This window comes from Squalius cephalus (genome assembly GCF_949319135.1).
Source record: "Squalius cephalus genome assembly, chromosome: 11".
NCBI classification, from domain to species: Eukaryota; Metazoa; Chordata; class Actinopteri; order Cypriniformes; family Leuciscidae; genus Squalius; species Squalius cephalus.
Genome location: NC_137132.1, coordinates 28,351,422 through 28,495,600, shown reverse-complemented (window position 1 = coordinate 28,495,600; position 144,179 = coordinate 28,351,422). Strand labels below are relative to the sequence as shown.

The 144,179-nt window shown below is 38.5% G+C and overlaps 4 protein-coding genes across 5 annotated transcripts in view; 2 read left to right on the top strand and 2 right to left on the bottom strand.

The window, feature by feature from the left end:
- Nucleotides 1-56,309: 56,309 nt before the first annotated feature.
- On the bottom strand, nucleotides 56,310-72,458 carry gal3st2 (galactose-3-O-sulfotransferase 2). Its single transcript, XM_079886979.1, has 5 exons — nucleotides 72,249-72,458; nucleotides 71,890-72,137; nucleotides 66,475-66,585; nucleotides 61,613-62,264; nucleotides 56,310-60,100 (listed from the first exon to the last, which is right to left on the bottom strand). The coding sequence occupies exons 2-5, from the start codon at nucleotides 71,961-71,963 to the stop codon at nucleotides 58,967-58,969; spliced, it is 1,971 nt and encodes a 656-aa protein (XP_079743105.1). The 5' UTR covers nucleotides 71,964-72,137; nucleotides 72,249-72,458; the 3' UTR covers nucleotides 56,310-58,966.
- Nucleotides 72,459-102,719: 30,261 nt separating this feature from the next.
- On the top strand, nucleotides 102,720-116,277 carry kcnj13 (potassium inwardly rectifying channel subfamily J member 13). Of its 2 annotated transcripts, XM_079885591.1 has the most exons (4): nucleotides 102,720-102,789; nucleotides 104,060-104,197; nucleotides 109,445-109,958; nucleotides 114,618-115,719. In XM_079885591.1, the coding sequence occupies exons 3-4, from the start codon at nucleotides 109,475-109,477 to the stop codon at nucleotides 115,217-115,219; spliced, it is 1,086 nt and encodes a 361-aa protein (XP_079741717.1). In that variant the 5' UTR covers nucleotides 102,720-102,789; nucleotides 104,060-104,197; nucleotides 109,445-109,474; the 3' UTR covers nucleotides 115,220-115,719. The 2 variants fall into 2 exon arrangements, with proteins under 2 accessions (XP_079741717.1, XP_079741716.1); XM_079885590.1 differs by lacking the exon at nucleotides 102,720-102,789 and having other exon boundaries at nucleotides 103,883-104,197; nucleotides 114,618-116,277.
- A 43-nt stretch (nucleotides 116,278-116,320) lies between these two features.
- Nucleotides 116,321-128,354, bottom strand: efhd1 (EF-hand domain family, member D1). Its single transcript, XM_079885592.1, has 4 exons — nucleotides 127,506-128,354; nucleotides 122,447-122,594; nucleotides 118,347-118,481; nucleotides 116,321-117,258 (listed from the first exon to the last, which is right to left on the bottom strand). Exons 1-4 carry the CDS (start codon nucleotides 127,784-127,786, stop codon nucleotides 117,124-117,126), a joined length of 699 nt encoding a protein of 232 aa, XP_079741718.1. The 5' UTR covers nucleotides 127,787-128,354; the 3' UTR covers nucleotides 116,321-117,123.
- An 8,542-nt stretch (nucleotides 128,355-136,896) lies between these two features.
- LOC307166773 (uncharacterized protein) overlaps nucleotides 136,897-144,179 on the top strand; it is a 419,028-nt gene continuing 411,745 nt past the window's right edge. Inside the window, exons 1-5 of the mRNA XM_079885410.1 lie at nucleotides 136,897-137,194; nucleotides 137,904-138,014; nucleotides 141,018-141,134; nucleotides 141,346-141,456; nucleotides 141,614-141,730. Coding sequence (XP_079741536.1) covers nucleotides 137,914-138,014; nucleotides 141,018-141,134; nucleotides 141,346-141,456; nucleotides 141,614-141,730 — 446 coding nt within the window. The 5' untranslated portion in view covers nucleotides 136,897-137,194; nucleotides 137,904-137,913. The remainder of the gene's footprint in view (nucleotides 137,195-137,903; nucleotides 138,015-141,017; nucleotides 141,135-141,345; nucleotides 141,457-141,613; nucleotides 141,731-144,179) is intronic.

Below are 144,179 nucleotides of genomic sequence, written 5' to 3'. Positions count from 1 at the left end.
ATTATTGTTAGCATGCTACTCCAAGCCATTAGCTTCACATCTAATTGATCGCAATGCATTGGAGTGGTTTCACAGGTGCGTATTTAATGGCGTGCATAGTCGTAGAGAGATACGTTCTGATTGCTCATCCCGTTTGGCACAGGTCTCATCGCTCAGTCAAATGTCTTGTTTATATTTCTCTGATTGGTTTGCTTGTGTCTATTATTGTTTATCTGACGATCGATGTAAAATCAGACCTATTACATTTTATGGCCTTCATCCCCTATCCAGTGATCATTTTATGTTTTGCAGGCTCTTTGCTCTTTGTGGTGATCACTTACACCTTTCTGTTCCTACCAGTTAATATTCTAGGTATTCTGGTTACAAAATTGAGTCATTCACAAAAATTTGCTCGTCTAGCTGTCAACCTTTATCTGTTCAATCCGCTTGTGGACTGTTTGCTGTATAAGGAGTGATGATGAGAACATCATCAGGACATCTCCCTGCTGCACCAGACTGAAGAGAGTTCTTGTTGATGTCAATTCATTTATGAATTTGCAGTGATTCATAATGTTATAGTTCTACCAGAAAGACAAGGGAGGCAAAATATTGTAGCCCAGCAAGCAAGTATTGTGTTATAAAGTTCTTTGGTGTAGGCCCTGTCCACAATCCGAGGGTAACGGAATCTGCATTTCCTGCCTGTAGACGAAGGCAGGGGTGCAGCCGACCCCCTGGGAGGTATTGGAAGGGACCATCCTGGTGGTGGTGGGGAGCATGGAGGTGTATTTTGGCGTCAGCATCTGCAAACTCAGACACGTGTAAGTACCAATCTTTTATACTACGAGTATTAGAACACGATTGGTTAGAAGAGAAGGTAATAAGTGACGTAACTATTGAGTCTTCCTGGCAGAACTTACGCTAAAGCTTTCATTTGTCAAATAGCTCATTATGGCACGTTCAACCGCATGAAATGTGCATGCCTACAGTCACATATATTTGTGAGCATCTTGTAGTGTGATTCAATTAAAGAAATGATGCACTCCATGTAATTTTGTTTGTGTTACTGTGCATTATAATTTGGAAATCTTGTCAATGATCTTAAAGGTGCCCTATGTAACTTTTTTTTTTTTTTTTTTCAAAATTAACAAAATGTGTTTTTGTCTTATCCTGATTCACTATGGTAAGCCTGTCAAAAGTGTTAACTTAGACAGACATGGATGCTTTTCACGCGAAACTGTATAAATATGTCACTCGCCTGTGTGTGTCTCATCATATACGTAATTAGAGAAAAGTTGCTCAGGCTACATTGATGTGTGTGGAAGTGGCAGATGAAAGTCACAATGAGCGAGAAAGTTTTACATGGAGCAGCTAAACCTCTAAACTCCAGGGAATCACCCGTTTTAAACAAACGGCGAACAGAGGAGAGTCTGCTGGCAAAGAGAGAAATAGACAGAGCTCCTAATAAAACATCAACATTGGCTTGGCAGTTCGGAGATTGCGAGAACTATTTAAGGGATTTGAAATATAAAAGCGAAACATAGAAGGCGTTTTTATTACTCAGCAGGTGAGTAAGATATTTTATTTAACAGATAAATTGCCAGATGTAGCTCTCTAACAGACTTGATTGTAAAGCATTATCTATTGTGTAGGGTCATTTCATTATGGTTGTTGTAGCGCTGTGCTGGAGTTTATTTTCAAGGAAGTACCTTGTCCATTAATGGGTAAAGCTACAGTAACGTCTTCAGCTAGTCAACGTAAGATCCTTTCCATCTAAACTGGTTATATCTCTTAAGCCTAGTAGTGAATGTTTTATGAGCAGTAGGATTACCATATTCATCTGCACGGTCAAGCAAAGCCGAAGCCAACCAAAACAATGTTATTCTGCAAAATGCATGCAATTTTGTTTTTTAATAACAGTAGTTACATAGTATACCTTTAAAGTGGTTCTGAATTGCTAATGCCACATTTTACTAACAGAGAAATAAAAAAGGAAGCAACAAGTCAATTTCTTCTGTCAGACTCCTTCAGTAACTGTAAAATATTAGTGATGCATGATTTAACAACCATATCAGTTATCAGCAGATACTGCACTAAAGAAAAATATTGAAAAATACTATATATGTAATGTAAAACAACATACTTAACAGTGCTCTAAGCGATGTTAGGTGACGTCACTTCTTGTTGACGTTCAAAATATTGTCCAACAAAACGGAGGCTAGCTCGACCCTTCCTCCTCCTCATCTCGTCCCCTCCCCCCTCCCTTGCGTGCTTTTCCGATGTAAATTCGGGACTTCGCGCGTTCCTTCTCCTTTTCCCTATTCTTTGCTATTTGTTCATCAGAACGTCGTCGTCAAAATTCAAGAGAATATAATTCTAACGTTAGTCGTTGTCTAGGACATCTCTCCTCTAGCTAACTTCGCTCTTCATGCTTCTCTCTTTTCCACTCCCCACACCCCCCTTCATGTGCATGCGCACTAACCCCCCACCCCCAAATCATTCTTGTCGGTTATTGGCTGGAACACTGTTTGTTATGTTTCGTGGTCCAGGCTGGGCCATTTTGTTTTTCTTGCCGTTTGTGGAGCCTGGGCTGTCTACAGAGACCGCTTTTTTTATAGTGTGTTCAGGGGATAGGCAGCTAGCGGATAGTGAGGAGATTGGTTTGAAAAAATCAATTATTACTTAAACTGTTGCAGAATCACAATAAATTCAACAGACTGTGCTGTACAGCCCTTATTCATGAAACCCTTCACAAACACAAAAGAGTTTGCTATTATTCCTTCACTAGATTACCTAGTTGTATAAAACAAAGTCCCAGCACTTAGCATAAGTGCTTCATACACTTAAATACATACTCTCCTTGACCTCTAAATTAACCGGTGTGGTCTTTGGGGGTGTTACTATCATTAGGCTTAAATGTTAAATAATGGATCAGTGTACACTGACAATCTGACAGGCAAAACACTGCAAGGCATTTAATGAACCATTTCGATAATACACCTGACATGCTGCTTTGAGACACACTTTAATATTCCATGTGCATGTCTATGAAAGAGACAGGTTGCGCCTCAATTATAAATGCGAACATGATTAATTAAGCAACTTTTATAGAGGAGAGGAAGCTGAGAGAAGACAGGTATCTTCGGTCTCTTTTTCTCTGTTTTTTTTTAAAGTGATGAGGCTGATATATTGTTATGGTTTTCTGACACCAGCAGGTCTCTCAGGCTTTCAGTAAGAATAATATGATCTGAGCATGTGCGGCAAATACGCACAAACGCACTAAAGGTATGGACGTCTACACACCAGTTTATCAGATAACAGTGTGAATCCATTTATTTCAAAGGGAACAGTGCAATGCAAAGACGTAAAGGAAAAACAAAAGCATTTGAGAAAGAGATGACCTGTTATGCAACCGGCAAGTAGCAAAGTCTGACCAAATACAATGTCGCTGCTCCTGAGCTAAACCTGCATGCCTTAGCAAATTTGCAGCAAGTAAATCTTAAAGGGGTCCTATAATGCTTTTTTCATTTTTTTAGTGTACACACGTAATGTTGCTGTTTGAGCATGAATAAGGTCTACAAAGTTACAAATCACAAAGTCACTCCAAAGTGAGTTGTTCTCTATATCAGTAAACACTGTTTCCCTTTAAGGGAACTCGCACTGCATCGATTAATGCTGTGGGAACGCTCTGCGGGATTGCGTCGTGAAACACAAATGAAATCAGTCCAATGGTGTGACGAGATGTCAGAGGCGGGTGACATCACGAACCAGGAAACTATAAAGCCTGCCCAAGGCAGAGGGGTTTGAGATGGGCCCAACCTTATCTCAGCCCTCACCTGATCGATCTAGTGTCTTTTCCCGGTTTCAGGAAGCACGCATTTTGGGGGGCCTCCCATTTTTTCCCGATCTCCACACCGATGTGTCGAGCTCGTGGGAGAAACCAGTCTCCTATATAATTCGCAGTGCACAAACATCTCACTATTCTTCTATAGTTAGTCAAAAAGATCACGGTTATGGGGCGATGCCTAAGGTGTCTCCCCTCAGTCTGCATCGTCCCTAAAGGCCCTGGTGCTGCCCACCAAGCCGGCTAGTACAAAGTCCGCATTTGTGGGCAAAGCTTATGCTGCCTCTGGTCAGGTTGCAGCATGCCTCCACACAGTGGGCGTGCTGCAAGCCTACCAAGTAGAAATGTTAGGAGACCTGAACGAGGATGGGGGAAATTGGCCCAGATGCTGTAACAGGGCTGCGTCGGTACACAGATCTTTCTCTCCGGGCAACTAAGGAGACAGCCAGCGCTGTTGGTCGTGCTATGGCAGCCCTGGTGGCTACAGAGAGACACTTATGGTTAAACCTTAGCACCATTAAGGAAAAAGATAAGAGCTTTCTGACGGACGCCCCACTTTCACCAGTCATCGAGAGGTTTCGGGAGGTCAATAACAAGCGGCGGCGTTCCAGAAGCTCTTCCCCCGTCACTCACAGGTCTCCGGGGCTGCTGAGCAGGAGCAGCCCCAAATAGCAAAAGCCAGTTCCTTGTACCATACGGTACAAAAACAGGGTGTCGCTACCCATACTCCCCTCCAGGAAGAAGAGGGACCGGGACGGCGCTCTCAACCAAAGCCTTTGAGGGCTAAAACAGATACGAGGACTGTTATTTTCACCAAGATGGCTACGGGAAAGAGGTCAACACCGCAGCACACGGTGCCCATTCCTCTTCTGTGCCCTCAGGGGACCATTCTGCCAACCCTGCCACCTCGTGTGCTTCAGGGCACAGCGGTCTCCCAAGAGCACATATCTCAGAAACCGCCCGGAAACGTAGCGGTTCTGGGAAACTTGCCAAAAAACACCAGAGGCCAGCCTTGAGAGGCTGGTTCCCTTAGTAGAATTTCTGGCAGCGTGGAAGCTACTGCCAAATATATCTCAATGGCTCCTGCGCACAATTGAAATGGGTTACACTATTCCCACCCTCCCAGGTTCATGGGGGTCCTACCCACAGTGGTGGTACCTGATCAAGCTCTGGTCATGGAACAGGAAGTAAAAACTCTGCTGGCGAAAGAGGTCATAGTATGTGTACCTCTTCCCGACAGATAAACCGTTTTCTACAGCCTATACTTTATCGTTCCAAAGAAGGATTGGGGGGGTTGCGTCCCATTTTGGATCTGCGCCTTCTGAACCAGTCGAATGCAGCTCAATGCAGCTCAAATTCAAAATGCTAACCTTGAGGCAGATCGTACCACAGATCAGATCAGAGGACTGGTTTATTACGATAGATCTCAAGGACGCATACTTCCACGTATCCATACTTCCACAACACAGGAAGTTCCTCAGGTTCGCCTTTGGGGGCAAAGCTTACCAGTATCAGGTTCTTCCATTTGGTCTAGCTTTATCACCCCACACTTTCACCAAATGCATGGATGCAGCACTAGCACCATTGCGTCTACTAGGCATACGTATCCTGAACTGCATCGACGATTGGTTGATTTTAGCTCAGTCGCACCAGTTAGCGGTTCGGCATTGAGATGTCATTCTCACGCACATGGAAATGTTGGGGTTGAGGTTGAAAGCCAAAAAGAATGAACTTTCTCCAATTCAGAGAACCACTTTTCTAGGCGTGGTATGGGATTCGACAACAATACAAGTGCGTCTCTCTCCTGCACGCATCGAGTCGATCCTATCAGCAGTAAACTGATTAAAGCTAGGCCAGTCACTCACTGTCAAGCAGTTTCAAAGACTGTTAGGTCTGATGGCAGCAGCGTCCAACGTAATACCTTTTGTCCTGTTGCACATGTGACCCCAGCAGTGTTGGCTCAGGACAAGGGGGTTTTCTCAGAGGGGCTTACGTGCCTTACGAGTTATGTGGAAGAAACCCTGGTTCCTATCCCAAGGTCCAGTGCTGGGAGATCTTTGTCGTCACAAAATGCTAACGACGGATGCTTCCCTCACGGGATGTCGACAATGAGGGCCAATCCTAGAGGGTCGCTCGACTCAATGTCTGTGGAGGGGACACCATCTTTCCTGGCACATCAACTGTCTGGAAATGATGGCTGTCTTTCTTGCTCTCAAGAATTTCCTCCCAGACCTCGGGCCACCATGTGCTTTTCTGCTCAGACAACACATCGGTGGTTGCCTACTTAAATCACCAGGGGGGTTTGCGCTCGTGTCCACTCTGCAAACTGGCGCACCAAATCCTCCTGTCAGCATCTGCGAACTCAGACATGTGAAAGTACCGATCTTTTATACTAAAAGTATTAAAACACGATTGGATAGATGAGAAGGTAATAAGTGACGTAACAATTGAGTCTTCCCGGCAGAACTTACACTAAAGCTTTCATTTCAACTCAAATTTATATTTCAAGTCAATTTGTTTGTATTTATTCGGTAAGTATCCATCTATAAGCAAGATAATGTATTGCCAGTCAGTCATTCTCACCAAATAAACCCATTCTGGACTGTCCTAAACATCTTGTCTGGGTTCATTTCGCGATAAGGATCAGCTCACATATCAGACAGAATAAATACAGATGGTTTCGCACCACAACATGCATCTGTTCTTCATATTTTGTGCTTCCTGTTGCTCTGCGTGCCCACTTCCGGTTTCTCCCACTATCGATTCCTCCACCTCATTACTTCCCTTCTATCTCATTCCCTCCCGCTCCTTCTTTTGTATAATCTCTGTGATAGTGGATTCCATGCCGGGTTGTAAATCTGTTCTCGTTTCCAGAGTTCAGCCAGCGACTGTGTGATCAGAGAGTTAAACAGCAGAACAGAGAGAGAGAGAGTGGCATGAATCAGTGATTGATTTATTGGAGAGGAGGTCCTTCAATGGCTCCGTAATGCAAAAGGGGCATTAATCACACTCTTACCTGTATGTGGGTGGGTGTACGTGTAACACTGGAGTGACGGCGGTCCCGCGAGACATGATGCACTGACTAAACCATTGATACAGAACAGAGCACTTATGCAAAACTTCACTGTGAGTCTTTTCATTACAGACACTCAATGTATAAAAGAGGCCATTCATCAAGCAATAGAACAGACAGGAGAATGCTTTAACCGTCTGTTTACTAAATAAGGATTGATCTCCTTGCATTCATCACAAGGCTCCTCTGAGCCAAAAGTGGCTTCACATCTTTGTTAAAAGATAAATGATAATCTGACACATAGGCACACCCAGGGAGTCTATAATACACAGAGTGAGTCATCCGTTATCATTCACATCCATCTCAACAGCGGGTGCCCGACTGCTAAAGGAAGTATGTGATTTGAAATCTACCACAGAATTTTTGAGCCAGTCAGCAGAGCCGTAAATGTCATGTGACTTCATGTGATTTCAAAACCTCATTATTATGTCATGCCAACACTGAAGTTAATTTCATGCTTTTAAGAGCCTTCAAACAAAATCAGACACTTATATTGCATTTGATATGCTATGATTAATTTAAATGTTTATGTTACTGGCAAAATTACTTAATCAGAATGCATAGATACTTTTGAATAGCTGCAAAAAAGGGATTGTTCACACACACACACACACACAAAAAAATCTCTCATCAATTACTCATCCTCATACTATCCCCGATGTATATAACATTCTTTCTTCAGATAAACACATACAAAGATTTTTAGGAAAATAATCCATATCTGTGAGTCCATATACATGTTTTGAAGTGAATCAGTAGGTATGAGTGTAAGAAAAATAGTAATATTTTTAACTTTTATAACTATAATGACAAGAGAATTTTAATTTTTGGGTGAAGTATCCCTTTAATGGAGAACGATACATTTTGGCTGCAGAATGATATAGTTACAACATTCTAGCAGCAGGTTAGAATGAATGAAGATGAATAGAAAGAGAGAGAGAGAGAGAGAGAGAGAGAGAGAGAGAGAGAGAGAGAGAGAGAGAGAGAGAGAGAGAGAGAAAGAGAGAGAGAGAGAGAGAATCTTGTGAACACCCCACACCGACTAGCAGTTAAAAAGGATGACCATTGTTAAAGAAATGCTCTTTTCTGTGGAACACAAAAGGATATTTAACTCATTAAGCGATACTTTTCCCTCTTAAATCTACTTTATAATCATATTCAGATTAAAACAATTATGTTGCAGGTTGCAATTTGAATCTATGGGGAAAAAATAGAAAAATACTGTTCATTTTCAAGGAATAATAATTTAAATTTCAGTCTGTTCATCACATAAAACTTGTTGAAAAGCATTCTTTAGAAGACAAATCACAAGTCATATGAAATATTTGTATCATGCTTTTTGTCTGGAGCTTGACAGACTGTTTGACTTGACATTTTGTGATCTATGGATGTGTTTAAAAAAAAAAAACAGCAAATGGGTTTGGAATGAAGTAACGAATCAAAATAAATCAAAAGTGAAGGATATTAATGGTCACTCAGTGTTCATGTTTGTGTCTGTGATGTCATGAGGCTTTACTGTGGTGCTGTCCGTGGTGCTGAATCAACTTAAAGGGTTACTCAACCCCTGGTCAGAGCCCGACTCCACCCACTGGCAATATTTTAAAAAATGCTGGAAAAGTGGGCAGAGCCCAGCAGAGATAGAAGGGACGAACCGAGGGTGGGGCTGAGCGGGGGGTGGGGGTTGGGGGGGGGGGGGGGCGTGCACCTGAGACCCGCGTTTCAATAGCGCGCGCACTCTCTGTAGGCATGTTTACATTAGCAGATAGTGAGTTGCCATGAGAATGACTGACATCTCTATCTTTTCATACAGATTACATAAACAGAGAATTTTTTTCTCATTTTGAATTAGATAATTTAATAGCAGAGACTTAAATGTTTATAATGTTTATAGACTTAAATGTTTATAAAGATATGTTACAATATTTATATGTCACAAAATTTACTCGAATCAATGAACAGCACTAAGAAAGCCCTAGTCGTACAGATCATTAACTAAAAAAAAAGTTGTTTTAGGGTTTAGTTACCCTTTAAGCTGTAGAAGCTGCTTCAACATGTCAAATCTTATTCCTTCACTCATGTGACGTACACCCAGCCTTAGATTAAACGGAGAAGTCAGTGGCCAAGTAGCTTAGTTAGCACTTCATTTACACAATCTAACATGAAGACTGTGTACACCCCTAAAAGAGTAATTAGGCCATTCTACTTAGTTTGTAGTGGCAAAACATAAAATCATGTCAAATAGGGATATGTAAGACTAAAGGATTTAAGATTTTTCTTTTTTCTTTTTAGATACTCTTGCTTTAATAAGCTGCATTTCTCAAACTGCTGTGATTTTTTGGATATGTTGGTAAAAATAATGAGTATAATTTATATTATTATTATATTTAATATATTATTAAATATTTAGCAATTACAAATATAATTAAAATAAATGTGTGTGTAATAAAGTAGAGCTGCACGATTCTTGATAAATTGAGAAACACAATGTTTTTATTTAAAACAGAGATCACGATTCTGAATAGACAACTAAATTAAACAGTCTATTTAAAATATTTAATTATTTTTTAATATTTTTTTTTAATCTGTTTGAATGAATGATTTAATTACTCACTCATAAAGACTTCACTTGTCACTGGATGAATTAGTGTTTTTAAACAAATCCATTGAATGAATGACGCAGATATGAACGCAGATATGAACACAGATATACATGTTCCGGTGTGATCGTACTCGTCAAAGGTGTAATAGACACAGCTGATTCATTAAAAATGTAAGAATATATATACACAAGTTGTTTTAAGAAATCATATAAATAGTTAAATCACTTGAATTGACAGGTTTTCTGTCGTTTGTAGTATAAATACACCTCTATCTGGAGGTTCAACTTCTGTCTTGCGCTATGAAGGAGAAAGGAAAATCCTGGCAACTCAAAAGTAAATGAAAAGCACATGGCAGGGGGGGATGGTTACAGGAATATATCCAAGTCATTGAATATCCCATGGAGGACAGTTAAATCAATAATTAAGTATGGCACAGCTATAAATCTATCTAGGAGAGAAAAGAGGGAGACCAATGACATCCTTAAAGGAGATGAGAGCAAAACTGAGCTTTATGAAACACTGCACAATTCCAGAAAGTTTGAGGCATCCTTGAGGTCTCTTCTGAAACTCTAGGAGACACATGTAAGAGTACTAGGGATTTTTTCTCAAAAGAAAATATAACAAGCAAGAGATTTAGGGGGCTTTGTATGCATTTTGGCAGTTCATTTAGGCGTTTGGGGGCCTGAAAACGCAAACTTTTGAAAACGGGTTTCAAAATACACATTTTTGAAAATGAGACTTATCATTACGTGTTCAGTCTATTGAGAGTGAGGAGTTGTCGTCACGGTATAGAGCCCCTCCCCTCGATCCGCCATGTTGGCAGGATTCCAGCGGCAAACGGCGGCAAAGCATCATTGTTTACGTGTGTTGTTAACTCGGTAGTAGAGGAGGTTTTTGCAATTCCGCACTGTTTTACCATGCCTGGAAGTAAAAACTGCTCCAGTGTTTGTCACAAGAAGCCAAGCGTCGACATTAGGCATTTCTCAATAGCAAGTACGCAAAGTTCGGACTTCAATGCCAAGTCCAGCTCAGGAGAATGACTCCCGAGGACGCGCGTCACTCAGCTCGCTCTGCTACTCCGGTTATCTCTGTATGTACATTTTAGGCAACAATAAAACGAAATATGTTATAAAACACTACACTGCCTCTTTTCGTTTTCATTTAAAGAAATCTTAAACGTTACACAAATGTGGTTCAGGCAACGCATATTTATTATATTCACTACATGTAACGTTAGCATATTTATAACAAAACATTTTTTTTTTAAATTGTTACATTTAAATTGTTCTTTTCGTTTAAATTTAAAAAAAATATGAAACTTATTAATATGGTTCAGGCAATATATTATGTGCATTTGTACTCTGATCATCACTGTAATAAAATAAAAAAAATACAAAACTAAACCCTGTCTCTTTTTGTTAAATTTCAGTTTTATCAATAATAGCCATTATAAAAGTAGCCTATAAGTAAAAAGTACAAGAAGCTATAATTCAGCAAATAAAGCAAATTTCAAGCAATAAAGCAAACAATTCAGTCAAACATACAAAGTCAGCGCTCTAGTCTAACGTTATAACAATGGTAAAGTTAAATAGCCTAAATATAAAGTTATGAAATTTCACTTAGCCCTCAGTTTGGCCAGGGAACAAGATTCACAAGACCAAATCGCCCGTTAGGTCAACACAAGACGAATTATATCTCATGTTATATCTTCTCCAAATAACGCTGTTTTGCGCTTGGTACGAGCTTGTTCCTGTAAGGTCCCTTTTCTTTCGCCTTATCTTTTTGCATTGCTTTACTTTCTTCCTTTTCTTTTTCGTATTCGTAGATCAGTCTCTGTCCCGCCGAAATAATAAATAGCCTAATAATAATAGCCTAATAAATGCGCAAAAATTAAAGAGCTCTGGAATGTTTAGTCGCGCTTCTGTGAAGTTCTGAAGGCGTTGCCCCTGGCAACCGATAGCGTCTCCTGCCATCATGGCCGACAGGCTCAGACCCCGCCCAAATCAACCCAAGTCGGCACGTGACTCCTCACTCTCAATAGGCACGTATTGCTTCTTTACAAAGTGACATCGCCAACTACTGGCCTGGCACAGCGTTTTTAATCGTTTTTGCGGATCCGTGTGAATGGGGATCGTTTTGATGACGCTGTCTTCTGTACGGGAAAAAACGCAAAGGAAAACCGTTTCCGCTTTAAATACATCTTTGTCGTTGTCACGTTTTTTCTGTGCTAAGTTTCATTTTCATGGACTTTTAGTTTGTTTCTCTTCAGTTCCCTGTTTCCTTTGTTCTAGTTTCCCGCCAGTCTTTAGTTACCATGGACACTCATGCAATCAATGAACCTGTTCGTCATTTAGTTTGTTATCATTGTATATTTAAGTTCCTCCTTACGTTCAGTTTAATTCTCGGGTATGGTTTGTGTGTGACACGCTGTATCACTTGTTTATAACCTTTGGATCTAATTGTGTTTTATTTAATAAAGACTGTTGTTATTTGAACCTTTTGAAATCTTCATCGTCTTCATCAGACTACAGTCGTGTAAACGTACCCTGAATATCAATTTTCTTACAGTTAACTTCATTGCTGCACTTCCTTAATAATTATATATTAACGATTCTTTCATTGTGCATACTTATAATAAATGTACTAAACAAAAACTGCTTTGTTAATGGGGTCCTTCGGGACCCGAAGCGTTTAAATAAAATTTTTTAAAAAATCATAGCTTCATCGGAATGGTCCGAAATTTGGTGACTTTGTTGGTACTTGGTATATGAACACCCAAAAAAATTGGGGACAGGATTTGAATAGTCTAAGTTGTTGTAAAAAAAATAGTCACACTCAGGACCTTCGGGTCAAAATGGACCCCCATAGGAAATGAATGGGAAATTGGCAAAAATGTGACAATACAGAGTTTTTTTGTGCGTACAATCTACAAATCAGCCACGATCCAGAAAAAAAGCACACAACAGTGAAGGGGTGAATCTATAAAACATCAAGAGTGCAAAACAGACACATCCACACACACACACACACACACACACAAACACACACACACACACACACACACACACACACACACACACACAAAAACACACTTTTATACACATACACACTAATAAATTCAGATTACAAAAATCTGTTTTGAATTTTTAAAAATCACAGCTTCATTGGAATGTTACGAAACTAGGTGACTTTTATGGTATTAGGTATGTGAACACACAAAAAATATTGAGGTCATGATCCAAGCATGCTAAGTGGTCGTCACACTTCTGCTCTTTGGTCAAAAATGACCCCCATAGGAAATGAATGGGAAATTGTCAAAAATATGAAAACACAGAGTTTTTTTGTATAAAACAAACAAAAAAAAAGACAAAAATAGTCTTTGAGAATCTGTTATTATATTTTAAAATCAACAACCTGAAAAAAAATTGGCAAATATGTGCAAAAATCACTAGAATTCGCAAGCCTTTCTACAGAGAGCTGTAAATCCACTAGTGGTAAAAATGTGCTATTGCGTGATAAAAATGCTCAGTGTGTCCACCAGTTGGCACCCATCTCATTTCAAAAATTGCTTTCATGAGGCCTAGGCTTGACTCTAAAATGAAATACAGCTTTAATAAAAATAAAATAAAAACTATATATATATATATATATATAAAAATTCTATTATATTCAATGGGAAAAAATGGGTCATAATTATTGCATAAATATTAATTATAAATCATAAAATTATCTCAAAACACCAAAAAATAAAAGAAAAAATATTATAAAAAACAAGTAAAAAAAAAAAAATTCTGATTTTTTTTATATATATTAATCCCACCCTAAGATCCTGACTGTGACTGTTAAACGAAGGACCCCAGAGGGTTAATGCTTTTTAACTGAATTTTTATTACTATTTAATCTGTTCAACTACATTATATGAACAACCAGTTGGAATCTGCACTAATTTAACTCTCGCAAGACTCAAATACAACATAACATTAACAGATAACACCAGTATGTCAAGAATCACTTCAATCGATTCAGTCATTACACTAATTCATTTTGACCATTAGAATTGATTCATAAGAATCATTTGTTTGCAATGCCGTTTTTAAAAATAGATAGATACTGTATCAATGAAACACAACCAAAACAGTTTGTTGTTGATTTGGTGCATGATAAACTGAATCTCTGCGTTTAAAGACAGAACTTTCCAATGGATGCTGTTATGAGATGGATCAAAAGAATAAACATACTGAATCAGGCCACAAAACTCTTTTCAAAGATTCAAATCTATAACATATGCACAGAGACTGAATATTAAGGTGAGAAAACATCACAAGACTTCTGAAAAATATGTGGTTAATATTGAATGCGGAGTAGTTTGTACTTCTACATTTTTTATCAAAGAAAATTTCCTTCCCGTCCTAAATCAACAGTCTGCTGTCATTTCTCTCAGGAAACATGTTTATCATGCTCATTTACATTAAATGAAATGGAGAGAGACAGTGAGAGAGAGGGATGTAGAAAGCAGAACGTGTAATCATGTGCAGGTCTTCGGAATTTCATTTTGCAGACTCGCTCAAGTCAGGGTGATTAGCGCATGGTTAAATTTGATTAGCCTCTTTCTGAGCGCGCTAATTGAAAATGCTCTCACCGTGTATAATCAATATCACACAGTTTTGTGCACTCAAAGACTGATTATGGACACGAGAACCTGCAGCCACACACATGCAACAACCTTCTCTCTCAAGTTGCATAGTCTTCTCACACACAAAAAAACTAAAATAGCTGAGGAACAAGCATATTTAGATGTTTTTTTTTTCCCTTTGCAACTTGAACTAAATTGATGAGGCTGATTAATGAGGCTATAGTGCACTTCAGTGTTTATGTGGGAATAACTTCACTTCGAGTACAGAATCTCTTCATCAGTCCCAGCAAGTGGCCTAATGCTGCCTTCAAATCCTCCTGGGACGCTCATACTTACAAGTGCGGAAGTCGTTATTATGATGTGATGGGCGTTCAAGTGATTTTGGTCATAATAAAATTGACGGATTAGGCAATTTCGTATTCCTCCCTCACTTGTATAATGTACTTGGTGGCAAACACAGTACGTTTTTTAGCACTAACAAAATAAAACTGGAAAGGAAGCGCACAAGGTGTGTAATTGATATTTATTGGTGTATTTTATCATTCTCGAGCTGCCTTAAACTGGCTGAGAAGTATTTGCTAGTAAGATTTATTGCTTTTCTGCATTAAAAGTATCCTACACAAGATGCATGCTAAATTGCACAGTCAACTTAATTATGATCAATACAGATTTGCTTCCAGCATGATTCTTCAAATCGACAAGGCCTCAACTGCAAGTCGGAGCTTTAAGAAAATCTTGGCAAATGCGACATTGCGGTGGCGTTCGTCTGCACTCATCTCGTAAATGTAATTGTTGCGACGTGACCTGAAGGTAGCATATGCATTAGGATTATTATATTAGCATATGAGGGATGACTCGAAGCTTATGTAGGAAAGCAATAAATCAATAGTACACTTGCACAGACATTGGGATAACAGTGATGATAATGAGGTAAAAATGAGAAACTGCTATTCACCCACAGGAAAGAAAAATCACCAATGAGATTGTTGTTTCTCCTAGTTAGCAATGAGTTAAAATGAAGAGAGAATGGTTTTGTTTTTGATTATCAGATTCATGTCTCTGGCAGATTTATGTCTATGCACTCCGAAATGTCTTCAATCAAAGACAACTTTTATTCTTTCTAAGGACTTTTACGAGAAACATTTGAGAAAGTTCACACTTCCAAGGCCATGAAGTGATATACTATAAAATACTACAAATCATGCACATTTTAACTTTGTTAAACTTTGAACTTTGAAAGAAAAAAAAAAAGAAAAAAACTTTGTAGTCTTTCAGGCTACATTGTGAAGACAATGTGACCTTCCACTGACATGAGATTCATCATTTGATTTCTCCACTGACACGTTCTGAAAGGTCTTTCGAAGGTGTTCGATTGCTTTTATATTGGTCAAATCTGTAGTAAAAATGAAATGTGCCTGTTTCGACCTCGCCTGTGGAACATTGACTGCAAATTGTCTCGTTCACCAGCTCCAGTTATGCTATAATGGCTGTATCCACAATTCAGCAGCAACACCATGTGTAGGCATAAATTGCATAAAAAAGATTTTCCAATAACATCTGAGCAATATGAAGTGGCTGAACACAAAGCATTGGTTTTAATGCTTGGTTAAAAAAGAAGAAGAAGTAGTTTGGGGTCGGTAAGATTTTTTTTTTACTTTTGTAAGCTCTCGCTTTTGTAAGACTGTTCACCGCCCCTTAGGAAAATTAGCCATAGTTTTATGATCGATTACAAAATTACCATAGTTTTCCAACAAAATATCATGATTAAATGGTCTATAACTTCGCATAAAAGAAACGTCCTGTGAAATCTGTGCTTGCAAAGCCTGTGCATGACATCCGTTCTGGATGATCCTCTTGTTTGTTAACATTCTTAAAGGAATAGTTCACTTCAAAATGAAAATTCTGTCATCATTTACAAGTTGTTCCAAACCTGTCTGAATTTCTTTCTTCTGCTGAACACAAAGGAATATTTTTTGTAGAAAAAAAATACTATGGAAGTCAATGGATGGCGTCAACTCTTTGGTTAACGGCATTCTTCAAAATATCTTTCTTTGTGTTCAGCAGAAAAAAGAAATTCAGACAGGTTTGGAACAACTTGAGCGTGAGTAAATGATGACAGAATTTAAATTTTGAAGAAAACTATTCCTTTAAGTCTGAATCAGGCTTGAATTGCTTTGAAATTGACGCCATCCTTAATATTTACATCCGAGTAGAGTTTGTGGTTATGAAGGGGCGGGACATTTCCCGAACGCACTAAGCTGCGCCTATCACAACTCACTGGGTCAGCTAACCAATCACAGCACATTTCGTATTTCAGAAGGAGGGGCTTCATCGAAACGGAACTGTTCGGCACATTCGAGCCAGACTGGGGAGAGAGGAGCTAAAATAATGTAAAATATGTGAACAATGATGTGTTTTATTAACAATCAAGCATGAAAGCATATTCTAGCATACACCCCAAAAACAAAATCAAGACTTTGTGAAAGGGCATAATAGTCCCCTTTAATATTTGTATGAAAACTATGATACATTTTTTTTTTTCAGGATTCGTTGATGAATATAGATTTTTTTAAATAGAATCTTTTGTAACATTATAAATGTCTTTACTGTCACTTCTGATCAATCCGTCCTTAAAAAAAAAAAAAAAAAATAAAAATGTTATGACCAAACACCCTAAACTGTAGTGTACATATTTTCACTATCTTAATTTTTGGGCTTCTCTTAGCAAATATTCATATATGCATATAGCAAACAATCAATTAAAGTTTTTAAATTAATTCAATAAAAATCTAAACACATTCATTGTTCACATGCCTTTCCTTACCACGTCTTTAGAAAAGTATGAATACACACCAATAATTTCAGATTTCCAGACGATTTGTCGAGCTGACCCCTCTCAAGTCTCGGGAAATGAACTTGTTAACTCACCGCGGGGTGTTGCATCCGTGCGTTTCTGCAGTCTGCAGGGGATGTGTATTGTACACAAGACAAAATATGTGTAGGATTGAGCATATCTCTCTCTCTCGCTCAACAACCAGATGATGCAATTTCCTATCTAATTAAAGACTTCAATCAAGCAATTAAACCCTACAGTCAAATTATCCGCCTACCCGTCCAAACATCCCGTATCTGCCAAAATGCCACTTGCGTTTTCCTTTCCGTGCTGGTAAATTATCAAAAGCAGTCAGGCTAAAACTCACCTCCAGCCCTATCTGAGACAGACGCTATAACTGCTATGACTCACGACAAGCTTTTATCTTTAGAAAAACCATGATTTGAGCAGCCGCTTTAACCACACAACTGGGCATCATTACACAGCTGTGCGGTCAGCAAGGGAGGCGAAACGGAGAAGGATACATCCATTTCTCACAGAGATGGTCTGGCGCACACATATATACGTATATATGTGTGCAAAGAGACTCTTTTCTGTACACACGCTTTCCCGTGGGAAGCTGTAATAGCCAGTTTAGCCAGTGGAGCTAAACCTGGTGCTGGCTTGAGGCACAGGGCCCATTACTCTTTCGTGCTCTGCTTTAATGGGACGATCCGTCACAGGGGCGACCGTTCGCGTTAGCTCTTCGCTAGTGTTAAACCGAGTATGCTAGTCCATTACTCATTTCGCAACTTTTTAATGGGTGATTTAGCCACTCAAGCTAAAGCTAATACTATTTACTGTCCGCACTTAAAGAAAGACTACATTTCCCAAAGCTAACACCGGTTAGTCACGGATCATACGAAGTCAAGCCGGATCATCCATCGCATTGGCTCCTTTGAGAAGACAATGCAATACTTGCTCAGAATGCCCATTAAGCAGTGTTATTTTAGTATAAATGAGATACTATTATAGTTTTTATACGATTTTTTTAATACATTTTTAATATTCAGTATTAGTATTCAGTATTTTTTATTATAGGTTTTCTGATATGTCTGTTATCTTTATTAAGTTTATTTGTTATTTTACTGCAGTATTTAGTATATTAGCACATTTTAGTAACATTTATTTAATTAAAAGTAACAAACATGGTTTTACTTTTTGTCAACTATAACCCTGTGGTTAAGTCGTCTATGTGCTTGAAAAATACCAGTTTGTGTCATTGAAAATGCTGTGATGACAACAAGATGATTTTTGTCATTATTTCAGTTTTAGTTATTTTAGTACATCAAGTTAAAGTGCCCATATCATGCTATTTTAAAGGTTGCTAATTTTGTTTTGGAGGTCTCCTACAATAGGTTTACATGCATCCAATGTCAGGTGTGGGGGTTGAGGAGATGAAGCGAGGACTCAATTGTAGGAAGATGGTTTTTTATTAAGTATAAAAAATAAAACAAAAGCAAACAAAAACTACCCAGAGGGGGAAGACTTGACAGAGCACACACAAGGGTAACACATTCCATGTAACACCATTCCATGGCTGCGTTCCAGTCCATTTTTAGACACGCACTTGCGAACTTCCCTAAGCACTTCCCCTCGGGGGAATCCCTGCCGCCATTTTGAAGTGTGTTTCACTTCGTGAAGTGGACGAGGGAAGTTTATATGGACAGACCCTCGACAATTTTGGACTGGAACGCAGCACATGTAACACCATTCCATGTAACACCATTCCATGTACAAATGACAATGAACCTGCACAGGACTGCAAACACAGGGAGAATAAATAGGGAGAGCAAACAAAGCAGGTAACGAGGGAGGACAGGTGGGGAAAATGAATCAATAATCAGGTAACAAGGTGGACGGGGTTAGACAATCAACAGGAGAGCACATGGCACAAGGAAACACATGACAAGCCATGTGCTCACACCAAACATGACAAAAGACACAAGCACATGACAAAACATGACATGAAAGCACGCGGCCGATGTAAACACGAACCGCGTGCTACACAGGACACAACAACACGCGCAGACGAAAGAGCGTACGGCTCAAGCGAAATCAAAACCGCACACTCATGTGACAAGACAGAGCGCACGAGAACGAGTGAAAACTCATGCGCTCACAACAGAAAACAAACACGCGGAGCATGGATGTTTGAATCCCGACACACAGACAATTTGACTTTGACCAGATTTGGTCTCTCTAAACCCCTGCCTTTCCGAGAGCCTACTCTGCTCTGATTGGTCAGATGGCCCAGTCTGTTGTGATTTGGTCAACTCTGTTTTGATAGATCAGACGACTCAGTGTGATTGGTCTACTCTGCTCTGATTGGTTAGATGTCCCAGTCTGTTGTTTTTGTCAACTCTAATAACCCTGTGATTAAGTGGTCTATGTGTTGGAAAAACACCTGTTTGTGTCTGTGAAATGCTGTGCTGAAGGAAGTGTCTAAAGGAAGAGCACAGGTGAAGTCTTCAGAGAGCAAACGCATGATGCTCCAGTGAGCTTGTGATGGACAGCTACTATAAAGTAACCAAGAACATCTTGTCCATAGTAACTTTGCCCATCAGTTTTTCAGTCCAGCTGCCTGTCACGTATTCAGTCATGTGTCCAGCCGTCCGTGGTCCTACACAAGAAAATGAGGTCATGAAGGTGGTGAAACCTGGCTGGTTGAAATTCTACAAGAATCATTTGATACATTACTATGACATATGCTTCGTTGTGCAAAATTTAATAGCAGACAGCAACAGACAGACAGCCCGATCCAAACCTCAAATGCCACTTACGTTGGTACTTCAAAGGGAAGTCTTGTTAGATTATTCAAAATGAAAAAGTGATCACAAATAATTGCTTCAAATGGCCCTTCTAACATCCATCAAACCTCAGCATCAGTGACAGGGACTCTTTTAGCTTGGAAAGACAATGGAAAAGTTTGAGCTGAGTATCAATACAGATTTATGATTCTAATTCTAATTTATTGGGTTAAAAATCCATTTGCTTAAATATATTAATAGTTAATCTTATAAAGTGAACTTTCTAACATTGTGAATTACAACAAATATTGTAAAAAAAAAAAAAAAAAAAAAAAAAAAAACCACCAGGGCACAAACTATGCAGCTAAATTGCTATTTATTTAATAGAAATGTATTTAACAGCTAATCAAAACTACCAAAAACTACTAGTAATGTTTCGCTGATCAATGAACCAGTGATTCGATTTGTGTAAATGCTACAATTCACTCATAAAAGACATTAATCTGTTATGTCCATAAATGAATAAGCATTTTTGAAGGAATACATTTGTGAGAATGATTCAGTGGTTCACTCATAAAGACACTTACTTGTTGTCATCTACTGGCATTATTATGTAACCTAAAGAAAGAGTCACTAAAAAATTCCCCATAGCATGTATTTGACTGGCATATTTTAATACAATTGTAAAATAATAATAATAAAAATAATCATCATTATTATTAAATTATTTAAACAAAATATGTATATTGTTATATAGCTAAATAAAAGTCAACATTAAATTAATTTTAGTGATCATATGACAAAGTCAGCGGAATTGTAAGAATTAATATTAAGATGACTGCGATTAACCAGAAAATGATTTTTACAAAGCAGTACTTAGTACGCAGTTCTTAAGCCATTTTACTATTTAATTTTTATTTATTTTTTAAAGTGGGAAATTAATTATTACATTTCACATTGCCAGAATGGAGATGGGCATTTGGAGGAGCAGAACCTGATTTCACCAAGTGCAACATGTTCTTGGATCAACATCTTTGTTGATCCTGGAACAACATCCAAATCAACCAATCAGTTTGAGGGACAAGTTAACAGTTAATGTCAATTTTAGGCTTACAACCAGGGTTAGGTGCTTCTACGTCAGAAGCACATCACCTATTATTTCCCTCTGATTTTAGGGAGAGATGATGTGTGGGGTTAGGTTTAGGGGTAGGGATACGAATGAACGAATTATGAATTTATATAGCGCTTTTACTGTGTATTGCTGTTCTCTCCTCAGTGTTCAATATACACTTGGATGATGCGATGGCAGCCACAGTACAACAGCGCCAGCGCGCTCACCACACACCAGCTATGAGAGGAGAGAGAGAGAGATAGAGCCAATTCAGTTGATGGGGATTATTAGGAGGCCATGATTGATAAGGGCCAATGGAGGGAATTTGGCCAGGACACTGGGATTACACCCCTACTCTTTTATGAGAAGGACCATGGGATTTTCAATGACCACAGAGAGTCAGGACCTCGGTTTAACGTCCGAGGATGGATATGGTTAGGATTACATTTTCAGACAGGAACATTGTTCCAGTATCAACAAAATATGTTGACCCAGGAACATGTCTTACTTGGCAAAATCAGGACATGAGGAGGAGAAGAGTTAGGCTCAATCCCAATTCACCCCTTGCCCCTACCCCTTGGCCCTACCCCTCCGTTTTGCGCGTTCCCGTAAAGGGGTAGGGTTGTCTCGATTCTCTTTTGGTTGGAGGGGTAGGGGTAGGGGGAAGGGCCAGATAGCCCTTGAAACGAAGATTTTTCTGGACCACACTTCAAACGAAGGGGTATGAGAAATGTACCTGCATACACCGGCTACAGAGGCAACACGACTGCCAATAATCATTTTCTTTATGTCACATTCAATCTTTTGTTGATATTTACGGTCATGTTCTTCAAAGAAACGGTTGCAAAAAAATCGCTAAAGTTCGTTAACAATATGACGCGTGTAAAAAGCAAAAGTTTGAAGCGAAGTGGACGCGCGAATGAGGCGAATTCACATCCACCGCGCCGCGCTAAACGCCTCATTCGCGCCGCAAGACCTCCAGACGCGCGTAAACGCGTCTTAACATTGAAATCACTCACGCCAGACGCTCTATTCGCGTTTGGTGTGAACGCAGCATTAGGCGTCGAAGATATCGTCATCTCCGTTGTTTTCTGCGAACTTCAGAAGAAAAATGCAAAAAAATAGCTGTAACTCACGCAAGACTACAGCTGACGATGGCATCTTGGAAGTTTGTGATTAAACTTTTGCGCCTTGATCTCGCAGGTGTCAGATCCACTACGAGAAGAAAGATCTGTCCGGCTTGCCTGCGCTTTTTTCACTCCTCCTCTCACTGCAGCCGCCTACTCTCGCATACATTTCAGGCGAGGCAAGGCGCATCTCAAACAAGCCTACTGGCGCATCTCGTGTGATGTAGGCGCTAACAACGACGTGTAATGACGTGTAACGGTGTAGTAGTGGTGTCCCATTTCTTAGGGGAATATTTTCACCCCTACGCCTTGCCACTCTGTTTCAAGGGGCAAGGTTAGGGGTAGGCGAAGGGTTAGGGGTAGGCGAAGGGGTATAAAATAGAATTGGGATTGGGCCTTAGTCTCGCATAACCAGACCTTCAGACTGATGGACTCCATCACAGCTTTCATTGACCAAGGACCGCCCAGAGGCCGTCTGATTGACATGTAAAGCAACCAATCACAGTTCGTTTTGTTCAGCGACATGTTTAGAGGTGTGGAAATGTAAAATCGATGTCCCTATAATAACAGACCAGCGTGTAAAACTCTTGGAAGTATTTTAAAGAGTTTACGCTGTGAACTACACATACTTCACATACTTTTGAAAATCCAGCATTTAGCAAATTCTGATAAGCGCTCATTGTCACAGCTGTAAACACGACGGCTTTCTTCTTCCATGAGAGGGTTTGGCACCTAGACAGCTTTGTTTCCAGGTGGTACGTTAAAGAACAAGACATACAAGTCTCCCAGAAATCCTGTAGGATTCATCCAATCAGATGACGACTTCGAAGTTCCTGAAGTGTTTCCAATTTTGTGTGCTGTATGCATCAGACGTTCAGCCAACGGTCCATGGGTGTGACGTCTGAAGCTGTGACTTAAGTAGAGAGGTTGAAAAGTAAAAAGTGGAACAACAATTTAAAGGTGGATCCAGTTAAAGGTGCAGTAAGCAATTTGTGAAAAATGCTGTTAAAAGTTGATCGGACTGAGCACCAAAACACTTGTAGCCAATCAGCAGTAGGGGGCATGTCCACTCATGATAGGGGAGGAGAGAGAGTGAGCCAATCAGCAGTAGGGGGCGTGTCCACTTATGATGGGGGAGGAGAGAAAGTGAGCGAGAGGGAGATTTGAAGACTGTAGAAAGAGAGATGGCTGAGAGACATTACAAAAGAAAAAAGGTCAGAGGAATATCACTGGAAAAAGAAAGGTTATGATCAGGCAAGAGCTTTAGGACCCGCTTTAATATTAGAGAAGCTTTCCAGTGCTGGAGAGATCTAAGCGGGAAAGCAGAAGTCGAGGAAAACGGAAGCCAAAGTTGCGTTGTTTCTGCTCTTTACATGAGTAACATTGGTTTTGAGTGTGTGCTGCTGGCGACTAATAACCAACTCTTGCTTGTATATACTCTTGTGTACTGTAGGCTATGTTCATTCTTTGTTATTCCTTGTCATTCGTTCGTCATGTTTGGTTTATTTTTTACAATGCTTTACTTTACTTTGCTTTGCTTCTGTTAGGATAAAGAGACATACACTCTTGCATTGCCTTTTCATTGCTTCAGAGGTACTGTACTTATAATATAATTCATTACGAATTTCACAGCCAGCCCTATTACTAAACAAAAGATTCAACATGGCAAGTCTATAGCAAGTCTCTCAAGATGTCACAATGCCAACGTCTGTCCTTTATCTGGGGAAACAAAGCATCTTGAAGTTAATCCTGCAAACACCATTTTGGATGCGTTTCACTCAGTTTGGTCTTTCTGCCAGCATCATTTTATTCTCCATAGACCAAAGTGATCTTGCTACATCAACTAAATCTCTTTCCATAAACGTTTATTTCATGTTGTGTAATTCACATCCTCTCTATATAACATTCATACATACATTAAAGCAGACTTTTAGATTTTCTGAGGAAAATGTGAGTGGTGCTTGTCCATGCAAAACTTACATTTTACAGTACATTTACATTTATGCCAGATGCTTTTGCCAAAACGACTTGCACTGCATTCAAAGTATACATTTTATCAGTTCATGCATTCATGCCAGAAGAAAATCACCCAATCTGCACAAATTGAGGCATCATTCATGTGTGCAGTGCAAACTGTGTGGGAAGGGTTACATTTAAAGTTAAGAGTTTAAAACAACGCTGAACCCAGAGTATGAGCAAACCACCACGGAAATTCAATAAGTAAAAAGGTAACTACACTTTTAGAATAAAATGTTCAGTGTTCTATGTAGAACACTATGGTTCGTGAATCATTTCTAAAGTGCCCCTATTATGCTATTTTAAAACATTTGTTTTGGACGTCTCCTACAATAGGTTTACATGTATCCAAGTCCCAAAAACACTTTTCTCAAAGAGTCTGAAAACGGTTTATTCAAAAAATTGGTCTCTCTGCTCTGAATGGTCAGATGGCCCAGTCTGTTGTCATTGGTCTTCTCTACTCTGATTGGTCAGATGGCCTGGTCTGTTTTGATTGGTCTGCTCTGCTCTGATTGGTCAGGTAGCCCAGTCTGTTGTGATTGGTCTACTCTGTACTGATTGGTCAGACGGCCCAGTCTGTTGTGATTGGTCTACTCTGCTGTGATTGGTCAGATGGCCCAGTGTCACGGTGTCTGGTTTGTGTTTCCCCGGGTGTCCACTAGAGGTCTCTTCCCCATACTGTCACCATTACTTCTGGAACTGCATTTCCCACAATCCCTGTCTGGACTCATCACTGTTCATTGCACTCAGCTGTTCCCTATCACATTGTTAGTTTCTGTGTATATATACCCTGTCTGGTTAGTGTTTGTCACAGAGTCGTTGTTTAATGTCACTGCACTTCTGTAGTCTGTTTCTCGCCTGTTATCGTTTTGTTTCTCGCCTGTTATCTCGCCTGTTATCGTTTTGTTTCTCGCCTGTTATCGTTTTGTTTCTCGCCTGTTATCGTTTTGTTTGTATGGATTTTCGTGGGTCTTCCCCAACCACGAAGACAGAGAGGAGGCAGCAGAGGGGGAATTCGATGGTTGAAGAGGTTCCCCCTCGTATGAACATTTTTCAGTGCCTGGCGTTATGGGCCTGCCAGACTGAGGAGGCCATGGCGGTCAATTCCCCTGAGCACCCTTCCACCAGTGACAGTGAATCTTTTAGGGGAACCCATCTGGCCATGTTTTCGGGAACTCGTGGAGGCCGCAGGGGAGGAGGTGCTAGAGGTGAGCCCCGGCACCACTCTCCACTTCGGTCGTTCTTTGACCATGGGCCAGTGATGCTCAGCCCAGAGCTCCCTTCGCCGCTGGTCCTGTCCAGCCCGGAGCCTGCACCTCGCCATAAAAGACGGCGGAGGAGGAGGAAGACTTCCTTCCTCCCCAGTGAACCAGAGGCCATCCCCGTGCAGCCCGCTGTCATCCCGGAGGCCGTCCCCGTGCAGTCCGCTGTTGTCTTGGAGACCATCCCCGTGCAGCCCGCTGTTGTCTTGGAGGCCGTGCCCGTGCAGCCTGCTGTCGTCCCGGAGTTCGTCCCCGTGCAGCCTGCTGTCATCCTGGAGGTCGTCCCCGTGCAGCCCGCTGTCGTCTTGGAGGCCGAGGCCGTGCCCGTGCAGCCCGCTGTCGTCCCGGAGGTCATCCCCGTGCAGCCCGCTGTCATCCCGGAGGTCGTCCCCGTGCAGCCCGCTGTCATCCCGAAGGTCGTCCCCGTGCAACCCGCTGTCATCACTGAGATCGTCTCGGAGCTGCCCACCATCAGTCCTGCCACGGCCAAGAGGGCTGTCTTCCTCTTTTATGCAGTGGCGGTACTGCATGCGTGGAGGAGACACAGGACGTCTGCCGATCCAGAGACTGTTCAGGTCACGTCTGTCGATCCAGAGACTGTTCAGGTCACGTCTGCCGACCCAGAGACTGTTCAGGTCACGTCTGCCGACCCAGAGACTGTTCAGGTCACATCTGCCGACCCAGAGACTGTTCAGGTCACGTCTGCCGATCCAGAGACTGTTCAGGTCAGGTCTGCCGATCCAGAGACTGTTCAGGTCACGTCTGCCGATTCCAGAGACTGTTCAGGTCACGTCTGCCGAGCCAGTGTCTCCGGACAAGATGGCCGCCGCTGAGCCTGTGTCTCCGGACAAGATGGCCACCGCCGAGCCGGTGTCTCCAGACAAGATGGCCGCCGTTGAGCCTGTGTCTCCAGACAAGATGGCCGCCGCCGAGCCAGTGTCTGTTCCTGTGCCTGAGCCGGTGTCTATTCCTGTGCCTGAGCCGATGTCTGTTCCTGTTCCTGTTCCTGAACCTGTGTCTGTTACTGTTCCTGAGCCGGTGTCTGTTCCTGTTCCTGGGCCGGTGTCTGTTCCTGAGCAGATGCCTGTTCCTGTTCCTGAGTCGGTGTCTGTGTCTGTTCCTGAGTCGGTGTCTGCTCCTGTTCCTGAGCGGGTGCCTGTTCCTTAGCGGGTGCCTGTTCCTGTTCTGTGGCCGCCCGAGGGGTTGTCTCCGCCGTGGTCGCCCAAGGGGTCGTCTCCACCATGGCCACCCGAGGGGTCTTCTCTGCCATGGCCGCCCGAGGGGTCGTCTCCGCCATGGCCGCCCGAAGGGTCGTCTTCGCCATGGCCGCCTGAAGTGTCGTTTCCGCCCTGGCCGCCCGATGGACTGTCTGCTCCGCCCTGGCCGCCCGATGGATCGTCTGCTTCGCCCTGGCCGCCCGATGGATCGTCTGCTTCGCCCTGGCCGCCCGATGGGTCGTCTGCTTCGCCCTGGCCGTCGGCTAAGCCATCACCCCCTGTTTCTGTTCCCCTCCATGGACCTGGCCCCCCATCCCTCCCCCTGATCCTCCACCGTTCCACCTCCCTCCTGGACTCGTTTTTTTTTGTTTTTTTGTGGGTCTTGGAGCGTCTGGTAGCCGCTCCGTAGAGGGGGGGTTATGTCACAGTGTCTGGTTTGTGTTTCCCCGGGTGTCCACTAGAGGTCCCTTCCCCATACTGTCACCATTACTTCTGGAACTGCATTTCCCACAATCCCTGTCTGGACTCATCACTGTTCATTGCACTCAGCTGTTCCCTATCACATTGTTAGTTTCTGTGTATATATACCCTGTCTGGTTAGTGTTTGTCACAGAGTCGTTGTTTAATGTCACTGCACTTCTGTAGTCTGTTTCTCGCCTGTTATCGTTTTGTTTCTTGCCTGTTATCGTTTTGTTTCTCGCCTGTTATCGTTTTGTTTCTCGTGTTTGGATTGATTATATGGATTTTGACCCCTGCCTGGATGACTACAATTTGGATTACACTTTATTAAATACTGCTTTTGGATCTACTTCTCCCGTGTGTGTTCCGTGACACCCAGTCTGTTGTGATTGGTCTACTTTCTCTGATTAATCAGATGGCCCAGTCTGTTGTGATTGGTCTACTCTTTTCTGATTGGTCAGGTGGCCCAGTCTGTTGTGATTGGTCTACTCTTTTCTGATTGGTCAGTTGGCCCAGTCTGTCGTGATTGGTCTACTCTGCTCTTGCTGCTCATTTTGGCAGTTCAGAGTGAATTTTTTTTTTTTGGAAACAATAACTTTATTTGGTGTGCACTTTGATATTTAAGTCTTTGCAGACATTTTACATTCACAAACAGCTGTAAACATGAAAGGTAATATTCAAAAAGGATTATGGGGCACTTTAAAGAAGGCTTTATGCCAAAAAATTTCAATATAAGGAGAAATGTCTTAAATGATTGCATGACACTTTCATGTTTAACAGGTTATTTGCATTTTTCTAGTGATAAAGAATGTTTATGAGATGCTTAATTCATAAAATTAATAATAATAAAAAAGGTGAATTTAAATTAATTAATTAACTAAATCCATAAAATTATCCTATAATGGGAAACCCTAAAAGGTTCTATATATGAACCCCTGACGGAACCCTTTAAGATTCTACATACTGTAGAACCTTTTCTTCTAAGAGTGTACATTTAGCAAACTCAGCAACCCAGTTTTGCAGTGACAGACAAACACTAGCATGGAAGCTTGATTGATTAGGAGAGTTTGTCTGAATGATCACATTATTTCACTGCCAGAGTGTGGCAGGAGAGATATTGTCACAATTCGACTGTCAAGCGGAGAAAAAGTCAGAACAGCATCTCTATAAAGCAGCTGTTATTGTCTGTCACACTGTGGATAATTATCGTTTGCTATTGTGAGAACGCAAATACATTCATTTTTTCCCTGTCTCTATCCCTCGCACACACATACACACACAGTGGATTTGAGACACTGTCGCAATGCTCTTTTGAGTGACTCTGAGATATGGTGTTGGGTCGATCCAGCGACACAACTGCCAATCAAACACGAAATCCGTATCAGCAATCCACAGACACGCTGTTCAAACACATCCTCTCTTTCTCTGTCTTCTAGTAGGCTATGTCATGCAAGCCAAGAGGAAAAATATCTGTCCTCTCTCCTCTGCTCCTGAAGAAATCAGTTCTTTTTTTTTTGATTACTCTCCAAACAGATCAGTGCTTTCTGTAAAGCATGTTGCTACTCCTATTTTTAAGTACTTTGGTCTAATTTTCCAGTTTAAAAAAAAAAATCTAAAAATCATTGAATACAAGATACATAAGATACCTTAAAAAGCAACACAGCATAAGATATTAAGAATTGTTTTCAGAGAGTATCTCTTTAATCAAATATATTTAACAAAAAGTGCAAAAGTTAAAAACAAGTGACAATAAATCTGCCAGTGAAGTAAGACCAAATACACTTTTTCATGATATAATCTATGAAAACAATGAATATATTATGTAGGGTTGCATATTTATCTTGTTTTAAGTAGTCAGTACACAGTTTTATTTCATGAAGCAATTAGACTAAATCAGTACCAATATTTCCCATTGTCTAAATGAGGAAACTGATCAATCAATGGTCAATCTGATCGATCAATCAACTGACCAATATCAAAGACCATTCAGAATACATTAGAAACCACATAGCAACACATTATGAACACTGCAAATACTTAGAAACTGAATAGCAAGAAACCACTCAAAACGCCTTAGCAATGACTCAGCAACACATCAAAACCACACATAATTAGTAACTGTATTGCAATTTTAAAACCATTTAGAAATCCTTATCCAGTAGATTACTTACAAATTGTAGTCCGTTACTGATTCCAAATGTCTGTGTGTGTGATTCCACAAACCTGGAAGACCTTGTGAACGTATATAAGCAGTAGACTTTTATAGAAAGGAAAATTTAAAACATAATAAAAAGAATTAGGGACAATCAATAAATTATGAAGAGTTTACTGCCATTGTGTGAATAACATAATATGTAATCAATAAAAAAGTAACTAGTGATTACGGGCATTTTACAGCACTGTCCTTTGCAGCCCCACATGTTAAAACCTCCAAGAACACCTTAACAACCACATAGCAACACCCTGACAACCACTCAGCATAGTGGTGCGAGTTCTGCACAAGCGGGAAGGAAGTCGACCAGAAGTTGAAGCCGGCCGCGTGCCACCATCTTGTAGCAGAACTTCACCTGCTGTTAGCATTCCATTGACTCCCATTCATTTTGGCGTCACTTTGACAGCGAATAACTTTACATCTGAGGCGTTTGAAGACTCCATTTGTCCATTATTTATTTCTAAAGAAACACGACAATGTATAAAATGCTCCATTACCTTGTAGCTTATGACAGACGGGGACCACTAGAAGACAGACGGGTTGCTCACGTCACATCTACGTCGTCAAGCTCTGTTTGAGTCGGTTTGAGTCTGCGCGTCAGGAACGGAAGTCCTAAAAAAATCGCTAAAAATGGGCTTCACTTGTCTCAATTGAGTTCCAATGAGATGGCTCTGTCCACTTCTTATACTGTCTATGGTTCTGCATAGACAAACACAATCGTAATTTTAAGAATCTAGCTTATGAGCTCATCTAATCACATTCACACACAAGTAGGTCTTACCAAGCCCATCTTTTCACACATCCAGACCACTTCTAATTCACTCCCTCTCCTCTCTCATTCTCTGTAGTTAGTGTTAATGGATATCTGTCAGGACGAAAGCCGAGAGAGACTAATGGAAGCGCTCACGGTTATGAAGATGAATGTATATCTGGTTGTATCACTGATGACCGTCTACCTCATCTCCGCCATTAGTACAGCGGCACTCTCCATTTAAGGACCCTTACCAAAGTTCTCGGTGCACTAATGACATCTGCTCACTGCAGGACGCCTTTTGAGGAACGTGCACAGAGATTTTTGAGAAACTTGTACCCGAACTGTATTTCTGTTGGTATATCTGTCCATTAATGGTATTCTGTTTTGTCCTCTTGTATCTTTGTAGATTTGCTCTTTCATAATTTAAGACACTTATTTTCTAAGTTACAGTATGTTAAAATCAGGACACAGATGTTATGTGTCATTCAAGTATCAACTTGTTCTCAGAGATGTGTCCTAAAATGAAAAGAAATGCTAACTGAAACAAATGCGATAATTATAGACATACAGTAAGATTATAATTTATGAAATTAATGTGGATATCATTGCTTAGATCATTTTATACTCATTACATTTGAATTACATTCATGACACTCAAATTACATTTGATGATAGAGCTGCAAGACACACACACACACACACACACATACAGTATATATATATATATATATATATCATTTTACAGCTGTAAATTAAAATATAATAAAATAAAACATTTCCCAGTACAAATGTATTTTTGCAATATATTTGTTATATATTTTAATATTTATATTTAATAATTATCACAATAAAAAAAATAAAAAAACATTTTATAGTCATATTGAATGGAGCAAACACAGTGGTTATGTGGTCTATGAAAATTCAATTGAAAAGATATTTTTTTGTTGTTGTTTAACTGTTCATTTTATGATTACAGAAAGAGGTTTGAGTTGGGTTTTGTAAAGCACATTCTGAAGTGTGAATACCCAAATGTTTAAAGTCGGCATGAAACAGAAGTTGCAATCATCTTTACTTCCCTATTTTGACATATCCGAGTGAAACGGCTTCTCAAACAAGAACAAATGCAGGGCGGGACTTGATTTTGTCCACGAGAATTGATTGAATGATTGTGGTTTGCTATTGGTGAATCTCATGTGAGTGACAGGTTGCCCCGCCCTCATGCCAGTAAACACATCATCAGAGAAGAGAAGGGATGAGAGATAAGAGAGGGGAATTTATTCTGATTAACGATTATGAAAGCACATGAACTTAAAAAAATAATGATGTGCACAGATAAATCATTTATCATAAATCTTTTTAAAGTTAATATTATTTTCTATGCAGACGCACTCCCCAACAAAACATCTAATTTGTTCTTCATATATCTTCATTGCTGTCTAGAAGGAAAAATTGACATCTCATTTGTGATTTTACATCCCTATGGGGTTTCTTATAAAACTTATCCACTAAAAAGCACTAACAATGCTAATTGAGCTCAATTCTGGCTCACTTACTGTAAAAGGCCCCAGTATGAAATCACACAGCTCAGATCCATCAATTAATACACTGAAGGGTAAAAACAGCAAGGCTAAAATTCTTTGACAGCTCTGTCTTGAAACATATGTCACTCAGCAACCCAAACACTTTTCCTCTCAGCATGATATACCTAGCTAACAGCACTGGCTAGCGTTTAAAAGCTACAGACACCAGGCTACACGAGGGCTAATGCTCTTTCGAGCAGCTGCTAGCAGTGTGAGCGACAATAAAGCTACTAGCATGACAGCCTTTGGCTATAGATGTGGGCGCAGTTGTGTTGTGTTTGCTGTAATAATGAATGTTTGGACTGTGGGAAGTTCAGATCAGAGTGTTTTAGCCTCAGCGTAGCCATCAAAGGGCTGGCTGAATATTAAAGGCAGCAAGTATTAGGAAACCCAGCAGTGAGGCCGCGTGGCCGCTGGCCAGACCGAGCATGTGTGCCTGTGAACGTGCTAGCGTGGACGCTAAACTGGCCAGTTTCCAACACAAGGCTGGAAATCCATGTTCAAACACCTGGGTGTGAAATGCAATAGTGCTAAAGGCAGACAGATTGAAAGAGAGTGGGGAAAAGGATCAGCTTGTTCTCCACTTTATGCCTAATGGAAACATTTTATTTCTCTCTCATGGCCTTCTTCTATCTATGCCATCAGCCGCCCCTCTCTTAGGCGGATTGTGACATGATATTTAGAATGATTTCATTTTCATCATCATTTTCATCATCATCAGAGAAGACAAAAATGAGGTTTGTTGTGCAAACTGTTTATGTTATTGCGCACACACCCCAATTCAGCTCAGAAAAATCACTTTTGCATGCACTGACACACTTTCATTTTTCATGTTCATGCCACTGCCAATGAATTAACAAAGCTAAATTCTTTATTAAACCTGCTGGACCGTTATCAATGCAAATGTGACAATGCGATCAGGCACTGCCTCTCCCGCTCTCTCAGTCTGTCTCTCTGCCAGAGGGAATATAAGGTCATTACTGCTCTAATTTAAATCTAAAATAGTGGCAGATTGCAGAATGTGCGTGTGAGGAGAATCATAAGAACAATATAAGATTTGCAGAGTCGGTCAACAACGGTCTCCATAATGCAAATCTTTAGCCTTTGGCTTGCTTTCTCACACAGATAACATCCTAGTGTCACACTTTTGCAAAGTCTTGGTCACTTCGCAGATTTTTATGGCAACGATTAGGCCTCTAACAGAAACAGAACATCTGACTGATGTGTAAAGTGTCCAAGCACTGTTCGTTTTGGTTTGATGTAGGAATGGGTGCATGTCAAAAAGATAAGAAATGCATGATATATATATTGGTTTTCAGTCATTATTACAGAATGGCATCAAATGGAAGTCCTTTTTATCCCTAGTGTGACATATATCTGAGTGAAATGGCTTCTCGAACAAGAGAACAAAAACAAATGTAGGGCGGGACTTGGTTTTGTCCATGGGGAATTGATTGGATGATTGTGGTTTGCTATTGGTGGATCTCACGCGAGTTCAGTAATTTCACTTAAATTACAATTAATAGGTCATTTTCATTGCCATTTAAATGAAATTACTGAACTTAAATATGCGAGCTTGATAAAAATGATCATTCTAGAAGAAAATTTCAGATGGCACTTAGAGGCACTTGCATCTGAACTCTTCATATATATATATATATATATATATATATATATATATATATATATATATATATATATATATATACATACATATATAAATGACAAAAGTGTATAAAAAATTACTAAAAGGAAAACTGAAAATATATACTAATATATTTACAGTATTCAGACAAAATAGCTAGAATTTTAATATCGGCCATAACATGTAAATAATTGTCAGCTTATATCTGTATCAGTAAGATTTTTTATATACTAATTGTTTCCCAAAAATAGACAATATCACAATAATAAACGCTGTAGAATTCAGTGCTACCTTCTGGAACAACCCTTGTGTGGAGAGCGAACCAGTGATGCCTTAAAATGCTGCCTCCGTAGACAGTTCACTGCAATTGGAACAGAGCAACACAGAGTTCCAGTTCGACTCTGTTTAGCAGTCTAGAAGTTTCTCTCTCACACACACACACACACTGCAAGTGAAGGATGCTGTAGCCTGACACGCTTTGATGGAAGTTCAACTCAGAGCTGCAGAGGAACAGTAGCAGTGTTTGGAAAAGAGAAACAGACCGCTGAGATCTCCACTCTCCCGACAGACTGAGACTAAAAAAAATAGACAGATAAAACACTGTTTCTGTATTACTGGATCTCTTCTACTCTGCCGCAGTCAACAGGAGCCTTTCAAAAGCTAACAGGGTACAAGCTAGGGTTGTCACGATACCAAACAGTCAGTAGTCTATTGTATATACAATGAGGAAAATAAGTATTTGAACACCCTGCTATTTTGCAAGTTCTCCCACTTGGAAATCATGGAGGGGTCTGAAATTGTCATCGTAGGTGCATGTCCACTGTGAGAGACATAATCTAAAAAAAAAATCCAGAAATCACAATGTATGATTTTTTAACTATTTATTTGTATGATACAGCTGCAAATAAGTATATGAACACCTGTCTATCAGCTAGAATTCTGACCCTCAAAGACCTGTTAGTCTGCCTTTAAAATGTCCACCTCCACTCCATTTATTATCCTAAATTAGATGCACCTGTTTGAGGTTGTTAGCTGCATAAAGACACCTGTCCAGCCCATACAATCAGTAAGAATCCAACTACTAACATGGCCAAGACCAAAGAACTGTACACCTCCACAAGGCTGGAAAGGGCTACGGGGAAATTGCCAAGCAGCTTGGTGAAAAAGGTCCACTGTTGGAGCAATCATTAGAAAATGGAAGAAGCTAAACATGACTGTCAATCTCCCTCGGACTGGGGCTCCATGCAAGATCTCACCTCGTGGGGTCTCAATGATCCTAAGAAAGGTGAGAAATCAGCCCAGAACTACACGGGAGGAGCTGGTCAATGACCTGAAAAGAGCTGGGACCACCGTTTCCAAGGTTACTGTTGGTAATACACTAAGACGTCATGGTTTGAAATCATGCATGGCACGGAAGGTTCCCCTGCTTAAACCAGCACATGTCAAGGCCCGACTTAAGTTTGCCAATGACCATTTGGATGATCCAGAGGAGTCATGGGAGAAAGTCATGTGGTCAGATGAGACCAAAATAGAACTTTTTGGTCATAATTCCACTAAATGTGTTTGGAGGAAGAAGAATGATGAGTACCATCCCAAGAACACCATCCCTACTGTGAAGCATGGGGGTGGTAGCATCATGCTTTGGGGTGTTTTTCTGCACATGGGACAGGGCGACTGCACTGTATTAAGGAGAGGATGACCGGGGCCATGTAATGCGAGATTTTGGGGAACAACCTCCTTCCCTCATTTAGAGCATTGAAGATGGGTCGAGGCTGGGTCTTCCAACATGACAATGACCCGAAGCACACAGCCAGGATAACCAAGGAGTGGCTCTGTAAGAAGCATATCAAGGTTCTGGCGTGGCCTAGCCAGTCTCCAGACCTAAACCCAATAGAGAATCTTTGGAGGGAGCTCAAACTCCGTGTTTCTCAGCGACAGCCCAGAAACCTGAATAAATAGTTAAAAAATCATACATTGTGATTTCTGGATTTTTTTTTTTTAGATTATGTCTCTCACAGTGGACATGCACCTACCATGACAATTTCAGACCCCTCCATGATTTCTAAGTGGGAGAACTTGCAAAATAGCAGGGTGTTCAAATACTTATTTTCCTCACTGTATAGTCAAAACCACAGTAAAATATTATGCTTATTGAACACACGGCTTTATTTAAAAAGTGATATTAGTCATAGAAGTTATATTAACAGTAACACTTTACAACTTTTAATGTAAATTCATTTTAAATGCTGTATTGCTCATTGATCATGATCATTAAAAAAAAAAAAAATTGTAAGTTTGTTACCATTTCATATTAGCTATTAGCCTGGCAAGCCAGACCTACATCAAGATGTTAGGTCTGGCAACTCACCATAGACACGGCTCAATCCGAGGGGCGGGATAAACGGCTGTCTTTCAAATTCCCTCTGCACACAATAGGACAGCGCTTCAACCAACCAGAGCGTTTTCCCAACTAGTTGATAGATTCAACTTTTGAATCTGGCCGGCAAAACTACGAACACATCTTCCTTTTTTAAGAATGACTTAAGTGCCGCTCTGTGCTCTTTTCTCAAAGAAAAACTTAACTCCAAGTCCTCCAGAGTCGCGGCCAAAGCCGATTCGAAAGACTGTTCGCCAGCAGCAGCAACTCTTCTTTGTTTTCAAGTAGTAGAGAACCGTCACAACTCTGTCGTCATTATGTTAAGCCCGCCCCGCCTACTCTATAAACGATGTGATTGGTCTGACCCAATTTAGGTTTTTACAGCTCCGAAAGTCAACGGAGAGTTGCTAGACTACCCTGGCTGCAAAATACGTTTTGCTGCTGCTAGGGTGCGTCTAGATTTCTAGGCTAATTAGCTATTGCATTTACTGATGCTAATGTATATAACCTTATTGTAATATGTTGCCAAAATTAACTCCAATGGCAATTCAATTAAACCAAGAGCTTGTAGCATTCAAGTATTTCTCAATGAAGTAAATATTGTGCATTTCTACAAATTATTCTTGTAAACAGTCTACAATAAAGAACAAAGAAATAAATTAAGAGCAATGAGTGGCTTTGTCTTTTAATTCCAAATATTGTTGATTAATATGGCCAACATAATAGACATTGGCAGGTCTATTAGACTTAATTTACATTGCAAATCCTACAGCACAGATCCCATATTTTGACACAAATCCAATTATTCTTTTTGTCTTGCCTGTTTACACTCACTTAAGACCAAGTGGCTGTGTACATTAATACCTCGCCAAGATGGGCATTTTGGCCAAGAAGCACATTCATATGCTCAGCCACATTAGCCTGGTTTATACTCAGAGGAAAAGTGGCATCACTGTTAGCCTCGCAGCAGTGTGCATCGCCTCTAAAAGGTCCCGCATTGTGCAGCAATGCACCACAAAATTGACTTCAATACCACTGGATGGATTTCAATCAAGGATAGAAAAGCAGATGCGTTGTTTTTTTCAAAGCAGATGATAAATATGCCAAACAATATTAAAAGCACCATGTTTTAACCTCCAAATGAATTGCATGAAGTTGCAGCTTTTCAGTCAATAAGTGCATTTGTATTTGTACAATCAATAAAAATTCCCAAACAATGATTGTACTGAATATAAATTCAGGTTCTTGTACAGCTATTTTGCAGTGTATAAGATTACACATTTCTTTAACAAGCAAATGGCGATTATTTTAAATGTAAAACTTAACATGTTGACCAATATAAAAACAATTAATGATTAACAGCAAACTTAAGTACTTGTGTGCAGAACCTGCATAAATTCTGGTTGTTACACTCTCAGGGCCGGAACAGAACGCATTTTTGCGGTTAAAGGATTCATTTTTTAAATGCCACATTTTTAGATCGCCGCACCATGCAAGCGTTCGAACGAGCGCAACAGTCAAACACGTCTGTCTAGCTTGTGTTTACATTGAAAAATAATGTAAAAGTAGCACAGTGGAATGGAAAAAGTTCTATATAGAACCCTAGGGTTTTTGATTCAATTTTAAAGTACGCTTTATGACAAAAAGATTCTATATAAAGAGAAATCAAGCATAGTGTTAGTTATGGCAGGTCACGTCAGTCAAGCTCACATTTGCTGACTCTCAGCTGATCCACATCTATCTATAGGAATACAATGCCTATCACAGCATCCATATATATAAGGTTTATTCAGTATTATAAGCGGCTTTATCGCATTGCTCAGGTGCTAATTACCCTCAAGCTCCTCTCCTCATTCACATTGACCTTGGCCTTCTGATATCCATAAAAAAAAAACAATAAAATGATCCTATAATGGGAACCCCTAAAAGGTTCTACACTCTTAAAAATAAAGGTTCATTAATTATAAAAACAAGTCTTGATTTCTTTTGCAATTTTGCAACTTGAGTAAATGTATTAGTTTTTCAGTAAAAACATCTGAAGATCCTTTAAAATAAGTCAAAACCGACTAATTAGTTTGGCAAACTACTACTTCCCACTGCTTTCTTGGTTGTTCACCCAATATTTTCTCTGCTTTACCTCCTGTAGTTTTGGAGCATATTGAGTTTTCAAATCCCTCCCAAATCAAGCCAAATCGCTTTCACACAAGCACAAACACACACATTTAAATTTTAAGCAGCAGAGGTTACGCATGCAGCCAGACACATGCGGTTTGACAGATTAGAAAAATGTAAGAAGAGAATAGAAACGAGGGTGGATGAACAGACTGAAAGACAAAGACAGAGGTGTTGACTGAGGTAATCTGCTGTGTGAGTTGAGAGGGGAGATGCTGAGCAATCCAGCAGTCCATCAGCAGCACAAGAGAACGATTTATCTGCAGGGCAAGTGTGTGTGTGTGTGTGTGTGTGTGTGTGTGTGTGTGTGTGTGTGTGTGTGTGTGTGTGTGTGTGTGTGTGTGTGTGTGTGTGTGTGTGTGTGCAATGTGTGCCGAAATTAGTCAGATGTTCAGTCACGGCCGTTCCAACACAGCACACTGCCTCGGCACTCTGTCCATCACTAACTGCAGATACACACGTGCACTTCATATGTGTGCAAGAGTGCGGAAGGCAATTTGTACGTATTTTACAAGGTGAATAATTCGTTCGAATTCACATGATTTTTGCCAAATCGTAAAAAAAAAATACGAGTTGTCCAATTTGTATGAATTTGTTCGAATGGCCTACCCCTGACCCCGCCCCTAAACCTACCCGTCACTGGGGTTTGGACAAATTGTACGAATTCGTACGAATTGGTCGTTAGATAGTGTTGGAAACACAATTGAGCTCACCTTCGATTGTCATTTGCAGTGTCAGACAGTGTTCAGTACCAACCCGATCTCATTGCAATCCGTACAAATTTTACAAGGTGGCTAATTCGTACGAATTCGTACGATTTTTGCTAAATCGTACATATTTTACAAGTTGCCCAATTCGTATGAATTCGTACAAATGACCTACCCCTGACCCCGGCCCTACACCTACCCATTACTGGGGAGACAAATAATTTGAATTTGAATAAGTACGAATTAACCACTTTTTACTCACTTGTATGAATTCGGATGAATTGGTTGTGAGATAGCGTTGTCAGTACTGACTCTGTTTTAACCACTTTAAGCTGAACATTAGTTGTTGCATTAGTAGTGCGTTTTTGGCCATATCCAAGAGATGCTGTTTTTTCCACCCTGAATCTAAACCCAATTTTTTGGCCTTCCTAGGGCGGACAAACTTTAGAAACAGTGGTTAACGTCCAGTTCAAGTCATGCATGCAAAGGTGGTTTTAGTTGATCTGCTTGTTCTTCAATATTTTGATACTCTGACTCGGGCTTGAACTGATAAGACCTCACTGTTAGTGTTTACACAAGAGAAACTGAAGCTCGCCGTTGGGGCATGACATTCTAAAACACGCTCAAAGCAACTGATCAATCACAACACACTAGTCCAGCTGACCAATCAGAGCACATTGTGCTTTTCAGAAGGAGGGGTTTCATAGAGACAGGAACTAAACAGAGCGTTACTGACAGACTGGGAAGAGAGGTGCTGCAACAATGTAAAATATGTGAATAATGTGTTTTTTGAAACAATTTGGGTGTAATGTGGCCTCTTTAAGTCTTGTTTTCTGAAAAACCTTTTAAAATTAAGTGAGCTTATGTTTAAAACAAGATAAAAAAAATATCTGCCAATGTGTTTTCCCTTTGAATTAAGTTTATTTTTCTGACCCCATTGGCAGATATTTGGTCTTGTTTTAAAGTGTTTAAAGTAAGATTTAAGATTTTTGATTTAAGAATGTAAAAAAAAAAAAAAAACAAGACAAGAATACTGAGTACAGAGGGGTTTTTTTTTGTTTTTTTTTCTGCAGTATCCAGAAAGCGTGTCTGGAAATCCTTGATGGCTTTAGGATGAAGCTGTATTTAAGAACTTTCAGAAACAAAAGAAATCTATTTAAGTAACACACGGTCCCATAACCGAGAGAAATGTGAGTGCAAATAATGAGCGATTAGTGAGACAGAACTTTTAATACAAATTGCAAATAAATTGATATTCTCTTTAAGCTCAGATCCCGTAGAGCACTAAATTCCTGCAGAGGACTTTCAGAGCAGTTGGCTAATACAAAATTAATCGTCTAATGTCTGATGCAATTTTTTAAAAGCAAAACAAACTGTTCTTAATAACTGTCTCATTTTAGCACAAACTTTTAACATAGGATCCAGATAAGGGCTGGATATTTTGCAAGCCAAGGTCAAACATTTACAGCGCACACACACACAACTGTCATTTTCATTCTAAATGAATGCAGCACATAGTGAGGGAGAGTGCATTCTGTCCAACACACTTTAGTCTCAGCCTCAGACGGCAGAGCATTCACAGACTGCCTGATGCATACAGTATTGCACACAAAATGGGCACTTTCTCAGCCTAGCAAACTCTAATCTGGTTGGCTGGCAAAACACAGGATTTGACCAGACATGTTCACAAGCTACTGGGCTGCTACTTTAAGCGCTTGAGTAAGAACTAAAATCACCAAATTCGCCAAAGTTAGCAAGTTTAAAGGCATTTTTGGAGTGATAATCAATCAAATTAAGTAAATATATTTAATCCCACAACATTAATGAACAAAGTGAGTGAGTAAATCTACAGTAACATAGAATATTTCAGTTTATAAGATAGTTTTACTTCCAAATCTGAAAAATTTAAATATCCTACAGAAGTAACATTTCAATGAACAATTATTTTCAGCTGTCATACAAGGTAGAAATAGTTTTAAGCTTTTCAAACAGTCCAAAATAAGGAGAGCTGAATGCATTTTGTTTTTATTTGAAACAACATAATATTAATATTATAATAATTCATTTTATTTATACTGCGCTTTCACAAACACAAAGCTCTACAACAGAGTAATAATAATAAAAACTGTAATGCAATTAAAAACAAGATTGCAAAGAATACAAACAAGCATAAGAATAAAAAAAAACACTGAAAGCCCCAGATGCAAACACAGACCACAGCACTATTTTTTTGCGCACAAACGATTAATTCTGAGTAATTCCAGTCTTTGCAAAGCGAGTTATCAAACTTGATAGCAAAAATCAACAAATGCAACAGTGCAAATAATACCAGCAAACTGTAAAAAATGCAATTAACCTTATTAATTGTTTATACCCCAATGCATGGAAACGCCTGCATTGCAACTTTAAGTAGATTTTAGGCCTACTTAATTTTACACTGTTGAAAAACACTCAAGTTTGTGGATAAGTTGTACAAGGTTTCTAGTTTAGAAACAATAACTGAGAATTCAGTATAAATTTAACAATCCTAAGTAATATATACTTAATAGTTTCAGACTTTCATTTCTACATGTTTGAACTGAGTACAACTGTACAATAAATTGACTAATATTTCCACGTTTATGCTTTAACTAACTTACTAAAAGTATATAAAAAATATTTTTATGCTGGATTTAGAATTGTAAATTTTACTGAGGTCAACATCTGAAAATTTGGTGCAATGACAAGTTCATTTATCCACCGAGTTATCCATTAGGACAATTGTATATTCCATTTGCCAGTGAAATAATCCATACATATTACTTTCAGATAAACAGAAAGACTGCACACATTTTCCAATAACATCGTCACAGAGTTTTCTGTAGGTCACGGAGACGGCTGTGCCATTACTTCAATGAGTTTCCAGGTCGGTCTACTATTATGCTCAGGGATTAGAAGCGACTGAAGAAATGAAAACCAAAAATGAATGATTTGTTGTGCAGAATGTATTAGAAAAGTGGGGGGAAATCCAATTCAGCTCTTATAGAGTGAAAATGTTATTTCCAAATGCTGGTAATCAGTTAATTGTGTTACTAATTTGTTCCAAAAAATGTCAAACAATTCTTCACAGTAAACTTTCAAAAGCTAATAACTTCGCAGCAGACTGTCGCAATCTTTTATATCAAGACAACTTGCTTAAAAAAAGTGAACAAAAATAAACGAGGGTTCACACGCACTCTAGTGTGTGTGTGTGTGTGTGTGTGTGTGTGTGTGTGTGTGTGTGTGTGTGTGTGTGACTCTTCTCTCTCATCTGTACTCAGGTATCTGACCTCATCAGTCAGCGCTGAGATGACAAAACCTGCCCCATAAACCTGTCTGCTGTATGTGTGATAGAAAGACAGGGAAAGGTTGATTGTGTCTTTCTGTACATGTCCTTCAACTCAAACTGATATCCACACACACACACACACACACAAATATCCAACTAAGTGTAGGCCTACTACCTCTCATGTTTCAGAATCTGAAATCAGAATCTGTTGCAGAATCACTTATGTGCAAAATTGGAATATCGCATAAAGCATTTGTGAATAAAGCACAGTTTCCATCCCATGTGTTCAAGAGAACAAAATTATCACTAATTTATGTGAAAAACACAATTTATGTAATTTTTTTGTACATCAAATAGACAAAACACAATAAACACCATCATATTATGAGATGCCTGATGTTTGGGAACACAATTGTGCGAGACAGGTTTGGTAGGTCGTTATACCCAACAATTTTAATGGCAGACTTTGGCTCAGGCATTTCAAAACTACAAAACCAACTTTTAAGATATCCCCAAATTCGCATTGAAATAGGTGAATGGAAACATATCTACAGATAAGCATTGTGTGCGTTTATGCATTTGTCTATAAACTATATAGTGGCATTGGTGATGGAAGAAACACACATTCAGCTTTCAGTCGAGTCAAGAGTTATTGATGGTGTCAATTTTCCAGTTTAACAACTCAAATAAATCCCTGTGTTGCAGTGCATTAGTAAAGCAGGTGTACATGGATGCGTAGAGCTCATGAAAACACTCACAAATACACGACTACAGAAGACATTATTTACTTATTAAATATTTACCAAAACAGAGGTTTTGTCAGATTTCACTTACTTCCCAGGACAATTTTGTATCTCAGGGTGTTTACATCGATTCTTGAAGAAACAAAGGGAAAAAAAACTGATTTTATGGCTTATATTTTGCGACGGAACATCCAAAACAATGCTGTGTGCTGGGCTAAATGCGCTTGCTGTACGTATACATAAATAAATATAAATATATATATATTTTTAGACTCCTACTAGACACTTCGGCGGGTTGAATTATATGTACATAATACAATTGAAAACAATTTTCAATTGTAGTTTTTTAAAAAGGCATCTGAAATAATAAATTAAGTGTAAATTTAGTGTTGTAAAAAATATGGATTTTTCAATACATAGATACTGAAATATCTGAAACTCTTCCACATGATACACAATACCAACTGCACGTTCTCGCTCCATCTCTCCGACAGCGAGTTGACTCACAAACCCGCGTCCCTTTACTCGCTCGTTACAGGGCTTGAATTTCGGCGAGGGATTGAGCATAATTTTACTCATTCCCGCAGATTTTGTGCTGCCACCCTAATGACAAGTACATATAAAACAGTATAATGGGTCCATGCATCAGGTCTTAAAGTGACAGCAGCCTAATATACCTGCTGCCAAATTATGAGATCATATTAAAAATACCTTCATGGCAGTTTTTCCCTATGGTATCGATGTCAAAATTGTGGCCAGTGAAAATGCTTAGTGGCTAGTGACTTTGGAAAATCACTAGCCACAGTGGCTTGTGAACAAAAAAGTTGATGTCAAGCTAATAGTCTATATCAGTATATAGTATATAGTATATATATATAGGCCTACATGATATTTTTACCAGCTGAAAACTCACAAAGAGCTTATAAAATATGTAAAGGTGTCAAAACAGTGGCAGGAATTCCTCTGTCACACACACAAACAAAGATCTGCTGCAAGGAAACGGTGGTTCTGACGTCTGTCCCGAATTACGACCGACAACATCGCAACTATGACGAGAAAAAACAGGTGTGCTTTTGAAATCACATCCTGTTTTTGGTTTGTTTAGATGTCTTTGGTCTGTGTGTTACGTTCACATTTCAGTCGGTCCGCACAAGATTTCATTTGGAAGCAGATCTAGACCTGGAAAGGTTGGTCTCGGTCTGCTTGGTGCGTGCCAAGGTTCGGATGGCAGCGTTCACACTTATTCAAATGAACCGCACTAACAGAGCAATCGCACCAGAGTTCATTTTAATCGAACTAAATCTGTAAAGTGTGAACACACCCTAAAGTATAACCACACACACACTGCTGCATCATTAGTACTGTACCAGCAGATGCTTTATCAAGAATCACACCTGTAATCAATAACCTCTCATTTCCAGCTTTCTCTCTTTGCTCCATTCACTCACTGTCTGCATGTGTATGCCTGCGCCTGCTGGCCGACCGCCACATTTGGGAACGTATTGGAAGACTGAACTGATGTTCTGTTTGTCCTCGGAATGATCCGGGCAGCGGTCCAACTTGTGCGCGTTCACATACATTAAAGGAAATGTGACACACTTTCACATAGGCAAGCCCTATATAGCGCCAACACTTTTTATATCAGTAACTGAGCTGTGCTGCTATACTAAACGTTTGTGTGCACATGCATGTTTGTTTTTGTATGCATGCATGAACACGTAGTTAGGCTATGTGCCGTGTGTCAGAGATGCAGTGTGTAGCCTATGTGTGCGTTTCTGGTGGCCAAATCCTCCAGATGGGTCCAGATGGCAGTTTGAATCTGTGAAGGTGTGGAACAGACTCTGTGAGCATTTTGTAATGCCTGAATGCAACACCACCCCCTTGTGTGTGTGTGTGCGTGCGTGCGTGTGTGCGTGCGTGTGTGTGTGTGCGTGCATGAGGGAAAACTCTGACAGTGTTCTTTCTTGCTGCACATTGTTTGTGTGCAAACATCTCAAGGTATGTGCTGTTCTACAACCCTGTTTGAGAGTTTGTAAAGCAGTTGCATTTGTTGGGCTGAACATACCAATAAATAAAAAATGAACCGTTTCCAGACCACCTGCCTCACATTGCACACATCCTGGTGCAGTACACCTCCTGGGCAGTATATATAGTGTTCAAAGACTTTTATATTTTTAAATGTACACATACTAACATTCAAAACAGCAGTAGGTCTATGCATGTTCCATGCATGTTGTCCAGTTATCATATCAAAAAAGCATCATATTTTGCATATCATAGTTAATTATAGACATACTGTTGTAGTATAGACAAGATTTCTTTTGAAAGAAATTAATACTTTTAGTCAATATGTTTTCAACATTGATAATAATCAGAAAGGTTTCTTGAGCATCAAATCAGCATATTACGATTTCTGAAGGAAATGAAGACCAAATAATGATGTTGAAAATTCAGCTTTGATCATAGGAATAAATTACATTTTAACATATATTCACATAAAAAAATAAAAAAAAACATTTCTTTTAAATTGTAAAAAAATATTTCACAACATTTCTGGTTTTACTATATTTTTGATCAAATAATTGCTGCCTTCGGGAGCAGAAAAGACTTCTTTCTAAAAAAGATCTTAATGACCCCAACACTTCTGAACAGATTTATCAAAAATAATAATGGTAATAACTCAAATAAAAAATAAAACAATAGAGTAAAACCATAGTATACTTAGAGTCTAGACATAATTGTGTTTGTGTCTCCTTTTCTTCTAAAATATCAGCAGGTTATCAGTGTGTGGACGCATGTCTAAGCATGTTTGCGTGGGCTGTGATATTGTATTTATGAGACGATGAGATATATGTTGCTTTGTGAGTGTGTGAAGTTGATTATTCTCGTTCACTTTGAGCCTGTGATGCACTACCATCTTGGCTTTGATAAATTAATAATCCTTTTGAAGTGCTAATCCCAAACACTCAGCATGATTCATGCGATCCACACAACAAGTGTCTCTCTCAAAGACTTACACACTCACTCAGCATGTAGCTCTATGAATATGGAGATGCACAGATGGAAACAGAAAGATTTATGTGCGTGCACATGCATGAAGAATAGGCATTAGCCTATCTGTGGTGAAAGATTCCTCAGCAACAAATGTATAATCAGTCAGCAAAAACACCTGCATAGGCATTTGTTCATTTTAATTGTTAAAATAAGGAGATATTTAAATAAAAGGTACAGATATAGGTTTAAGGCGTTATAAATGCATGGATAACATATATAAATTGAGTGTACAGGAATGAACTGTGGCTTCATCCACAGCTCCACCTAGTGTTGAGAACATGATCTAGTTCCAGATTTTCATATATTTATAAAAATGCTGCAAATTCAGCTTTGCGTCGCAGGAATAAATTACATAGTCAAATATACTGATATAGAAAACAGTTATTTTAAATTGCAATAATGTTTCACAATATTGCTGTTTTTAGTTTTTTTATTATTATTATTATTATTATTATTATTAAATAAATGCAGCCTTGGCGAGTAAAAAACATTTAAAAACCCCAAACTTTTGAACGATTTGACATATGCAAGCACACACAAACATTCCCCTTCAAGAGGAATGTGAGCATCAGTATTCAGAAGGAATAGCAAGAACAGATGCAGTGCTGGTTGCTTTTATTTTCCTGAAACTCTAGAGGAAGACAAACTGCCTGCCTGAGTAACACCTTCCTGCTCTATCAGCAGTCACACATGACAGTTCACCGAAGAGACTGCATGTGTGTGTGTGTGTGTGTGTGTGTGTGTGTGTGTGTGTGTGTGTGTGTGTGTGTGTGTGCACTGCCTGCAGAGATACTGGCCTCCAAAGCATTTCTTCCCTCCTAAGCAAGTCCCAGTCGTATGACACCATCATGATGTGTGAAAACTGTGCACACAGTCATCTTGTCATCAGAGCACATCGGCTCCGGACTTTAATTGAAAAGGACCATTCCGTTATTGATCAACCGTAATCAATTAAGCAATTATCCCGACCTCACAGTGCTTAAATTGTGGCATTCAAGCAATTATTGTGAAGATAACACAAGTCAGGATCAATTCCTACGGGGACATTTAGCACAGGCTTACAGAGTCACCAACACAAAACAGAAACAGAAATCACATACACCTGCAGACGAGACTGTCACTAAACTATGGAAGCTAAAAAAATAAATAAAAGTAATTGCGTCATTCTACCTCACAATTCTGAAGAAAAAAAAGTCAGATTTGTGAGACAAAAAGTCAATATACAGCTCTTGAAAACGATCCTGGCTCCAAAGTCAAATAAGTCTAGAATTCCTGGAGAAAGCTTTCCGTTAGCTTTACCGTTCATTCCAATGGAAGTTGTTCAGTTGGTGCAGCCCATACTGCAATATATATATATATAATTTTTTTTTTCAGATATATATATTTTTTTAAAAATGTATATATTAGGGCTGTCAAAAGATTAATCGCGATTAATCGCATCCAAAATAAAAGTATGTTTTTAATAATATATGTGTGTACTGTGTATAATTAAATTTGTATATATAAATACACACACATGCATGTATATATTTAAGAAAAATGTGTTATTTATATATATAAAAAGTTATATTTATATATAATATAAACTATATAAATATATATATATACAGTATATGTATGCAAATATTTCTTAAATATATACATGCATGTGTGTGTATTTATATATACAAAATAATTATACACCGTACACACACATATATTATGTAAACACAAACTTTTATTTTGGATGCGATTAATCGCGATTAATCTTTTGACAGCCCTAATATATATATATACAAGAAATGGCTAAAAACATATGGCTAATAAAATAATAAATAAAAATACATTTTTGATAAGTTTTTGAAGAGTCTATTTTTCTATATAGTTTTTTTTTTAGATAGTTTCAATTTACCGTACCATTCAAACTTTTGGGGTTAGTAAGATATATATATATATATATCTTACAAATTGATACCTCTATGCAGCAAGGATGCATACATTGCTTAAAAGTGACAGTAAATACATTTATGTTACAAAAGATTTTTACTTCAAATAAATGCTGTTCTTCTGAACTTTCTATTCATTAAAGAATCCTGAGGATGGGGGGAGGGGGGGGGGGGTATCTTAAATTATATTTAAAAATGGATTATTATTTTGATCAACTAAATGCAGTCCTGATGAGCATAAGAGATATTTTAAAAACATTTGAAAAAATCTTACTGACCTCAAACTTTTCAACAGTAGAGAATATTGTCAAAATTATATTTTAAACATATTTTAAGGCTGGAAATGTACCATCTTGCCATTTAAAGTACATTTTGGCATTTGAAGGATTAAAAAAAATCATATTTTTCAATCTGAAACAAATATTTCCCTTAAGCCATGCAGTTTACATTACATATTTAGCATATTTTTGAAAAATATCTTGGACAGAATGAAATATTTAAAACATCTACTGTAATACAATGTAACATTTGCAATTTATAGCAGTACCATACATTTTATTCCACTAGAATAAACAGCTACTTGTGAATGGCTGTCCATGGAGAAAGATGTTTTTGTATCCAGATGGTGCAGTTACGACATCTACTAGCAGGTGCAAACTGGGCCATGCTAACCAGTCAAACTCTGAACCCCCCCCCCCCCCCCGGTTCCCCCCTGTGAACAGCCCTGCCAGCAGATCCTCAAAAGCTGGTGAGGCTCTTAAAATAATCATATGGCAGAGCCAAAGTACTAACCAAGGGCCACAGTCTTGAGAACTCTCAAAAACTACATTAACCTACCTGGCCTTCACCTGCCTCGGGGTCTCATTACTTACAGTAGAGTCTTGGTCTAGGTCTCGGTTCTTTTGTCTAAGACAAGACCGCAGTCTTTTTATAGCACACATTAAAAGGGTCATGAGTGTTGTTCTTCTGCTGGTCTGAATATGACAGCAATTTGCAGAGACATCGCCAACTGAAATTATCTCTCTGAGATCAATAGATTCAACATATCATATTTATATTTGCAAATATAGAGGAAAGAGCAGATCAGATTTGTATCCATACTGTGGAAGAGTCATTTATGTGGTCAAATATAAATCAATAGAATGTGCAAGATGCTGCAAATGAAGTAGTTTACAGTGTATGAAAAAAAAAAAAAAAAAAAAAAAAAATCTCTTAATACCTGTATCAGTCAGCAGAGGGCCTCTCATCAGACTCTAAAGATGCATTGCTTTAGTCACAGCGCATCTTGTCTACATTTTCAAGTAATTAAAGACCAGTTAAATACTCCTTTTGTTCTGTGGTACATAATTCACTTTTAATGTACTCTTCTTTGTGTTATGACTCAGAATGTTGTTCTTGGATTATATGGCTTTTATTATTAGCTTGGTTTAAGGAAATCTGGACTGTTTTTGACAGTGGCTTATTACTCCGCCATTTTTAACAAATCCCAAATGGATTTGAGTCAAATAATGTTCTTTGATTTAACCCTGGGTTTTTTTAACCTTATAGACACCATAGACCACAAATATGAGCATCCCCATATAAGGGACCTTCATCCTGAAATTTAAAAGGCATCTATCCTTTATAAACACTCAATTTATACACTGAACATTTCATTTTATACTTTTTTATTTATATTAATGTTTTTTAAAATATATAATTTAATCTAATTTAACCTATGTAATAGATTAATAACAACTAATGTTTTGTTTTATTTTAATCACATTTTTTTATAATTTATTAAGTAGGTTTTTAAACGGCCATTTTTGAATATTGTGTTCACTTACGCCTTTGTCTTGTATTGTGTTGGTTTAGCAAAATCATCAGTCTATTGCAGATGTAGATATTCATATATGCATCTAACTACTAGCAATGCATACTACTCATTCTAGTTTCTTATAAGTCAGTCACGATTGTCGTTACGTCAGAACTGAACTGACGAATTGGGATCTCGTCTGAGAGCCCAATCACCTTTGAGTGGTAACAGAACAAGCCAATGCACATTGGCGAGTGAGATTTGCATCGCACATTGAATTGAATACTCACATTAAGCTTTCACTTCGCAGCCGAGCGGACGTTGAAGTGCATGGTCTAAAGCGCACGGCGCAAGTGCACTTAGGTCGTGTCCGAATCCACTTTTGCTAGTTTAATGACGGGAAAAATGGTCGGCGCGCCAGGTGTATGGTCTAAAAGGGTTGTCTCAATTCTCTTAATGAGTAATGGGTGTGTTTTGGGCTTTACATGCAATAAACCAATCCAAGTCTCATCTCCCATTCCCTTTAAAAGCCAGTTGCGCTTGCGCCATGGCGGATTACTTATTTACATGACGGAATCTGCAAGCGGAAACACGTCTCCAGAGAGGTAATGGATCTGCTCGTGCACGAGGTTAAAGCACGCAAGCAGACCATCTACGGGACAAGCCAGATTCCACCATTTCTTTATGTACACAATAATAATCTTTTACATTGTAATCCTTTTATTTTTCATATTTAAAAATGTTTGTGTGCTGCTGCGCGTCCCTGTGTGTGTAATAAGCAAAGTGTACGCGTGTTGTGGATGCACATATAACTAACGCGCTCTTTAAATAACAACAAAAATATTGCGGCATTGACTTTAGACCAGATTTCAGTTGGTCAATGGCGCAGTCTATTTCTGTTGCCTCAAAATAGCAACACGCCAACAATGCGCCCGAACACACCTCGTTTTCAGACCAGCACGCCTATGGGCGCACAGATGGGCGCAAATGCATTTGCTATTTAAACAATGTGGCGCTGGACGTGAAAATGATAACTGCGTCGGGCTGAAACTAGCAAAAAACACTTGCGCCGTGCTTGGCGCTGCATTGCGCCGGGTGTATGATAAGGCTCTAAGAGTCCCCTCTGCTGTTTCTTGATCTGATTCCTCTGCACAGCAGAGGGCCACTTTGGTTAAAACACAGGCTTATCTGAGTATTACAGTGGTTGCTGGGCCTTCTAACTGAGGTCACAGCATCTCATTCGGGGCTCCCCCGGAGGACCGGATGTCGATAGCTGCATCAGAGGGCAAGCTAGAGTCCTCTGGGGATGAAGATTCGGCAGAGCTGCCTCCTTCGGGGAGAGTAGCGTTGTTCGAGTCTGACCCAGAGCTGACTGCCATGCTTTCCCGGGCCGCCACAAGTGTCGCGCTCGAGCGGAACCCTCTACCGTGTCCCGAACCTTTACGGCTGGATGATTGGTATCTAGGGGCGGGGCGTGCTGAACAGAAACCAATGGAAGCGTGCAGTCTAGGTGCAGTTATGCCCGCAAAATACTGCCACCTGGCGGGGTTGTCCGCATCTCCCATCCAAGGCAAGTAAGTTCTCGGCTGCACTCGCGGCCAAGGCTTACAGCGCCTGCATGCCATGGCTCTCCTGCAAGTATACCAGTCCAAGGTACTAAAAGAGCTGCACGAGGGTGGTTCTGACCCCGGATTGATGCAGGAGCTGCATACAGCAACGGACCTCACTCTCCGGGTGCCGAAAGTCACTGCGCAGTCCCTGGGGCAGAATTAGTGGTCCAGGAGTGCTATCTCTGGCTGAACCTGGCCGAGATGAAGGAAGTCAACAAGGTTTGCTTTCTTGACTCCCCCATCTCCAAGGCCGGCCTCTTCGGCGACGCTATCGAGAACTTTGCCAAGCAGTTCTGGGCAGTCCAGAAGCAGACGGAGGCAATCAGACACATCCTGCCCTGACGGGATGCTGCTGCCAACACCTGTCCGTCTAGGGTTCCACATTGCTCCACAGTGCTGCCCCACCATGGGCACGTCTGTTGTCCCACTGGTCCCCCTTGCACGGTGTCTGGAAGCCTGGCTAGTGCTTACCTGCCCGTCTCGCTGGGTCGTTTGGATTATCAGACTCGGCTATGCGATTCAGTTCGCCCGGCGTCCCCCCAGGTTCAGCAGAGTCCAGTTTACCTCAGTGGTAGACAGGGATGCTCCTGTCCTACATGCAGGAGATCGCAGTCCTATTGGTGAAGGGTGCGATAGAGCCGGTCTCTATCAGGGTTTAACAGTGTTTTACAGCCCATACTTCATTGTGCCCAAGAAAGGAGGTGGGTTACGACCTATCTTGGACCTGCGTGTCCTGAACTGGGCCCTTCACAAGTTCCCTTTTAAGATGCTGATGCAGAAACGCATCCTCATGTGTCTTCGCAGCCAGATTGGTTTGCAGCGATCGAACTGAAGAACACGTTCTTCCATGTCCCGATCCTACCTCGACACAGACCGGGCATATGGCATCAGCAACCGCAGTTAAGCCGCTTAGATTGTTTCATATGTGACCGATTCATCACTGTCTTCACGACTGAGTCCCAAGATGAGCATGGCACCACGGCACACATCGAGTGGAAATCACTCCATTCTGTCGATGCACTTACAGCCCGGACCTTGTTTTACTCCAGGCAGGAGTTCCCTTAGTACAAGTGTCCAGGCATGTTGTTGTCTCAACAGATACCTCCAGCACGGGCTGGGGTGCTGTATGCGATGGGCAAGCAGCTTCGGCCTCCTAGACAGGACCTCACCTGCAGTTGCATATCAATTGCCTCGAGTTGCTAGCAGTACATCTTGCCCTGCGCCGTTTTCTGCCGTCACTGCGAGACAAACATGTGCTAGTCCGGACGGACAACACATCGACCGTTGCGTGCATCAACCACCAAGTTGGTCTATGTTCCAGTCGTATGTCACAACTCGCCCAACATCTCCACCTGTGGGGTCAGAAGCGACTCGGGTGTCTTCGTGCCATTTACATCCCGGGAAAGCTCAATCATGCAGCCCCAGACAGTCCAGCAGATTTTGGAGTGCTTCGGGGTCGCTCAGGTTGACCTGTTTGCAGGGAAGACCCCCATAGATGCCCTATCAATGTTGTGCTTTCTTTCCTGCAAGATGGGTTGGTGCGAAGGCTGTCTCCCTCCACTCTGAAAGTTTATGTTGCCGCTATTGCCGCACACCACGATGCAGTAGACGGTAAGTCTCTGGGAAAACCCAACTTGATCATCAGGTTCCTGAGAGGTGCCAGGAGGTTGAATCCTCCTCATCCAAGCCTCACCCCTTCTTGGGACCTCTTCTTGGTCTTGACAGCCCTACAGAGAGCACCCTTAGAGGCCTTGACATTCTATAGTATGTAATATACATACTGTGTGTACAGTATGCAAAATTTCTGCTAATTAAATTACTAAAATGCACACCATATATTAAAACACAATGTGCTGGATAATATACTGTGCAATGTGTTCAACCTTTCATATGCAATGTGTTGAACTCTGAAAGCAAAATAAAATCACGTTTTTCTTGATATTATTTGATCGAAGACATTTCTACACACAATTTGAAGAAAAATTACACACTGCATGTAAACATCAGTAAATATCAAATAAAGAATTAATGTGCCGTTCATGACTGCTTTGATGATGTGAACTGCATGAATCAATACAGCATCACCAATTGTGAGGAGGATTTCCTTTTTTAATATATTTTTTAAATATATATTATTTAAATAATTATGCTGTATAGAATTAGACAGAATTTGTGCAAGCTTAAATAAAACCTAAAGTAATAGTTCTCCTAAAAATTGTAATCCTGTCTGGCTCATATTTGATTTGACAGCTACAGCTTAGGTGAATAAAAAGCTGTAAATGATAATAAGCTTCAGAAATATAACACATGGACTTTATGGTGTTTTTTCTATTCACTATAATAATGTACTGTTTGATGTATTGTTTATGTATTTGTATATTAATTATTATATTTATTTAATAGACTAAAATAATTTAAAATATTAGTTATTAATAATAATAAGTAATAATTAATATTTATTGTATTGTATTTTTTTTTTTTTTTTTTTCAGTTTTTCTCTTGACTTTTCAACAGACCCCCGCCACCCCTTTTTAGTTTCCTTTTACCAGTTTGAAAACCCCTATAGTGATTTTATGTGATGGCAGAATTTTAAGTTTTGGGTGAACTATGGCACTGGGCTATAACTTTGCACAGATTCCATCACTAACGTCAACTAACTATTATGGTTATGCGACTGTGAATATAAACTTGTGGATTGTTTCGTGGCTGGATTGTCAGTTAGAATAATGTGAACGCAATATGCTTTTCTCGTCTCATGATTCACACTGAAACTCTGACACTAATGACTGTATTACTGCGGATTGTGTGGGTGTTTCATAACAGCTGCTGCTTTCAGTCCATGTCTGTTGCAGTTGGAGGGTGAAACTTTTAATTATGACAAATAAAAGAAAGAAAAAAATCTCGCTACCTTTTCAAATACGTCTCTTAAACCCCTTCCTACTTTATATTCTTTTCTTTTTCTTTTTTACTTGATCCTCAATATTTCATTTCTTTCTCCAGGCACACCAGATTCCATCACAAAAAATCTCCAGTGCAAATAAAGTCAAAAATTACATCAGGTAACATTCCTCCAAATGCAACACCTCAAAGGATCAAGATATTTTCAACACCTGTCTGTCAACTTAGAAAGCAATTTACGTTCCACAACATCCTGCGGCATTATGATCATTACATCAGCTTCACGCTCACGATCTTTTTTTATGCATAATCAGTTATTTCCTTCTGTAGCAATTGTAGAAAGATCAAAAACAGACACATGAAAGAATTTCACATTTTATGAAAGTGAGTAAAAGTTTAAACATGAGGCTTGTAAAAAATGCTGTCTGAAATAGACATATTACATTATAAATATAAAAACAAACTAAACAACTTTTTAAAATAATTTTTACCACATTTTCCTGCCACCTTTGCTTCTATCATTAACATTACAATAAAATAATTACGGTAATTTGGTGGTGTCCATCACTGTCATCATAAAAATTGAGGTGGCAAAATGACAACATTTTTTGAAAGCTTACATTTTTGGAGGACTGTCAATTGCCTCATTCATTTTAAATGATTTGGCAGAAAGTGTGATATATATGGCTTATATAATCCTTAAATAAGCCAATTAGAAACAAATTGAATAAATAGGTAAACAAATAAATTATAGATATATATTAATAGAATAAGGGTAAATTAAATGTATTAGCTTGAAACTAAATAGGTCATAAAAAAGAGAAACAATAATTATTATGAACTAAATAGGAAATATAAATTAGGGTTATATTAAGGTTACATTTATTTGTTCCACGGCAAATCCTTGCTGTTCTCCTGGTCATTATATATTAGATTTTTTTTTTTTCTTTCCCTCCTGTGTGATGTGATGTTTTAAATTTCACTGCTTTATTATTTAAAATTCCTTAAATACATCATACTAAATTTTTCTAACCAAAGAGTGTTTGTCACAAATTCTTTCTCCCCTTGCTGTTGACGCAGTCTCTTGAGCGAATCTGGTCACTGGTCCAAATTTTGAAGCGGTGCACTTCACGCTCATTTGCATATTTCGCTGTTTGTAAGTGAGGGTTGCACTGTCGCCGCGACGCAGGTTACAGAAAGTTGGCATTTACACATGGTCACACCACGTTTAAACACCATTTTCCTAATCAAACTTAAATATTAAAAAAACAGAATCAATAAATGGTTGTTAAAGCAGGTAAAAACAACACAGTAAATTCTCTTTAGACCCTAATTTGCCTGAATGTCTGGTTTTCATCATACTAAGTTTTGTGGTAACTAGCATAGGCTACTTTTTGCACAGCTAATTTCACTTTGTGCTGAGCAGCCATGTAACATCTGGTACTCACCAACACAAGTCCGATTGATTCATCTCCCCTGGACCTGCAGATGCAAACCTGAAAAGACAACCACAGCTGCTGTGTTGTTTAGAGAGAAGCAGTAGCCTATCTCCAGCTCCAGTTCATCGCGGTAAAGTAGCCTACCTTCAAATGTCTCCACAAGAGGGCGACAATCGCCACGAAAAACAAACACAAAATAAAAGTAGTTTCATCTTTTTGATGCATAGTTATTGAACAGATGGAATACAGATTTATTTTATCATGTATACAGTAAAATAATAATAACAATATGTTAGTGAAGGCCTATATATAATTTATTAGATATATTATAATTATTTATTAGCACCTATTATTATTGCTGTTGTTGTAAATTTGTATCTGTGTGTTTTTATTATATAAAGAGATTTGCAAGTTGTGTCTAAAGTGCATGGATTAATTGATGATTAATATTAAAATATTTCTTTACCTTTTTTATCATGTATATAATAATAATATTTTTAGATAACATTGTTATTTGTAAATTTGTATTTGTTTTTCATTTAATGAGATTTGTAAGCTGTGTGGACAGTCTAAAGAGCAAGGACTTATTCACAATCACATGGACTAATTAATGATTAATATTAACTATTGTTCATTATTAATATATTTAATATTAAAATATTTCATAGTAACTTCTACGCACGCACATAATAATACAGAAAAGACACTCGTAAGCAGGAAATGTGAAGCATGAGAAGTGAACTTAAATTTGGTGATTTTGTTACTTCTGAAAACAGCTGCCTCCACGATCACTGGTTTTCATGTAGCAGATATTTTTAGGTTGTTTTTACTTGTTTAATGTTCTGTTGAGACATTTGGCCACATGCTGACTTTTTTTTTTTTATAACGGGTGAAACTCAGGAAACTCAGATCTATTCTAAAATCCAAGCTCGTTATTAAAAAGTATTTCATGTCTATCCAAATACATCAATGAAAAACATCTTAGTGAAAGTTTATCTTCAAACACAACAAGGCTGCGGGTTTAATTCTTATTTGCGCCACAAAACTCATTCCTCTATAAAATATGTGACCTCAGGGCAAAAAGCAGAGTTTATACTTGTTTTGTATTTGATGAAAACATAAAAAATAGATAATATACAAAGACAACCATCATCAGAGAATCATCTTTTATTAATAAATAAGAAACAGTTGCAAATATAGCTTTCAGAGATTTGAAATAAGTTGCTGTACATTTAAAGTATATTGCTTCCAAACATTAAAGCAGGCTTTGAGATTAAAGCTGGTTCAAATGATCTTTCGTGAAGGCTGGTAAGTCATTCTGGTATAATGATCCAGGTCCGTGTCCTTCAGAGTCTCAGTAAGGCTGGTGAAACTTAGGCATTAGCCCTTAGCATCAGTCTACTTTCTTCATTCAAATTGGCCTCAATGATGTCTTATGTTTCCAGGCTGGTCTTGTAGATGGTTATTCTATTAAATCCATCATAATACAGAACATTTACATTAATTAGGGTTCCACTTGTGAGGAACAGATGCTCCGTTAAATACAGCATTTGGACACTTACAACACACTTAATTAGAGTCATTGTGTTAAATAATAAAAAGCCAAACCAAGCACAGTCTATTTTAAAGGAAGATAGACAATGTTCACTTTTCAAGCAAACCATGTATGAAACGACACTTGTTAAAGTGATAGCTCACCCAAAAATTAAAGTTTTGTCATCATTTTTTCCTACTATGCATTCAATGGCCATCATCAACCATCTGATTACCAACATTCTTCAAAATATCTTCTTTTGTGCTCAACAGAACAAAGAAATTCATACAGGTTTGGAACAACGTGAGGGCGATCATTTTTGGGTGAACTGTTCCTTTAAGGCCTCTTAAAACCAAGAACGATAACTATAAAGATAACTATATTAGTAGCACACAATATCGTCCTGTATATTCTAAACGCGTGCTGCAGTTTTGTCGTCTGCCGCTTTAAATGCTTGAGCTCTTAAAGCTGGATGGATTTTGATTAGCTGTCAATGTTTTATCGTTCATCTTCTGGGCGGGAAAAGTCATTCTGAAAGCGATTCCAACGACATTTGCCGTTATCGATGTGTTTTGGACTTTTTAGACCAATATCTTTGTCATCATCTTTATAGTTATTGTTCTAGATGTAAATGGGCCTTTGGGTTTTTAATGACATAATAGATTAAGACAAAATAAAAACAAGTATTTGGACTTTTAGACTTGGATCATGTTCATGGTTATCGTGATGAACTACATGTGGTCACATAATGCACTCTTACAAATGAAGGTTCTTTATTGGAATATGGTTCCACAAAGAACCTTTTACATCCATGGAACCTTTCCATTACCCAAAAGCATCTTTATAGTAACAGTAAAATGCAGACTGGAGAGTGAGAGACAGGGAAAATAGGATCAGGACATGACTCAGGTCAGACTCAAAGCCGACAGCATGTGCACAATATGCCACAGCACTGACAAACTCATGAATTTTTAAGTTAGTGTCCTTAGTGTCAAAATACTTTTAGAGGCCTCTGTATTTCTGAGACAGAAGGTCACTGGAAATAGCACAAAAAAAATTGAGATTCGTTCGATGTATTTTGCATTAGGCTCTGATTCATGCGTCTGAAACTGTCAGAGACATATTTCCATATTTAACAACAAATCAATTTGAAAAGCCACATGGTACAAAAAGAAATAGCTGGATTTAGAAATCTTATGTAATATATTCCACGTTATTTACAACACTGCTGTAACAGTTCAATTCCCAATTAGTGCTGTAACAAAAACCTAGTTCAACTGGATTTATGCTTTTGCAAAAGGCCAAACACATACTTTATCCATCTTATATAATCTTCTGACTCATATTGGAAACCTGAACCTTTGGTTTTAGAGAAATAGCAAAGTCATATTTAGCCAGTGTGGTACAGAAAGTTTTGCATTTTGCAAAACACATAAAACAGCTGAAAAAGCTCTATAAACCAGTCTAAAATGGAAAGTGATTTTCAGCACAAAAATTAGATTTTCATCAGAACAGAAAGTGCAATCAAGGGAAACAAGACTTACTTTGTCTTCTAAAACAGTGATTCACACTTTTATTATTGTCTCACAGCATATAATCATATCCTGTGATATTTTAAGAACCAAAATGATCAAGTATCAGGTATGGTTTTGCTGGAGGGAAAGCATAAATACATCGATGGATGTCATTCATATGCAGAAACAATATTTGAATCAATACATAGATATTTAACATTGCCATGTGGACAATCAGTCATTAACGATACTGACGCAGACCTTGCTTCATTTCAATACGGACACTGAAAGTAATGATAACTTGAAATGTAGCAAGTTGATTCAAGTCAATGAACAATTTTTCAAACTTGACTTTTTGATCAATTCATCAAAAGAACTGGAGCTTTCGTTCAAGCGCTAGACTAAACTGATCTGTTTGTAAAGTGTGACCACATTACTGTTACCATGACCGTCCTTAGGGTGAAGCAACCAGTGCGATTGCACCGGCACTGACCGTTACTCTGAGATATTTTGCGTCATTTAAATCTAGTAATTTCAACTGGTCAGGAGTGGACTCAGTGAGGCCGAAAACACAGAATTCTTCAACGTTGACGGACAGAAAGCTGCTCGGTTTAAAAGTGACTTCTGTGTGAGCTGTGCTTCAGACATCGCTACACTAATAACCATAGACAACAGACTTTTTTTGCCTGCGAAATCTCCGTTTAACATCTTCATTTCTGACTGCTCCTTTGAGTTAACCAATACTTTCTCATTAAGTAATTCATCTCAACGAAGCAGATTCTTGTGGTTCCTTATGTATGTTTGAGTTCTTAACGTGTTTCTGCGTGGTATTTTTATCCGAATTTCCTTTTATTTCTTTACTGTTATGATGTTTGGTTACACTGTGTACTTCCAAACTGTCTTGTCTCTCACTATGAACAACAGAATTAGCCAAAACGTGTAAGCTATGTTCATCTGAAATGGCTGTATTTGTATTGATATGTGAGGTATTGTTTGTCACCGCTATGTGCACATTTGTCTCAATATTGCGCTTCACAGCTCTGTGCGTTGCAACGTTTCTGGAGGCCGCAATCTTTTTTGCGGCAGCGACACGAGCGGCCGCCAGCTGAGGGAACTGTTTGGTGTACAAGGCTGATGTGTACTGCAGTTCAGGTGTAATCAACCTCTGACAAAGCCGAAAAGTGTCATTATTTAACCCCAGTCGGAGGTTATAACCTTGAATAACTGCTGCACCATATTGAAACGGCTTTAATGAGGAGTCCTTGACCTGCGCAGGATCAACTGCCCCTCCTTCCTGTAAACACATTTGCTCAAGCTTCTTTCTCTTTGCCCTCAGAAGCTCTACTTCCTGTTGGAGCTTCGTCCGTCCGAGTGTGGAGTCTATGCGTTTCCAGAAAGTGGCATTAAAGTGCTGGTACAATCGCCAGTCTAGTGAATTCCACTGTTTTATCCGCTCTGCGGTCTCTGCACTTAAGGGTCGGCGAGAGCGTTCACTGCGACTGTTGAGGCGGAAAGACGAAATATCATCCAGTGACCAGCAGAGGGCGTGTTTTAGAAGCACCAGTGATTCATCGAAATACTCCGAGATGAGGATCAGCGGAAAGTCGCGTTCCACGGCAGCGATGACCTCGGCGCTACGCCTGTCCAGATCGGTGTCCTCCTCGGGCGCTGTATTATCCAGACCGAAGTCAAAGGTCAAAATGTTACGTGCATAGTGGTTATTAGGCACAGAGGTGTTGTAGCTCCGCCCACCCTGGATCAGGAACTCCTCAAGGCTTTTGACAACACGGAATGCCGGGATCGCTTTGTAGTAAACAAACAGGGATTCCATCATCGCCACCGGATTCCGAAGAATGGAGAAGTAGAATGTGTCCTTAGGCATCAACTTCCTCACCTGAAAGTCAGAAAGATATAAAGACAATATGAGCTTGAATAAAAGAGATGAATAAAATCTTTTTTTAGATTTCCAACACTGTTTATGACTAACTTACAAATAATAAATGTACAATTTGAATTTTGACCTCTTGCGCTTTGTCAAAGACAGATAAACATATCCCGCTTAACTGAAGTTCCATCACAAAATGCAATCAGTGCAAATGTCCTCTAAAAGTCTAAATCATTCGGATCTGCACCTGCCTACATCGATCTAGCACTGGGTGATTTGTCTTCCTCTTGACAATTAAAATAGTCAGTTGGTTCAAATTGATTTATGTGCTTGCCAAGTTGTCTACCCAGATTCAGGATTGCATTCACAACACAGAGTCTTGACAAAACTGCGAACTTCTTCACCTCAAATGTGTTTAATGGTAAATGCTTAACCCTCTGGTGCTGTAAATATTTTTTAAAAATAATTTTTTACTTCATCTGAGTGGTATGAAACTTGGTAAAGGTAAGTTTAACACAAAAAATGAATCATGGACATGACTTGAAAAGGTTAAATGGTCCAGAAAGAGAGTCACTCTTGTATTGTTCACAGTCAAAAATGACCGCATTGGAAAAGAATGGGAGATTAATTTAATTTTTTGGAAACGTTTCGTACTGCGCCCAAACAAATTCTTACTGAACTATATTTTTGGAGACATCAACCTCAATTTTGGAACACAGCTTGTTTAGATTTATGGCTTTGATTTTCTCAGTTTTAGAGTAAGCGTGTTTTGTAAAATATGTATTTCATATAAACATTGAAAATTTTTTTTTTTTTTTTTTCATAATAAATGTAAAATGTAATAACTTTTTTTCAAGTTCACTTTTTTAAATGAATAATCTGCAATAATTATAAGCAATAATCTGACAAATGTCATCTTTAAAAAGAGACCAAACTTAAGTCTGTGCCCCAAAGCATTCAAGATTTATGACAGTTTAAGTTGGAAATTTCATTTTCAGGTCCATGCTTAAAAAGTGAATAAATGGATTATAACTACTGCATACATACATATAATTTTTGACCGACAAGTGAACAGTACCAGAGGGTTAACCAATTAAATATAAGGCCAAATCAATATAACATTATAAATACAGAATAATAAATAAAAAGTGACATAAAAAAAGGCATTACCATCTGCTCTCTTGCATCAGTCCGTTAAAATCTCACATAATGCTTTATTGAATCAAAAACAGTGCCCATATGCATTGCATATTTTTTGCCTTGTGTTGCACAAAGCAGACTCATAATAAAAAGTAATGATTACATTCTCCTTATTTATTATTCCATATTTATATTATATTATGATTTTTTTTTTTTTTTTTTTTTTTTTTTTTTTACAATCCACAGCATTTTAGGGCTTCTATTCAAACCCTTCACTTTTAACATCATGAATCATTCTTTTATTCATCTAATCCCACAACAACTTTAGGGTGCATGCTTTGGTACATCTCTCTCTTAGAAGTAATGTGCTCTCAGACTGACCTCGTGTGAGCTGAATCTCATATGATTGCACAGGATGTTGAACTCTTTCACGCTGCGAGTCCTGACACCCTCCACAAAGTGTGCTGCAAAGAATGTTGGGTAAAATAACTGGCTGTGCATGTTCATCGGCAAGGCAAACGTCAAGTTATGGCTGTCCCCGTAACGATAGAGAATGTTCAATATGGTGCTGCTGGCAGTCTTGTGCGTCTTGAGGAAGACAATGTGGTTTTTGGGTTGACACGTGACAGCTTCTGAATTTAATGTAGATTTATCAGTATCGTTATCAGAGCGTGGTGGTTTTTGAATTTCAGGGTCATTTTTGTCGATAAATGGCTGGTGCTGAAATTGTTTAGCAACTTCTTGGTCAAGCAAGAGTTTGTTCAGCTCTATTGGTGGAACTTCTTTGGTAATGCTGGTAAGCTTTTTTCTTGCAACCTCCAAGACTTGGTCCCTTTCCTCTTCTAAATGAGGGTTTACACTCTCGCCTCTTCTCTGTATGAAAGAATGCTGGTCGACTGGTTCCTCAACAATGGCTGCTGAGACGGACCAAAGGTTTCCTAGATTTTCCCAGTCTATGCGTTTCACGGGTCTATGGATCTCTGTAGGCATCCTGACCAGCTGTTCACTCACAAGTTTCAAAACCTTGGAACTCCTAAACGAGAGCGAAAGAGACAGTACATTTTAGATATTGACCTTAATGGAACCTACACAATTCAGCAATATTTCATGTCCTATATATTGCCTTTTTAATGGAAATATCATCCAATGCAAGCTGTTAAATCTGATCTAAAAAGTCTCCCTCTATGTTTATAATTTGCTATACATAAGGCTACATCAAACCAGATGCATTTAAAAATGCATCTTTTTCTGAATATTTTGGCCTTCCATCCACATTGAGACATTGTTTTTGTCCTATGTAATGGAGCTTTTTGAAGATGCTCTCTCAAGTTGTTAAATACAGTATGAAATACAGTTCTACAGTACAGTTTTGCATTAGTGTGGACAGTGAAAATTTGAAAATGAAAACATATTAGAAAACGTAGACGCATGTTTAATCATGTGACGCAGATTGTAGCCATATATATCTATAGTTATACCAGCATTTTGTGCCTGCTATCCATTTTCATTGTTTAGTACAATCTTCATATTACATTCCTGCAAAAATGACAGAAAATTGCTGTCCTGCAGCAAAACATGAGGGCAATTGCATATTACAATTATTACAACATAATTGCGATTATGTTGGCGTCTCAAGACAGCAGAGAGCTTGAGTGATCGATGCCTAATAAAGCCCTCACGGTGAATGCCAACTGTACAGGAGTTGTTGCTTCGGAATATAAAGAAATTGTGGTTGAGTTGAAGCAACTAAAAAATCAAATTCACGAGTTGTTAAAGAGGCAGTCCAATCTGCTGGAGAGAAAGAAACTGCCTGAGTAAATGTTTGAGTCTATCAATGCCGTTTTTAAATTCTTCCTCTTCTAATAATGACTCTACTAGGCCCAGACACATTTTGATTATTGGAGACTCAATGGTGAGGTGTTTTTATGGCTTCTTAATTATTTATGTTCTTCAATATTAGACTCATTTGCTAGAGAGAAAGAGAAACTGCCTGAGGCTTGTCGGAGAAATGCCGGTGGATTCAGTAGATCCTAAAGATGGTGTGTTCAATCAACGGATACATTTGAATGCAGCGTCACCACAGTTTGAACAAGGAAAAATAGAAGGAAGCCTCCATCACCACCACAACCGGTTTCTTCCACCAGTAATCGTCCTAGAGTAGATGTTTAAGTTTATCAACACCGCTTTTAAATTCTTCCTCTTCAAATAGTGACTCTACTAGGCCAAGAGATATTGTGATTATTGCAGACTCAATAGTGAATGTGAATGTTTCTATGGCTTCTTATTTATGTTCTTCAATATTAGACTCCAGTCAAATTAAAGAAAAGGTCAGTAGGAAATCAAATACCTTGGATGAATGATGATATTCGTAATTTAAGGAGAGAGTGCAGTAAGTCAGAACGTGCATGGAAATCAACAAAACTTCTTGCTCATTTTGAGCATTTAAAGAGTATTTTAGTACATTTTAACTACTAACTACCATAAAAGCAATAATTTGCTTAACCCGCTGCCAAATGCTGCTTATTGTCCAATAGATTAACTCGTTTTTGTCATTTTTTTGTGGATAAGGTCACTAACATAGGGGTGTCAAGTACTCCTTTGGGTCAATGTGTTGAACAATCGATTGCCGAGTTCACGCGCGTGATCATAGGTAACTAAACCTATGCGCGTGAACTCGGCAATCGACTACTTTGGACTTCAACCGAAAACAGGATGTAAACACAGGTATTTGCGCTGGCTTAAATAACATCATTTTTATACATATCTTTCACATCTACTGCAGTCAGATTCACTTGTGTTCACTCTGAAGGAATCACTCACATTTTCTGTGCACTTGTAATGACACATCAAGGATGTTAAGAGGCTAAAAGCAGGTTTAAAACTTGCCCCATTGAAGTCAACAGGGTGCAAATTTTAAAAATAGAATAACTCGGTGTAGGCAACACCGATTTTTGTCGTTGTTCTCTGTATTGACAGCACTCCAAATGTACAAAAAAATGAGCTCAATGTTAAAATTGACCGGAGTTCTCCTTTAATGCATTATAGTCCTTCACGTCTATTGCGATCTCAAAATTCCGGCCAGTTGATAATACCTAGAATATCAAAATCAACTGCTGGTGGTAGATCCTTTTCCTATTTAGCACCAAAACTTTGGAACAGTCTTCCTAACATTGTCCGGGAAGCAGACACGCTCTGTCAGTTAAAAGCTAGACTAAAACACATCACTTTGACCTAGCATACACATAACACATTATAGACTTTTATAATTCAATGTTAGGCTGCATAGATTAGGTCAGCCGGAACTGGGAACACTTCCCATAAATCCTGATGTACTTGTTACATCATAAGAAGAATGCTAACCTAACATTAGTCTGTTTATGCCAAGGTTTACCGCAGTCTGCTGGATCCAGGCTGTATCCAGATCTGATGAAGGAACTTAAGAGTTTTCTGTTAAAACGGTGTTGTGTTAGCGGCCCCTAAGTTAATAACTAATGATCGTTGCGACGGAAGTGAATCAATCAAACTAACTTTAGCTGGACAATAACTTTATTCTAGAGCTGCAATAAAGCCAAAACACTTTACTTTAATTTCCTATTATCAAATGTAAAGCTGCTTTGGAACAATCTACATTGTTAAAAGCGCTATATAAATGAAGATGACTTGACTTGACTAAGGCCTGTGAGTTCTCGTCCGATCTTACGGGCAGAGCTTACAAAGCCTGTGGGCAAGCCACTTCCTCTTTGCATGCCATGGCGTTGCTACAGGTCTACCAGGCCAAAAACGAAATGCTGACGGTAGCCCAGACCATGCACTCATAGGTGAGCTCCACTCCACAACCGACCACACCGCAACCGACCTGGCCCTCCAGGATACGGCCGTTGCGGCTTGTGCGATCGGTCTGGCGATCTCCACCTTAGTGGTCCAGGAGCGTCATCTCTGGCCGATATGGGGGATGCGGACAAGGTTCAGTTACTGGACTCCCCTATTTCGCAGGTAAGTGTTGTATTACACACCCCGCTTTGGGCCGCCTTTGGGCCTTCCAAGCCGGGTCCCTGTCCTCTACCTCACTGCCTCACACCGGGTACGTCTGTAGGTACTGTTGGTCCCCCTGGGCCAGTTCGTAATAGCCTAGAAAGTGCTCCCAAACGATCCAGCTGGCTCCTCCGTACCAGCAGACTCGGCTATATGATTCAGCACTAGTGACATTTTAGTAGGGATCCCAATCAGTCGTAACGTCGACTACGTCGAACGTGAGCAACTGAAAGGGAACGTCTCAGTTACGTATGTAACCCTCGTTCCCTGAAGGAGGGAATGGAGACGTAGTCCCGTCGCAACTATTGCTGGACCACTGCTGACTCCGGTCTCCGCTCGGCTCCTCAGTGAAAAACAAGTGGTGCGTGCATCCACTTCCGTATTTATACCCATGCTGCGGGGCGGAGCATGGATGCAAAGCTTGCACGCCAATGTGTGCATTGGCTCATGTTATCAATACTCGAAGATGTCAGACAGGCTCCCTAAGCATGATCCCGATCAGTCGACAGGTCGACTACGTCTGCGTTCCCTCGTTACATACGTAACTGAGATGATATCTCAGATCTTCTAGTCATTGTTTGTTGACTGTTCCAAGATCCAGATACAGAACAAAATGTGTCAGAGCCTTTGCAGTGAAGGCTGCAATATTATGGAATAGCCTGCCAGTGGATATTAGACTTGCGGAATCTGTGTCTGTTAAAAAAATTAAATAATAAAAAATAACAATAATAATTCTTTAAATAATTTCATTAAAAAATGTATTTGTATAGACTTTTATTACTTTGTGAAGTATTTTTGTGTGTTTTATTATGTAGGCCTGTTTTTATAATTTGTAAAACTCTTCATGTCCATTTACTTGACTGTATTTTTTGTAAAGCTCCATGTCTATTTTACCTTTTGTAAAGCACTTTGTGCCATGTAGCTTTACAATTGCTATTTAAATGAAGTTTATTATTATTTATTAGTATTATTAGACCATACATGGAATAGCGATTTTGAGTGTGACATTGATAAACCATTAAGTGGTGGGATATTTTTGTAATAAAATGATATCTCAGTGAGCTTTTAATATATTTTACACATGTGCAGTAAGGTGATTAAAGCGTTTTTCGATGTTTCAGTGTGGACGAGGAGAGTGTTTTGAAACAAAAAAGCAGTTTTCAAATGTCTCTGGATTCATGTAGACGCATGAATTTTAAAACTTGCTTAACCTGGCCTGTCGGACCACTCCCAGCATCTGCAGCGCCACGCAGAGGACAGTCAGGACCATCAGAGTGAACCACATAAACCGCAGGCGACTGCAGCACGCTACTCTCACACACCTGTAAACACAGTTCAGAAAGAACCACAGGTTAATAAACAACAACAAAATACAACAAAGAAACAGTGAATGTAAGTTCGATACATACATATACAGATTAGCTGAACAGACGATAAGTTCTGTAAATGTGAGAATTTAAGCAGAATGAGAGAACATTTGAAAAGAGTTGGGTAGTAGAATATCTAACCACTGTGGTCAGTGAAGCAAACATTGTAAAGGCATCGCAATAATATAACAACTGCGCCTTTGAATATGCCCTTTATCTCAAGAGATAGTGACAAAGGAGTTTCAAAGTGTACCATACTACTATGGGTAATGGTCTCTCTCTCTCTCTCTCTCTCATATATTGGCTAGCATTACATTAGCTATATGATCACGCTCTTGTTCATGCAAATGCTTTTAAACCATTCAAGCGTGATGAGAAAAAAAAAAACTGCGCTGTCTGTGAATGTCCTGACACACACACACACACACACACACACACACACACGTGCGGCAGTATCGTGCGCTTGAACGAACAATAAAACACACTTATGCCAAAATGTACGTTTTGTCGAGTATCCTTATAACATAAGAGCTGTATTAAAAGAGTTAAAGTCGTAAAGAGTTAATGAACGTAAAGAGTTTTGAGAAAAAGAGATGAGATCCACGTCTGTCAGCAGTGTCAGATCTTAAAGTGACAGCAGCCACTTTCTGTCTGGGCCCTATCTTGCACCCAGCGCAATTGACTTTGTACACCGACGCATGTATCATTCCTATTTTGACTTTTCCCTCGACAGACACACGTCGGTAAATTAGGGAATGAACTTGCGCTCCCGTGGGCGGTTCAGTGAAAAGATGAGGCGTGTTCCGGTGCAAACGTTCCCTGGTGCCATTTTGCAGTTCCAGAAAACAATTCCACCACAGACCAGGAAAAACCTAGTCTAAAGTCAGTGGTGCGTTCAGATGCTATTTTAAGGGCGAATGATTGGCCATAGTGTAGCATGTGCACAACGCGCACACACTTTGCTTCTCTCATCTACATAGACGCAGCAGTTGCCATTTTTGCAAATCATACATAATTGCAAGGAAAAATATTCCACATGAGGGAAATCATTGTGGTGTCCATGAAGATGTGAAAAAAAAATAGGCATAAATCTAGCTTACACATTTACCCAAATTATTATACGCCTGTTTAACTGAAGTTAATTTGGGTGTGTTTCTCCATCCACAATGTCACTTCTCTGTGTTTTACGGCCCTGACGAGAACGTCGGTCTCCTCGGCTGTGAACCGCTCCTGACGTGCGCCTGGCAAATCCGCCGTTATAATAGCAATCCGACATGGAACAAGCACGCCTGCTCTTAAAGGGAATGTGAGATGATGCTCTGATTGGTTTATTTCACGTTACGCCCAAACCACACCTATGAATAATGAAGCTACTTCAGACCAGCCCATTTTAGATTTGCATCGGGATCCGCTCGAGATCCGCCGACAAATTTACTTGCGTTTCGCATTTGATACTTGCGTTTCAGATCGTTAAAATAGGGCCCTCTGTCAGTAAAGTTAATCAAAGAACAAAGGCAACATAGAAAATTACTCACTGCTATTGACTATAGAACTTTTGTAGCTCTAATAAGAATTAATGTATATTTAATTTATAATTTATGCAATGCAGATTGTTTGATAATTTTTTTCAATTTCTGTATATTTCCTACCTTTTAGACAGGGAGGGCACAGGTAAATAAGACATTTATTATGGGTTTATGTGAGGATTGTTTGAAGTTCACTTAAATTAAAAGTTTTTTTTTTTAAGCCTAATGAATGTAAAAAAAAATCTAATAAAATAAATGGAAAAAATATAGCTTTCAATACACTGTAATGTCGCTTGTTATTCCACTACATCGAGTACGCGCTGTGGGTCTCTGGCTAACAGTGACCATAACACTGGAGGAGGTCCAGGAAGATGCCCACTCCTCACCATCCATGCCGATCAAGCCCTATCTGCCACTAATCCTCCAGTGGACCTCACAAAACCATAGCTAGAACACACACTCGCCACGGATCTTGAGCCCACCGCAGACACGGAGCAAGAGCCTATTCCCGCAGCAGACCCCCTGCCAGAGGCCACGTCCATTCTGGAGCTCAATCCTGGCACCAAGTCTGACCAGGTGCGAGAGTTGTCCCCATTTCCGTTCCAGTGAGAATTTTAGTGGAGCTGGAAGGTGCGGAATCGTGTCCAACCCATTCTTCAACTTGAAGGTCTGTTCTTCCCCGCTTGGATTTTTTTTTAATTCCCTTTATTTTCCAAATGGCTCTGCTCTGGGTTGCTCCCTGCCTCGTCTCCTCCATGGCTCTCCTTCTTCTGCCGAATCCACCATAGACTCTTCCTCTAATTCCTCCTTGGACTCTCCTCCCATTTCCTCATGGACTCTTTGTCTGGTCTTGTCTCTGTTTACTGAAGCTGTAAAGTGTTTAGCCTGAATTTACTCCATGTGTTTCCTTTGCTTTGTTTATAAATAAAAGTATAGCTGCAAGTAGATCCTCCTTTCCTTATCCTCTTTGCTGTCTGCACTGTGGCACTTCTTCCCCAACAGATATCACTGCAATATTAAAAATGTATTGTTCTTTTGAACTGTCTATTCTTCGATGAAACCTGAAAAAAAAGTAGGCTATCAGTTTCCACAAAAATATTAAGCACAACTGTTTTCAACATTGATAATAATAAATGGTTTTGAGAATCAAATCAGCATATTAGAACAATTTATGAAGGATCATGTGACACTGAAGACTTGAGTAATGATGCATCTCAGGAATAAATTACATTTTAACATAGCCTATTTAAATACAAGTCAGCTATTTTGATCTGTAAAATTTACATTAACCATAAAATGTTTGTCATGCTATATAAGGGACTTCTCTTTTTCTCTCCCTTCTTGCCCCCTTCTGTGTGTTTTTTTGGCCACAGCATAAATCGCTTGGTTTGAGTCATGTTACAGATCAGCATAAATGAATTACAGACAGTCATTTGCCAGGTTAAAATTAGACTGCTGCTGTCACTGACTGCATTTTCATCAACACACACACACACACACACACACACACACACACACACACACACACACACACACACACACACACACACACACACACACACACACACAAAGAGAGGGAGAAAGAATATTTTGCTTCGAACCAAGGAAACGAAACCACATGCTGAAACAGCAGTCCTGAAGTTCTAAACTCCAGCTAAACTTTTCAAGATCCGAGTCAATTCACAAAAGGCAGCACAAGTTACATTCAGGCAACAGACTGCTTTTCTAACATACCAACTTTGACAGCTTAATTTATATATTCTAAAATATGACAAACTACCTCTTTGCCCTTAAAAAATGTTGTCTTCAATACAAAGCACAAGAGATCCAGATTAAGGTTCATGCATTAGCTTACAGTAAATACAATTTTGTTGTCCAAATTGAGATACTGTTTGAAAGTGGATTTAATATATAAATCAATAAAGGTTGCAAAGCTAAACATAATATTTTCTTACAAAAATATGTGAAGAAAGATTTATAAGAACCATCTTGACTTGCATTAAATGGAGCTTGCAATTAAAGTCTGCAAGGAACATGCACATTTCATTTATCAAAAGATGAATGAATAAGTAAGGTAAACATCTTTAAACAATTTGTATGGCATGCTTGAACTCCTCTAATGAGAACAGCCTGTTTATCTCTCTAAAAGATTATATGAACTCATGAACAAGTGCATAGTTAAAACTTTTTATAAGCAATGGCTGGAATATAAAGACTATATAGTATGTTTAAGTTTTAAACATTTATATTTACACAAGCTGATAGTACTGAATATAATCAACATGTTTTGACCTAAAGAACACGTCATTGTTTTTTAGTTTTTTCTTCCTCCATAACAATGATTTGGTGACGGCTGTGGTCACACAGACAGAAACAGAAAAACATGCAAACATGAGGAAAAAATTAAAACTCTTTAACAAAACCGCTCGTGTTACCTCAGGCTATACAGAAACATCTGGAATAGAGAGTTTAACCTCTTCTCGTGTCACATATGCACAAAACACACATGCACACTAGTTTTCCATAATAATTATTCAAGTTAGAGGTGAATATAAAAAAATACAAAAATCATCCCTAGAGAAGTTATCAAATTATGCATCCACTGACCACAAACAGTTTTAATAAATTCTTAACATGGTTGAAGCCTGTTGCTTCAACAGACTTTACATGCATTATTTTAAAGCATTGCTTTAGCCTAAAATGAAGTATTAAATATCATAAATAAATAAACAGGTAACACTTTAGATCACAGTTTCCATGTTACTTTTTTATTGTTTACCAAGTAATTTGGCAATTCACTTACAGTAGCCTAATATGAGATTGAACCTCCAGGCAGCTTTTGTATTGTGTACACTGGGAACGTCAATACCGGTTTCAAGTGCCTCAAAATCTTTATTTTATGATGAGCATATTGGGTTTCATTTAAAACATATAGGCTCAGAGAACTATAGGCCTCCACTTTGAAAGGTTTCTTATAAATGTTCTCCAGAGGGAATCTGAGAAACTCCAAACGCATGTCAAGTATCTATTTTTTTTTCAATTTTTAAGTGTAGGCTATAATTCACTTGCTATTGTAAACCTAACCAACAGTAACATGATCCCTTTAAATGTAAAGTCGGACCTAATGAAGTTGAACTGTTTTCACTCAAGCAGACATAGGCTTAATTAATAGACTGTAAATCTATAACAGAACTGAAGTCTGGTTTTGATATGAAGGAACTGCAATACCACACGTTTTTTTGAAACTGTAGGCTATTCACAAACATACATACATTTATTGCTGATTAAATAGCCTACATTAGATCAACTTGAAAACGTAGGCTAGCGTATTATTCAACATGTTAAACGAGTTTTTAGTACCCATGGCATGAAATAATTTGAAAATTCTCTGACATTGCTATTTGAATGAGACCGAATGAAACTCGACTCGGTTCGTTGAAACCCAATAAACTAAGCGGTGAGGAATTTCAGGAGGAACGCGCGCATCACACTTCTCGCGCCGGAATAATTCATCAAACTCGTGCATGAGAGATGGAGAGAAGCGACCGTTATTAATCCAGCGCAGCTCGCGCATCCGGCGGGAACATACCGTCGCGCTTTCACACACGACACCGTCGTTTAAATGTCACTCAAACTCACTATTTACAACGACGAAGATGGTGACCACGAGTCTTTCTAAGGAAAAACTTACAATGAAGCATCTATATTGTGAAATCTTAAAGAGTTCACTTACGTGGTCCATGGTGAGGCGGTCCTCCAGTGAAATGCTCTCCGCTCTCGGCCCGCGATACTCTGAGGAGGGAGCATGTCGCTCGCCTGTACCGGAGTCGACGAACCCGATAACCACCCCCAGCGGACCTCGGACCCCCGACCCCCGGAGTCGTCAAACGCTCCGCCGAACTCGTGAGCTATCCGTAAACACTGCTATCCGTCCCTCAGGTCCACCGGTGGGAGTCTCCTCCCGCTAACGACGGGTTGGGTCTGAGGGTGAGAGAGAGAGAGAGTAAAAGGGAGCGAGTGACAGAGAAAGAGAGCTTCAAGTGGCGAAATGTACAGCTATGACAGAAAAGGTAGGTTTTAACATGTCCTTACAATGAAGAATGCACAAACCACGTCCTGAAGTTTGAGGAACAGTCCCAAAAGCTTTCACAGTCTTGTTCTTATATTTGAGACACAAGCAATGATGTCAATACTAATGAAAACGGACATAATCCATGCCTGTCTTACTGTGATCCTATAATACTGAGTTCATTACAGACTGAGCACACCTGTCTCTCCTCTCTCTCTCTCTCTCTCTCCTTCTTTCTGATTGCCCCGATGTCATTGGAGGAGAGTAAGAAGTATAATCCGTTCTATGTGCCCTTGTTGTTCTTCCCTGATGAGGGAACTTGATGCCGAGACTCTGAGCACTTTGTGACTGCTTGGAGCACAAAGATATCTTTGTGTCAAGATACTGTAATACCAGGGGAGCAGCAGGTAAAAAAAAGCATACAAGAAAGAGGAGGATGATTGCAAAGTGAGCAAAGCGTGGAGGTTCACAGTGTATACTGAATATCTTTGTCCTTTATTTAGAGTAACTTGCAATGATTTTAAAGTCAGATTTCTTTCATTGCCTCCACCAGATGCTTAGCAGAAAATTATATATACATATACACACACACACACACACATATACATATATATACACACACACATATATATATACACACATATACATATATATATATATATATATATATATAATGAAACAGGATCTAAGCACAGCAACTTCATTATTATTATATAAAATAAATAAATACAGAAAGAATCTCAGGAACATGACCAGAGCAACTACCTTAACAAAATGTAGACCTGACAAAGAACTGCATGGCCACAAGGCTTTAATACACAGCTACTGAGGAGCTAATTAACAAGACACACCTGAACAGAACTAACAATCAATTAGAAACCATAGTGACAAAAACGGAGAGACAAACCAATTAACAGACTGAAAACCAACCTAAAAACAGACACGAGCAGAACAGGGGCCTGTTTCAATAAGGAGGTTCAGCCAACTCTGAGTTGATTTACTCTGAGATGGGAAATTCTGAGTCTTTGGTTTCAGAACAGCTGAATTGAGTTAGTTCAATCAACTCTGAGTAGGTTGACTCTGAGGGTGCTTTCACACTGGGCTCGTTTGCTGTGGTCCGAACCCGGGCGTGATTGTTCCTGGCGGGTTGGTCTGGTTTCACACTCAACTTGGGCTGCGTTCCAGTCCACTTTTAGACACACACTTGCAAACTTCCCTAGCACTTCCCCTCGGAGGAATCCCTGCCGCCATTTTGAAGTGCGTTCCACTTCGTGAAGTAGACGAGGGAAGTTTATATGGACAGACCCTCGTTCCCTCGATTTTGACAGAGGGAGCGAGTCTACTTCATATGTACACTTCAGGTACCTATATGTCCCACAATGCAGTGCGATTGTGACGTCACCACATATCTCGTCTAATAACCACCACAACAAACAACTCTATATTAATTATATATTTTTAAATTTAAAACAACCCAAACACGCCTATATACATTTGGATGCTGCATTAAATAAATTCTTAAAGGGAAAAAAAAATGTATAATAAATAAACTCCATAGGCTAGCTGATTCCAAGTGATCAAGGGCTTAGGCCTTAGGACATTTCAATTCAGCCCATTGCAGTTTCCGCCAGTAGTGGGCACTCGTGCAACGTAAGCAATGACGTACATCCGAGTGAACGAGACGGAGGGAAGTTAGCGAGTGAAGGGCATGACAATTTTGGACTGGAACGCAGCATTGATTCTATCGAACTCTGGTGCGTTCGCGTGCATCTTACTTCATCGCAAACGTGCACGGCGCATGATAGAAAACAGAACGCGGGTCAATAGCCTATATTGTGTTTTTATTAATTGGGTGCTATTATGCTCAGCTGAGTAAACAACACAGGTCTACTGTGTGTGTCGCATAAGGTGGCTTTCTGTTGCTGGCAATGGACTCTTTAGAGGAGGATTTCCATTAATTTGTTGCCCTGATTGCACGCGCTATGCGCTGCAGTCTTACGCCTGGTTCACACCGGATGCGGAAACGGCGCGGAGCGGAAAATCACGCGCGGTCCGGCGCCTGCCTGTTCACACTAGATGCGTATTCTCCGCGGCGGTCGACAAGCGCTTCTGCTCAGTTGTTGTTTATTCAGAGCTATTTTTTTACATCATGGGTAAGTAAATAACCTCATAAAATGAATACACCATGTTTCTGTAACCAAGAAGTTTGTACACTTCTTGTATTAATACTTTTTGTTAATACTCGCGGTATTTTAATTTGAAAATTGCTTATATTTTGACAATTGACCGGATGTCTCGTGTTTCTTGGTGTGACTTCCTGCCGGAATGGACGCGGATCACTCGCGGCTCGCGCAAAAAATAGACCAGACGCCGAAACTGGCGCTTCACGGCGCGGGCCGGCCGCGGCGCACCGCGTCTGGTGTGAACGACACCATAGGTTAACATGGGCGCCGAAAGGAAGTGGCCTCCGTTCCGCGCCGCTTCCGCGTCGCTTCGGCGTCCTGTGTGAACCAGGGGTCACTCTCACTCGTATCCAAGGTAAATCATCAACACTATCATCCCTTCATTCGTTTTATTTAACTAAATACATAATAATCAGCTAAAACGCATGCGCAAGTTACTTTGCTTCCTGAACAAGTGTGCAACCGAGTCCGTGTTGCTTTCACATTCACACGAACCGCGGCACGGTTCGAGTGCAACCGAACTCAGACCACATCCTCCAGGTAGTACTGGGTTCGTTACCCCAGTGCGCACCCAGCTCCACATGACAGCGTTCACATTAGCGATTTTTCAGGCGAACCGTGCCCCGTCCCGTATACGGTGTGAAAGCACCCCGAGTTAAGCGCGTGCACCATGACTATGAAAAGCCATGATCAATGGAGCTCCGAAATTACGATTCACCATAGCAACAGCACCCGACAAAAAGACGTCCGCATATTCCGAGTCAATACATAAGTATAATTCTTTATCACTGTTATATTATCAGGTAGAAAGGTAAATTATTGAACTAATACTCATTTTCATGGTATACCACAGGTGAAAAAAAAAAAAAAAAAAACGTGGCAGCAACTAAAAATGAACAATAAAACCATAATTCAATCAGTTAAATCTTTAAGCATAAAAGGTTCATGGCTGTATAGGCTACATGACTTTACAAACATTTGATATATTAAATAAATATAATTCCGTTTTTAATTCAATGTGCCGCTGCGGTTTCCATGTAGTAGCCTACAATGCTCTTTTCACATAATTAAATGTTCTCTAATCCAACCTGTTAAAAAATTTTTCATTAGGCTAATGAAATTAACATTCGACTTCTAAGTTACTCTGCCAACAGCAAGAATGAAGAGGCTGGCCCTGCACCACCACTGATAGATGAGGAGATGCACAATATTGGAAGAATATAAAATCCAACAGGAAAAAGAATAACTGTTGCTTTTGTATTAGGAAACAAAGATGACCAAATAAATTGTGAATAATTTGTTTATTTAACAGCTGTGTGTGGTGGTTACGGTATATATCTCTACCCTTCCATCTGGCATCCTCCCATTCCATACAGTATTGTTTAATTTTCGGAAGGTGCGATGATGGGATTATATGTGTCATCACTGCATCCAACCACACTGGAAATCCTTAAGGAAATTCTAATTATTAGGTTACTTCCAGAGGTCACAGCAAGATGTTATCAAGTGAACGTCATTTATCAGATTAGCCTCATTTAAACTGATTTCTCCACCACTGACCTGCATCCCGTGAATCTCTTCTTGGCTCATACAGGTTTGTGTCCAGGAATCAACACAAAAACTCTCAGAAAGAGCGTGAGAGCGAGGCACACTTTCCTTCCTGCTCTGATACAGTGGCCTGACTAATGTGCTCTGCATCTCCGATGTTATCTAGAAAAATGCGCAATGAATGAATGTACTGCACTGCAAAAAAATGCTTTTCTTACTTAACCTTTTTGTCTTGTTGTTTCCATTCAAAATATCAAAAAATTCTTACATCAAGATTCAAACAGGGAGAGACAAACCAATTAACAGACTGAAAACCAATCTAAACCGAGCAGAACAGATCAAAAACAAACTCTAATGTGAACAAACAAACACAAACCGTAACAAATCAAATTTGATGTGTCATACAGGACCTTACGGGAACAAGCTTTACTGATTTCACAGTACATTATAAGTCGATTTTACACTTATAAAAACTGTTTAACAATACTGCAATATATTGTCTTGTTGAACATAAAAAAAAAATCTCTATATTATTTAGAAATTCATACTTTTTACTTCCAAAAACCAGTTTACTGTTTAAGCAAGCAAGCAAGCTGAATAATACTTCTGTTCATAAATAGCATTGTGCTGCATAGCTCAGCGCTCCCTGCTGTCATTGCATTCACATGCATTAGAAAAAAAGAAGCTTTCTATTTAGTTTCATTTCAGCCCACAGGCAGATCAATAACGATGACATCATCAGTAAAAGCCTACAGGCTGACAGTTTTCCACCAATCGATCGGGCGGCTCAGAGATGCCTGCCAAATCGCCTGGGAAAGCTCTGCTGCCACAGCAACGGCTCCAACAGGATGCATGACAGCCAGAAAACCATACGACGCCCACACAGAATTCCTTAGCACTGTTCATCTGTGCAAAAAACGCACTTGCACATTCCATTCACCATCACCATACAGCGGTTTCGGATATCCGTGAGCTAAACTTGAGGACTTTTAGAACAAAAACATCCACCTTTGTTTTTCTTGAACATGTTTTTTTATATTTGTCTTGCCATATTAATTATTGACTTGATACTGAATCGTATTTCAGTGTGTGTGAAGCAGTGTGCTGCTACCTGTATAAAAATTGCAGTGCAGTAAATGCAATATTAAACCAGTGTGAAAGCATAATCATGAATATTAAGTACAATCACAGCAGTGTAAGATGTGGAGTACGACAGCAATTATGACACTACATGTTAGATTACCATTAGTAAAGTATTGGATACAAAATTCTGCCTTGAGCATCTCTCTATAAATAGCTGACAATGAGACAGAGGGCGTTCAATAATTCAATTATTCTACCACATTAAAAATGAGAGAGAGCGAGACAGAAGGCCGTGCCTACAAAAAATACGCTGCTCTGTTCTTCAGTTCATTCCCAGACACACACAAAACCCACAAAAATGTTGTGCTCATTGCACCCGGTTGATTGAGATCATAACAAACCAAACTCGGATTTAATGAAATAGTGCAAAGTCACAAATAATAAATAAATATATCAAATAAGAAGACAACATAAAATGAAACAAGACAATGCACACTCTCTAATAAGAGAAAATAATAGGGCACTAATAAGCCAACACTATCTCACGACCAATTAGTACTAGGTGGCCAATACTTTACGTATGAATTTGTACGGTTTGTCTAAACCGCAGTGACGGGTAGGTTTAGGGGCGGGGGTCAGGGGTCGGTCATTCGTACGAATTGTGCAACTCGAAAAATATGTATGATTTAGCAATCGGTTAGCAATCGATTAGCCATCTCGTAAAATACATACAAATTGCCGTGAGATCTGGCTGAATAAGCAGTTGGAAATATCAACATGATTTTGTTTGTCATTTGCATTGTAAGTAATTGGTGTTGAAGTGTGAATATGTGGCTTGCCTTTTACATGAGTGTATAAAATTTACAGTTTAACATTATGAAACTCTTAAACTTAAGCAAGCAGGACTCTTTTTTCAGTGTGTGTGTGTGTTTTAACACAGTGATGTGGGAGTACAGATGGTGCTGGGTGTTTGCTGATCCAACAGTGACGCTCAAAAAAGAGCCAGACATTTCCCACTCCCTCCTTCCCCTTTTCTCTAATTTACTTACACTTTCACATCTTTAAGTAAGATGTTTATTGCTGTAATAAACAGTGTATCCAAGAATCATTCTGTAAGGTAAATTATTCTACTTGTGAATGTGGAATGAAAAAAGTTTCAGATTTGCTACCGTGGAACTAATGACAGCAGAATGAATTAAGCATACCCGAGCCAGTGTGTGAGTGCATGCAGTGAACATGTGAATATCCTGGTGGATTTCTAAAGACCGTCTTTGGCAGTCATATGTGATTTAACATCATAACTACTTGCCAGAAGTTCATAATGATATCCAGCAGACTGACCAAACTCAGCCAAATACTCCCCCAAGTCCTGTTAAATCACCACACACTCTCCCACTACAGCTATTAAAGTCAAAGATCACCTATAACATTCAGTGAACCAAAACACACACACACACACACGGGCAGAAGTAGAAGCAGGCTCTCAGTGATTCAATGTATGTGCATGTGTGTCCTGTGGTTGAAGTAGTGAATAATGCAACAAGCTCTTTAAAGTTTTATACAGGAAAAAAAAGAAGTCTCCGAAACCAGATCTGGATTCCTCAATCACTCTCTTTTGCACTAAAACATGCATGGCCACTGACACAATACAAAATAACATGAATAATAGAAAGAGAGGCAAAAGAGGGACAAGAAAATATAAACCCTTGATTTTCTCATAAAAACAGGGTGAATAATGAGAATGAGATAAACAGAAATAAACAACACTTGAGATGCATTAAAAGATGAAACCAGGTTTTCAGGCCACGTACGTAAACTTTCCCTATCCCAAACAGCATTAGCATCATCTCTAAACTGGACTCTGTTATATTTAAACATACCTTGGGAATAGTTGGAATAAGCATACTTTTATCCATTTTAGGAGGCACGTTTATGTGCATGCCAAAAATGGGCAAAGCAATTCAGATGATTAAGACACATGAAGTGAAAATAGCCTCTTAAAATCAGAGAGATCAGTTCTGTAACAGCAGTCTGATGAGGAACATTTTTTCGGCCCAACTAAAACAAAAAGAGCAAAGTTGGCACGTTAACACCATTCCCACTTCAACCGCTTTGGAAACTATTCTGACTTTTTGAGTCGTACTCATTTTTTCTCTTCACAGCCAAAAATAAATCTCAATAGGGACTACATTACCCATAAGCCCAAGCGTTGGATTACATCAATCTGCTCTCCATCAGTACCAGATGCTCTCTGTCCTTGTTTGACAAATCGCCGCTGCTCCAGCTCAGGAATGCCTAGCTCTCCGTTTTTTGGTTCACATTCCTAAACAAACTCAAACAGTTTTTCTTTCTTTCTCTCTGTGCAGATCCCTTTCTCTCCTACCCTCCATTACCTCTCTATATCTCTCGCACAAACAATTTCACACACTGTACATGCTTACATGCTCAAAATCTCTCACTAGTAACCACAAACATTTGAATATAACAGGCCTATTCGAGGCCTATAATGAGGCAGACATAAAACAATAAATATGTTAAAATTTAGTGATGATGGAGCACAGCGTTAGTGGAAAAAAATAGTGACTAATGAAGCATAGGAGAATGTGCAGAAATGTGCCAAATATGGAATAATACATTTCTCAAATAATAATATAGACTTTTACCAAGTGCAATAAATAGAAGTTTAATCAATTTAATTACAATTTACATAATGCTGAAAAGAAATGAAGCCCAAAGCATGGATAAATAACAAATAAGATATTTTTAATATCTCAGATGTTTCTGAAATATGATTATATATATATATATATATATATATATATATATATATATATATATATATATATATATATATATACAGTACCAGTCAAAAGTTTGGAAACATTACTATTTTTAATGTTTTTGAAAGAAGTCTCTTATGCTCATCAAGCCTGCAGTTAAAAAACAAAAACAAAAAAACAGTAATATTATGAAATATTATTACAATTTAAAATAATGGTTCTCTTTTTTAATATATTTTAAAAAGTAATTTATTTTTGTGATGCAAAGCTGAATTTTCATCAGCAAGTACTCCAGTCTTTGGTGTCTTATGATCCTTCAGAAATCATTCTAATATGATGATTTGATACTCAGTTATTATCAATGATGGAAACAGTTGTGCTGTTTAATATATTTTTTTTGGAATACTTTTTTCAGGATTCATTGATGAGTAAAACGTTAACAGCATTTATTCATAAAAACAGCATTTATTCAAAATAAAAACATTTCTAACAATATAAATCGTTACCATCACCTTTTATCAATTTAACACATCCTTGTTGAATTAAAGTACTAATTTCTTAAAAAAAAAAAAAAGTTATTGTTCCCAAACTTTTGAACGGTAGTGTATTTTGTTACAAAAGATTTCTATTCTAAATAAATACAGTTCTTTATAATCAAATAATCCTGAAAAAAAGTATCTCAGGTTATAAGAAAAATATTAAGCAGCACAACTGTTTCCAACATTGATCATAAATCATCATATTAGAATGATTTCTGAAGGATCATAAGACACCAAAGACTGGAGTACTTGCTGATGAAAATTCAGCTTTGCATCACAAAAATAAATTACATTTTAAAGTATATTAAAAAAGAGAACCATTATTTTAAATAGTAATAATATTTCATAATATTACTGTTTTTTTTTTTTGGTTTTTTTTTTTTGTTTCTTTTGCAGGCTTGATGAGCATAAGAGACTTCTTTCAAAAACATTAAAAATAGTAATGTTTCCAAACTTTTGACTGGTACTGTATATATATATAGTTTTTGTAACATTAAACACTTAATGTTCAAAAATTATTTATGGGGGGAAATAAATAAAAGAAATCAATACTTTTATTCATCAAGAATGAATTAAATTAATCAAAAGTGTTACAGTAAAGACATTTAAAATGTTACAAAGATTCTATTTCAAATAAATGCTGTTCTTTTTAACTTTCTATTCATCAAAGAAAAAATTACACAACTGTTTTCAACATATTATTCAACATGATAATAATTCATGTTTTTTGAGCATCAAATCATCATATTAGAATGATTTTTGAAGGATCATGTGACACTGAAGACTGGAGTAATGATGCTGAAAATTCAGCTTTGATCACAGGAATAAATTACATTTTAAAATATATTAAAATAGAAAACAATTATTTTAAATTGTCATAATATTTAACAATATTACTGTTTTTTATCAAATAAATGCAACCTCAGTGAGCAAAAGAGACTTCTTTTAAAAACATTAAAAATGTTATTGATACAAACTTTTTGACTGGTAGTGTATATTGTAAGAATATGACTAGTAGGCCTACTGATGAATAAACTGTAGGCCTTTAAGGTAAGGCTATTAAATAGCAGTCCTAAACTAGTTTTTGTTCATACAATAAAGTTGGCATGAGCTACCACATTCATTTAAAAATATAAAAATGTTGTATAAGAAATGTTATGATTATGATTATTATTATTATATGATTAATCCTTTCAAACATATTAATCTTGTATTAATCCATTTATGAATTAACTTTTTGTCTATTGTTTCTTTTGATACCATAAACTCATATTCATATATCGTATTCAAACCAGACCTTTGGTTCACCTCCGGTTTGAAAAATGTTCCTACATGTCTAAATTCTACTGTCACTTCTCTAAAAAGTGAGACACGTCCCCTGCAAAGTCTGGTATCTGGTTTAATATTGAGTTTAGCATAACCAAACGTGGTGAACATATGCATGTGTCTCTTGCTGTTTCTATTTAAAACCACAATGTTTAGTTACCCAAGAGTACCAAGAGGCCAGAGCTGATTCTTAAGGTCCTTTCACACTGGACGCGATTTGAAAGACAAATGTGTGGCATAGCATTGCCAACCAACTCGGTTATCACTACGACTGTGAGTATGTTGTGTGATAGTTTTAGTCGTTGTATAGTCCTCTGCTGTGTAGGCTAGCAGGCTAAACTACATTTGGGATAGAAAGCTAACACTATTATCGTCAAAGATAGAGACAGAGACTGTGTTTACTTAGAGAAAATGTAACAAAATGTAGTGAGACTATTTAGGGCTGCTTTTAGTATACTATACATTCTTTGTGAGATATCTACAGTTAGTCTACTGTTAGATATCTACTGTTACTTCGTGTGTTACATGTAATGTGTATTGACATTACAAAATGCACTGTGTTTAGTTGAAGACGCAAAAAAACTGTGGAAAAACCTCAGGGACACCTATGTTATTTGAGAAAAAGGAGAGAGGAAAAGGAAACTAAGAGTGGATATTAGCATACTCCCCTTCAGACTCTCTGTTCTTTAAGATTGGGTGCACCCAAAACTTTCTTTTCTGTCTTTTAAAGAAAAATGAAAAGCTCGTCTTCACTGGATGATGATGATGATGAAGTGTCCATGTTTTCTCAGCTGTCGGCGCGAAAGTTTTGGAATGTTGAAGCTCTTATGGTGTGTTCACACCAAACGCGAATTTCATTATTGGCGCGAGTAGATTACATACAAAGTCAGTGCAAAGACGCGAATCGGCGCGAATTGTTGCCGGGCGGTGCGAATGACGCGAATTGAGCGACGCGTTTCCTGAATCGCGCCTTCCGCGCAAGTTGAAAAAATTGAACTTGAGCGGAAAATTCGCATGACGCTTAGTTGCGCAAGCCAATCAACGAAGAGCTCATTGAAACGTCACCGGTTTCGTACGTTCCCTCAGGTTCCCTCACTGTTGTCGAATATATATATATAATGGTAACAAATATGTGCCTTTCTATAAGCATGACTCAAGTATGACTACAAGTATGTTGGAGTAATTCATTTATTTATATCATTTTTGTGTGTATTTTTTTATCATCACATATGTGCACAAATCAGTTTAAGTATTAAAGCAGTTTGTTTGAGAATGAACTGATTGTTTTTGTTTTTATTTAATAAAAATATATTTAATATATAAATAAATTTAATAATAAATTTAATAACAATATATAGACACAGTGTAAAGTGCTTGTGCACTAGACAGCATCTTGCCATGCAACAGTTCCCTCTGCAGAGAAGTAGGATGTGAAGACCTCCCTGACCCTGACAGCCTCTCTAGCGGAATTGTTTGCAGAAAGTCTTCCCAGACCTGGCAGCGGCTCCACCTCACCAACTGGGATGATCCTCCTCTCCTCAGGTGTCTGGGATGTCCTGCGCAGAAAATTATGAAGAACGCAGGGGGCTTTGATGCACATCTCAGCAACATCCTGGTGGACCTCAATGGCCCGCCTGTACATTCTCCACTGGGATGAAAGGATCCCAAAGGCATTTTCAACCACCAATCTAGCCCGGGACAGACGATAGTTTTACACTCTACGCTCTCTTGGAAGGATGCGCCCGGGGAAGGGTCTCATGAGGTTTTTCCGTAGTGGAAAAGCCTCATCAGCGACAAACACATGTGGCTGGGGTCCTCGGTGGTCAGCTCCTGGTAGTGGCAGGTCAGCAGGGAGTTGGAGGGTACCTGATTGTAGTGCTTTACCAAAAGTGGAGTTGGCAAGTATTCCACCATCGCTGGTTCTTCCGTAGCCCCCGACATCAATTACCCTGAAACAATATTGGGCATCCACAACTGCCAACAGAACTAAGGAATATGTTCCCTTGTAATTAAAAAACTGGGATCCTGAGTTGGGAGGTGCTTTGAGGACAACATGTTTACCATCAAGTGCACCACAGCAGAGGGGAAAATTCCACCTCTCTTCAAACTTTACTGCAATTGACCTCCACTCCTCTGTGGTGGGCACAGGCATGAAATCTTCTACAAGACTGTCCCATATTGCAGCGGCAACATCAGGGACAATCATGGACACTGTAGAGACCCCAACACGGAAGCTGTTGGCAATTGTCCTAAATGAGTCACCTGTGGCAAGGTATCTGTAGCATAGAAAACATGTAAAATCAGTTTTGGTGCAGATTACATTTTTTATATGTTTTGGGTTGTTAGTATTTATTACTATTTTTAATTATGTTACCTTAATGTTTTTTTTAATATAAAGTATTTAAAATAGGCTACATTTATGTAGCCTATATTTGAAGCAATAAATGTAGGCCTATTTTAAGTAGATGTTGGTAGGCTATATATTTTTTAATAGGTAGGCTATATTGAGAAGCTACAGTGCTGATCGATCCAAACTCCATTCAGAAAATCTTTTTCCCCTTATCATTTTATGGCCTGACAAAACAGACTTATTAATATTTAGTCTATACAAATAAACATAATTCATTTGTTTCGGCATGTTTTCATTACATTGGACAATATATACTATAATTTCATACAATATATTGGAATTAAATCACAGCAAAAATGATAGATAGGCTATGCTGTATATTTATTGGTATTGACGTTATTTTATGAAATTGCCCAGCCCTTACCTCAGACAGATGGAAAGGCAGGCTCCGCAGCTGAGACAGATCGCCTGTAGTTGGTGTCCATTCGTGAAATCCTGTCAGAAACCCTATCTAGCAAGGTATCAAACTGGGCACCCGTCATTCTCATATAACGCTGGAAGCGACTATCATCCCGGCGCAGTTCCTTTAAAAGACGGTGAAATTCACCAAGTTTAGTGCGTTTCTGGATGGTGCTGTGAACCCAGACACGTCGACATTTGGATGTCCTCCGTTTTTGGATCTTCCACAACAAATACAAAGCAGCAATACGTCTTATTCTAGACATGACGGAAACGTACGGCAGAAATAAAGTGTTGTTGTTGTTGATACTCTTTTTGGCGGGATATTTATTCGCTAGTGACACGGACGCGCGAATGGATTAAAATGTGCAAGCGTCTAACTAGACGCGATAGACGCGAATTTGACGCTCTATTCGCGTTCGGTGTGAACACACCATTAATGTCACGCAAATTCGCGTCGCGGCTGATGTGAATGGTTTTGACGCGAACTATTCGCTTTTTCGTTACGCGTCCGGTATGAAATGGCTTTTAGAAGAAGAAAAAAAATCAGAATTTTCTGAATTTAGGTATAAATATTGGCGATGATGCACATCACCATTATGATAAGTATCAACAAAATAACACAAAGTAAAAATAAAGTGGCATTTTGGTGTTACGGAAACAAGAGTTAAATTATACACAATACTAGTTACTGTTAATGAAACATGGAAACTGCTCCTGATGAATACAATGAAGCAATGCGCATCACACCTGCAAGCAAATCCTTCCCAAAAAACACACGACGTAGCCTACCAGTTGGGTGATTTATTAGTACTTTAATTGTATTTCATGACTTACGAATTGACAACGTAACTACGACGTTGCATGTTCGTAGTTTGTTTTGTGCTTGTAGGCTAACTTAATTGTAATTAAATGTGCGCGAGCAATCGAAGAGTGCGCGCTACGAGCACAGTATAACGGCTGACAGGACTGGAGAGTTCGTTTTCTGAGGTGAGAGACTTTTTGGAAGCAACGAAACATTAGAATAATGACACTGATATAGCCTGACAACATCTCATATGCCCGCAGATGCTGAATCGGGACAACACGTTTTTCTCAGGCACTTACTTAAACTGTGTCTGACAGTTTTCATGCACGTCTTTCAAAATAAAAGTCTCGCATCAGAAAAACATTTATAATTCCGACCCAGTCAGAACTGTCTTGCGACCCACCAGTTGAGAAACCCTGCCCTAGACTCTACATGTGCTCAGACTTACTAAGATATCAAAATCAAATGTCAAACATCTCAATACAAGCTCAAACAATTCTCGTAAAATTCTTCCAGACAAATTATTTCAGCCATACTATAGACCTTATGCGCCAGAGAAACGAGGGCGCCACCATCTTTAGAATATTGTCTTTGGACTTCCGTTTTTGCAGTCACTCTGTATATGTCTATGGCGCTGCTGTCCAGGAATAATTAGCTTTTGAAGTGGATTTACTTATTGTAAAGTTAACGAAAGTTATCATGAGGATTGTAATGTTTAAAGCAGATGTCTTAACAAATGTCAGTAGACCGGGAAGATTTTAAAACGAGCCGTTCATTCAAAAATATGCAAGATCGCTGTGAAAATACAGACCGGAAGTCAAAAGACAATGAGCGGAGCGCTGAAAAGGGGCGGGGCTACATAAGGTCTATAGCCACATTAATTTCAGTCTCATTTGTTTATATTTTTATTTAGCCTAAGGAATCTTAGAAGAAGAAAAAAAACTTTGACAAAGTTGATATCCAATTGAAACATATTTAATATTACATCAGATATGAAAGAGCAACCTCTGATGAATATACTGTTTATCTTGTGGGAAGCAATGGTGCTACTAAATTGTTGGGTCAAAACCACGAGCTAGTGACGCAACTGTTCTCTCTGTAACTGCTAACAGAAAGAGACAGTGTTCTGTGTTCTTCTGTCTACGAGTGGTAGATGACAGAATGACTAGTCAGACCTAGTCAAGCAGAACACAGTTGAACTATCCTTAAAAACTCTTTTGCTCACACACACACACACACACACACACACACATGGGCATATGAAAGGAAACGACCATCAGACTCACTTTTTATTTGCAATGAAGTCAGAGACTTAGTGTGTGTGTGTGTGTTTATGTATTTGTGGTCTGTTATGCCTTCTTGGTGATTCACTCCTTTTATTGAATGCTCAAACAATGTCAGCACTGTCTGGGCCTCAGCAAACACACACACACACACACACACACAAACACACACAAAGTCCCAATGATTTCTGAGGAGTGAATTGTTTGAAGGAAAATGTGTCCTTTTCCACATCTTCTTGATTTCTGTATATGCAGAACATTTGGTGCAGCTCTGCACACGTATTAGTCATTTTAGACTAATAAACCTCCTGACCCCAACAGAGGAATAAATTCCCAACCCCTCCTTTTTTATCTCACCTTCTCTCTCTCTCTCTTTTTCCATCATGCGAGTCAAGTCATCATTAGAAAAAGTGTCAGCGGTCACTAAGGAGGCGACGTTCCCGTTTCGACCCTCTTGGGAATCTCATAACGTCTGGATGCCTATTTAAAGAACCCACTTTAGAGATCAGGCTTCTGCGGCGGCAGACGACGAAGCCCATTCAACTCAAACAATGCCAGAGACTCTCAATCATAAACATGCGAGTCATTCTGCTCCTCGAAACAAAACCTGTAAGCAAATGTTAACTCGTTTTTAAAGATTTCACTAACCTGTGAGAACGTTTTCCAGTGAGCAGTCGCATCTGAATCTGTCTTGTGAACAGGAAACAGACTGGCACACTTGACATTACTGTTTCTAATAAAATGAACACTGAAAAAAACAACTGACCTCCCGGAACAACTCTGCATTCAGGTACAATTTGGAAAAAAACGTTGCACATGACTGCTGCAACAACCAGAAACATTTTCAGACTGGGTGAAGCGACTCCTCTGTTCAGTGTGGATAGGAAAGCGAACACCAAAACTTCTAGAGGGAAAAGACCCTAAATAAAGTATTTATTTGAGGTGCCTGTCCACTGTCTCTGACAATCGCATATGATTGTCACATTTTTCTCTCTAGTTGCTGTCGCACTGAACTTTCAAACTTGTCATGAAGCAACCGTTACCTTCTGCTTATTCAATCTGTTAAAATGAATGAATAATGAACGTATGAATTTATCCACACAAAACAAATGGCTGGCAATACATCTGAAAGAAAAACATATGTCTAATCAATGTAACAATTTTTTTTTAAACAATTATAAAATATTTATTATTTTGGATATAATTATTACCACCCAATTCACAGAAATAATGTTAATGTATAATACAAAAATATAGGTAATTCTCACTTTGTGCTCATAGTTTTGATTAGAATACATCACATCTGTTCTGGTGCAAAACTTTAAATATTTTAATGCTTAAAATGGGGTAGAAAATTCCATATATGCAAATGATCACGCAGCTCCTGTGTTTCTCTACACTGCAAATGAATGACATATGGTCTGTCATTTGTTTGAGATAGTAAAAAGGTGGTTTTAGTACTGCTTATAGGGCTTATTGTTTGTGAGCAGCTTGTTGAGGCAAGGTCTGCTATCTTTATCTGGCTGAGGCGGACAATAAAACAGACAAAAATTACCATAGATTTACATTGAAGACAACAGACACCTGAGACAGAGAGATCAGGTGGTCAGTTGCATAAGCTGCTTAGACCAAGTTTACAAGTTAGTCATCTAGTCAATTATTTAAAAATGACCATAACTTTTTTTAAGCAAGTTACATAAAAACGTAGATTGTTCTAATTTGAATAAAAAAGTAAGACTACTTCTTAGCTTACTGGGTTACACTTTAGACAAACTTTGCAACCTAATGTCAACTAACTCTCTTGAATTTCTAACTATGTCAACAAACTCTCATTAGATAATTAGTATGTTTGAGTAGGGTTGGTTCAGGTTAGTAGGATAAGTTGACATGTAGTTTCAGAGTTACTTATAGTTTGTAGAACGCCTAAAGTGGACTATCGAAATAAAGTGTTACCGCTTACTGCCTGTGTTGGTTAGACCACTCTGAAGACTCTGAATATTAGAGGCTCTTTTGACCTCAATAAGCAACCAGCTAGAACACCCTATCAATCACCCAGAGCACCTTAGCAACCTCATAGCAAAGCACTAAAAATAGCAACCCCATAGCAACACCCTAGCATTGAGTTTTACAAGCAGTGCTCACATTTTTCTCAGACAATCTAGTTTACTTTAAGTTATCTACTGGTTGACATCTCTGATCTCTCTTTCCATTCTCTTTGGCTCATGGACATTTTTTTTTCCATTCCTTGTTTTTCTCTCATTCTCTTTCCCTTCGTCTCAGTCTTTCTCGCTCTCGGTCGGACAGTGTTCCTTCTGTGTTGTGACCTGGTTTCACAGTAACAGTAGAACGAAGCTAAAACAAAACCTGCCTCTGTGTGTGTGTGCGTGTGTGTGCGTGCGTCTGCGTGTGTTTGTTTGGACAAGTCAACTGACAACATTTACATTTTCACTAGTATGTGTACACTATATCTCAGGAAGCAGGCAAATGCTACTCAAACATTGTTTTATTAACATCCTCATGTTAGTCCAATACTCGTCTGCAATGTTATCACAGCACTGAAATGTATTTTCAAGCTAATGCACGTACAGTATAGTGCAAACAAAACAAATACGGTTTCACATTGGACCCTGTGTCTGACCAAAGGGAAGAAAAATCCCAAATGAGATCTCAACTGTTCCTCTAAGACATCAATGCAATTAAATGAAGAGCAAATTTAAGAGCAGACTGGAGAAAATACATCTCAAAGTGTGCTCAGATTCATACAAATATTAAAGTTTTAAATCAAAAGAGATTCCAATAAAATATAACCTTCGATATTAACACACAAAACTTCTCATCAAATCTTCAGAGGCAAAATGATCTGAGCTGGTACCCACATTTATTTCCATTATTTCCAACAATTGTCATATTTGTAGCTTTTATTTCTCCTGAGGAATTTTAGGAGAAACATCTGAGATAAAGTTAAAACAAATAAAACCACCCAAATCTCCATTTGAACTTTGAAAGAACCACTGAGCAATAATTTGTCCTCTGGATTTATTTAACATTCACACACATACCAAGCAAAATGGTGTTTGTTGAGTAATGTGATGAGGAAATGAGTTTGATAAGCCTCATATCTAATCTGTACAGTGGACTAAGATTCACAACCCTAATCAGACTGTTAACATTACAGAATTCTCCAAAGATGATTAAATACAGGAAAGGTGTGGGGATGAGTTTCTGTTCTTTCTCCTGCCAGACAGCACACTGTCAACAACAATAGGTTAAAATATCCCCAAATTGATTTGATGTGGCCAGAAGTGAAACCATGCACATTTACTGTGCAGTAGGCCTATTCATCAGACCAGTGACAACATGAATTATTGATTATAAGTTATATAAATCTTCTAATAGCTTTAGATTTCAACATCTAAGTCCATTTACTAATGTCAAATCATTTTAAGGTTTTTTATCTACATCAAAATGAATATTTTTGTGTACATCTGCCTCTGTGTGCAGAATGTAACTGAATACCTATAATTTGCAGCGAACAGCGAACAAAAAACCCTCTCATTTTCTCATCCTTTGATCTTTCTTCATTCTGAAAGTCTTTTCATAGGTATGTGTGTGTATTCACACATTTGTCTCCGCTAAAATGGTGCAATATGTGCTTTAGAGCGTCTGTGAAACATTTGCTGTGTGGGGGCAATAAGTGACAGTGAAGGGAGTGTTTTATTAACCACTGTTCTTGCAGTACAGATTGAATGGTTAGATTTGGTTTGTGGCTACAGTGCACCATCTGCTGGTATACAATGTAAACAAAACAAAACAAAACAAAACACTAGTAGGCCTATGCTTGAATTCAGTGTGTAACGCATATTGCGTTGCACAATGAGCAAATCAAATATTTAATACTGAATAATGACTGATATATGTCTGCCTGCCAGTTCTTCTTATTATGATCATCATCACCTCAAATTCAATAGATCAAATCACTTTATGTGACATTTTTTCTCAGCTAAGCACAATTAAGCACATTTCCCTGCACTTCTATTACCATATGTCTGGATGTTTTATCTTTTTATTCTCAATGACCACGATTATTCTCAATTATCCTTTTCATTAGTCTATAATTACTGTAATACAATAATAAAAGTCTAGAAACCAAGATTTTTTTAAATATTAAAACCAGTATAAATTAAATACCAAATACTACCTGAATAATGTTTTACCTTTGTTATTCTCATTGAGTGTGTTTATATGCACATTCCTTGTCTTTGATTATATTCGTGCAATACTGGAGGCTGCAGTTTCAGGACCGTAGTTCTAGGACCCTAGTTTTTTGTGACAGTGCCACCCTAGTGAAAAAAAAAAGTATACTTTATTGTATTTGAAATATATTCCCCTTTTCAATAGTACATTGCAAATATACAACAAAAACAATATTACTATCTTTAAATATATTAAAAGTATATCAGCATCATGCTTTTACCTTTTTTATCACAATACAATTTTTAACACACTTTAAAATAATTGTACTTTAGTATATTTTCTACAAAATATATTTTAGAAAAATATATTTGAAGTGAAAATATATTTTAGGTATATTTTAACTGTGTGCTGGAATAACAATGCATTGAAAGTATACTTTCAAAATACATTATAGTATACAATAGTATTTTGTACAAAGTATAGCTAAGTATTATTTATCTATTAATGTGCATTTGTTATTGAAGACAAAGTGTGCAATTTGTAGTATGCCCATAGCCTCGTGGGCAAGTGCGCCGACATGTAGCATGTTATTGATCTAAGAGCTTCTTTTTACACCCTCACAGCCTCGCTTTCATACCTGTCATGGCGCTGCTCTGAATGAGGTCTGTACGGCATCCAGCCACAGCGAGTGTTTCGGGGTAGGGGAGGAAAAATATATCACAAACTCTAGACTTTTTCTTGACCCAAAAAATATAAAAAATGTGTTCTCTCATATTGTGCAGCCAAAGGACAAGTGGTAGGGTAACATAGGAGAAGATGCCCTCTTTAAAGGGATAGTTTGCCCAAAAATGTAAAACTTTCGGTCATCTTCGAAACACAAATGAAGATTTTTTTTGTGTTACGCAGCACGTTTGAGCTTCTGCAAGAACCAACGAGGTTTATTCTCGTGTTACGCAGCACGTTTGAGCTACAGCAAGAACCAATGAGGTTCATTCTCGTGTTACGCAGCACATTTGAGCTTCTGCAAGAACCAATGAGGTTCATTCTCGTGTTACGCAGCACATTTGAGCTTCTGCAAGAACCAACGAGGTTCATTCTCGTGTTACGCAGCACATTTGAGCTTCGGCAAGAACCAACGAGGTTCATTCTCGTGTTACGCAGCACATTTGAGCTTCTGCAAGAACCAATGAGGTTCATTCTCGTGTTACGCAGCACGTTTGAGCTTCTGCAAGAACCAATGAGGTTCATTCTCGTGTTACGCACACTCTAAAAAATGCTGGGTTAAAAACAACCCAATTTGGGTTATTTGGCAACCCAGCGCTGGGTAAATATTGGACAGAACACATGCTGGGTTATTTTGACCCAGCAGGCTGGGTTTTTATACATTAACCCATCTGCTGGGTTGTTTTTAATCAGTGCTGGGTCAAACAACCCCCATGCTACAGGTTATTAATTTTAGATAATAATAATAATAAAAAAACGAATAGAAAAATACAAAAATATTAATAACAATAATAACACTACTGTTTATTGATTCAATTAAAGTGTTTATTCCAGGAAATTAATATAATCATAAATACATTCATGTAAAAAAAAAATAGACATCTGCAACATAAACGGAGGCCCACAAAAATCATTTGTGCTAAAATGTTGGTATGTTAAAATATTATAAAATGGTAAGATTCTCAAAATTCAAAACTCTACACTTATAAACTGTAAAATAGCCTACAGCTTAAGATTCTATTCACAAAGAATACAATAAAAACACATAAGTACATACATTGTAATTCACTTAAATAAGCAATCATTTAGTCCTGTGCAGCAAAAATGGGAGGCACATCTCTGCGTATAAACAGTAAGTACATACATTGCAATTCATTTTAAATAAGCAATCATTTAGTCCTGTGTAGCAAAATAAAAACATGAAACTCTATACCTATAAACTGTAAAATAACCTAGCTAAAAATTATCTTCACAAAATGATAAAAAAAAAAAAAAAACTGAGTCAACTTTTCCAGAGTTTCCCCTTCACCAAAAAACTGTCCAGCCATTCCAAGCTCCAAGACAAAGGGGGAGGGTTTTGCTTCTCTCTGCCTTTCCAGGTAAAGCACCATGTTGGTTCCAGACTAAATGAGGGAAAGACAATATCAGACACATAATTATTTAAAAGTGTGTCTTAGGTTTTCATAAGAGCAGTCTTAAATTAGTTAAATACCATCTTAAATTAACTTAAAGAATTAGTTCACCCCAAAATATAAATTTCCTAATCATTTACTCACCCCAGTGCCATCCAGGATATCCATGTCTTTCTTTCTTCAGTCGAAAAGAAATTAAGTTTTTTTGAGGAAAACATTTCAGTATGTTTCTACACAGAATAGACTTAAATGGCAACCAACTATCCCAACGTTCAAAGAAGGTTCAAATGTCCGTCTCAATGCAGCTTCAGAGTCTCTACACAATCCCAGTTGAGAAATAAGGGTCTTATCTCGCGAAACGATCGGTCATTTAAAAACAAAAAAAACATTTATATACTATTAAACCACAAATGGCTTATGGTTTCGCTAGATAAGACCCTTACTTCTCGACTGGGATTGTGTAGAGACTCTGAAGCTGCATTGAGATGGACATTTGAACCTTCTTTGAACGTTGGGATAGTTGGTTGCCATTTAAGTCTATTCTGTGTAGAAACATACTGAAATGTTTTCCTCAAAAAACTGAATTTCTCTTCCACTGAAGAAAGAAAGACATGGATCTTGGAAGACATTGGGGTGAGTCAATTATTAGGAAATTTTCATTTTGGGGTGAACTAATCCTTTAAAGAGTTGTGAGAAAATGAAATGCATGTCAGATTCAAGCAGGAATAAAACGATTTATCGTGCAGCCCTACAAACAGGTGTAAAGAAATGAGCCTGCTCTTTTTGTCCCCTGTTGTTTTACTTACTGGTTGTACATCAATGGATGAGGTTCTTGTCTCTTGAATAGTTGGCCGAAAGGTTTTGTGGCCAATCTTACACAGGCGGGGGAAGAATCACAGGCAGGATTGTAAGTGCTAGTATGCCTTTGGAATCTAAGAATAGAAAAATGGCAGATTAGAACATGTTCGTTCATCAACTTTTAAATTAAGCAAAGTGCATTTCTAACTAAGGTCAACTTAGAATGAGTGAAATTAGCTTAAATATATAACAGTTAAATATGTACTCTGGTAATCTGAAAACATTTAGTGTTATTAAAGGTATAGTTCACCATAAAATGCAAATTTACTCACCCTCATGTCAAATTTACTCGCCTCATTTACTCACCCTCACGTTGTTCCAAATCTTTTTTTGGAACTTTTTTTGAAGTTTCTTTCTTCTGCTGAACACAAAAAGATTTTTTAAAGAATGTCAGTAACAAGATAGTTGACGGTAGCCACTGACTTCCATAATAGGAAAAAAGTACTATAAAAGTCAATGGCTATTGTTAACTGTTTTGTTACCAACATTTTTTTTAAATATCTTCTTTTGTGTTCAGGAGAAGAAAATCATTCAGGTTTGTAATACCATGAGGGTGAGTAAATGACGACAGAATTTTCCTTTTGAGGTGAACTATCCCTTAAAGCAGTGCTTCTCAAACCCGTCCTGGGGACCCCATACCACTGCACATTTTGTATCTCTCCCTCATTTAACACACCTGATTCAGCTCATTAGTACAGACTGCAAAATTTAAATTGGGTGAGACATCCTAAATTATGGGGGTCCCAGGACATTTGAGAACCACTGCCTTAAACCAAGAAAGGGTCAAACAAGCACGGCTATCTATGAAATTACACTGACAACGACTAGGCACAGAAGTGGTACCCTATGCCAGCCCTACAATATAACTGATTTAAATTCACCCTACATGGTTTGACATTAAGTCTAGTTCGCACAAAAATGATATTTAACCCATGATTTACTCACCCTTAAGCCGTTTGAGATGCATATGTCAATCTTTTTTCAGACGAACACATTTTCCGTTATTTTAGAAAATGTCTTAGATCTTTCAGTGGTTATAATGTCAAGTTATGGGGTTCACCTCCTTCAAGTCCCAAAATGTGCATGCATCCTTCACAAAAGTAATCCGTAGGACGTAGCGTAGAAAGCGTCGTGACGTAGAACGAACGTGACAGCGCAGCCAGAGAGCAGAGCAAAACAAAACTCTACATTCATTCTACGTCAAGACGCTTTTTACGCTACGTCCTACGTCATACACCAGCATCCATCTCCGTGAACGCGCATCGACCGCTACCGGAAACAAGATATTTTCATTTATAAAGTTTTAAATATGTATATTTTTACGACAAAACCGCACGGATTACCCTCAGAAGGCCTTCGTTTATCCCCCTGGAGCCGGATGGATTACTTTTGTGAAGGATGCATGCACATTTTGGGACTTGAAGGAGGTGGACCCCATAACTTGACATTATAACCACTGAAAGTTATTCTAAAATAACTGAAAATGTGTTCGTCTGAAAAAAGATTGACATATGCATCTCGAACGGCTTGAGGGTGAGTAAATCATGGGTTAAATATCATTTTTGGGCAAACTATCCCTTTAAGGGTTAGGGTTGGCACTGGATGCAACTGTGAAAAAAAGATTACCTACAAAGAAAGAGAATTTGAAATACAAAATTGTTCATCACATATTTACCAGCAATTTTTCAATGAGGCACTCGAGACTCCAGTTGAGGAGATTTGTTGAACAAAAATGTCCATTGCTGTAAAAGAAAAGAAGGAAACATCTGATTAGTAATATCTTTACAAATTTAGCATGTATTACATGTACAATGTTTTTAAAATTTATTTTTATGCTGGCTCCAGTTAATTTAAAAAATATATATATAAATAATTTGAATGAATCATTACTTAATTAAAAAAAAAAAAAAAAATAAATAGACTAAATAATTTTTAACAGCTTAATTAACTATTGTTAATTCACAAGACTGTAAACAGAAGAAATGTTAATTTTGTGGATAATTAAAAAATATTTTATAAAATTACCTGTAGATATTTCATAGAATATTTTTATTCATTCCAATGTATTAGTCTATCGTTATAATAATTGCCCATTGCGCCCATTGACTTATTTGATTGCAGTTTCAAGATAAGTAAAAATAATAAATAAATGTTGTTAATGTTTATTCTTCCTGGCAGTTTTTTTTTAAATCATTCACGATTCAATGATCATCATAGTTATTTAATGACTGTGAACCAAATTGCATGACAAACCAAAATAATAAATTGTATTAGGCTATTTAATACATAAGCTTGGTTCCTCCTAAGGTTTTTTTCCCTCTCCATTCTGTCACCTGATGGAGTGTGGGTTCCTTGCCACTGTTGTCTCTGGCTTGCTTAGTTAGGGGCACTTAATTTTCAACAATGTTATTGATTTAATTGCACTGACAATATCAGATGAGAACTGAACTGAACTGAACTGAACTGAATGACTCTTTTTTTCAGAGCCGGTTTAAGACCAAATTGTACTTCAGTAACTACTTTGATTATCTTTACATAGTTTCTGAACGTAACTGAAGCAACACTGAACTGACTTTAAATGAACAATGACAGTTTTTGATAAGAATTGTACTGAGCTGGACGATGACATCACTGTTTTCTGCAGAAATGCTTAGCCAAATTGAATTAAGGCGCACGCACCCAAACACAGAGAACATACTGCAGCATAATTCAATATTTTATGTAAAGCTACCTTTCGAAAATGACTAACAAACACAGTTAAATAATAGGTAACGTTAGACTTACAGCTTCTTTAACATATCCAGCCAGTGACGTTACACTGCATCCATCCAACACCGCCGAAATCAAGTAACCCGCAACATTTCTGGAGATAAAACAGACACCAACAACTGTACTTAGACATTGTAACCGTGTTTTAAGTGGAATAATTGATTACAGACCGTGTAAAAATAATGTATGTTATGTGTAACGTAACGTTAACGTTAGCATAACGGTCGCTAGTTCGACAGACGTCGACTTCGTCAATAATTCATAGTTCATTTCAACATAACTTCTTGTTGACTTTCTGACTTCTTTGACTAACGTTACTTAACATTAGGAAAGTTGTAATAAAACAGGGTTGCTCACCTTTACGCTCTCTCCTGCTTGAACCTCTCGTCCTCCTGTTGACGTAGTGATTTGAACAGTGTGGACAAAAGCGCGCGACTCGCGAGTCGCGAGGAGGCGCTGGGTCAAAATTTCCAAAACCCAAATGCTGGGTCATTGCCAGCTGATTACGGAGAAAATAACCCAGCAACATAGTCAAAATGCTCAACCCAGCATTTGGGTTTAAAAATAACCCAGCATTTTTTAGAGTGCAGCGTGTTTGAGCTTCTGCAAGAACCAATGAGGTTCATTCTCGTGTTACACAGCACGTTTGAGCTTCTGCAAGAACCAATGAGGTTCATTCTCGTGTTACACAGCACGTTTGAGCTTTTGCAAGAACCAATGAGGTTCATTCTCGTGTTACGCAGCACGTTTGAGCTTCTGCAAGAACTAATGAGGTTCATTCTCGTGTTACGCAGCACATTTGAGCTTCTGCAAGAACCAATGAGGTTCATTCTCGTGTTACGCAGCACGTTTGAGCTACAGCAAGAACCAATGAGGTTCATTCTCGTGTTACACAGCACGTTTGAGCTTTTGCAAGAACCAATGAGGTTCATTCTCGTGTTACGCAGCACGTTTGAGCTTCTGCAAGAACCAATGAGGTTCATTCTCGTGTTACACAGCACGTTTGAGCTTTTGCAAGAACCAATGAGGTTCATTCTCGTGTTACGCAGCACGTTTGAGCTTCTGCAAGAACCAATGAGGTTCATTCTCGTGTTACGCAGCACATTTGAGCTTCAGCAAGAACCAATGAGGTTCATTCTCGTGTTACACAGCACGTTTGAGCTACAGCAAGAACCAATGAGGTTCATTCTCGTGTTACACAGCACGTTTGAGCTTTTGCAAGAACCAATGAGGTTCATTCTCGTGTTACGCAGCACGTTTGAGCTTCTGCAAGAACCAATGAGGTTCATTTTCGTGTTACACAGCACGTTTGAGCTTCTGCAAGAACCAATGAGGTTCATTCTCGTGTTACGCAGCACGTTTGAGCTACAGCAAGAACCAATGAGGTTCATTCTCGTGTTACGCAGCACATTTGAGCTTCGGCAAGAACCAATGAGGTTCATTCTCGTGTTACGCAGCACATTTGAGCTACAGCAAGAACCAATGAGGTTCATTCTCGTGTTACGCAGCACGTTTGAGCTTCTGCAAGAACCAACGAGGTTCATTCTCGTGTTACGCAGCACATTTGAGCTTCTGCAAGAACCAATGAGGTTCATTCTCGTGTTACGCAGCACATTTGAGCTACAGCAAGAACCAATGAGGTTCATTCTCGTGTTACGCAGCACATTTGAGCTTCGGCAAGAACCAATGAGGTTCATTCTCGTGTTACGCAGCACATTTGAGCTTCTGCAAGAACCAATGAGGTTCATTCTCGTGTTACGCAGCACATTTGAGCTTCTGCAAGAACCAACGAGGTTCATTCTCGTGTTACGCAGCACATTTGAGCTTCGGCAAGAACCAATGAGGTTCATTCTCGTGTAATGCCGCACATTTGAGCTTCTGCAAGAACCAATGAGGTTCATTCTCGTGTTACGCAGCACATTTGAGCTTCTGCAAGAACCAATGAGGTTCATTCTCGTGTTACGCAGCACATTTGAGCTTCTGCAAGAACCAATGAGGTTCATTCTCGTGTTACGCAGCACATTTGAGCTTCTGCAAGAACCAATGAGATTCATTCTCGTGTTACACAGCACGTTTGAGCTTCTGCAAGAACCAATGAGGTTCATTCTCATGTTACATAGCACGTTTGAGCTTCTGCAAGAACCAATGAGGTTCATTCTCATGTTACACAGCACGTTTGAGCTTCTGCAAGAACCAATGAGGTTCATTCTCGTGTTACGCAGCACGTTTGAGCTACAGCAAGAACCAATGAGGTTCATTCTCGTGTTACGCAGCACATTTGAGCTTCGGCAAGAACCAATGAGGTTCATTCTCGTGTTACGCAGCACATTTGAGCTACAGCAAGAACCAATGAGGTTCATTCTCGTGTTACGCAGCACGTTTGAGCTTCTGCAAGAACCAACGAGGTTCATTCTCGTGTTACGCAGCACATTTGAGCTTCTGCAAGAACCAATGAGGTTCATTCTTGTGTTACGCAGCACATTTGAGCTACAGCAAGAACCAATGAGGTTCATTCTCGTGTTACACAGCACGTTTGAGCTTTTGCAAGAACCAATGAGGTTCATTCTCGTGTTACGCAGCACGTTTGAGCTTCTGCAAGAACCAATGAGGTTCATTTTCGTGTTACACAGCACGTTTGAGCTTCTGCAAGAACCAATGAGGTTCATTCTCGTGTTACGCAGCACGTTTGAGCTACAGCAAGAACCAATGAGGTTCATTCTCGTGTTACGCAGCACATTTGAGCTTCTGCAAGAACCAATGAGGTTCATTCTCGTGTTACGCAGCACATTTGAGCTTCGGCAAGAACCAATGAGGTTCATTCTCGTGTTACACAGCACGTTTGAGCTTCTGCAAGAACCAATGAGATTCATTCTCGTGTTACACAGCACGTTTGAGCTTCTGCAAGAACCAATGAGGTTCATTCTCATGTTACATAGCACGTTTGAGCTTCTGCAAGAACCAATGAGGTTCATTCTCATGTTACACAGCACGTTTGAGCTTCTGCAAGAACCAATGAGGTTCATTCTCGTGTTACGCAGCACGTTTGAGCTACAGCAAGAACCAATGAGGTTCATTCTCGTGTTACGCAGCACATTTGAGCTTCGGCAAGAACCAATGAGGTTCATTCTCGTGTTACGCAGCACATTTGAGCTACAGCAAGAACCAATGAGGTTCATTCTCGTGTTACGCAGCACGTTTGAGCTTCTGCAAGAACCAACGAGGTTCATTCTCGTGTTACGCAGCACATTTGAGCTTCTGCAAGAACCAATGAGGTTCATTCTCGTGTTACGCAGCACATTTGAGCTACAGCAAGAACCAATGAGGTTCATTCTCGTGTTACGCAGCACATTTGAGCTTCGGCAAGAACCAATGAGGTTCATTCTCGTGTTACGCAGCACATTTGAGCTTCTGCAAGAACCAATGAGGTTCATTCTCGTGTTACGCAGCACATTTGAGCTTCTGCAAGAACCAACGAGGTTCATTCTCGTGTTACGCAGCACATTTGAGCTTCGGCAAGAACCAATGAGGTTCATTCTCGTGTAATGCCGCACATTTGAGCTTCTGCAAGAACCAATGAGGTTCATTCTCGTGTTACGCAGCACATTTGAGCTTCTGCAAGAACCAATGAGGTTCATTCTCGTGTTACGCAGCACATTTGAGCTTCTGCAAGAACCAATGAGGTTCATTCTCGTGTTACGCAGCACATTTGAGCTTCTGCAAGAACCAACGAGGTTCATTCTCGTGTTACGCAGCACATTTGAGCTTCTGCAAGAACCAACGAGGTTTATTCTCGTGTTACGCAGCACATTTGAGCTTCTGCAAGAACCAATGAGGTTCATTCTCGTGTTACGCAGCACATTTGAGCTTCTGCAAGAACCAACGAGGTTCATTCTCGTGTTACGCAGCACATTTGAGCTTCGGCAAGAACCAATGAGGTTCATTCTCGTGTTACGCAGCACATTTGAGCTTTTGCAAGAACCAACGAGGTTTATTCTTGTGTTACGCAGCACATTTGAGCTTCTGCAAGAACCAATGAGGTTCATTCTCGTGTTACACAGCACGTTTGAGCTTCTGCAAGAACCAACGAGGTTTATTCTTGTGTTACGCAGCACGTTTGAGCTTCTGCAAGAACCAACGAGGTTTATTCTTGTGTTACGCAGCGAGAATGAACCTCATTGGTTCTTGCAGAAGCTCAAACGTGCTGCGTAACACGAGAATGAACCTCATTGGTTCTTGCTGTAGCTCAAATGTGCTGCGTAACACGAGAATGAACCTCATTGGTTCTTGCTGTAGCTCAAACGTGCTGCGTAACACGAGAATGAACCTCATTGGTTCTTGCAGAAGCTCAAACGTGCTGTGTAACATGAGAATGAACCTCATTGGTTCTTGCAGAAGCTCAAACGTGCTGTGTAACATGAGAATGAACCTCATTGGTTCTTGCAGAAGCTCAAACGTGCTGTGTAACACGAGAATGAACCTCATTGGTTCTTGCAGAAGCTCAAACGTGCTGTGTAACACGAGAATGAACCTCATTGGTTCTTGCAAAAGCTCAAACGTGCTGTGTAACACGAGAATGAACCTCATTGGTTCTTGCAGAAGCTCAAACGTGCTGCGTAACACAAGAATAAACCTCATTGGTTCTTGCAGAAGCTCAAACGTGCTGTGTAACACGAGAATGAACCTCATTGGTTCTTGCAGAAGCTCAAACGTGCTGCGTAACACGAGAATGAACCTCATTGGTTCTTGCAGAAGCTCAAATGTGCTGCGTAACACGAGAATGAACCTCATTGGTTCTTGCAGAAGCTCAAACGTGCTGCGTAACACGAGAATGAACCTCATTGGTTCTTGCAAAAGCTCAAACGTGCTGTGTAACACGAGAATGAACCTCATTGGTTCTTGCAGAAGCTCAAACGTGCTGCGTAACACGAGAATGAACCTCATTGGTTCTTGCAAAAGCTCAAACGTGCTGTGTAACACGAGAATGAACCTCATTGGTTCTTGCTGTAGCTCAAACGTGCTGCGTAACACGAGAATGAACCTCATTGGTTCTTGCAGAAGCTCAAATGTGCTGCGTAACACGAGAATGAACCTCATTAGTTCTTGCAGAAGCTCAAACGTGCTGTTCATTCTTGTGTTACGCAGCACGTTTGAGCTACAGCAAGAACCAATGAGGTTTATTCTCGTGTTACGCAGCACGTTTGAGCTACAGCAAGAACCAATGAGGTTCATTCTCGTGTTACGCAGCACGTTTGAGCTTCTGCAAGAACCAATGATGTTCATTATCGTGTTACACTGCACGTTTGAGCTACGGCAAGAACCAATGAGGTTTATTCTTGTTATGGAGAAACACGTCTAGCAGGTTAAAGCCTGATCACGATTATTCTCAATTATGATTTTCATTAGTCAACTATTAGTCACTCATTAAAAAGAATTTGGAAAAAATTCCAGGTCCAGGCACTCAGTAGGATGCAAAAGTTAAAAAGCCTTTATTATTTAAAAGGGCTAAAGCATTAAAACACCAACGCGTATCGGCCCACTGGCCTTCATCAGGGTGTTGGATTAGTCACTCATTACTGTAATAAAATAAGTCAATTTTTTAAAAGATGGATGCAGAATAAGCTTAATTGTCATGAAAATGTCATAATGAAAAAAAGCCAACATACTGATATTGTACTTTTTATTATTATTATTATTATTATTATTATTAATTCCTTAACAGAGAACAAAATGTCTAACTTGTAATTCTTCCTTTAGCTCTAAACTATATCTACCAAATGTGACTCCTCTGTTCTGACTTAGCTGAAGATCAAATATCCCAAAATCCTTCAGACATCCATTTACTTATCTTCTGACTACATGAATAAGCAGTAAAGTTCATAAATTAGCGCTGTTGACGAAAAAGCCTCCAGGTCATAAGTTCTTTAGTGCCTTGCATGCGCTGCACGTCTGAGTTCTGCACACAGTTCTCAAAGATGTTGAGGCCCAGCTTGCCTCAGGACAATTGAGAGACTGCACAACTTCCACAAAGGCTGCGAACGGTCATTAATGCTTGAGGAGCGAATGTGGTATGTGAACTCTTGAACAAGATAAAGTATGCAATAATTTTGTTTTATAATATATAGGTTAATATTTTTTTCTCACCCATTTGTCTTTTGTATGGCCGATGGCATTCAAGGAAGACGATCTTCTGAAGTTTTCCTGTGATGTTCTAAGAAAAAAGAAAGTAATGCAAGTTTGAAACGACATGAGGTGAGTAAATGGCAGCAATTTTGGGGAAAAAAATCTATTTTATCATAAATAAATGTTGGGGAAAATGGAGAAAGAATGACAATCCAACAACTAAATTAACACACAAGTTATTCATATATGAATATGTAATGCTATGTTCGCCTGCAAGCAAGGCATTAGTAAATTAACAACATTGTTTGCTCTTTACTACAGAATCTAGCTAGCTGTTAGCTGTTATCTATTATTTAGATTTCTTATCATTGAAATGAACTGAGACCATCAGCTTTGTGATGCAACCATTCTGTATTCAAATGTCATGTCACAGAAAATGATGAGCCTACCTGAGGAAGCTGTTCATAAATCACCATAAAAGCATTTTTATTTGTTGATATTTCAATGCATTATTTTATGTGGAGCTCTCATTCTGTTAAACTGGACCTGATACAATGCAAAAGTTTCCCACAAGCAGCTATTTTCCTTCGCAAATTTGTCAATTAGCCTCACATCATTACTAGAAATAACATTTATTAGCATTTTAGTGCTGTGCAAAGCACAATCCTAACAGAGTATGGCTACACAAGTGATACATTTTACAAGTGTGGCATTGCCCACTGGAAAGTAAAACCACAAACAAGATCTCTTTAATCTCAAGGTTTCTCCAAAACGGCACTGAGATTAAATGGAGACTTTGGTGCTTCTTACATTTCACTCCTGGGGAAAAAGACCCCAGTAATCTCACAAGTGTCTCATTTGAAACATAACCAAGAACTTAATTAAATGTGATCACAAAAACTATTATCAGCAATGCGGTGACCCTTTCCTGTAAATGAGAGATATTATGTAAGCATTAACACAAGCACTCAGGCAGAAACACTCACAATGACCAACAAAAACAGGACAAAATCTGTTTTCGCGCTTTAGCCGAAAGAGAAACGGTTGTTGCAAGAAGTTTAGCAGTCAAAGCAGCTTCAGAAAGATGGGTGAGAACGAAAAGCTACTGTTCTGTTCCTTTCATCACACACACACACACACAGACACACAGGAGAGAGAGAGAGAGAGAGAGAGAGAGAGAGAGAGAGAGAGAGAGAGAGAGAGAGAGAGAGAGAGAGAGAGAGAGAGAGAGAGAGAGAGAGAAGTGACTCTAGGTGTTCTCCTCCTCTCTAAAGCTCTCCTAATTGGACACATGCTGAGTAATGTGACCAATGAGTTTCAGGGCCGGCTCTCTTCATTGAATGTGTGTGTTTGTTGGAGTTCCTCAGTGCATCTGACTCTTTGGTGTCTCCTACAAAAGTATCTGGATTGGTTTTACACCCTGGCCGAGGATCTACGGTTCCTCACACTCTAGATCCCGCTTGAACTTTTCCGAAGATTTCACACTTCGTCTGAAAACTCTGAGGAGTCCTTAATAAACCCCAAAGAGAGAAATTTGGTGAGTAAAACAGGATATTCTATGCTCTGTTAGAGATATTATTAGATAAGATTAATAGCAAGAAAAGAAAAATAGAAGATATTTTTCCATGGGTGACCATGACCAATCACAGTCTCAGAAGACAAACTCTCTATTGAAAACAAATCAGCATCCGGATCAGCACAGGGCAGTGTTTGTGTTTGCATGTGTTAGTGAATCATTGTTTATTCATAAAGGATGCATTTCGGGTCATCTATGTTTTTTGTCTTAAAGGAATAGTTCACCCAAAACAAAAATTGTTATCATTTACTAACCATCATGTCATTACAATATGACTTTTCTTCTTCCATGGAACACAAAAGATGATTTAGAAAAATATATATCTAGGCCAGAAATGAAAGGCAATGAGGAGCGGGTTTGGCAAGATCCAAAATGACAAAAATAGCACCATAAAAGTAGCCAATATGACTGTATTTAGACTGAAATGTATGTCTTCCTTTCCGTCAAATCTCTTAAATGTACAACAAAAATATTATTGATGTCATTTGACACAAAATAGCATTGCTCTTTAGTGTTGTATTTTTTTATTTCACTATATTCCTCACACAAAGCTATCATATGAGTCATATGGACTATTTTAGGAGAATTTCTAATACTTTTATGGTGCTTTTTGTCCGTGAACCGGGCCCCTTTTTCTCACACACACACACACACACACACACACACACACACACACACACACACACACACACACACACACACAAATAATCATTTACCCATGAGCACACCAGACTCATTTGCACTCTGACACATTGAACTGTGTGCAGTGGAGAGTCACTCAGTTTTAATCAGACCAAATCTCTGGTTAAACTCGTAACTAAAGTCAACAAAACAATAAAAAAAAATTCCGATCAGATTTAGCAAGTGTGAACGGCAAAAAATGCGATGTTTACAAATCTGTTTTGTGCGTCAGACGTTGTTTTGAAAGTCGCTGCAGAAACAAGGTTGTGTTGTTGCAAAGTGCCGGACGAGCAGAAAATGACAATATACTGTATTTTACATGTTTTGCAAACCGGCGGAGACGACAGCACGGACCAAAGCCGGTTCTGCCGCTGCCTCAGAGGACATAGGAGTCCAGCGCAGTGGCTACACATTGTCATGTTGTAAATAAGGAAACTTCTGTTTTGCAAACCCCTCCATGTTGTGGTTGTTGTTGTTGTTTTTGGCGTATACCTACCAATTGCCATAGAAACCAATGCAGATTTGACAGAAAACACAGCTGCGATACACAGTGTGGACAGTCAATAAATTTAGATCAGATTCCAATCGGATACACAAAAAATCGGATTTGGAGTGACAGTGTGAACGTAGCCTAAATGCCTAACCCGAACCCTTACCTTACTTTAACCTGATTATAACCTTATCCCTAAAACCAAGTCTTGACCCTTAAACACTTTACTAAATTCTCACTCTACTCTCTGTGTCCTCACTTCGATGGTCTAAATCTCAAACTGGTTCTCACAAAGATAGTTGTACCGTACACACACACACACACACAAGCAAAGGTCCAGGTTAATCTTATATCCAGGAATCAGCTACTCATTGTTTCTGTGTCGAAGTAAGCATTCACAAGGTGAGGTGCCATTGAGGTATAGCTTAATAATTGCAGAGCCCGGTGAGATGTCAATCAAAGATATGACTGATGAAAGGGGGGGAATCAAAGAAAATAAAGAACAGCTAGAAAACCAATCCTGAAATACAAAGAAAATGATGTACTTAGTTAGATTTCAATCAAGTATTTATTTAAAAAAAATCAAATTTAAGTAATTTGTAAATGTTTAACCTAGACATCACAACAAACAGAAGTATCCTGACATAAATATATGTGGAAAAAAGCCCTGTTTGATAATATGTATCATGATCCTGTGTAAAATCACATGGTATCGTCTAAAAACATGCCTGGATATGACATTTTTTGGTATAAAAGAAAATATATGATAAAACATTTATATGCATGCTTATAAAAAGCTAAGTTCACACTAAGTCCAGTCTGTAAATCTGACTAGCGTCACACTGTCAACTGAAAGCCCATCATTCATAAACTAATGAAATAGTGAAGACAGGCATTAGCATATTTGCATTAAAATAAATGATTATGATTAATAAAACAATATGGTTAAGTGGCAATGACTCATTTCACATCTGCAAAGTGTTTGTGTAAGTGAATGGCATTAATACATATAATCTGTGGAACACAATACATAAAGAGAGATGTGTTTTATCGCCCTGTGGCCAGACACGATCACATGAATAACATGCGCCGCAAACACGCACTAAACTACAAGATGTAACTCACAGTCTACCGTGATTCATCATGTGATGAATTTTCTCATGAAGTTTAGGTCATGACGTACAGGAAAGATTCAAGGCCTTGTCTAATCAAAAGTGTACTTCATGGAGAGGGACCCGATGTTACACTGGCTGAACTGATCCAGAATAAATTTAGTTTAATTTAGTTCAGGGACTTTTAGTTTGTATTTCTTCAGTTATGCCTTCCTTTGTTTGATTTCCCACCACACTTTAGTTACCATGGTCACGTCATTATTGGTTTATTTGTTCAGCTGTGCTATATTAATCACTTTGTATAGTTCACTATATAGGTGTACCCCTGTTTTCACTATTTGTCTGGTCACGGTCACTTTTAGTTGATGTTTGCTGATGCCGGTTTTTGAGTATACCTGGAACTTTGTTGAGAACTTTATTCATCTGTCTTTTTCTGCCTGCCTGCAAACACCCTGTGACAACTAGAACCTTCAATTAAAGTACGAAAAAGTAGCAATAAGCATTTTGTCAATCTAATAATTTATAATCAGATGCACCCCTATTTCTCATAGACATTAACTGTGATGAAGCAAATAATATGTGTGTGTATATATATATATATATAAATGGTAATAAATAAAAGATAAAGTTTATATATACAGTATATAAATGATAATAAATAAAAATAAATAAAATGTTATGTGTATATATATATATATATATATATATATATATATATATATATATACACACAATTTTATTTATATTTATTTATTATCATTTATATACTGTATATATAAACTTTATCTTTTATATATATATATATATATATATATATATATATAAAATTTTACTTATATTTTATTTCAAAAGTTTCTATCAGTAAGTTTTTTTTTATGTTTTGAAAGAAATGTTTATGTTTACCAAAACTGCATTAATTTGAGATTGTGAAAAATTAATTTATTCCTGTGATGCAAAGTTGAATTTTCAGCATCATTACTCCAGTCTTCAGTGTCACATGATCCTTCGGAAATCTGGTCTAATATGATGATTTGCTGCTCAAGAAACATTTATGATTATTATCAATGTTAAAAACAGTAGTGCTGCTTAATTTTTTTCTTTTTTTGGGGGGAAACCTTAAGTTTTTTCATGATTCTTTAATGAAAGAAAAGCAAAATAACTATTATTTTGTATTATTATAAATGTCTTTACTATCCATTTCATGCATCCTTGCAGAATAAAAGTATTTCTCTAAATAAAAATCTTACTGACCCAGTACTTTTAAAAATATTTAGAACACACACACACACACACACACACACACATCCTGAGATGGAACATTCCCTCTCCTCACCGGGGAGAACCCGGAGGGCAAGTTAACATTTTGTTAAATTAAAATGTGACACTCTCTTCTTCTTTACAGTTTAACCTCAAGCTCTGGCATCCAAACACGCTCAAGCACTTACATTTCGTGTGTCTGCATAATATTTACAGACACAAAGGGACTGAAACCCTATTCTTCGTCAGGTTCTCTAGCACACAATCTAATATAATTAATTAATGTGACATGATGAAAAAACATTGTGCTACTGAAGTTCTTTTTTTCTTTTTTATTATTATTTCAGTGCTTTGCTTTTTAGTGTCAGACTAATTACTTGCAGTCGTCTGGTAGAGAGAGAGAGAAAGAGAGAGAGAGACAGCGAAAAAAAGAGTGGATTAAACACACATTCCTGCTGTCCCTTCCACACACACACCCCACTGAGAAACATCACCAATTAAATCACCTGGCAGTTGAAATGGCAGATTTTTTTATTGAAATGTTAAAGGAATAGTTCACCCGAAAATCTGTCATTATCATGCCTCATGTAGTTCCAAACCCAAAAGGAGACTCTTTGTTTTCCCATTGAGACAGCTGTCAAGGCCAAAAAAGTGTAAAATAATAATAATAATAACAATAAATACACCATATATACCATTACACATAATAAATACACCATTCTCAACGTATGCACTATATATAAGTTTCTTGAAGTAATCCATTAGCTTTAAACGAACAGAATAGTGTTATTTCAATATTATTTATATACTATTATAGTCATTTTTAATATTTTGCTTTTATTTATATATGTTCAGTTCTTATTTTAATTTTAAAACATTTACTTTCATCATACTTACATCAGTAAACTTTAGGTAAATGCGCTTTAGTCCATTTTATTAGTTTTTTTTATATATATTATAATATTATTTTAAAAATTATTTTATAAGCTTTAATTCATTTTTATTTCAGTTTAAGTAATTTTAGTACTTCAACTTAAACTTGTTTTAGTTAGACTTAGTTGCCTGGGCAACATTTCTAATTTTCATTTAATTTTTTATTTTTTTATTTTTTCAAGTTTAATTTTTTCCATGTAACATTTATATTTCAATTTATTTTAACCTATTCCCACATACCAAAAATGAAGATGAACACTTTTAGTTAGCAATAGCAACACTGGAACAGGAAGAAATTTAGGTTGATATTCACTAAAAATCTCCCATTAATCTTCATTTCGTACATTACATCTAGCTTGTTGAGAACAACACAGTTTTCTGTTAATTACATCAAATCTGGCTCCATTTTTAATCTGCAAATAAAATTTTAGAGCTTTAATGGAGAATTAAGGATAATCAGTGGAAGGCTTTTAATTTTAAAAGCTTAAAATTAAGTCTGTGCCTCGCAAAAACATTTGGAGCTCAACAGCCAACCTGGTTCAAATTCTTCAAAATGTCTCCTTTTTGTTTCACAGGACTAAATAACAGGTTAGCATACAGGTTTGGTATTAATTTTCACAGACAGAATTTGTATTTTTTGGAGGTTGAACTATCCCCTGAAGAACATCAGATTTTCATATGTAAATGTGTAGAAATTTGTAGCTGAAATCAGGTGCTCTTTGCTCATCTTTCCAGGTGCCAGCCACTTGCCAACTTTCCGTCACCATGACAAGCACCACCAGTGACCAAAAGACCGTCTCCTGCCCCCTGATGGCCAAACCTCATCGCCAGCGTCTGGTCAACAAGGACGGGCGGAGCCTGATGCAAGGCAGTGCTCCAGGCTACAGAGAGACGTGGTTCGGGGCCCTGCGGGACATGTGGGGGACGTGGCTGGCGCTGCGGTGGCGATGGGTGGTGCTGGCGTTCTGCGGCTCCTTCCTGCTTCACTGGCTGCTGTTCGCAGTGTTGTGGTACCTGCTCGCACGTGTCAACGGGGACCTGGATGTGCCCAACCACGACTCCCCACCGCCCGGACACGTGCTGTGTGTCAAACACGTGACGGGCTTCACCGCCGCCTTCTCTTTTGCCCTCGAGACGCAGCTGACCATCGGGTACGGCACCATGTACCCCAACGCTGACTGTCCAACCGCCATAGCGCTGCTCGCCCTGCAGATGCTGCTGGGACTCATGCTGGAGGCCTTCATCACCGGTACACACCACAGTCTTCTATATTACTGTAGAAATATGCAGCAGGTCTATATAGGAGATATACCTTTCCTTTGGAAATGAAGATTTCAAATGAGTCAAGTTTAGGTTAGGTTAAAAGGATGTTCCGGGTTCAGTACAAGTTAAACGTTAACATTATAATATAAAAATTGGCCGTGTAAAAAATTGAGTTTAAGGTAAGATATTTAAGATGTTGATTTAAAAAAGCACATATTACAAGCTTAAAAAAGCACTTTTGCTGATTTAACATTACACAGAAAGATTGGTAAACATTTCTTGCCCACTTAAATCATGTTAACATGTATATTCCCACTAATTAATAATTCATATATTTATGTGTGTGCGTGTGTGTGTGTGTGTGTGTGTGTGTGTGTGTGTGTGTGTGTGTTTACTTTAGAATCTCACAAAGACTTAGCTAAAGACTTTAGGTGAATGTACAGTAAGTCATGTGAATCCTGAGTTCACATGCTTTAAGGACAAAGAGATATACAAATAAAAGAGTCATTGATTAATATATCTATTAAAAGATAAAATCATCATGAGAACTTTGCCTCTGAACAATGGAGTAATTAATGTAAATGCATCACAATTCTTGCTTTGTATTGAGCAGATTATCCTGGTATTAAAGCCCTCAGAGGAAATGTAGAATGACCTGTAGATGCCCTGCGATTGAACTAAAATATAAATGGTACTTGTGTTCTAAGTCCAGCTTTTTAGGATCATATTGTAGATATTAAATACCTAGATTGCAGTTCAAGCAAAAGTACATCAACATATCCGCCACGTTGGAAACGTTAAAACCATCCATAATCACAAGCAAGTGAATTAACAGATGCAACAAGCAACATGTTTACACTATCATTCTTAATTTTTGTCGTGCAGTGACAACTGGTTGATTAGTTATTACCTCTGATGAACGTGTCAGATGATGATTGTAACTGAGGTCTGAGAAGGGAAATGAGACATTGCGTCTTGGATGGACGCTATGGGGAACAAATACCCACCCTGCCATGCCGCAGGGATGCCTTCCTCACTACGTGAAAATATTTCAGTGGGCATAGCATACATTGACTCAACTGTCCATCCAGGGCAAGTATGTACACAGACCGTCTAGTCGTAGCGTTCCCTAAGCCATTTATTTATAATTTAGCCATATGGCAAAACCTATACTCACTAACGCTAACCTGGATAACTGAGATAAAGGAGGGCAAAGGACCCTACTTAAATACCCAAAGTAGATGGGGAGGGACACCTCACTCAATCCTTGGGCTCAAAGGGCAGCTTACCTAAGGTTTTTTTTTTACCTTCGCTGATAGTGCCACTTCTCCAAAAGTGAGCCTTGAGTAGAGAGAGGCTCAACCCCGGGAGCCACAGTGGAGTCTAGCCTTAATTTAAGACCCTTGAAATCTGGGGAGGCAAATCAAACTCTGCTCTATGTAAAATAATTTCCTAGGACCTAAAAAGGTTTGCATTATTCTTTTGTTTTTTTGCACTTACAAAAAACTTACAAAAAACTTGCAGGTTTTTTACCTGTCTTAGTAAGAGACAGGTAATGAGGAGGGTGCTCCTTAGGTGAACTTTCTCAACTCATTAGCATTGCCGAATTAGAAGAAAAAGGCTAGCTAGAGATACAACGCCTGCTAGACAAAGCTCGTATTCTTTCTTAAAGCGCTGGACCAAAGTGAGTGACAGATAACAAGGAGGGACGGCCCCTAGGTGAACTTCCTCAACTCATTAGTGTTGTCAACTCTCATGAGAGATAAACAGGTCAGTCAGGCATTTAATAACCTACTTTTCAGGGAAGCAAACCCCTACTTAGAAACCCATTGCAATAGTTGAGGAGGGGGAGCAAACTAAATAGCAGGAATACAAATGGCCATGATCATATTTAGTTTCCTTTTAAATTAACCTGAAGAGAGAAATCAAAAAGGGGAGCGAACCCAACTATGTTTAGAAAGGAACAATTTGTTCAGTATACTCAACCCAAGGGGAAAACATTAATTGTGCCACCATAGGGGAGTACTGAGCCTTTAGCTTGAGAGGGGACGATGAACAGAGTATATATACTGTATCAACATGCTTCATCTTCTCTACCCTATCAGAATGTGTAGGCGGCCACCAGAGGGAGCCGTAATTCATGTAGTGAGAACCTGTTAATAAGATTAATATAAGACAAGAGCTACAACCGTCCGGATTGTATTCAGCTTCTCTGTACCCAGGTTCCAACACCTGTAATATTTCCTTACTTAAACACCTAATTTATCTGGGGAAGGAAAGAGAGTGCTTACCTCTCAATAGTTGTGTTTCCACTGTCGGGCCAAAAGCGGGTGTGCTAGTGCGTGCCAGGGCCACTCGCGTTTCCACTGTCACTATCGGGGCTTGATCGAGCCTCGTCCAGGCTTCCTTGGGGCAAATGGCCAGGGTTTTTTGGCCTGCCTAATACCTTGGTCCAAAGCAGGCCAACTGGGGCTTGAGGAGTTGCTATGAACAAAGGCAGAGTTTACCTGAGTCAGGAGCTCATTTCCCATTTTGTTATAATCGACTTCCAGCTAACTTCTAGATAGAAGAAGGAGGAATGATGTTATTTATCATCAGCATTCGTGTCTTTAACCAAAGTGCTTCTTATTAATCACTTCCCTGAGATCTTATCTTTTCTTACACGCGTCTCTCCTCCTGTGCGCTCTCCCTCAGGCCCTGCCTCCAGTCCTCAGGTGCGGGATGTATTTCCTGAATGCTACCGAATGAGCCCTAGCCTCTCTTAACTTTCCAAAAACTTTCTCAACAGATATGCCAAAAAGGTCAGTGGGCGAGACTGGGGTATCGAGGAGAAAATTCTTTCCTTTCTCCCTGATGTCTGCCAAGTTCAGCCACAGATGACGCTCCATGAACATGATCGCTGCCATCGAGCGACCGATAGCAGCGGCTGTTTGTTTAGTGGCCCAGAGAGCTAGATCCATGGTGCGGCAGCAAGTGCTTCAGGGGACAGTCGTTGGCCTTGATCCAGATAGCAGATCTGCCTGGTAGCTCGCAAGAGTATATAAATCTGGAATGAATATTACTTCTTCCATGACTTTGATTGATTTATTGATTGATTGATTGATTGATTGATACTACTCTTCACCCTACCACGAGTGACTTCCCGTTTTTCACACCCGCAAGCCAGGTCCAATCTGGCTGCGGTGCGGGCCAAGATATCCAGCCATCCCTCGTAAGCGGCGCTGGCAGATTGAGAAGGCTCAGTACACACTTTCCTTGCCTTCTTAAACCACATTCGCTTCCTCTTGGCTGGATGGTACCAACAACATGCTATCTGCTGGATCGGATGACTTGAGAGAAAGCCCACGATCGAGGCGCGAGAAAGAGCCAACCCTTTCTCTAACTCCTCAGCCAGCTCGACCTGTGATCCCCAAGACCGAAGCCTCTGGTTTGTCCCACATCCATCGAGAATTGGGACAAACATGAACAGAGAATTCTCATTGTGAATTTCTCACAATGGGCACATTCAGAACTCTCAAGCACTGAACGTGCATGATCCTCTCCCAAGCAATAACCGCACAGGTTGTATGTCCTCAGGTTTCAAAAACCTGGGACACGGAGGCACACTTCCTAAAACGTTTCTCTTGATGGCAGTTCCTTGACTGGTTGCCCAGGGGTGAAGAACACAATGTGCATGCTGCCATCTTGCCTCAATTGCACTCAGCTCTGAATACAGGTTTGTTAGCCAGCCAATCAGCTGAGCTGCAAATGCCATGTGATTCATGTGACTCAACTATCCTGTGATTTGTCATCAAAGACAGCAGAATGAGTGTGAATTTGAAATGAACCGCCCCACAGGAAAAAAGAGTTGGAAACTCAGCAGTTCAGAGAAATCCAACAGATAATTGCATTGTGGAAAAAAAAATTAAGTGTTTTTCTCATTCTCAATCATAAATGGATTAGAAATAAGTATATAACACAGATACAAATTTCTATAGGTGACATTTCTTACAACTCTATCTGTAGGGACTTTTTAAACACATATAAACTATCAGACAAGACTTTTTGTATTTGTATTTTATTTGTATTTTATTTGTTCTGCACGGATATCACATGGATACAGTACAAGGAGGGGAACGAAACCCAATTGGGTTTATACAGAGTTCCACTCCACTTGCATGAATAAACAAAAAAGGCACGCAGACAAATAAGTTGAATAATAAAGAGGGGAAAAACATATTTTCAGAAGCATGATTATCCTAATGGAAGTAACTTAAAGTTACAGATGTTGAAGGGTAAAGGTAAAGGTAAAGGAGGAACAAAAGTAAAGAGCAGCATATGAGAGTCAGTAAGACTATAGTATACTGCAGGGAACTATAACAAAAAACTGTCATTGTAAAATCAAAAGGTCTTTCAACTGTTTTTTAAAGACAAGCAGAGAAGCAATTCTCTTCATTCAAGCAACATTCAAACTTTGTCTTGACGAACTTACCTTTTTCAAACTTATTATTATTATTAATTTACTTTATTTAATAAATAATTTTTTGCAGTTTTGTTATTATTGTTATTGTTAATAATTTAATAACTTATTTATTTAGCTTTTTTTTTATTTCTGTTCCTTTTCATTCTATTTCCTTAAATTCAAATTCTTTCTTTGCTCCATCAGGTGCATTTGTGGCGAAGTTCTCCCGCCCTCAGAAGCGCTGTGGCGGGATCCTGTTCAGCCCTCAGGCCGTAGTGTGTGAGGTCAGAGGTCGGCGCTGTTTGATGTTCCGCGTGTGTAACCTGCTTCCTAGGCCGCTGGTGGACGTGTATGTGAGCGCCGTTCTCTACGAAGAACGTGACGATCACGAACTCCACCAAACTGCAATGGAATTCAGCGTCGATAACCTGGGGTCACGACCTTGCCCTCTTTTTCTGTCACCCTTGACCTTTTTTCACCCCATATCTCCCTCCAGCCCCCTAAACAACGCCCCAACCAACCAATCACACTTTGAGTTAGTGGTGTTCCTCACCGCCTCTCAGGAGAGCACGGGTTCTGGCTACCACAAGAGGACGTCCTACCTGCCCGACGAGATCCAGTACGGCAGTTGCTTCACCAGGGTGACGTCTCTGCACGGAAAAGGCCGGAACAAAACCGAAGGCATGCGTTATTTTGACACGCAGCCCTGTCCGCTCACACTCCCCAACACACACACCACAGACACGCTGGAGAAAGAACACGTGGTGGTCCAGATTAACGGGGAAGGCAGTGACCGGGTGGAGTAGCAGTGGTTGTGTTTATATGCAAGAGTGTATGATGATTCCATAGGAATTCTCCGTTTATAAAAGTGCATTTCATTTCATAACACAACCTCCAATGTATGACTTTTTTTTATCCTAAAAGACAACCTCAGTTAGTTATGATCTGTTATGTCACTCCGTCCCAATAGGAAACCATTTTTGCTGCTATGGACATAATGATTCACACTTGCATCCTTCAGTACTTCTGAACACACAGAGACAGATGTTTAAGACCTTGTCTTCATCTGGAAATAAGAGGAATCTCCAGTGATTTATTATGAGAATTTTTTACCCTGAATCCACTGACACCACAAGACCATCATGTTTGAGCCCTTATTTATTTGGCACCTGGATATTGTCTTTGCATTATCTGTCTGAGTCAGAGGGGCCGTTTTCAATTTATAAATTATTAAAGCCCTACATGGACGGGTTTCCTCCTCGTCCATAAAGTATTTTTTATCAAAATACATGAATGTTACAAATATTCACACAAAAGTAAAAAAATATTTACTTTGCCTTGTTTCATGGTCATTAACACCCCTATTAAGTGCCTAATACAAAACTTTTCTTCTTTTTCTTTTTTACTTTCACCAAGTCATGAAATGGACATTTGGATCAAGAGATCAAACACTGTACTGAACATTAACAATGATGTAAATAATAAAGTATATACATAAATAAATAGATTATTTACTAGATTATTTTTGGGAAATAAAAATCTTAATATTATCATTGCAATGCAATCTATGCAGTAAAACAAAATACATTAGATCAATCGTATTGGTGGCACAACACTGTATGATTTTTTACTGTAGGAAATTATATAGCACATGTACTGTCTGTCACTCAGAAAAGGCTGATTACTATTATATGTATATTATAAAGCTCGATTGTTAAACTGGAAGGCTGGAAAAGAACCGTGTAGTAGTTTAGTTTTCTGCATACAGGCCACTATTAAAGCTACACTGAGTGGCAACTGATCTGTAAAAGAAATGCCTTTATTTTGATATGTGGAGCACAAAAACTGGATTAAAATATCTGTGAAAATATTGTGGTTGCGTTTTTTTTTTTTTTATCCTAACAGCCTTCCTTCATACAGAGTCCTTCATTTAAGTGCTGCCACCCACTGGTATACACTTGACACTTCAGACAGAATAAATGTCAGGGATATAACAGTTTTTTCCATTTTGGACATTTGGAATGAAACAGATAAAAATATATAAATTTTTTGTTTTGTTGAAAAATACAGGCTTTAATAGGCTTTATGTAATTGGCAAAAACAAGAGAGTTACAGGTAGATATTATGAACATCTGATACAATACAATTTACCAAAACTTAACAACAAACATATATTTAGGTGACAAATATGTAGAAAAAAAAGCAAAAAAAAAAAGAAAAACAAATGCATGATTCAAATCTATAAAAAATAAACATATTTCTTGACCCTTTGTTTCCTTTGTTTCTTTTTTTTCATCCGTTGGTCATAATCATTATTTAGTCCACGACACCAACTATTTAAAATTATGATTAGCACTTTACAATAAACTTCTTGTTTCTAAAAATATATAGTTGCTTAGATGATTAAAATAGTCTATTCGAGTTTATTCTGTTTATGTCCTACATTACAAGACTCCTGAAATTTCACTCGCTTCTTCTCTCGCTTCGGCCGTCACCAGTGAAACGAATTCCTCATGCATATTTCAGGATAGCTGTAAGCCACTAATAACGCTAATGATACTTGTTCAGTGTTACGCTGTGGTTTTGATTACACATAGGTGTGAGGTACAAGAAGCAGTGTGTGTGTGTGTGTGCATGCGTGCTTGTGCTTGTGTGCAAGTCAAATGTGCTCTCTAAAAGGCATAGATCTTTGTTTGTGATCTTAGGAGTTTTATGAACAGAATGTCGACTGAAGCTCTTTAAATGCGGCACGCCGTTCTTTTCTTTCAAGCTCCATCCTCTTCTTCTCTTCTTGTTCCTCTCGTATCTCCGCCTCAAACTTACTGCGCACAGACAGAGCCTGAACCTACCACAAACACACAGATAAAACACACTTCAATTATGTGTCTCATATGTTTACAACATTAAAATGAATGCATTGCTATTGCTGTAGTCGTGCTAAATCAGTAAAATGCCAATTGTGTAGTGCAGGCTTATTCGTTTGAGGTATTGTTCATCTTGTTAGGTGTGTGTTCCAAATGTGAAGCTGAAAAATTTAAACTAAAACCTTTAAAAAAATGTAATTAACTGAAATAAAGCTTAAATAAAAAAAAAATATATATATAAATATTAGAAGAAAGATTTAAAGGTAAAAAACTCTCTCAAAAACTTAGAAAATTAGAAATTAGAATTAGAAAAATTAAGGCAAATATAAATTTGCCTTAGGAATGAACTGAAATTAATAAGTTTTAAATGAATAAAATCACTGAAACTACAACTGAAATTAATATCAATTAAATCTATATGTATATTTAAAAAACTGTTGAAAATGAAAAAAGTACAAGAGAAAATTACTAAAACAAACTAAAATAAAAACTGAAAATAGAAAAATAAAAGCTAATATAAAATAAAAATATGTATAAGTACTATAATAGTCTAAATAATTATGAGAGATAATATATAATATAATATAAAGTATATACAATCATATTAAAATACAACAATAAAAAAGTTCACTGAAATGTAATGTTAAATGGAACTACTCATTTAAATCTGAACAAGACGCTTCACAAATGTATACATATATTTATACATTATATTTACATTATATTTACAATGAATAATAATATTTTAAAAGGTTAACATTAATTAAAATAGAATTTGTTTAGCTAAAAATGTTAGAAAATGCAAAAAGGTCTGCACTCTAAAAATACTTTTAAAAGGTTCAAGCAGGAGACAAGATGTTCCGGCTATTTGCCTTTGTCAGAGTAAATTTAGGACACCCTCTTTAACTGAGTGTGTGTTCTTTACATATTCCAACCTTTCATTTACTTACACTATATGAACACAAGGGGGAGACTGAGGCCAACAATAATCTTCTGAAGAACATGGGAGTAGTGCTTTCCCATGCATGAAAACTCTCTTTCACATGAAAAGATATAAAAACCCACAAACCTTGGCCTCAAAGAAGTCCCTCGCTCCAAGAACGCCCTCAGTCGAGACGTCGATCTCTGAGAGTCGAGCCAGAGCCATCAGCCCGCTCTCCTCCTGCAGCTCACCTGCCGCGGCCCTCCGGAAGATCAGCAGGAACTGGCACACAGATCCAGACATTTGGATTATAGGGAAGTTTCAATAGCTTTAAAGGTTATCAGTAAATCGTGGGAGGGAGCATTTCTATTCAATTCTAAAAATAAACACAAAAGCATATGACATCAGTTGGCATGTCAGCACATAAACTAAAAGTTCAGCTGTTTTTATTTACCACAAAATGAAAGGCACTGCAGATATTTTGCTTTAAATGATAAGCAATAATAATAATTTTTATTTAATGAATCTTTAGATCATATCCACACAGAACTGATTTCATTGAAGGGAAGGGGGAGGTCAAAAGAATGACCCTATATCAGGTTCCCCACTTTCTCTGCACAATCTGTGTCTGTGTGTGTGTGTGTGTGTGTGTGTGTGTGTGTGTGTGTGTGTGTGTGTGTGTGTGTGTAATCTTATCCATTTGGAATGTCTGTCCAATCACAAGAGTCAGAGCAACATCTGACAGACAACAGACTCACTGTACTTAAGACACAGCTGCACTATCACCTGTTTGAGTGTGTGTGTGTGTGTGTGTGTGTGTGTGTGTGTGTGTTAAGAGAGGGTTGGGGTTGGGGGCTTGATGTGGATACGACAGCCCAAACGAGTTAAAATAAAAAAGGTACTAAATAATGTCTTAAGTCAGTTTTTTTTATCTTTTAGATGCCACAGACCCCAAATATCATTAACCTCATGTGAGGGGCCCCCGTTTTAAAATATAAAGGGAATCTACCTTTTACTTACAACCAACTTATACACTATAGATATAGAAAGGGACCAGAGAAATTATACTATATATATATATATATATATACAAATAGCTAGTTCATCTATTCTAAATTGGATTAAAATAAATAAATAAATAAATAAATATTATATATGCATTATCTCACAAAAGTGAGTACACCCCTCACATTTTTGTAAATATTTGATTACACCTTTTCATGGGATAACACTGAAGAAATGACACTTTGCTACAATGTAAAGTAGTGAGTGTACAGCTTGTATAACAGTGTAAATTTGCTGTCCCCCCAAAATAACTCGACACACAGCCATTAATGTCTAAACCGCTGGCAACAAAAGTGAGTACACCCCTAAGTGTCCAAATTTGGCCCAATTAACCATTTTCCCTCCCCGGTGTCATGTGACTTGTTAGTGTTACAAGGTCTCAGGTGTGAATGGGGTGCAGGTGTGTTAAGTTTGGTGTTATCGCTCACACACTCTCTCATTCTGGTTACTGGAAGTGCATCATTGCACCTCATGGCAAAGACCTCTCTGAGGACCTGAAAAAGAGAATTGTTGCTCTACATAAAGATGGCCTAGGCTATAAGAAGACTGCCAACACCCTGAAACTGAGCTGCAGCACGGTCAGTGGCCAAGACCATACAGCGGTTTAACAGGACGGGTTCCACTCAGAACATGGTCGACCAAAGAAGTTGAGTGCACGTGCTCAGCATCATATTCGTATGAGCGCTGCCAGCATTGCTGCAGAGGTTGAAGGGGTGGGGGGTCAGCCTGTCAGTGCTCAGACCATACGCCGCACACTGCATCAAATTAGTCTGCATGGCTGTCGTCCCAGAAGGAAGCCTCTTCTTAAGATGATGCACAAGAAAGCCCGCAAACAGTTTGCTGAAGACAAGCAGACTAAGGACATGGATTACTGGAACCATGTCTTGTGGTCTGATGAGCCCAAGATAAACTTATTTGGTTCAGATGGTGTCAAGTGTGTGTGGCAGCAACCAGGTGAGGAGTACAAAGACAAGTGTGTCTTGGCTACAGTCGAGCATGGTGTTGGTAGCATCATGGTCTGGGGCTGCATGAGTGCTGTCGGCACTGGGGAGCTGAGCTTCACTGAGGGAAACATGGATTCCAACATGTACTGTGACATTCTGAAGCAGAGCATGATCCCTTCGGAAACGGGGCCGCAGGGCATTATTCCAGCATGATAACGACCCCAAACACACCTCCAAGATGACCACCGCCTTGCTAAAGAAGCCGAGGGTGAAGGTGATGGAGTGGCCAAGCATGCCTCCAGACCTAAACCCTATTGAGTATCTGTGGGACGTCCTCAAGCAGAAGGTGGAGGAGCGCAAGGTCTCTAACATCCAGCAGCTCCATGATGTCGTCATGGAGGAGTGGAAGAGGACTCCAGTGGTAACCTGTGCAGCTCTGGTGAACTGCATGCCCAGGAGGGTCCAGGCACTGCTGGAAAATAATGCTGGCCACACAAAATATTGACACTTTGGGCCCAATTTGGACATTTTCACTTAGGTGTGTACTCACTTTTGTTGCCAGCGGTTTAGACATTAATGGCTGTGTGTCGAGTTATTTTGAGGGGACAGCAAATTTACACTGTTATACAAGCTGTACACTCACTACTTTACATTGTAGCAAAGTGTCATTTCTTCAGTGTTGTCCCATGAAAAGATATTATAAAATATTTACAAAAGTGTGAGGGGTGTTTACTTTTGTGAGAAACTATGTGTGTGTGTGTGTGTGTGTGTGTGTGTGTGTGTGTGTGTGTGTGTGTGTGTTTTCTACTCACTATTGTAATGTACAGTTGTTACACAATTTTTATTATAATCAAATTTTTATTATTTTTATTATTCATTCATCACATTTATTTTAATCTAATTCATTTACTGTATGTGCTTATTTATTTTAATCTTATTTATTTGTATACAGTTTTTCTCTAGACCCCCTGTCACTCTCTTGCGGCCCCCAGTTTGAAAACGTACAATACTCAGGTGTATTTGTCGATTATAGGTATTATTTGTCGATTCCATATAAAATATATTTTAAGTCATTAAATATGTATGGAAGTCAGTTTTGCAGTAGTAAGTATGACTTAAATCCTTAAAAAGTTATATATTAGAATATCATAGAGACCATTATGTGTGTGTGTGTTCTAGTGGTTGCTAGGCTGTCTATGGCCGTGTTTACACCTGGAATTAAGATGGGCTTTGGTCGATCGGCTCACAAGTGGACGACACTATATAATACATGTGTCAACGGGGTCTAAAACATTATGAGCTTGTCCACTTTCGACCAATTCCAGAGGTAGTCAAAAACGCATTCGACCAGATTGCTTTTGTTGTGTAAACGCTCATGTGGTCGAATGTGTTCAAACAGCCACAAAAAACAAACAAAAAAAAACACCTATTCTCCGCCTCTGACTTAATGCATAAACATTATGGGAAGCGCACTGGCCAGACGGGATTTAAACTTTGTCGGCTGAAGACCCAAGTTTGGTTTAAAGAGGAAAAATGTACCAAGCTCAATGTTCTCTCACCATTCCTGATTTCTAACACACACTCACAGCGTTTAGTGTCGTCTTGCGGCTCTCAGAGCACAAGCAACACCTGCTGCTCTCCGTATGTTTTTCAGTCGCCTTTGGTCGCGTTTATGTAAACTGCATGAGCTTAATTCCTCCATTAGATTGAAAGATCTGAAAAAGCCCATACATTTACCTGGGCATAGACCCTCACCTCGAAGAAATCAGGACAGAAGTGGTTGAAAGTGGACGAAAGAGACGGATTTAAACAGCAGGTGTAAATGGGAATGTGTCTCCCTCGTCCACTTGTGATCTGATCGACCAAAACACATCTTAATACCAGCTGTAAACAGGGCCTATGATATTCTGATTGCTGTGGCCCCTTTTCCATGTAAATCTATAGGATTATTTGGCTCATTTTATCCTCCGCCAGGAGAAAACTGACTAAGGTGATTAAATCTTATTGACATTTAAATGAAGCCACATCAGAGCTGCATTCAGAGATAGAGATTTTATCTCTTACAGACCTCTCAAAAAATGTGCTGTGATCGTATCATTTAAGTAAAAGAGTCTAAAGTGGTTTCCATGGAGGGTAATCTCTGAAAAGATTTAATCACCAGATTAAATCAGTCATCATCAGGGACGATGATAAACTAAACAAAGCTGTATCTAAAGCATGAAAAAGACACATGCACACCTCTCTGTAGCTGAGTTTGCCGTCATAATCTTCATCCACCTCCTTGATCATGTTCTTCAACCCCAGATGAGTCTGTGGAGCTCCAAGTTTCTCCATCATCAGCTTCAGCTCCATCAGATCAATGAAGCCGTCTTTACCAGAGTCAAATCTACACACAGATACATACAAACAGCTTTGAAGGAGTAGTTCACCTGAAATTAAAGTTCTGTTATAAATGACACACATTTTGTACTGTTTTTCCATTTATGACGACAATATATCTCTCCATTATTGAGAAATAACAATGAGCATCATCAGTGAAACTACAATTTTGATCATAATTTAAACCTGCTATAGGGCTTCATAAGAACTGTAATATCGGGCAAAAGACTTATGGACTGTTTTTATGGTTCTTTGTTGTTGGAGAGTTTTGGAGAAAAGTTCTGGATTACAAGTTTAGAACAACTTAATGATTTATGTGACTGTTCAAAGGTTTGGGATCAGAATTTGTTTTGTTTTTTTAAGAATGAATCATTTTAATAAGCAAGGATGCATTAAATTTATCAAAAATAACAGTTAAGATATTTATAATGTTATAAAAGATTTCTATTTCAGATAAATACTATTATTTTCTATTCACATTTGTCTAAAACACATTTATCACAGTTTCCACACAAATATAAAGCAGCACAACTGTTTTCAACATTGTTTCTTGAGCATCAAATCATCATATCAGAATGATTTCTGAAGGATCATGTGACACTGAAGACTGGAGTAATGATGCTGGAAATTCAGCTTTGATCAATGACATTTAAAAAATATACTCAAATAGAAACCAGTTATTTTAAATCATAATAATATATCACAATATTAAAAAAAAAAATTCTGGATTTTTGAATAAATGGCACCTTGTTGAGCAGAAGAGACTTCTTTCAAAAACCTGAAAAAATCTTATCAACCTCAAACTTTTGAACTTTTATCAATGCTAATTGATCAATGACACTCAGAAGTGCCCGTTGACATGAAGATATCCAGCCGCCCGCAGCAGAACCGCAGGTGAAGAGAGTGATGGCAGAAACAGCAGGAAAAAGAGGATCTAACGGAGGAGAGTATTTATAGAGTCTCACCCAGCTGTTGCCACACCAACCAGCAGGATCGCATGTGTGTGCGAGAGAGAGAGAGAGAGAGAGAGAGAGAGAGAGAGAGAGAGAGAGAGAGAGAGAGAGAGAGAGAGAGAGAGTTTGTCTTGAACACTGTGAAAGTGGAGAGGCTGAGATTGAAGGAGTGTGCACGTGTTTCTATTTTGGTTTGAGTGATGCTTTTAGAGAGAACAGGCTCATGGTGGCAGAAAAGTACAGGTGAGCATCGTCTCATCTCTCCTTCTCTCCCTCTCCGCAGAGGAAAGAAAATCATGAATGAGAGGCCATTTTATTCACCTAGACAGCAAAATGGAGAAAGTTGAATGCGTCACAGATTTTCCACCAGAGAGAGAAAAAAATAAATAAAAAAATTCACAATCACCTCACATGATTGTTAAAAGGGATCTCAATAACATATCAAACTCTGCTCAAGAGACTTAACGAAATCAAAGTCAAATGTCATTATGAACTAACATCCCAGATAGGAGGGAATGTTCTCAGAAAACGTTCTGACAAGGATTTCACAAAGTAATGAACAAACGTTCCACCAGTAACATTAATATAATGTTTGTTCCAAGTTATATGGTCTTTAATACTGTTCTCAAAACGTTAGCACAAAGACATTATTTATACATTGTTCATGGAACTTCTGAGACGTTTTAGTTATCTAACGGTTTTAAAAGTTACGACTAGTTTCAGAACGTTCAAAGAATATTCAGAAAGCAACGTTCCCATAATGTCTTCAAAGTGATAAAATGTTCCCTTATCGTTCGTATAACCCAAAAAATTAAATTTTAAAACATTTGAAAAAACTTGCGTTTTGAACATTAAGAAATAAAGTTTTCATAACTTTAGCAGAGCGTTAGCAAAACGTTCTTAGAACATATGTTTCTTAACTGGGACAATAAATAACTAATGTTAACAAATATTAAAAAATACTTTAACAAATGTATTGTTAGTTAATGTATTAAATAACGTAACTAAAGGAACCTTATTGTAGTGCTATCTGAGCTGCAGTCCATATTCATTTTAGATTTCTATACTATTACTATATATAATTCTCATATTCATGTTTTAATTTCTCCTAAGGTATTTTAAAGAGAAAGCTCTGAGACGATGTGAATGTTTATCAGGCTGTTTCATATCGTTCCTCTGAACGGCCGTCTAATCTCGTCTCCTTCACACATTGTTTCTGGAAGGTCATTAACAGCTCAACCTTCGTCGTTAAATTGCTGCATAAAAGCCTTTTAATTTAACCATTTCACGCAATATCCTCACTTTCTTTCTTTGCTGGATGTTGCTTCAACAGCCCCCACCAAGACATGCTCACACTTGCCTGTCCTGATTAAAAGACAACTGGGAATCTGCTGACCAGAACAACAACTGCTTTCAGCAACTGGCAGCACACACTCCTACACACATGGCTCGAAAAATGTGTGTGGATGCATGAAAACACAAACTGCCCTGACGTAATTGCGGCTGCATGGCATGTGTTTGTGTGTGGACGTTTTCTTTGTCCTCTCTGGTTTCCTGCTGGTATTTATAGATGCCAAAGCTCGGGGCAGAGATTCAACTATAGAGCCTGGCATTCAGAGCGCTGCAGTCCAGCAACGGGACTCAGGCTGATCCGGGATCTGTTGCTGACTGCAGATGTGCTTAGAGCTGCCATTATGAACTACTTGAAGCAGGTCAGGGTTAACAAGATGACCCGCTGTATGAGAGTGAGAGAGAGAGAGAGAGAGAAAGAGAGAATAACAAAGAGAAAGAGGAGGATGAGATTGGCATGTTGGTCCTGCCGCCTGCATGCCGGCCACATTCCAGGTCAACACCCCTCCCTGCGCTGAAGTGGCACGGGTGGAGAGGATCAAAAATATGCACATTTATACATAGAAATTATACATCAGTTCAAAAGTTTGGGCATGGTAAGATTTTTTGAGAAGTCTTATGCTCACCAAGACTGCATTTATTTGATCAAAAATACAGTAAAAATAGTAATATTGTGAAATATTTGTACTATTTAAATTAACCGTTTTCTATTTGAATAAACTGTATTTTAAAATGTAATTTATTTCTGTGATCAAAGCTGAATTTTCAGCATCATTACTCTTCAGTGTCACATGATCCTTCAGAAATCATTCTATTATGCTGATTTGATGCTCAAGAAATATTTCTTATTATTATCAGTGTTGGAAACAGTTGTGTTGTATATATATATATTCTTATATGGTATCAGCTTAAACGTGAAATTTGTGGAACCTCACAAAATATGAATCTAGATAATCTGAATATATAATCTATCTATCTATCTATCTATCTATCTATCTATTACACTGTGCTAATTCATAAGTATGTGTGAGTTGTGTTTATGAATGTTAACTCTGCTGTATCTTGCTTTTGACCCATTTTCCTCTTATACATGACATCTTTTTTCATCTGCTGAAACTGGGCTGAGCTGATCTGAAGTGGGCCAGAGTACGCACTTCTATGACTTAAACTGACACACCTTGCAGTCCTGACGTAACCTACTCCTACGGGACACACACACTTAGTTATCATTGTTTTATACACTACACACTTTGGGTTGGTTTCCTTTAACACAATATAATCATCTCGACTGAACCTCATAGTTAATGATGCTTCTAGAGCACATTTCTAAAACTATTTTATATAATAACTCATCCCTCTGATCTTAAAGTTGGCGTAAGGCTAAATTAACATTGGGATTCTCTAAAAAAAAAATCTATTAACATCTTTATGCGTGCATATTTCTGGCGAAACCATGATCTGGCAGCAGAGGTCGACAAGCAGAAACAAAGTCTTTGAGGTGAAACACATCCCAGGATTCTCCTCACATCAAACACTGGATAGTTTGCTTGTTATTGTTGCACTAGCAGAGATCCGGTTCTGAATTTGATGTGATTAAAAAAATATCTAATAATAGGATGAAAATGGATTAAGGGATTTTTTTTATTTTTTACTTTATCCATTTCTCAACTAAACCAAAGAGACCCTCTCTCATCATAGACTCCTCCAAACACACGCACAAACAGACAAAGATGGCATTGTTGCTCATGGAGTGGGTTCCATGGGGACTCAGGGTTTGTGAGTGGACCCTTGTACTGAAATAATGAGGGAAACCAGGACAATGGCTGTTCAGAGAGAGGGACGCCACAGAAAAACATTATTTTGGCACAGTACGAGGATGCTCTGAGAGAGAATTCTTGTTCATTTAATGTGAGCTTCAGAATGTATATTTCTTGCTATCTTACACTTGCTATTCTATAATTTAACTTTTTTGTGTGCGTGTTTGCAATACAAATTCCCCTAAAGCTGCAAAGGAGAATTCTTTTAACTCATGTTTAATATTCCATTCATAATTATTCATTTTTGTTCATTTTTTCCCCCCATATTGTTTCTGATTTTGATCACAATCGAGTGGCTTAAATGTCATTATTGGCCTTCAGATTCACTTATTTTTAACACAGCAATTTGTGCCCTGCATATATTTTTTTGATTACTATATATGCTAACACTATCCGTTTAATTTACACTAGTTTTTTATGTTATTTCATTTCATACCATTTAGAAATACAGTTTTTATGTCATTAAAGCACAGTAAATTGGAATATAAATTTAATAAGATGATTTAGAAAATAACTAATAAAGAAAATTATAAACAAAATATCAAGAATAATCAATAAGGGATTTAATTTGAATGATGCATCAACATTCCCTCTGCTCCAAGAACACAATGATCCCAAATCTCTCTCTCTCTCTCTCTCTCTCTCTCTCTCTCTCTCTCTCTCTCTCTCACACACAAACTTCACTCTTGTTATAATAATGTTCACTACACCCATAACTTGATTAACCTGAAGAAATCTTAATTTAGATAAATATATTTAATAACGGTTGAGCTTTGATGAAGTGACTAGTGAACTGACCTCTTGAACATTTTCTCCATGTCTTTGATCTGTTTGCGGGAGAACTCTTTAAACTCGGTGTAGGGGTTGAAGACCTTCATCTGCTTGGGTTTCGTCGTGCCGTCATGGATGTCCAGCCTGCGGTTGAGTTTCTCCGTCAGTTCAGAGGTGGCGTCGCCGTTCACGGCAGCGGGAGCGGGAGCGGGTCTCTCCTTCTCCTCGTCCGCTCCTGTGTGCACCGGTGACTCGGGTTCGGTGTCCAGCCTGCGCTGCAGCTTCAGTGCGAGCTCCTCGGATGACATTGCGGACTGTGAATGTGATGCTCTGCCTCGCACGATCAGCTGTTTCTGAACACTAGTCTCGAGGTGGGAGAGAGGCGGGGCTGCGGAGAGTCTCTTTAAACGTGATCTTTCAAGTCCAATGGGAATAGTGTAAAAAGTGACGCTATAAGCGTCTGATAATAGAGCCACCTGGCATTATGTTGCCTTTTTACACAAAAGATTAGTGTAGATATTGAGGTTCTAATATATAATGTTTATAAAATCAAGAAAAAGTCTTGCGTTGGCCGGGAATCGAACCCGGGTCAACTGCTTGGAAGGCAGCTATGCTCACCACTATACCACCAACGCGTACTGGTTAGAGCGCTTGCTAGTCAGATCCACTCCTAGTCATACAGTCCTGACTTTTTGCCTTTACAGATTTGTACGACTGAATCTATCACTCATATTTATTCTTGATAAACATTTCTGTGTTAAAATTAAGTGAATCTGAAGTAGGCCTACACCAATCGTTAAACGACATTTGCTATACGAGGATCGCATGCATCGCACATCAGCATCGACCTTGTGTTTCTGAAGCTTTATAAGCCTAATTGCGACCCCTAGTGGTCACAGTTTTCATTACCGTCTATCCACAGCTGAGCTGAAGTGTGTCATTAAAATCTGTTAAATACAGTCATGCAATAACCATTCAACATAGCCGAGTAAAGAAACACAAATTAACAATCTCATTTTATACCTTGTCATTTACTCACCCTCATGTCTGTCTAAACCAATATTATTTCGTACCCAAATTTGTGATTTCCATGCAGGATATTACTGGTACAGTAGGCTACTTTTTATTTAAATAATAAAAATCACAGTGGTTCAAATTGATGAACAATAATTTATGTTGGAAATGCCAGCTGGAAACAAGTTATTTTTTCTACACTGTATTTGGGAATGTATTCTGGTCAAATCATTTTGGATGCAAGTTATGGATATTGTTCGGGCAAAAATTTGGAACAGCTTCTGAACACAGTGGAAATTGAATTGATAGTCCTAAAAAATTGGTTTGATTTAGTGATCATAGATTTTCATTGGATAAGTAAAACAAAGTTCATAATATTTAGTAATCAGCAAAGTAATAACAAAGCTAAAATTAGGATTAGGCCTAATAATGAGGAAATATGAATAAAATACATTTTTGGATGTTAATAGATCATGCTGGAAACCACATATAATGTAAAAACAAAAATGTCTTAATCCAATATATTTTAGAAACAAATAGAACAAAATATATTTTGAATGAAAACTCGTGAAATATATTGTTCACTTATAGTTCCATACATTATAATTACTGTGTGGAGGTGTGGGGTAATTTACTTCAAAATTGTATTCGGAGGCTGTTCAAGAAAGTCAGTATAAACTGTAGAGCCTATGTTCAAAAAATAAGGGCAAGAACTAAAACAAAAAATAGATGTATAGCCTATCTGTCAAAGGGGTAAACCTGTGGAATTGTGACAAGGAATTAAAAATGTCTAGTTCACTTTGTAAATTCAAGAAAATATTTAAAGGGGGGGTGAAATGCTATTTCATGCATACTGATTTTTTTACACTGTTAAAGAGTTGGATTCCCATGCTAAACATGGACAAAGTTTCAAAAATTAAGTTGTACGTTTGATGGAGTATTTCTGTGCCAAAAATACTCCTTCCGGTTTGTCACAAGTTTCGAGTAGGGGGAGGCTGCAGCACTGGAGCCCGGTAGATATTCGCCCCAGGCAGTTTTACGCCCCTGCCCCCTGCTGTTCCTGATGCGTCCAGTAGGGGGAAGCTGTACAGCGACACGAATTGAGGTATATTAAATAATCTGTTAAAGTTATTGTTGTTTAGCCATGAAGAAACATTTATTATTTATAAACGATTAGCTTGATAGAGCAAAAAGTTCTGGACGGTCAGGTTGATGTTCTGTCTTGCTTAAACTTAGCTAACCACGTGTAAGTTTAGCTGCCCTAGTCACTTTCAAAATTAATTTTCTTTTGCATTTTCTTTTGTTGCTTGTCTTTATCTTGCGTGAGATGGCCTCTTCTTCCTCTATGTTTACTCCTTTCTGGTTTGAGTTGTTTCTTATAAATGAGATGATCTAACTATCTAATTTATATCTAAATATACATTTTTCTTAAAATAGCTTACTGATCTGGACTACTGATCTCTCTCTCTCTCTCTTTCTCTCTCTCTCTCTCTCTCTCTCAACTTGTATAAACTATAATAAACACCCATCTCTTTTTTTAACTGCATTCCAAACCAATAGTTTCTCTAGTAAATAAATGACTTACAGAGGACTTACATTACATACATGGACATGTTTTTAATGTCATTTTCAATTTTCTTTGCACAGTTCATCATCAGTGGCCAAAAGAAATCAAAGTGTCTTGACACTTTTTCCAAAAGTGTTCCACCAACAAGTGCCTGTGCCGTTGAACTTTGAAGATCAGGAGCAAATTGATGCAATCCACAGTCACCTGACATAAATTCTGGGCAGCACACCCACACACACTGTGACAAGATCAAATTCACCATGGATGTCCTTTTTATATTTTTTAATGTTTAATTTCTTTTTTTTTTTTTTTTTTTAAATGAAATACCCACAGATATGAAACTCAAATTAAAAAGGCAGTTTGTGTTCTCATAACTTTCTTTTGGTCTGTGACTCTACAGTCTACAGTGATTCTGCAGGGTCTCCAATAAGTCTTATAGTTTATCTCAGTTGCTTTGGTGCATTTCTCAGATCACAACTGTCACATCATCTTGTCACTGGTGCACATCATAAAAGCAATTTCTCATTATTTTATACAAATTGCAAATGCTTCAATACATTCATGCAATTGATTATGTACAACTGTCTGCTGTTTCCTACATTATCAACTCTTCATGTCATGTTGATCAAAATATAGGCCTATTATACTATTTCTCTGTTGAATTAGTTCCTTGCATAAGTCATTAAATGCAAAATGGTTGACTATAAACTGTCAAGCATGTTTTCAATACATTTCTATCAGACTTTATTTTGTAAATGTGTCCTGAATTGATGAATTGCAGAGGTGTATTTAGAATTTCACTAATGAAGGAAATAATGAATTGATAAATTAGGAAGCAGCAAGGCAATTCATAATCAGTTGCATGAATTTACCAAAGCATTGGCAATTTGTTCAAAAGTAGTTATGAGAATTTCAGTAGTGATCTGAGAAATGTACCAAAGCAACTGTGATAAAAAATTAAGTATTCAGGAATTTTATACCAAATTTAACAGTGAGTCCTGCTGCGTGTGAATTTGACAAAATCAAATTCACCATGGATGTCCAAGGTTTTTTTTTTTGTTTTTTGTTTTTTTTTATATCAGTGAGCAGAAACACTTTGACAGGAGGATAGAAAAACATGTAAAGAAGAGTGGCAAGCCATAGGGAAGTCATCTACAGGAGTCATCATAATTCATAAATGGTGTTGATAAATAATGTTTTTGTGAACAACAATATTGTCTATTTCTTCAAAATGGCCCTTGGAATTTTAGAAAAGGGATACATTGTGTTTGTCTTCATAAAATGCTATGTAGGACACTGTTTTGTAGCTGTATGATAGTGAATAGTACAGTATATTTCATCGAGGATCCATATGATTACACGGTGCTGTATGTCTAATAGGCTAAATATGGTTAATATCTAAATGTAACTTTATATAAATTCACAACAACATATTTCACTCTGTCTCCTGTATATAAAAATATTCCATATATTAAAAATATATTCTATATTCAATATTCAATGAACTATTCTAAAGTAGGTCATATATCATTACTTGTCATCTGATTCAACTATGTGTATTATTAATTTTTTAATTCACAAAAACAAATAGTCTTCTGTAGGCTGAGTGAAGAGAGTGAAGAACAAATTAATATCTACAGATATGTTAATCCATAGTGCAGATCTACACTGTAAAGTTTATATTTAAATTAACAAAAAACACACAATTGGGCAAAGTCTATGAACGGGAAGGTTATTAATGTGTAAGTTTTGAGCGTCGATTTAATGGTGTTATTTCGCAGTATATCCCCCTACTGGACGCAAGGAACAGCAGGGGCGTAAAACTGCCTGGGGCGTAGATCTACCGGCTCCAGGTCTGCAGCCTCCCCATATAGGCAAGTTTCGGAAAGTTTTTTTCGAGAATGGGCATGTGTGACGTCAGATGGGGCGGAATTTCCTTATATGGGTCCTAAGGGCACTCTCCCGGAAGTGCGCGCGCGCACCCGTAGACCAGAGCGACGACGAGCAAGAGAGCGAAAGCAGTACGCCCATCAAAGCTCTGTGCTCGCTGCTAGTGCATTTCGACGATGATTGTTTTATAAACAAGGCCCAGTTCGACGCCAGATTTGCAGATCGTCTAATGCTTAAGGATGGAGCAGTCCCAACGATAAAGGTTAACGGTCGTGCGTTGGAACCGTGAGTAAAACTGCTTCAAATGTCTGTGTGTTGTTAGCTATCGGCGCGTAAGCACAGCCCACACGGCACGCCTCCAGCCGCTCGTTTTTTTTCGGAAAGACTCGGTACAGTCTATCTTTCTTTTATAAATATAATAAAACTAAAGACTTTTTGGAGATATGAAGGATGCAGTACTACTATAGGTACCAGTGATGCGCGGGTTGATCCGAAATGAGCGGGTGCCTGCGGTCACCCGCGGTTACCCGCGGTTACGAGTCATCCAAAAATATTTTTAATGATATTCGGGTCGCGGTCGGTCGGGTCGTTTGAAATAAAGATGCCAATTAAACCTTTGTAATTTATATAGTACAAGAGAGCATATGAGCGGAGTGGAGCGGTGAGAATCTCCGCTCATCATCGCTCACGGAAATGTTCGCTCCCCCGCTCAAAGCTACATCAGGCCGCTCCGCTCATCATCGCAGTTTGCTCCGCGCTCCACTCAAATCGCCCCCCGCTCGCTCCAAAAAACGAAAAAAAATAAAAAATAAATCTACATGTATATAACTTTTAGCTTAGACCACAGCCTTACCTCCTAAAGAACTAATGAGCAACAACAACATTTTTCAAATAGAAATGTTTTATTTCAAATTACAAATTAGACCTATGTAAGAAGGAATAGCCTACGTACACAAAGTCCTGTAAAATTAAACGAATAAATGGGCCTAATAATATAAATAACAATTATATAAACAAAAATATAGCCTACATACAAATTTTAAAAGTAAATTTAGCCTACTATTAGGCCAGAATTTTGATAAGTGAACTTTTGCGCAACGCGCACGATTAAAATTTAAATGGGCGTATCCATTGTACACACAAACTGCTGTAAAATAAAACGAATAAATGGGCCTAATAATATAAATAAAATTTATATAAATATATATAATTTATTTATATGAAAAAATATACATTAACGTTTTAAAAGTAGGCTAAATTAGCCTAACTATTAGGCCAACATTCTTATAACTGAACTTTTGCGCAGCGCGCAGGATTAAAATTTAAATGGGCTTGTATCAATTGTTTGAATATTACGCTATATTTAATTTACTTTGTTACAGGTTACCATATTCAATTTGCTAACCTTTTGCTTTCTTCCCAGCGTGTTCACATCACACTGCATGTTTACTAGGGGTGTAACGATATTCGAACCGAACCGAAAAACCGCGATACACCACCAACGATACGAATCGCGATACTCTCATGGCGTACCGAACACGCCCGCCCCGCCCCCATTGGACCTCATGTCTTATGTGTACACAACGAATACAGCGTTGTTGCCTAACCACCATTAACCACATTTAATCGCAATAAGCTCAGTGTTTTGTTACTTTCGATAATAAGCAAGGTGTAATCTTTCAGATTCTGTCTATTTGATCACGAAATTCAAACATTAAATGTCGTTTTGGCGCTCTTTGATGTGGCGTGACAGATCACCATACTAGGCTCCTCATTTAAAGCGGCAGCGCGGAGCGCGAGTAAACGCGAGCATCTCTTCCTCAGTTACAGAATAAACATGAATGGACACCTGAAGGTATGTTGAAAGATACAGTATACTACTGAAAGGCATCAGAACTCGTGTAATCGCTAAGTCAGTGTTTCAACAGCGGAAATACGTCAATGAAACACTTAGGTTTTCACATATTATTTACCTCAGGCAAGTCATTCAGTGTCCACAGCTTGTTGGTTTGCTAAGGAAATGAACCCTTTCACTAAATAAATGCACTGTATTAGCCTATATGTTATAGTTTACTTAACCTGTTAATGACATCTTGATTATTTAATGTATGTTTAAAATATCTGTCATGAAAATGACAGCAACTGTGTAAATAATTATATTTCAATAATAAACTAGAGTAAAAACATATGTTAATGTAAAAACTGCCTTATGTACAGTTTACATGTTTTCATACAATTTGTTACTTGAGTGTTGATTATTATTATATCTAAAAATAAATAGCAACTGAATTTAGGCTAAAAGTCTAGGCTCTGTTGTTAAGCATAGTAATGTGAAAGTAAGGGCTCCTATATAGTTTACAGCATTAGCAGATAATTTTTTTAATCCTTGCGAGACGTTTACTTGTAATTGAATTATTTTAAAGACAAGGACACAATTTGTTAATTAAAGCACTGTTTAAAAAAAAAAAAAAAGCAATTTTAGCTTTCTAAACCCCCCACCCCACCTAAATGAACCGAACCGAACCGAACCGAGACGTCAAAACCGTGGGACATACCGAACCGTCAGTTTTGTGTATCGTTACACCCCTAATGTTTACGAGAGATGTGTCTTTTTAGATTCCAAAATGAATCTTTACTGACTGGAATGATGTCTCCACATTCGTTTTCTTCTACCACATTATAGTTAGTTTTATATTATAGTAGCCTACACCTGTGACTTCTTATTTTCCTTTTTGAAGTAGCCTACTTTTTGAACTCCATTATTGAGCCGAGTTTTGACTTAAAATAGAATCCATCTTGCAGTCATCAACAGTAAGACTGAGTCAGGCTTGACTGAGCATGCTTCAGAATCGTGGTGTGCGCGGAGCAAAATTGGAGCGGGAAATAGGGCGACGCTCCGTCCTTTTAAAAATGCCGCTCTGCGCTCTGTCCAAAAATGCGGGTCAGGAAGCGGGTCGGGTACAATATTTTCTACTTTTCTTTTTGCGGTCCGAGTTGCGGGCGGGTTAGTTGAAAACGTCGGTCGGGTGCGGGTTGTTTATACATTGACCCGCGCATCACTGATAGGTACTCAAGATTAACATGAGATTGACTGAAACTGAGTGTTTCACCCCCCCCCCCCCCCCCCCCCCTTTAATAAATTGTTGATAAATTGATAAAAAATGTTTGATAAATTATAAGTATGTGAAATATTTAAACTATTGAATTAATGTCTGAAATATTGTAATATACAATGTAATTGTAACGGTCACCAGCTGAGGGGGAGGGGGAGGGGGGGTACTGTACTGTACCCCCCAAAGCGATTTCAGACACCCCTATTGTGGACCGTACCATTTTTAACCACCGTGGCTAGAAGCAACGGAGATAGAACGACTTCAACTTCTCAAGCAAGTGTCAACGTTGAATGACAAAACGCTAGTTTCATCAAGTATCATTCTTTTCAACATTCCTTATTTGTATATTCAAAAATATTTAAAATAAAATCTAATTTAATACAGTTATAATTTTTCAAAGTAAATTATTTAATTTTATTGGTAACAGCCATAGTGTCTAATTATTTTAATTGAATAGGCCTATTATAAAATTTAAGAATTTGAAATGAAAGATGGAGCATACATTTAATAAAATTAGGGGAAAATGCCCTTTATAAAGGTACAAAAAATTATTCTGAATGTTTTCAAACAGTGATGTAATGAAACATTGACAATTTAAGCGTGAAGGGAGTAAAGCCTCTGTTTAGGCTATTAAGGAAATGCAATTTTGCCAAAAGAAGAACTTTTATTTTAAATAAATGTTCTTTTTAAATCAGCCTAATCCAGTGTGATATGTTACCATATTATCATGCTTAACACTAAGAATTTGAATAATTGTAATGTGATGATCAGATGCAGATATAAATCAAAGAATATAGGCGGTTTGCGGGTGGATTATTCATTTTTAATAGTGGATTCGGGTGACTCAAAGTGCACCAGATTAATGATTTTATCTTTAAAATGTAAAAAAAAAATCTTTTCGAGCTCCACCAACAAAAAAAAAAAGTGGGGAACACATTAGGCTATGATGATCTACAAAAATATACACATTTAATTATCTTATGCCCTATTTTGGGTATGCCCTGAGGATGCTTGGTGATATAAATTTGCTTAAAGGATTTAAGTGTGCAGACAGTTTATTATTTTTTGAGATCTTCAGTCTTGTTTGTCTGGCACCTTGGTGATCGTGAGTGCGGTGTAACTCCTTCAAAATTATCTTATTATTAAAATACATTATTATGATTTAACCACCTCCGCCTCATTTTGAGCCGGATAGGCTTCTTTCAGATAGGCTTCTTGTAAAGGTATTACTTTTACTAGTAATTATGGTATTTCAGTGCACTTAACTTCTAACTTTTGGGAGTTGGTCAAAACAGTTCTCTTTTGGATATATAATAACAATGAGATATTCTGTAGCCTACTGATTATCAGTTTGTCACATGTTTAGACCTTGTATGTGTGTTGCACAATACATGTTGCACTTGGCGATCACGGTGGGGATTGATATGGTAGTGGACCATGATGGTCATAGAAGAAGTGAAGGAGCAGTAATTCGCACTCTGGTTGCACTGCATTTCTGAGCAGTTTCCCTGGTTTCATGTCTCTTGGTTTTTTGGATGTCTTGCCTGTTCCGTGGATTACTCTTGTGCCTCTGACCCCTGCCTGTTTTGTTTGTTTGTTTGTTTGTGTATTGTATCAACCTTCCAGAAAAATCAATAAAAACTTCAATAATTAAAAAAAAAATATCACATTGGTTCTCCTGTGGCCAAATTCCGATTATTGTTTTAATAAAAGAAATATAATAACACTACTTTCAATAAAATGCGATTTAGATTTAGATTTTAAGATTTAGTCCATGTGATCTTCACTAAGTGAAGTTCACTTACGTTACTACAAGTCGAAAACCAAAATTTCTCCTTTAAGAGAAAACAAAAGTAAAAGTGCCACAGCACAGACGCTTACGCGTGTCATTTGACGCACCTTCACATTTAACATTTATTTTTGTACTCTGTCGAGTATTATTTGTCTGCTCAGGTCCTTTACGCGTCTAATAGTATCAGCTTACCAGGGATTGGTTTGGATTTGATTGGTTTTCGATTTAGGCTTTGCAACATTTTTCGCGTCAACAGCTCTGTGTTAAGTCGCCAACAACAATGATTTGCATTGCTGAATTACTCACAGAATTCAGAATAGGAGCAAAATAGATTAAGCTGGTAAGTGTGCTTCACTCTGACTTTTATTTATTTAATCATTTTTACCAAGTGAAGGCAAGTGAATTATGCTAGTTATGAGAGATTATGTTATGCCATTCTATGTCCATTCTTTTGGGAGTTTTCAGAGAGCAATATATCTTTAGGTAACAATATTTGTGTGGATAAAATTTGATTTGTAATTTTTTCTTTCAATTGTGCCAAGTCAAAATGAAGTAACTTAGTTGACAGCCTACAGATAGGCCTACTTCCTTGTTTTCGTGAAGCCATTATTTACAAACGCAGTTAAGTTTTGCATTTGGCTTTCAGTAGGCTGTACTTTGTAGTAACAAACTACTTTTGCACTAGATAACTAAACAAATATAGGCTATAAGATTTGACAGTTTTAAAAATGTATTATTTTTCTCTAAAATGTAATAGTCCAGATCGATAGCCTAGTTGTCTGGTAAACTATAAACTACCTTTTTTTATTTTGTTCAATTCATGATGTATTGCAATTCACTTTAAATGTTACGTGTTTATATAACAGATGTGTTTACAGTACTTTAACTGGATTTTCAGAACCTTTGTGTGTTTATTTTGCACATAGCCACTCTAATTAGTTTCATGTTTGTATCTCATGTAATAAAATAACTGTGTGTTACCATTGTGTGCTGTGTACAACCATCCATTATTACATAAGAATAATCACACTTATTTTTCTGTATCAAAGGGTGAACCAGATGAAGCCCCTCAGCACTGCAATATCTGTCTCTAACAAGCAATCAGACGATGGATCGCTCGATTGTGTTCAAAATGGAACCTCTAGATTTATGGAAGAGAAGTATGACAATTTAGATTGATAAACCAGTTTTCTCTCAAGTTTGAGATCAAATGACACAACACTCTAGAACCTTTATACTATGGCCTTGCCTAAGTTGTTATGACAAGTTTTAAAGAGTTTTAAAGCTACACTATGTAAGTTTTGGCCCTCTAGCAGTTTATCATTTTTTTGGTAATAATTATGTGAGTTGGACTTCAGCGCTGCAATTCTACATGGATGAATCTGAAAGTTTAAGGCGTGCCTGTATGGCCATGATTACAGGTGATCATCTTATCAGAGTGAATGTTACTAACAATGATTACATCCATCCCTCACTCTCCAAAGGAAAATGAAAAGGATGAATATCCTCACACCCTCCACCTACAGTAGCCAGCAACTAGGGCTGAACGATATTCTGTTTTAACATCGACATCGCGATGTGCGAATGAGCGATAGTCACATCGCCGGAACATGCGATGTGAAGGGTAACGTTACCCATAAGAGAACGGTAGCACACAGTAAACACGAGTTTGTTGTATGGCTTTTTGCTGGGGTGCCATACGCGTTCTGCGTGCCTGCACAGTGATTGGTTCGCTGTGCCGCAGCTCACCGCGCTCACAGCCAACATTCACAAATGCGCGACGAAGAGGATCCGCCGCAAAAAAAAGTCAAAATCAGCAATTTGGGACAAGCCTATTTCGTCTACAAAAAGGAGGATGTTGACCAAAAAGAGGTAGGCTACTTTGCTGGAGTGTTATAAAGTTGTGGATGGTTGTCTTTTTTAAACATTCGTTTATTTTTCGTGTTCGCATTTATGAGGAAAAAACAATGTTACGTAGGCCTGTCGCGATAGTCGATAAGTCAATTAATCGCACGATAAAAAAAAATGAGCTCGATAATTTTTCCGGCCGCGATAATTCCATTTGCATGCTTGTTTGTTTTCCTCGTCTCTCTCTCTCTACCAAAGAGACTGGATGACCACTCTCGGTTCTTTAGCGTATAGGAGGAGTGAACTCTCTTCGTCTCTTGTCAGTTGCATGGTCTTTGTGTGGGGAGGCGGCGCGCGGCGCTTGTCAGTCACGTATGGGAAAGCGCCGGCGGGACTGTTTGCGGCTACTGCCGGGAGAGAGAGAAGACGCTAGTTGTGAGTTGTGACAGCGAGCCCGATCACATGAAAATGCGTATCTATACCACGAATGTTATTTCTCGTGCCATTTATACGCCAAAAATAGTTTTTGCGTGCATATGATACGTTCTTTATGGCGTGTAATACGCACGCACTCCTCACCCCTAATCCTAACCAAGTTTTCAGTGCGTAGCATACACGCAATAAAGTGCGTCTCCGTCTTCCCGACAGTATACACAATCACTTGACAAAGTAACAGGAGGACAGTGCAGAATGGTGTGATATGGCTTGTTGAGGCTTTTTTTTTTTTGTTTACAAAGGTCCTAACCGGCAGTTTTGCCTGTTATGGAATGTATCACTTTATGCCTAATGTCTAAAGCCTAATGTTTAATATTTTTTGAAGTGCAATTTTGTTTACATCCATTTTATTTATTAACAGACATTTATTTTGTTAACAGACACTAAGAGTCCATTGCTTTTATTGTTTTTGGTTGTTTTGTTCATTTTTTTGGATATTTAAAATGTTTTCCATTTTCAATGTTTAATATTCTTTAGAAATAAAAGTTTATAGATCGTTGAAAAGGTGTACCTGCATTATTATGCCATTATAATTATATTAAATGAAAATGGTCTCAGAACGACAATATTATCGTTTATCGCGATAATTTCTTGGACAATTTATCGTCCAGCAAAATTTGTTATCGTGACAGGCCTAATGTTACGTGATATTACGGACGCGACCGTTATGAAAGCGGCACTAAAAGACTGCTTTAAAACGTTCACAGAGACCTCAAACAGAAAGCACAAAGCCTTTCTTTAAAACGAATTTCGTTTTGTATTAATTGTATCTTAATTTTAATCAGTATTTCATTATCCAATTTCCTGGATTTAATAATGATTAATAATAATTAAATATAGCAGCCAGCGCCTGAACCCGAGATTAAGCTATGATCCATGAACCGAAACTCAGCGTAAAAGGTAGCCTACTCGCCTCACACACCTAAAAAAAAAAAAAAAAAAAAGAAAGAAATATATCTATTATCTACAGAAATCTCTACTTTTAAACAGAACCATTAAAAAAAATATAGCTATATTTAATCTGTATGAAAAGTGCATTTCTCCCGATCACTGCTGCGAAGATCGCGAGTCAGTATATTGTCAACTTCATCTTTACAGAAAACACTTGTTTATTAATAAACAATTAAAATGTCTCATTGTAATATTTTACATATTATTAATCACTACTTTTGCTGGGTCTAGGTGCCGTTTACATGAACACGTCACTGAATCAGCACAGAAAACATAATTTTTCAGGTCCTAGAACCCGAAGAACGTTAGGTCCTGCGTAGAACGTTCACCGAATTCTGAGAGAAATATGTTTCTGGAATAAAATATTAAGTGGCCTTTTTGTTACTTGTAATGAAGCTTGCTTATTAGTGAAATTATTAATAACATGGAATGGTAATTATTGACTTTAGCCTGGATTGATGGCTCGCAATATCGCGATATATATCGTTGGGAAAATAATATCGCAATGTAATTTTTTTTCCAATATCGTGCAGCCCTACCAGCAACCATTTTCTAATTCACACGTTGCAAAATCTGTGCAATATGTCCTGACATCTCTAATATAGAAATCATTATTGTAGGCTTACCATACTGACTCAAGGTAAGGCAAAAACACGGGTTGGCATTAAGGAGATGTTGTCAAATTCTAACAATACAAAATGTACATGGTGTAGCTTTAAATACTAGAAATATGCTAGTTTATGAATAGATGTTTTTTAGTATATGTAGAGGATTTGTAGAACCTTCAATTACAATAATAGTTATGTTTGCATTTAATGGACTCAACCATTTCAACGTTTACTAGACACTTTTGTCTCCATGTACCAAAGGGCGAGACCAGATGAGGCACCCTCTCCAGCACTCTCACTCCTGTCAGCAAAGAGTGATCAGTCAATGGATAGACCCATTGCCTTCAACCATGCAGCACAAAGCTACATGGGAGAGAAGTATGAGAACTTACATTGTCAGCTCAGGAGGTTGAAGATATTGTGCTTATTTTACAATAAAGAAAACAATTTATTAGTTACAAAACTTCTTGTTTGACTTTGCGTATCTCTTGTGCAATGTTAAACTGGTTTTGTTTCTCCTTCTGCTTTATAGGCTGTTAGAATCTGTAATTATTAACAATAATCTCTCATTGTTCTCCATGTACCAAAGGGCGAGACCAGATGAAGCAGCATCTCCAGCACTCTCACACCTTTCTACGAAAAGTGATCAGTCAATGGATCGGCCAATTGCGTTCAGCAATGAAACCCCTAGTTACATTGGGTATGAAAAGTATGATAATTTACTTTTAAATAGTGTTCTTGTTGCATGATAAAGGATTTTTTTTTATTTTTATTAGACATACAACTATCCTTTTATTGCATATGTTGTATGTCTCTTTTACATTGTTAAAGTTGAATTTTCTGTCTCATCCTGACAGTCTAAGACCAGATGAGGCAGCATCTCCTGTAACTTCATACTTCTCTTTAAAAAGCAACCAATCAATGGGTCGACCGATTGCATTCAAAGACAGAACTCAGCCTTACAGTGTTAAACGGTATGAGAATTTGCATTCTTTGATCAGATATGCATGTGATTGTAGTGTGGCTGTAATATAAAGATTTAGTAGTCACTACCTATACCAGTAAAATTTCATGATCCTCTATTAATTTTGATAAAAAAAAAAATTAAAAAAAGTGTAACCAGCTCTAACTCTCCTGCCTAGAAGTTTCTGTGAATCTTTTAGGCCTTGATTAGTGGGATCTGGTGTGTTTAATTAGGGTTGGAGCTAAACTCTCCAGGAACTGATGATGCGTCCCAATTTATGGCGTTATATATGTGCCTGAATCCTGAGCGAGTAATTGTAAGTTTTGAGCACAGAGAACTATATTTTGCAAGCACATTACATTATAGCCTGGGTGCCAGCCCGAACCCCGCCCACAACATTTTTTGGTCGGGAAGTTCGGTCTGGACTCGATCCGTTGAGGAGTAATTATGCCCGGCTCCCAAAAGGCCGAGCCAATCAAATTGCCAGGGCGGGCTTTAATCGATGATGGACAGATGATCTGCGGTTACGTAATCACCCACGTCACCAAAGAGCGCTTGATTTGAATTAGTTTACAACAAAGACGACTGCAGCTGGAGAATTGAGATTTCACGAGTTCACACTTACAAATAAGTCAGATAGAATAAATGCGTATATGAGATTTCACGAGTTCACACAAATAAGTCAGATATGCGTATATGACGTGCTGTCCGAGGAGAGGGCTGTGGGCTCGGTAGCCATACTCCCCCCGTATTCCTGGTTGTGAGAAAACAAGACAAGAGTGAGGATTCGGGGTGGTGGAGGGATGCTGAAAAACTGTCAAGGAGTGTTAGGTAAGTTGACAGAGTGAATATGCTTCCTCATGCTGATATAGGGTAATGTTAGACATGGTATTGTTTGATGACAAGTTGATATTGGATTGATTTTTTGTACGTGCTCCTCCCGAACTTTGTTTATGAAACATCATGTGTAGATTCCGCCATCGCGTCTGTTATAGAAGATATCGACAGCGCATTCATTTTAAAAGAGGAACAGAGAGCCGCAACATTTTGTTGGTTGAAAATATGAATGAAGAACATGCGTCATTTACTCCGTTGCTCTGATTGGTTGTAGGTCTATCCAATTGAGTGCAGAGTTTTTTTTTTTTTTCCTGGTTCGGTTGAGACACGCCCCATAATCAAATCTCTATGGAGCAGTATCAGACTCACATTCTGACTAGAATATGAGTATGACAAAGTCAGGCTAATTACATTATATTTTGAACAGAAATTAACAATCGCAAAAAAAAAATGTGTTTGAGCAAAGGAAATAACGATTCCGTGCTCAATAAATGTATTTGCTTGTTTGCTATTATCCATATTAACGTGCAATAATAACCCCTCTCACGCAGTTTACTCAGGTTCTCTCTCACAAACTTATTCTCTGCGCTCCTGTCAAGTCCCCCTCTCTCTCTCTCTCTCTCTCTCTCTCTCTCAACCTCTTAATTCTGTGCGCGCTCAACTCTTGACACACACGCTCGCTCAACTTGCAACAGCGTTACAAGTGTGCCACAAAATCAACCAATCGGAAAATTAAAGGTCAATTGTGATTGGCTGTTGGTCTCCAATCAAATCGCTAGTGGAACCAAAGCACGTCTTGTAGAACTATCCATAGATATCCATATCCATATATAATCCTTTATTATATGATATCTGGAACTATCTACAGCATCCTGGAAGCTCACTGAAAAAAAATAATAGAAAAAAATAACACTACAGCGAGACTAATGGATTAAAACACATTTTGGTAAGTATTTTTTTTTATTATTACCTTAAAAGTGCCTTGTTAGTTTTGTGTATTATAATGCTGTTGTGTTGTTTAACTTACAATATTATATCTCCTATTGTGACTAAAGTTAGTTTGACTTATCCTTTTCAAGCATTCTAATGCTAGCACAGAATGTCATCAGAACAGCAACACCTAAATGTCACACCACTTTAGTCACAATAGGAGATATACTATTTTAAGTTAAACAACACAGCAGCATTATAAATTATAAGCTGAATCTCTGGAGGAGTGTCATAATATTCCTCTGTCACATAGCCTATAGCTGTCAATCACCTCACACAATGACCTCACTCTTAAAACTGATATTTTCCGAACAATTAAACAAAATTTGCCCTCCAACTATTAGGCTAATGTCTGTGATCTAAAGAAAACCACCATTATAATAACTAGATGTACCGCATCGCGGTACAAAATATGACCGCCGCTCAGGCCTGCACTGGCTTTCCACAAAAATAAATGACGTGGAGTAATTTGGCTGTATTGCGTGTTTATGTATATACCTAAACAAAGTAGTAGTATGTGCATGTCTGTCTGTGTGTGTGTGTATGTGTGTGTGTTTGTGTATGTGTGTGTCTGTGTGTGTGTGTCTGTGCGTGTATGTATGTGTGCGTACATGTGTGCGCGTGTGTGTTTG

Bases quoted from the DNA above. Each gene is read 5' to 3' on its own strand.
- gal3st2 (XM_079886979.1), bottom strand. From the start codon at position 71,963: ATGCTCCCTCCTCAGAGTATCGCGGGCCGAGAGCGGAGAGCATTTCAC. The intron at 62,265-66,474 runs GTTAAGCAAGTT...GCTCTCGTTTAG, and splicing joins GGAGTGGTCCGACAGGCCAG to GAGTTCCAAGGTTTTGAAAC. The intron at 60,101-61,612 runs GTCAGTCTGAGA...TCTGACTTTCAG, and splicing joins TGAGATTCAGCTCACACGAG to GTGAGGAAGTTGATGCCTAA.
- kcnj13 (XM_079885590.1), top strand. From the start codon at position 109,475: ATGACAAGCACCACCAGTGACCAAAAGACCGTCTCCTGCCCCCTGATG. The intron at 109,959-114,617 runs GTACACACCACA...TTGCTCCATCAG, and splicing joins GCTGGAGGCCTTCATCACCG to GTGCATTTGTGGCGAAGTTC.
- efhd1 (XM_079885592.1), bottom strand. From the start codon at position 127,786: ATGTCATCCGAGGAGCTCGCACTGAAGCTGCAGCGCAGGCTGGACACC. The intron at 122,595-127,505 runs GTCAGTTCACTA...ATCTGTGTGTAG, and splicing joins ATGGAGAAAATGTTCAAGAG to ATTTGACTCTGGTAAAGACG. The intron at 118,482-122,446 runs GTGTGCATGTGT...TCTGTGTGCCAG, and splicing joins GCAAACTCAGCTACAGAGAG to TTCCTGCTGATCTTCCGGAG.